We start from the raw sequence: 135,681 nt of genomic DNA on the forward strand, positions 1-135,681 counted from the left end.
CTCTATAAGACGCATCAGACCACAAGACGCACCTAGTTTTTGGAGGAGGAAAACAAGAAAAAAAATATATTCTGAATCTCAGAAGCCATAACAGCAAGAGGGATCGCTGTGCAGTGAAAGCAGCAATCCCTCTTGCTGTTCTGGCTTCTGGGATAGCTGTGCAGCCTGCATTCGCTCCATAAGACGCACACACATTTCCCCTTACTTTTTAGGAGGGAAAAAGTGAGTCTTATACAGCAAAAGATAAGGTATGTATTTTGTGATTTTGTATTTTTATTTTGTTCTGTGAACCGCACTGAGACCTCTGGGTATAGGGTGGTATATAAATTCCCCATTTATTCCCCATTTGCGAGAGAACATGTTTCTAGGAGCCATGAAAGTGAACTGAAAATGGCTCAACACCATACGACAAAATAAAAACGCAATTCTGTTTATTTAAAAAATATCACTTCCTATTTAGGTTTATTTCCCCTCCCCCCCTTTAATACAGTTCAGCATTTCAAAGTTTTGCATTCTACACACTGTTCTCATTTATTAGCATCAAAACACAAGACATAGCAAGACCTTCAAACACAAATAAATACCAAATAACAATACAACAAACCGAAGGACAACATATAATAATGCTATTGGGAAATCAGGGCTTGTTGCTAATCATTATTAACAACCTGGGTATTGCTGAGCAATAAATTATACACTTTAAAAGTTCTTTTCCTTTAAAAAATAAACATACAAAAACCATTGATTACCAGATTCACTTACTTGCACTGTATCCTTTATAGCTATCAATAATTAAGACAGGCAGAATATACACAGTCAAATAAGATTGGCCTTCTTTGGTCTTTGTTTCTGGATCAGAAAACCGAACACAACCAATGTACCTTTTTACCAAATATGAAATAAAAAGAAGTCACACAAGTTTTATACAGACTGATTTTGTACACAGTTCATGACTACTGGTGTGTTTTCAACAGATATTTCTTCTTGGAAAAGGATGCCCATATTTCTTTTCCAGCTCATTCAATAAATGGCATTTTATGGATGTTAAAAGGTTATCCTACTTGTCCTAAAGGAGAATGGATTCACTGTCCATCTCTTCAGCACGGGGGTGTCTCCCAACACCCCCTTTTTATCCCTAAATCATGAGAGCTTTTGGATCACAGCTGGGCGGGAAAATTATATATTTTCTTATAGTCGTACAAAATGCAGAAGATATATATCCTAGATAGCTACATGGAAAACAATACTATGTGAATGATTTGGTGCCTCAGCACTAGCAAAAGCATTATTCCCACGCCCACCCCCACCCAATTCTACAAGTACCAAAAACTCCGCGAGCAGAAGCAGTAATGGCTGGGAAATGATATGCTCGCAAGCGGCAGCCCAGTTCATAGCTCTAAGAGTATTCTCTCTGCAGGGAACGAGGTCCCTTAAAGTATGCCAATAAATGGTTTAATCTCTCTCTCTCTATATATAAACCAGTTTACCAAGCAATCTGCAGGCAGTACTGCCTTTCGTAAGAAGTTTAAAGTCCTTGCAGAACTAGCCACTGCAGTTAATAGTTTTGTTCTTATGGACGACTTTTGAGTCCCTTACATGGTGGGTGGGATGGATGAAATCTAATCAGCAGAGTTTAGGGAAGGAATCCCAATCTTAACTTCAAAAGCTTTATGGGATTCCAGTTCGAAGCTGCATGCTTAGAAATATTAAAAGTGTTGGCATGAATTCCCCATTATTAATAATAATAATGAAAATTATTGAATATTGACTCTCACTGCCTGATCCTAAGCTTCGATAAACCTTGCCGATCCTTGCTTGGAATATGGTCTCCTGATAGCTGGTCCCGCAAGTCACGCTCAGCGTAATGCCAGAAGTGCAAACAAATGTTTAGGATCAGGGCTTGAAACTGGGAAGTGGAAGACAAAAAAGCTACATAGTCTTGCCAATATGTCAGAAGGTAATTTAGGATAAAACAGATCCCTTTTGTGGTGTATCACTGCTTCAAAACAATGAAGGATGCCCCCTCATCAGCACCCATTAATGTACTTATTCCTACATCTGGCACAGGTCTCAATAAACTCTAGGGATCGGTTCCAACGTAAAATTTTGCATCTGAAGGATGGCTCCTGAATTAATCATGCTCATGGGTGCATACTTGGAAAACACTGTCAGAACGGGCCAGTAATTCTACAAGAGGAGAATGGAACATCGAACTCCTCAGTATGCACATGTAAGTTATGAGCAAGTTATATAACCAATAAGTGCATGGATAGCATATACACATTCCTTGGGAATACATTTCAGTAGCCATGCCGCAGATGCAAGAATGTTACGTTGGATTAAAAGGCAGGAAGTAATAGTAAAGCCCTCAGTATTTTATTTCTGTTTAAAGTACATAATTAAAGTATTCACAGTGGAAAAGGTGACAGAACCAGAATTAAGTCATGCACTTAAAAATATTTTGAGTTTTCCTTGTCCAATAAAGCCCTTAAAAACTGAATCCTCTAAAACAAAGAACATAAATTGCTGTATCAGAAGATTATTATTTTTTATAAAACCAAGACACAGGTTATCGTTTATTACTGGGCACAAGTGGGAATATGTTACGCTAAGCTTCTCGTTAATCTTATGAGCTCTGAAGAGTAAAAAGGGACACTGGAACATGGACAGCTGAGTCATCACATCACAAATACATTCCCAAAGCATGACAGCCGATATGTCAGTTATAGACTTTGCAATCCGTAAAACAGGTTCCTTGTCCCCCATCCTCCCCCCCCAAATACCCCTTCTTTATGGGTTAGAGATCAAAAAGGATGTTTCAGTGGCCTGAAAGCAGCACAAGGAAGTAAGAGCTGGTGTTTACCATATAGCACCAACACCAGCTTTTCCTCTGTGCAACATTCAATTTCTACATAAATAAGCAATTCTATATTTATTCATTTTTTGAGGCTTGACTGACATTTTGTAAAGCAGTGCACAGATGAAAGATGCACCAAGCACCAAGAGCTGTTATTTTAAACAGACTTGAAATCCCAGGTTCATTGGCTTGTAATTGTTTTTGGATTTATAACAGTGAAGAGTACTAAACACAGTTAACTGTGGAAGCTGGTAGACATTCTCACACTGCCAATTTACTTATCGTTTTGTCCCCCCTGTCCCCGTATTCCATTTCGGTCTGCTGAGTTCTATGGTCAGTTTCTAGTTTGACAAGCCCCTATGGCCCCTCCAGAGGCTCTCAGATATGGATGTTTCCAAGAAGCAAGCAGGCTGCTACTTCACATCAGCCAAAGCTGATCTTTTATGTTCTGGGCTTTCGTTGCCCAAAACTATTACTTACATCCATGAGCCCCTGACATTCACAGCAAAGGGAGGAGGTGGAAGGTAATTGAGCTACTAGGAAAAGGACAAATTTCTGTGAGATTAAAGCTTCTGTCTTTTGCCTTGGAAAAAACCAAAACAGAACACATGATTTGTAGCAAACCTAGGCTATGATCTATTACATTAGGGTTTGTGCAGCACCAATTTTAAGGTTTCTTTTGTGGGCTTATTTCACAGAAGCAGAGTTTCCCCACCCCCAGTGGCAACTGGTTTCAAAACTCTTCTTGGATTTGGCACAAAAACATTTCAAGAGGACAGCCCTGGCTTTGCACAGGAGCTATTTCTTCCTATCATCCCTTTTTTTTGTGTGTACAAGGGACAAAAGGAAGGAACTTCTTTATGACCAGGTCAGACTATTTTGTTTCTGTCCACCTGGCTATTGTGATTTGCATGAGCCCCCTGGGTCTCCAGGAGAGGCCTTTTAAATCATCAGATACCTGGTCCTTTGAGGTGGAGATGCCAGGGATTTTATCCAGGACCTTTTGCATGTCAAACATGTGCTCTACCTCCCCAGCAACTGCTTCTCTCCCTATTAATGGACTTTAAGGAACAGTTGGGAGCAGCTATTGGGAGTATGTGCTTAGAAGAATTCCGGCATGTGATACATGCCTTTAGGTCCAGACCTGGAAAAAAAATTATCAAGTTGTTGTTGTTTTTCTTCTTAAAACCTGCCCACCTCTTTATACATTTGCATAGTTTGCATAAATGAAGGCATCAAGACTACAGGAGATTGGAACTTGTGTCATCGAGGTGCAGAAAATATCTCCTGTAGTGACTGCTCTATGCCAGCCTTTGCATGCACCAGTCGGTATTTCTAAAGAGGCTGGTTTGTCAGTGAAATGCCTGTTCAGCACAATGAAAAAGAGATATAAACAGGTGAGGTTTTAGAGAGAGAAAAAGCCCACTCAAAGTTTTATAAGCAGGAGAAATTGGTAGTACAGTCATACCTCATGTTACGTCTGCTTCATGTTACGTTCTTTCAGGTTACGTCCCGCGGCGACCCGGAAGTACCGGAAAGGGTCACTTCCGGGTTTCGCCGCTCACGTATGCGCAAAGCACAAAATGACGTCACGCGCATGCACAGAAGCACTGAATCGCAAGCCGCGCGTGCACAGACGCGCTGCTGCGGGTTGCGCTCTTTTCATGTTGCTAAAGGGCCTCTGGAACGGGTCTCGTTCGCAACCAGAGGTACCACTGTACTTTGAGCAATACAATCCCAATCATTATACCAAATCTCTATTTGAATTTTGACAAAGATTAGTATGGCAAAACATAAACATTCCACATCTATGAGTTTCCCTTCTCCCAAGGCGTAAGGAAACGCAGCTTTTATAAAGGAACTGAGAGTGCACCTCACTTTTTTTAAGAGATCTATTACATTCCATCGCTTGTAGAGCCATATCTCCACTTCTTTTCTTCCTATTCTACATTCTTCTCAAGAACAATGAAAGTTACAGTACAAGGCTGAAAGTCAATGCTGCATTTTAGCCGCTCGCATCTCACTCAATAATTGTGTCGTAGACAGCAGCTGAAACGAAATCAACAGAGAAGCAATGGAAATACAGTCATGCAGGAAGATCACACGTTGATCTTCAGGCACCGGAACAGTTTACTCCTGTTTGGATCTGAGACTTTAAAAAGAAGAAAATAGGAAACAGGGCGGGCGCATGTGGTGCAAAAATTGTTTGATGCGGCAGTCTAAAGTGCTTTGTAGAAGGTAGGAAACAAAAGCTGCTTTGAAACGTAGAATGGGGAGATAAAGAACAGCAGCAATGGGACTGTGCTTTCTTAAGCAGTCACTGGGTAGAACTGTACTTTCAACACTGAGTTCTATATACCCTCGTGTAGCAACACAAAAAGCTAGTTATGCAACACCAGTGCAACTGTGGGGTTATCACAGGAGTGCAGAAGGGTGACACTAATCAACTAATGAATGATCTATACATCACCAAATTGGCCCTACAAGGCCATGAAGGGAGAAGTGAGATTTTGGGTTGTGCTCACTCGTGAAACTGTAGGATCCTGACATTTGAGAATCTTTTCGAACCATTTTAAGACCTTTAAACTGGGGCTGGCTTTTGCAATCAGAGTGGGACAATTGCTTGCTATATTCCTTTTATTTAACTTGTCTTTTTATGACGCTTTTTTTTTTTACCTACCTGAGCATTTGAGATAGGCTACAAATGTAAATAAAATAATCCTAAAAATTTGAGGAAAGCTAAAAAAAAAATTAAAGAAAGGAAAAATAAAGACATTAATCAATAGTGCAAACCCTAATCTTATTTGAAGGCTGCATCTTCAGAGAGTAAGGTTATCTTAATTTCAGGAAACTGCTTCCTCCCCAAACAACTGTCCTGTGTGGCAGGCCAGCCAAATTTACTGCAGTTGTTCATCAGAAAAAGTGAGCCAATCAAGGTATATTCTATGAGCCAGCAAATATTTGGGCTTACATCTTTATTAAATATCAAGTACAGTGGTACCTTGGGTTTAAGAACAGCTTAGTTTATGTACCACTTGGATTAAGAACGCTGCAAACCCAGAAGTAGGTGTTTTGGTTTATGAACTTTGTCTCGGAAGCAGAAGCAGCAGCAGTTTGGATTTGATATCCCGATTTATCACTACCCAAAGGAGTCTCAAAGCGGCTAACATTCTCCTTTCCCTTCCTCCCCCACAACAAACACTCTGTGAGGTGAGTGGGGCTGAGAGACTTCAGAGAAGTGTGACTGGCCCAAGGTCACCCAGCAGCTGCATGTGGAGGAGCGGAGACACGAACCCGGTTCCCCAGATTACGAGTCTACCGTTCTTAATCACTACACCACACATGTTCTGCTTCCTGTTGAGTGTGTTCCATTTGTAAATTGAGTCCCCCACTGCTATGGGAAAGCACGCCTTGGTTTAAGAACGGACTTCCGGAACGGATTAAATTTGTAAACCAAGGTACCACTGTACTGTGATATATAACCTACTTACAACATGGCAGACTGCATATTTCACCTAAGATTAGTGGCCAGTATCCTGAGCTGAACATGATTTTGCTAAGATGCACAGCCCCCAAAAAACACTTGGCTTGAAGTGAGTGACAAAGAAAGTTGTGATGTGGAAACGGGAGTCCCAAAAGTCATGTATGTTGTAAACAGCACCATGTTTGAAAGTCAAAATCCCACCCAACCCTTTTGGTAGTCCAAGCTACCTCTTTTCTTGCAGGGTTGTGGGAGGGATTGCTTTTTAACAACGGAGAGAATCTGCACTATGAGTTATATGAGGAGCATTTGATATAATGAGGATGGCAGAAAGAAAGTAAAAAATCCACGTCACAATGGAGGGAAAATAATTATAGCAACCAGTGTCATAGCTGGTGCTGTATTTACTCTGATGTTCGGACTTCTTTAAATGTAGTAACATTTAAATGCCGAGGTCCCAATCAGGATACGGCCCAACGAGATTTAAGCTTCGGGAAGCTGTTGACTTAATTTAAACACCACAAAGCGAAAACATAGAACTGTAAGCACGTCAGAGAGTTGACTTGAGTTTACAAGCTGAAAATTAGGCTTCTGTGGACTCAGGGAAAAAAGAGGGACTGCACTGACTTCTACTCCGTTCACATTTTCTAGGGTTTCAAAAATAAAGAGATGTTTTGAAAAGGATTCTGCACTGCATGGGGTCTGGGTTGTCCTCTAACAGTATCATATTCAAACAGGACATAAACTGTTCGTAGAAGACCGCGCTCGTAAAATGCCCATGACGTAATAGCAATGAGGAGGGTGAGCCCTTTGGACATTTCCACTAGGGAATCCTGTTTTCAGTAAAATTCTGTAATGCATATACAAAAGCTCAGCTGCCTACATTCATGACTATTAAAAGAGTACCACAAGCCAACTTAACATTTTCCTCTAAAGCAGAAGGTTATGGGTTTACACTGGCCTGCGTAAAACTGCGCCAGGTTGTCTCTTCGGCAGGAGAAGTCTTCCTTTCGTGTCAGAGCTAGGATTTTGACGCTTGCCTTTCTCGCGGCAGCTGGCACCAGCGGACACAGCTAAGTTAGTACCATAAGAGAAAAATACAGTACTTTGAACCATGGAAGGCAAGAAGAGGAAGACAGGTTGCTACTGAATGCTTTGGCTGCCAGGCAGCAGGCAGTACTTAAGCAGGCGCCTGGGAAAAAATAAGAATAAAATAAAATAACCCCACGAGGTTCACTCGGCATGCACGGTACGTATATATTTGTTAACAGAACGAAAAGGGTGGGGGGGGGAAGCCTTTGGCAGGCACTGAGTGAAAAGGCACAGCCATAAAAGACAATGGCAAGAGCAAGGAACTTAACTACAATGACGTGAGGTTTCAACTGAGCCCTAGACATGGACCTCTGGCTATAACACCCGACTGAAGCGGAAAGGTTGAGTAGGTACAACAATTGACTGGTTAGGGAAACGGGGCCCACGATCCCTCTGCCCGCGTGCACGTCAGCTCTGTCCAGGGGGAGCACTCTAAGTGTTACACAGCCACCCATGCAATTAAAAAGCAGCACCCACATGGTTGGTGTAGTACAGGTCAAGTGATGCCATTAGACTTACTAGTCGCACAAGGGACTATTAAAAACAGAAGTCGGTAAGTTCTGTGGGTTGCAATCAGCATGATTTGAAGGCTGGGAAAGATGCTTCCTAGTAAAGGCTCAGGTAGTAGTTTATAAGAACAGGGTCCTGTAGGTTTTCCCTGCAGGGATGCATGTCGCACCCGCCAGAAAACCAACCCCCCTGAATACATCCCCTTGCAAATTCTGAAACCGAGCCAGTTTGAAATGATGTCAGCTCTGCTACCTAGGAGCATGGCATCATTGAACAGCCGCTCTCCTTGGAAACAGGGGCGCTGTCAGAAGTCCTGGCTCCATAGGAGCACCGTGCACCAAATATATGTATATAGCACCTGAAGAAGTAGTATTCCACAACACTGAACGGATGGAATATCTGGTTAAGTCAGAAGCGCAGCTGTTGGGCTTCTGTTTCCGTATCTCGCGAAAAATATTGGCGTGGGTTTTTACAGACCAGTCAGCACATTATGCCTAAAGTCCAGTTAAAAAAATGACCATTTCAGGAATCTGAACTTAAAATCTGAATACAAAGCTATGAGCTATAAAGCAGCACGTTACAGCTAAGGCACATGAATTGCATGCAAGCCACCGTTTTTCCATTAAGACACTGCTTTCTCCTAACGGATTGTCCTCTGCACGATGCGGTTAATTTCTAAGCAGAGGATCAATTAGCAGGTTTCCTATAAAGGTATTACTCAGCACTATGCCCCCTTCTCAAACACCAAAAATATGTTGCACATTTATGCTTTAGCAAAAAAATAGATTATATATAGATATATAGATATATTTTTATAGAGCTTGGTCTGAGCGCATGAGGCAGAACTTTAAAAACATACAGGATTCCGTTTAGAACTCCAAAGTTCAACAAATGCCCTATTTTAGGGTGAAAATTATAAATCTGATAATGATGCACAGCATCCATGAGTGATTATTTTTTCTTAATTTTGAAATAGTGTCATTAACTACGACATATATTGTTAGGTTTACATTTCTAAAGAGAAATAACAGCTGTAGTTGAATAGTTTCTTTTCATATCACAAGTGATAACCTGCATTTGATCTTTTTTTTTCTTCCAAGAAATATCAGTCTATCAACAGTTTTAAAATAAAATGCTTTTTTTTCTGTAGCAATTAATAGAACTCTAAACAAAAATATGACTCTGATTTAGACACTTTCGAGAAGATCTGGACATTCTGTCGAGGTCTTCTGGCAAAGTAATTATTTTAAAACAGAGACCAGGAGAGGCCTTAAAAATAAACAATATGCTGTATTTCAGACAGGATTGCACTTATCGATTTTCAAAGTAATAATATCTTTTAACTGCAATGTTACTTCATAATTTCTTCTTCTTCTTTTTTAACTTAACATGCTGACAGTTTCTAGCTAACCCACGTGTGAACTTTTACTTTTGTTTTCTAGTTAAAAAGGAATAAAAGTTTCATGTCTTTTCCAGCACAGGATATTTTTGTCTCCCCCCCCCCCCTTCCAACCGATTAGAGATTACCAATAAATTACGAAAAGGTTTTCTGACTGTAATCGTTTGTCCTCGTGAGGATTAAGTGACTTGTCAGAACTTGAAGTGTTCCTATTAGTTTTAATTAGAAAATATACCATGGTATGACTTCTTAATGGGTTGCTACGTTTGCCATTGGACCCCTATGCAAATTTATGCCTCCAAACGCTTCCTTCTGATAACACAAGGTGGTCCCCTCTGAGCTTTAGGGACCTCTTATTGAAGACAGGTAGATATAAAAAAGAGCCCCAAATGGAGTTGTCTTCTGTTGAATCTGCCTCTCTGCTATACGTCAGGGGTCTGGTAGGTCCGATGTATCCACTATGACTTTAATAAAAATAGTATCATCTTTAATATATGTTCCGTTTTCTAGAACAGTCTGTGCAACGAAGACTGGGCAGCCAGAAGCAATATTCATTTCTCCGGTGGGCTTCTTGAAACTACTGCTGTTGGGGTCTGGTTTGAAAGCATCCCCTAAATGGCGCCTGGAAGGTCCTTGATCCATCAACATAAGGGTGACTTTTTGCTTGAAGGGCCACGGAAGCAACGCGTCGTATTCTCCCCGCATGATGACAAAGAACAAAGACAAGTGCGTCCCTTTCCCCATGCCGTCTCCGTTGAGATAAACTCTGGCACACATCTTATAGCCGAAATACCCCGTATAAAAAGGTTGACTGTATAAGGACAACGTCTTCCCCATGACCGCCTCTTGCTTCCGACGTTTATAATCTCGGATTTTCCAGATCAATATTCCATTGTAGCTGGCCGTTTCCAAAACTTGAAAGCGGAGATCCATATCAGCCAATCGGATGTCGTGGACGCTCAGCATCTGATCATGCCTAGATAACTGGGATTCTAGCAGACCTGGAAGGAAAAGAGAGAAAACCCAAACATTATCAAGGAAAAACATTTATTCAGGTGGGTTTTCAGGTCAGTTTTTAAAAATGATATTGGGCTTCTTTTTCCTTGGGACCTGAAAACACAACGTGAGCAATGTAATACGATGGATCTCAGCAGTTAGCCTACACACACACACACACACACACACACACACACACACATTACATTACTGCTCGTGCAGACAAGATGTATTCCAAGTGCAAAAAAGATGTAAAAAGCTCAATATGAAATGTTATCAGCAACAAAAATGCAAAGAAAGAAAGCAATACTTTGACAACATGACCCAAAACACAGCCTTAAGACAAGGCACACCTAATTCTAACTAATGCTTAGTCCACAGTGCTTTCACCGTGACATTTTGCTCTGTGAAAATTGCAAAAAAAGAAGAAAAACCTTGCAATTTTGACTAAGCGTTAAAGAAAGGTGCACAATTGCATCCACAGCAGGCAGAACTGGGTGTGGCGGGATGACTTACCTGGTTCCCAACCCGGAGGTGGTTGCTAGGAACCAAGGAAAGAGGGGCAAGGCAGTGGAGAGGTCAGCAAAGTGTGGACACAGCAGCAGGAACGGCTGATCCCCTTCCCTGCTGCATCTGCTCCAACCTCTCCAATGCCTTGCCTGTCTTGGTTACTAGCAGCGACCTGGGCATTAGGAAGCCAGGTAAGCAACATCCCACCCCACTTGCCACAACTAGTACTTGTTAATAATATAATAATTTATTCTTTATACCATGCCCATCTGGCTGAGTTTCCCCAGCCACTCTGGGCGGCTCCCAGTCGAGTGTTAAAAACAATACAGCATCAAATATTAAAAACTTCCCTAAACAGGGCTGCCTTCAGATGTCTCTTAAAGATAGGATAGCTGCTTATTTCCTTCACATCTGAAGGGAGGGTGTTCCACAGGGTGGGCGCCACTACCGAGAAGGCCCTCTGTCTGGTTCCCTGTAACCTCACTTCTCGCAACGAAGGAACCGCCAGAAGGCCCTCGGAGCTGGACCTCAGTGTCCAGGCTAAACGATGGGGGTGGAGATACTTCTTTAGGTATACTGGACCGAGGCCGTTTAGGGCTTTAAAGGTCAGCACCAACACTTTGAATTGTGCTCGGAAACGTACTGGGAGCCAATGCAGATCTCTCAGGACTGGTGTTATGTGGTCTCGGCGGCCGCTCCCAGTCACCAGTCTAGCTGCCGCATTCTGGATTAATTGCAGTTTCTGGGTCACCTTCAAAGGTAGCCCCACGCAGAGCGCATTGCAGTAGTCCAAGCGGGAGATAACTAGAGCATGCACCACTCTGGTGAGACAGTTTGTGTGCAGGTAGGGTCTTAGCCTTCGTACCAGGTGGAGCTGGTAGACAGCTGGTAGACTTGTTGGTATTTTAACAACGTAAGAGCATAAAAAGGGGCTTGCTGGTTCAGACCGAAGGCTTACATAGCACCCTGCTCTGACAGCGGCCAATCATAAGCCTATGGGAAGCCCACAAGCAAAAGAGGAGCACAAAAGCACTTCCTTGCTTGCAACATACAACAACTGTGGTTCAAAGCCATATCAGAGGTACTATAGCAATCAACTCAGAGGAGGAGAAGTTATATGCTTAATGCCTGTATATATTCTCTGTGATGTCAGCTGAATAAGAGACCTGCTCTATGGGATTCCAGAATCAATTTTCAAAATTCATGGTCTCCAGCAACTTAAGTCTAAATGGCTGTGCCCCATTTCAGGTGGCAAGGGGGAAATCGCCCTGTGCGCTGGTGAAATTCCACCTGTCGCCATCAGGCACAGCACCCCAGCCTGAGCACTGAGTTATAGATCGATATACTACTGTTCAGCAATGAATGGACTGCATATTTACACAACAGTCCAAGCAAGGTGCATTAACAGATGGCTTATTCTTCATAAAAGTTTTTTTTCTTTCTTGCTGATTCACGTTTGAACCAAACCGTATCGGGTAAGCCGCTAAGAAAGGCCTGCGTCATATTGCTAATTTGTGGTTTTTATTACTTTGTTCACAGAATAAGGCAAAGGCGTCCTTTACTTTATCATGGTGATGCTCAGATGAAACATCCCTCTGAACTACACATAAAATAAAAGCAGCCACAGATTATAAAGGGGGAGACTATAAAGGATTTTTTTTGGGGGGGGGGAACGATGACATTTTTGAAAACCGATTATGCTTTTGAATACTGATTATGCTTTTTCCATCACAGCGGCTGAAAAAGCATGCCAGCAACTTGTTTGGGAGGTACTAATGTCTGTTATGAGGAGCATCTAAAAGTTGTTATTTCCATCAAATTTATCACCCACCCTTCACCAGCAGGTCACAACAAATTAAAATTCAAGATTAAAGAGAGAAGAAGAGTTTGGATTTGATATCCCACCTTTCACTCCCTTTAAGGAGTCTCAAAGCGGCTAACATTCTCCTTTCCCTTCCTCCCCCACAACAAACACTCCGTGAGGTGAGTGGGGCTGAGAGACTCCAAAGAAGTGTGACTGGCCCAAGGTGACCCAGCAGCTGCATGTGGAGGAGCGGAGACGCGAACCCGGTTCCCCAGATTACGAGACTACCGCTCTTAACCACTACACCACACTGGCTCTCAGAGTCAGAGTTAAAACGGGTTACAACCACAGGAATAAGGTGGGCCCTGGAAACACAAAATATCAGGTTTCAAAGGCAAGGTATAAAGAGGACTCATAAAGTTCGTTATTAAGGGGTTGGGCCACACAACAAAACTGCATAGCCTGGTTTTCTCTGACAGCCACATGGTTTGGCAAGGGAATCACATAGGCTAAGGGCCTCAATTGGTGCTGTAACACAGACACAATGGGGATGAACTTCTGAGATGGCTATTAAGCAGACAGCTCTCAAGAAACTACAAGGTTTGCAGTTATTGCTTGTCTTCAGAGGGGAAACATCCCCAGCAAGAGTTCCACTTCAGAATGCACCTTATTAGTTATTTTGACAGGATCTGCCAGGCAAGTTCCTTGCTGGCTTTGTGCTCAGGTTTTTTTTTAAAAAAAATATTTTTTACCTGCATTCCTATTTCCTTGACCGGCATTCTTATCGACACTTTCCAGCTCAGTCACTCTGTTCTGGAGAGACTCGACGCTGCTCTTCATGCTGTCTGCCTCCTCCCAGTTCTGTCGGAAGGGACGGATCTCTTTGTCCAGTTCTTTCAGCTTCTCAGCTTGGCTGTCTATCACTCGCTTTAAATGAAAAGAATAAATCGTGTTTTTTTTAAAAAAAATAATATTTAAAAGGAAACCTCCAAGGGAAACAACAGACGAGGGAATACAGGACAACTCACTATTACTGAAGGAGGATGCGGAAACTGCTATGATGCAAGCATTTAAAGTAAATAAACGTGCATGGATTGTATTGAACGCTAGTACAACACACCCCAATAAGCCTTCGTAGCAGCAAAGTAAATGGCAACAGACGCGTTCGACTGGACTTATTCCTAGGAAAGTGTATATAGGACTACGGCCTGAATTGTCATACTTGGCTCTGCAAACAGGAAGGCAAAGAGCAGAAAAATGCTCACCCTGCTCTGCTCAAGCACGGGAAGAAATCAATAACTTACCTGTAAGTGATGTATTTTGGACTCATTACTCCGCAGCATTTCCTTCTGTCTCTCAATTTCTATTTCAAAGCTACAAATCTGATTATGCAAAGTTTGTATACTCTTGTTCTTTTCCAAACTTTCATTCTGGAGCATGGCGACCTGGAGGGAGGGGGAGAATAATCTACAATTACTCCCACCAGACGTACAGAAAAAGAACCAGCCATCTCTCACAAACAAGGAGGAGCGTTCCAAATAAAATATATCTTCACTGTGTTTCGTGTATTTTCTAGCCCTTCCTGAAAGCAGATTTCTTCTTCCTCCTTCCCCTGGATTAAAAGGAGGAGTACAATTCTGGTCATAACTCTTAACTTCTAAGCAAGTTTCACTTATTTAGTTGGTCGTTCCCAAGGCTTTGATTTCTGGAGATAAGGGAACTGCATTATTTGAGGGCAATCCATACTGGGCATCTAAGTCCTTTACAACAGACAGGCCAGTAGAAAGACTTACAGAAGAAAACGATGACCGAAAAGGAAACAGAAAAGAGGATGATTAAAATTGCTTCACCCCACTTGGTGCCTAAAAAGAAATAGGCTGTGGCTGCTTTAAGAATCGTATTTCAATGGTTCTTCAGTAAAGGACACAAGTCAAAACCAGCCTGTAATGATTTCCATGAATGAAAGATACATACTTAGGGAGCAATATGAAAGAACAGGGGTGTGCACTGATGATATCATCTAAAAGAAATCAGCTTGTGCTTTGTTGTCGGAAAATACTTAGCGCACCTACTGGACTGTGCTGGAACCACAAAGAACAGCTGACTATCATTTTTCAGTCACTGTGAGGATCTTTGCACTATTCATCAGTGCTTTTCTTCCCTTCAACCATCTCGCACCTGGAACCCTGCCCTCTCGTCCTGGCAAAACGTGAAGATTGCATTCAGCATTCATCAGCAAAACAGCCAAAAAAGGAAACAGCTAGAGAGGGTATTTATGTACCTGAAATACCACCACAGACTGCCTAGGACCACCATTTGTGATCCATCTTAAAAAAGTAGGGAAGGTTTCTCAAATGTTTCCGACACAATGCTGCCTATCAGTTACAGTAAAAGCACACCTGTGCCAGTATTGATAAGGATGAAAGCATCTGGGCTTTCTAACACAAGAGGGGTCAAACTCTTTATAAAAGTGGTTGTCCTTCATTTTGCAATAAATCCACACTTCCTTGCCAAAACAAAACAAAAAAATGCTTCTTTCTCCTTGCCCCCAAAATGAAATTGTGTATGAGCAGGTGCTTTTAAGATGCAGAAATACTAAGGAGGTGGGGGATTTGACAGGCAGATTGGTCGGCCCACTGAGATGGCATAACTCAAGGATAGTTTGTCAACCCTAGGATTTCAGTCCTCAATCTGCTCTTGGCTTTCCTGTTGGTTCCTGGATCTATGAGTGATTTGAGCATTCAGCCCAGATTCCTCTGAGACATCGCAGTTAAGTGCACTCACCATGCCAACACACATACCCAAGCCTAGGGGTTAAAAAACCAAAACCGAATCTAGTTTTGTTAAAAGTAGTAGGAGAGATGAGGGCATAATACATGCTGGTTTTCTTTTGACATCTGAGAAGGGAACAGACCTTTGCCATCCTCAAAGGCATGAGTAGGCAAACTAAGGCCCAGGGGCCGGATCCGGCCCAATAGCCTTCTAAATCCGGCCCACGGACGGTCCGGGACTCAGCGCGTTTTTACATGAGTATAATGTGTTCTTTTATTTAAAATGCACCTCTGGGTTATTTGTGGGGCATAGGAATTCGTTCATTCCCCCTCCCCCAAAAAATAAGTCTGGCCCCCCCCACAAGGTCTGAGGGACAGTGGACTGGCCCCCTGCTGAAAAAGTTTGCTGACCCCTGGTCAAAGGGCTGAACAAGGGGGTTTTCTTGGTAAACATCTGAAGAAAAACATCATTTTTCAGGTTCCTCTTCTGCACCAAAACAAAACAAAACAAAAACCCAAACCCAAAAATCTTGTGGCATTTGCCAGTTATATTCCAGCTATTTCGCACTGGACAAGCTGTCTAATACATTAGCGCACTAAATTCCCTGATTATTTCAGAAGGCTATTTTTAGAAACCCAACGACAAATGAGCAAACTTCTCAGCTTGTACCAGATTTGATAAAATGCTTATCGCTATTGCCTCGGGCTAAAAGAATAAAATCTCTTTCATCAGCTAATAGGTTTTATTAGAGAGGGGGCGAGGGGTTCAAAATTTGAATTTGGATCGCTAGCTGCGAGATCCTTTTTGAAAGAAGTTTCCGTCTTGTAAGACTGGGGAGGGGTTGTCATCCTACTTTTCTAAGTGAGGATTAATCTGGCAACTCTTCTCCAGCTGTGCGAAGACAACTTCAACCAAACAAAATGGTAAAATCAGTGCCAATCTGAAGTACCAACTGTATAACTGCATCTGCAGATTATAGATACTACTCAGAGGTACTGCTGGGTCTTTTGAGAGAACCTTTTTGAATGAAAATGGTTGTTGTTGTCGTTTCCCCCCCCCCCCCAATTTTTCTACTATGCTACTCAGGGTATAGCTATGTAAGATGGCAGTCTGGTATCAGTTTAACAGTTGTGGCTTCCTCCAAAAAATCATGGGAATTGTAGTTTAGTAAGGAGAGCTGGACCATAAAGAAGGCTGATCGCCGAAGAATTGATGCTTTTGAATTATGGTGCTGGAGGAGACTCTTGAGAGTCCCATGGACTGCAAGAAGATCAAACCTCTCCATTCTGAAGGAAATCAGCAGTGAATGCTCACTGGAAGGACAGATCCTGAAGCTGAGGCTCCAATACTTTGGCCACCTCATGAGAAGAGAAGACTCCCTGGAAAAGACCCTGATGTTGGGAAAGATGGCGGGCACAAGGAGAAGGGGACGACAGAGGACGAGATGGTTGGACAGTGTTCTCGAAGCTACCTACATGTGTATCTGAAGAAGTGTGCATGCACACAAAAGCTCATACCAAGAACTAACTTAGTTGGTCTTTAAGGTGCTACTGGAAGGAATTTTTTTATTTTGACTACCTACATGAGTTTGACCAAACTGCAGGAGGCAGTGGAAGACAGGAGTGCCTGGCGGGCTCTGGCCCATGGGGTCACGAAGAGTCGGACACGACTAAACGACTAAACAACAACAACAACAAGGACATTGAGACCTTTTAAAAGGATCTTTAGCCATGCTCACAGAACTACAGTTCCCATGGTTCCCCAGGGAAAGGAAATGGCTTTTGAAGTCTGCTGCAGATTACAGCTCAGCAGAGCAAAAATAAGAGCAAAGAGAAAAGATTCTTTGATAAGGGGACTGCTGAGGATGGCTGCTTTTTGTTTTTTTAATCTGTCAAACCTGCCTTTTATGTAGGCAGGATAGAAATCTCACAAATAAACAAACGAGACATGAAACAACCCTACAGAACAACCGTACGTAATTTTATTCCAGTAAGTGAGTGTTTTCTCCTTTGATTGCTAACGATTTACTTTTGTTCAACTTACTTATGCTGATTTGGAAGAAAAAAGTAAGTTTTAAATTTTAACTTACTAGTCCAGCCAACCAAACCTCTCACTTCTTAAACCACATATGGGACTTCCGTTTTCTGAATACCTGATCAGTTTGCATTGAATTAAGTCAGGAGTCCATTTCCCCACCCAACTCCACTCCAGAGCTCTGTTTGCACCATGAACACAGTGAGATGCGAAAAGGGAGCAGGCCAATCAGGGGTTGTGGTTTTTTTCCTTTTGCTCTTGGGGGCTTTGGAGATGGCAGCAATAAATGCGAACTATAAGTACATATTAGTCCCCAAGTAGAAAAATGAATCAACTTAGAGCAACACCCATGGCTATTTCAAACCTAGATCTAGGCATCCGGGGAATTCTCCATTTTATTATTTAACCAAATTAACAAAAACCAAGACACACAGAGACACGTATATTAAACTATCTAGTGGGGGAGGGGGTTATTGGTTTGTTTTGTCCTTATTCTTATTATGTATTTTGTGTTTTTATCTTGTCTTTTTATGCTGTGAATCACCCAGAAATCTACAAATGAAGGGTGGTATAGAAGAAGAAGAAGAAGAAGAAGAAGAAGAAGAAGAAGAAGAAGAGGAGGAGGAGGAGGAGGAGGAGGAGGAGGTTCTTATGCCGGGGGGGGGCTTTTCTACAACGAAAGAGAGACGTGGGTTTACTGATTCAAGTGTACTCTCCAGATGTTGTGAGACTACAACTCCCATCATCCTTGAAGATTGAGCATGCTGGCTAGGGATGATAGGAGTCATAGTTCAATAACATCCCAAAGGCACCACATTGGCTACGCCTGCCAAGTCTACCCAAGCAAGACCCTTTAAAACTGAGGTGCCACAGAATGGAAGTTGACACCTTGTGCCTGTAAAGTATGAGGGGTCTAATACCGAGTTATGGCCTCTCGCTCTATGCTGAGCTGTTGGAAATGCCCACATTAAAAACATCCTTAAAATCAAGCAGCAATGCAGGTTTTAATAGCGTAGGTTTTTCTTACTTGCCTGTCTTTGTAAGGCAGCCCAATGGGGGGGGGGGGATTATAATTAACCAGTTGGGAGTGAAAGACAAGTTTACCTATCTATATTATGCACATTCTACCAGTTAATGAAAACCTCTTTAGAAGACTTCTTGTTTTTCAAACCTTAAGAACAAAAATCTTGCAGCTACACAATTCATTGCTTTTGGAAACAGAGAAGTATTTCAGTGGCCGTTCCAAACTCCCACAATGGTATCCCTGCTAGACGCATAAAACATAAAAGTAATGCAGATAAGGTGAGGAGGAGATGTACCTTATTTTCTAGACAATTACTCCACTCTTTCAATAAGTCTACATGCTGCACTGCTGAGGTGGCTTCATGTGCTTTAACTTGCTGGTTTGTTCCCTGTGACAAAGAACATGATTTAGCCAACTTCATTTCTTAGCCAACCCTGCATTCAATGTAGCACCAACCCACCCACCATAGGTCTGGCCCAATGATGCATTTCTCAGGCATATTATTGCAACAAACCTGCTTTAATAATAATAATAATAAAGACACACAACACAGAGACCGCATTTGCACATCCTGCTAAGCCATTGGTTGGTGCAATGTGCACGAGCAAGCAACGCGCAACAGGGAGCCTTGAGCTTGTGTGCTCCTGCTTTTCATGGCCCAGGTGTTGAAGCTAGATTGTTGTAGGGCAGCCTCCCCCAACCTGATGCCCTCTGGATGCTCCTGGACTACAACTCCCATCATCCTTGCCCATTGGTCATACTGCCAGGGCTGATGGGTTTTGTAGTCCATCAACATCTGGAGAGTACCACGGCCATGAGCGGCAGCTACTTTAACCTAACCATAGGGTGTGTTTTTAAAAACATTTTTCAACATTTTATGAAGAGAATTTCTTTTATTAAAAAAGGGTAAGAAAAAAGGGAGAATGAAAAAATAAAGAAAAATACTGTTACATCACCACACATTAATATACAGATGAGAATATCCTTGTTATCCTAATACACATATAATTGTCAATAACCTAATATATAAACGCATTCCAAATGTCACTGTATCTATCCAAAGAAAGTCTGCGTCTATAAGCTGCTTGTCCATATGTTGCCAATCTCACGTTGTCAATCATTGATTAAGGGGAATTGTATCTCCATTCTTCCAATTCATCAGTATCAGTCTCTTGGCCATGGTTAATAGTATCTGCAGTTTGCCTGCCATGGCCAACTGTGGTTAAGTAACTGCAGAAGCAAAAGCTTCTGAACTCCTCCTGGCATGGGGAGCGCATGAGCCCAAGCCTTGCTGCAGTTCATTCCTGCTCATGCGCTTCACTGTAATCTGTGGCTTAGCATGATGTGCAAACACAGCCTGAATTCACCTTCCATTCAGGGGTGCTGGAGCCCCACCCAAAACCTGCATGGCTTTAAAACTACCATGCAAAAAGAGGTTTTTGTTTTAAAATGCATTTCAGAACCATTTGTGTAAGCACCAAAACACACACACAAACACAACAGCCTTCAAAAGGTAAAGGCTCAATCCACCAAACCTTGCCAGTGGGAAAAAAATATCCCTATTTATTTCATTTAAACAGTACATTGAGGGGACGAACAAAGGGGCAGGAACCCTATTTTTCTACAGTGTTTTGTTAAGGTGAGTCCTGAATCGCTCAACTTCTTCCTCTACTAGCCTGTCCTTAATTGCTGGCCATATAAGCAAGAGTTCTTCCACCATAGGTCCCCAGAAGTAGACGTGCCTCCACACAATCTGCTAATTAAGCATTCAACCAGCTTGCCCAGTGGCTGTTACGGCATCTGCCAATTAGGAAGCCTCCAGCCCAATTAGATTTGCACGGTTGTACAACTACCCATCAATTGACTTTTCTCATAGAATTGTAGAGTGGGAAGGGACCCCAAGAGTTACCTAGTCCAGCCCCCTGGGGCTCAACTAAAGCATCCCTGACAGGCGCCCATCCAACCTCTGCTTAAAAACCTACAAGTAAGGAGAGTCCACAACCTCCAGAGAGAGACCGTTCCACTGCGGAACAGCTCTTACTGTCAGAAAGTTTTTCCTGATGTTTAGCTAGAATCCCATTTCTTGTAACTTGAAGCCGTTGGTTGGAGTCCTACCCTCCAGAGCAGGAGAAAACACTCGTCCCACAATATCTAAAGCAAGCGTGTCCAACTCCCAAGAGACTGTGATCTATTCCCAGTATAAAAAAACTGGCAGTGATCTACTCATTGTTATTGTTGGGAGGAAGAGCATGCGTGAGATGGGTGGATTGCCCAGAGTTGTTGAGTTTTTTGGAGGGAGGATTGCACAGAGGTTTTTTAGCTTTTTCCATGAAACTTGTACACGATCTACCAGGATCAGCCAGGTATCTACCGGTAGATCATGATCTACTGGTTGGACATCCCTGACCTATAGCATGTTTTCCCATCCCTTCCCACTTATCACAATTTTTTTATTTTTTTTTTTGCTGTGCAAGACTGCTTTAACCCATTTAACAATGCACACCTAAATTTGGCAGCATGCAAATTCAACTGAACTCCTCCTGCAAAACAGCGAGCCTGGAAGTGACCTGCAATTCACACCATCCCTGAACGTTGGGCTAAGTTGACTAGAGATAAAATAAAAAAAAATCCTTCCAGTAGCACCTTAAAGACCAACTAAGTTAGTTCTTGGTATGAGCTTTCGTGTGCATGCACACTTCTTCAGATACACTGAAACAGAAGTTGCCAGATCCTTCTATATAGTGAGAAGGTGGGGAGGGGCATTACTCAGAAGGGTGGTGGGAATGGGAGATTGGCAGATACCAAACTCAAAACCATGGAGAGACCTGGTTTGAACAAAGACATTGGATTCTTATCTCATTATACATGACTAAGCCATTTTTCACCTTCTCACCCCTTGCCTTTTCCTGGAAGACCTATTGCAGTCGTTAAGAATCGTCAACAGGCTCATCTCAGCTATCTGCCAATCTCCCATTCCCACCACCCTTCTCACTATATAGAAGGATCTGGCAACTTCTGTTTCAGTGTATCTGAAGAAGTGTGCATGCACACGAAAGCTCATACCAAGAACTAACTTAGTTGGTCTTTAAGGTGCTACTGGAAGGAATTTTTTTATTTTGACTATGGCAGACCAACACGGCTACCTACCTGTAACTTGACTAGAGATAGTGGGATATGTGGTACAGTGACATCTGAGGACCCAAGGGTAAAGAAGCTCTTGTAAAACCTACATCTTTCCTGAAGACTCAGAACCCTAGAGATGTGGGGGCCATTCTCCAAGGGGCACAGACCCTGGATTGCTGGGCTTTCTCTTCCACCGTTAAGCATGGTGTGGTCTGGAGAGAGTGTTTCTAACACTGGAACCCAAGGTCATCCAGTGCGGGTGATTGGCAGGAGATCCAGGTCAAAACAGTTTCTTCTCGCATAGCATCCTTGGGATTTGCTGCTGCGAGATGCTTATGATGCTGCTTTTACAAGGGGGATTAGTCAAGTACACAGAAGACGAGGCTGTCAAAGGCTGTGTGATACATCCTGGATCAGAAACAGCATGTTTCTGTATGGCAGCCCTAGGGAAAAGGCTGCTCCCTTCATGTCCTACTTCCCAGATGTGTCTAGCTAGCCACCACGAAAAACAGGATGCTGAACTGACAGGCCTTTGGCCTGTTCTCTCTTCAAACCTTTAAGGTTGGAAGCGAATCACAGATGTCCTCACAGTCTGGCTTCACTGTGTCTGGGGGGCACAACAATGTAAGAATAGCTTGCCAGGGGGCAATTTTTACTTGCTCCCCAGCAAGTGGCTATTTGCAACCTGTCTTCCCAAGAAGCAGTTTAGCACAATGCCAAATTTAAGCAACAAATTAGCCAACAAATACCTTTCAAATCTACGTGCTCTATTTTATTTTACTTGCCTTTTCTACTCTATGGTTATCACGTTCCCAGGAAAAGGAAGGAAGTGTGAGGCAGAGAGAGGGAGAATGGTGGAAAAACTGTGAAAAGCAATATGCCTTCTGCTCTCTCCTGTGGCCAACGGGACACAGGTCTAGTTCTGCTGCTGCAAACCATTGCTCACAACCTGTTCTGAAGCCCCTGAACGTCTTCACTCATTGGCCTAAAGGGTTAATTCCACAGGAGCAGAACTTGGTGGATTGTCTACCCAGGAAACTAGAGAAAGTAAACCAACAGGATTGGATGCTTTTATATATGGAAATGCTCATTGGCTGCATTTGGATATAATGCTAAACCATGGTTTAGTGTTACAAGGACAAGCTTCAGTGAGTCCTGCCCTTCTGTTCTATATTAACAGCAGATTTAAAAAGAAAAACTTATCTAGACCACTTTAAAAAAATATATATGTGTTGTAGTTTAGTGTTTTTTCAACTCTAAACTCTGGTTAATTTTAAGTATGATTAAACCATAGTTAAAACCATAAACTATGGTTTGAAGTTGGTATGTTTCCACTAACCACAGTTAAGATTAACTGCAGGTTGTCAAGGTTCAGATGACACATTAACTATAGTAAAATAGAAAACAGACACAGAAGCTCCGGGTTCACTGAGGCTTGTTCTCATAATGCTACGCTATGATTTAGCACAAAGCCCAAGCCAGTCCACTGAGTAAAAAGAGAACAAGATGTTTGTGGGGTGGGGAGCAGATTGAAAGATTAAAATTTAATTCATCAACTCTAGAAATGGCAGTACTGCTTCAAGAGAGTGACATTTTCCATTTTAGACAGTTTCCAAAATGCTCTGCTTAATGCTTTTAGGTAATCAGAAAATATGTGATCCTTACAAACACACACATCAGTATGAATAACTACTACATACAATTACACAGGAAACAAGTAATATGCGGAGTATGTACATCTGCTTGTTTCAGTCCCTTTAGGGGATGAGACACCGTGCAAATTTTTTTTGGTGTAAATTAACCTTTTAAACGTGTGTAAATTAAGATGCAAGTTTAATATTTCTGTGATTTCCAATGTACATGTTCTGTATAATAGGTATTCCAGTAAAATATATATCTACATACGCACAGAAACACGGAACATAAAAATAGTGATTGGTGATAAGGGAACAGAAAGCAGTGCCAACAAGACAAACTATTTCTACCACTGAGAGCAACTGTGTTTGTGTGCAAACTGTTGAATGCTTTGTTTCCCAGGTGTTAAGAACCCCTTGGAGGTTTCTTCACAGTGTAATCCTAATCAAGCCTACTCAGGAGTAAGTCGTATTAAATTCAAAGGAGCTTGCTCCCAGGTAAGCAAAGATAAGATTACGGCCCCAGCCCTGTTGCTCCTCACTGCTCTTATGGCCTGTCTGTGCTACAGATATATAAAGGTAAAGGGACCCCTGACCATTAGGTCCAGTCGTGACCGACTCTGGGGTTGTGACGCTCATCTTGCTTTGTTGGCCAAGGGAGCCGGCATACAGCTTCCGGGTCATGTGGCCAGTATGACTAAGCCGCTTCTGGCGAAGCAGAGCAGCGCACGGAAACACCGTTTACCTTCCCGCCGGAGCGGTACCTATTTATCTACTTGCACTTTGATGTGCTTTCGAACTGCTAGGTTGGCAGCAGCAGGGACCAAGCAACGGGAGCTCACCCCGTTGCGAGGATTCGAACAACTGACCTTCTGATTGGCAAGTCCTAGGCTCTGTGGTTTAACCCACAGCGCCACCCACGTCCCTACTACAGATATATAACCCAGTTTAAAAGAATATTGAAAACCGTAGCTCTATATGGGAATTAGACACAGCTACTCACCACCCAAAAACCACCTACAAATCTCACTAATTTGGGGAGGAGGATACCTGTGGGTTTGGGGGGCTCACACTTGGGCTAAAGAGGGTTTAAAATTTTAAATTAAAAAAGAAATAAACTGCAGGTCTGCAGAATGTCTCTTCATATCCTTGTTCCGGCACATTTCCTCAAAAGGAACAAGAAATGGGCAATTTATATGAGACTGAGCACTTCCCCCTAATGTCCAACCGTCGATGGGTTTCACTGGAGAGCTAAGACAAGAGGCATGGCATGGCAGGAAAGGAAGAATTGATCTACCTGGCAAAAAGTCTCATTTTAAAGTTCACCATCTTCCACATTCATTCTTGGTGGCTTCGTTTGCGCATGCCAAGGGTTGGACAATGAACCTACTTGTTGTAGGTATGAAGAACCAGGGTCGTCCTTCCCCCAGCCCAGAATCCTGCAGTTGTTTGGGGACCACTGGCCACACTGGGTACCCCCGGCCTAAGCTGACACATTTTTAACTCCTTAAAGGACACTCACTAAACCTCCACATATACCCCATTTAAACACACAAAGGCAGAGGTCGCAGGACAGCAGCTTATAGCAGGTTAAGCCTTCCGTGGATTTTATTGGGCACAAGCAGTATTAAGGGCCAAAAGTTTCGTTGCAGAAAAGTAGTAAGTTTTGTGGAAACAACTTAAGTAATTGCAGTCTGCTTTCTTGAGGGGCAAATTGTGCCTTTCAAATTCCAAATGCAAGGTATCTATTATGTTAAGCAACAGAGTACTGGAACCCTGACACACTGTGGTTCCTAGAAACACGTTTACACATTTAAATTTCTATGGCAGGTAAACTGATCATCACCCAATACATAACTTCAAAATCACTCAAGCCACTGGGCGCCTTTCTCTTAGCGGATAACGAGAGATGTCAAGCCCAGTCGAGAGAGCTATCAATAAGTATTAAGTTTTCTTATTGTAGACTTTCAATCAAGTATATAAATCATTATATACTGACCTGAAAAATGCAGCCATAACGCTTAAAACTACAGGTGCTTGGGGCATTAATACATTCTGACAAATGTGCATTCAACTGTAACGGGAAAAAAATGTGAGTTTTTTTCTTTCTTTCTTTTTTGAACGGAAAAAATGTATGCACAATAAGGTTCATAAGTATACTGGGCACACAATGCAGGTTTGTGCATTGTGTGGCTTGGTTCTTTTTGCTTGCTTTAAATGCATGTGCTCATATATTACCTCCAGTTGTACTTGAGGGGTATACATATACACATGTAATCACAAGAACATTCCAATAAGATATACAAAAGTGACACATTTACAGTGAAACCTCTTCGGGTGGCTACTGCAACCTGATTCGAAAAGGACCTCTGCACGCTTCCCGCGTAATTTTGATTTCTGACAAGAGACTAATTTCTCAAAGTTATCATGGTTCGCTGAGCAGCCACTCTCGACAGCAGTTTCACTGTATTAATAATGCACACAGCCCCTCCCTCCTGCCCTCTCCGAAACTGTTTTTAATTCGGAACGGATTTTTTCCTCTTCCCGAAACGTGTCATGCAAAATTCCAGCGATAAGAATAAAGAACAGAGTGACAGAGACTTAGAACAAATATTGCATGAAACAGACATATACATTTTCGATAAAGAAACACGGGTTCTATATTTACAGAAGCAGCAGGCAGAAATAAGTGTTACTTAAAGTAGAGAAAGGATCTTTCACCCTCAGCATATATAAGCACCCTGGGATTTCAGCTAGTTTTGGCTGAGAGGGCAGCAGCTAAGATCAAAACAGAAGACAGCAGGTAAATGGATGAATAATAAAGGAAGCAAAGGTCCGTAAATTTCCATGAAATGTTTTTGGACAGGCGTTGCTAGACTACCACTCCCATAATCCCCAACCACTGGGCATGCTGCCTGGGGTTGATGGGAGCTGGAGTTCAAGAACTTCTGGAGAACCATGTTTCCTGTTCCCTACATTTGCTTTAGGACCTTTGAGAGTCCTAATATTGCCTATTCCAGAGCCTAGGGCAGGGTATACCAAACTTGGGTCTCCAGCTGGTTTTGGACTGCAACTCCTATCACCCTTAAGTGGTCAGGGATGATGGGAACTGGAGTCCAAAAACAGCTGGATACCCAAGTCTGGCCTATCATGTACAATCTCTCCAGAGCTTCAAACCACCTCACTCCTCGGCCCATCCTTGCTGCTAATAAGACGGCCTGCATAGCCAACTTTTTGTTTGAGATTTGTAGCACATGGTGTGAGAGAAAAGCATGAGAAACAGCAGATGATGTGTCCCTATTATCACAAAGCACAGAAATAATCTAGGAATTTACTAAAGGTCTAATCCTGAAAACTCTGTATGAACCAGAAGACTTAGTGAGGAGATGGAACTGATGGATTCATTCCTCTTACATTTATACCCCACCTTTCTTCCATCATGGAAACCAAGGCATCACACATGTTATTCCCAAGGAGTCCCCATTTCAGGCCACTGACCACATCCAGAGCTGGTTCGCTTCGGCCTTACATACCTCCAAAACATCCCTTGGAATTTGGTGCTGATCACAAATATTGTGTGGCCTCAAAAGTTCAGATCACCCAATTTGGGGCATTACCTCAGGTTTATTAAATTGCAATTTACCTTTCCAAGTTCACTACATTGTCTGTGCACAGTCTACACAGCCCAAACCAGGACAGCCCACAGGGAGATAAATCAGCTCATATAATCTTTGCACCAGATTCACCAGCAGATGGAAAAGGTGGCTCCACAGCACATCGATGATAATGACCATGCTCCTCTCTTTCAGAGATGCCTGTGGGATCGTTCCCCACCATTTTGGGGGGCGGGACTGAAACCTGTTGTTTCGTAGTATATTACTCATGAGAGAGCAGGCATTAATTATATGTTCTCTCTCTCTCTCTCTGCTCCCGACCTCTGCTCAGCACATACACTTTGACTTATGACAGGCCTGCTCCCCCAGTTTGAGAAATCACCTCTGTCAGTCGTGTTGTTGTGCTAAAATATTGATGTTTATTAGTATGTCCCGATATCAATACTGAGCATTCTTGGGGTGCTCTTGACTCTAGGGCCAGATTCAACTGAATCTGGCACAAGAAGACTTCCCTCTCACTTGAACTCCCCCCAAATCAGCTCAGGAGAACCTCAGAACAGCATGCAGGGGAGAAATAGGGGAGATGGTTCCATTTGGCAAGTGAAATTCTTGTGTTGATGGAACAAACAACTTACCATGATGCTAAGTTAGCATCTTCTAGGGTCTTAACTTACATGTCAGTGGACCATAAGTAAACAGGCTTGAGGATGTTATATCATAAGAAAGTTAACATCATTGATCCATAAAAAGGTAAAGGGACCCCTGGCCATTAGATCCGGTCGTGGCCGACTCTGGGGTTGCGGCGCTCATCTCGCTTTATTGGCCGAGGGAGCCGGTGTACAGCTTCCGGGTCATGTGGCCAGCAGGACTAAGCCGCTTCTGGCAAAACAGAGCAGCGCACGGAAACGCCGTTTACCTTCCCGCCAGAACAGTACCTATTTATCTACTTGCACTTTGAAGTGCTTTCGAACTGCTAGGTTGGCAGGAGCAGGGACTGAGCAACGGGAGCTCACCCCGTCGCAGGGATTTGAACCGCTGACCTTCTGATAGGCAAGTCCTAGGCTCTGTGGTTTAACCCACAGCGCCACTTGCGTCCCTCATTGATCCATACAGACAGCTAAATAGTATGCCTTACTGGACCATCACAAATACTATTTCCCCCCTATTTAATACCAATAAACTAATGTGGAACAACATGTATTTCCATAAATGTGTGTGACAGTTAATGATGCGAGGTGCATTTATGTGCTCGTACGAAAATGTCAAATGAGAACTGATGGGCAGAATATGGGGTGTTCCCAGAGATTTTCCGCTAGGGCCTTCCCTCCCCACAGTTTGTTTTCAGTTTTGGACATGGTAAGGCACGGCAAGAAAAAAATGGCTGGACAGTGTTGCAGGGGAAAAGCAACAGGCAACAGGCAATAGCTCCTCTACCCCTCCCACATCTTCCAGTTCTACCCTGCAATCCCATGGGATGTTCATTCTTACTTTCTGCAGCTAGATGTTTATCCTAAAGACTGCGTAATGAAGTCACTCTTAACGCTATACTTGAAAATGATGGTTACAGGAGCTGGATCACCTCTTTAAAGTTAAATTACCAGTGCATAAGTTTTGTTCCCAGTGACAAAAAAATTCCACAGGTCAAATTAAGTGTAGCAGGAGATGTCTGTCCGAACACAATATCAAATGCAAAGGGTGGTTGTGACGGACAGCCGAGCCAGACCAATCTGGTGGCGCAGTTCCCCTGAAACTCCACCAGAGTACCGGAGCCTCTCTCTGATTGGCTACAGAGTCGGCTAGTCACACAAGGGGGAGGAGCAGCACTATGGGAGAGAGAATAAAAGGAGCGGTTTCGGAGGGAGAGAGTTAGAGAGCGCTAAGCTTCAGGTTATGAGACAGGGCTTGATTTGAGATGTTAGACAGGGTTTAGGTTGAGAAATAGGGTTTGATTTAAGAGGAGAGATAGGGCCGGATTTGAGAAGATGGACAGGGCTTGTTTTGAGATGGAAGTGAGACTGAGGGAGAACTGGTCCTGAGTTCAGTTAAACATCCACACTGAGGAGACTATCCATAGTGAGAGGACAGAGACTCACAGCTTAGATATGGAGACCGGGTTGAGGGTCTGGGAAAGGACAGGAGTGTCCTGGGAGGGCTGTGACTGAACTGGGAGAGGAAGAACCTGTAGGAATTCAGACTAGTGGCATCTCTTTCTATCCAGGAAGGGAGAGTTCTTCTAGGTCCAAAACTCCCAACCCAGTAACAAGGGGTGAGGTGACCCCCTGGGTCTGTTATGCTATTTTCAAATACCTCAGGAGTGAGATTGTTAAGTGAGTGAGTAACTGGGGGAAAGTGCCCCTCGCTCATGAACCAGGGTAATAAATCTGTGAAGGAAGCTGTGTTGCAATAAAAGTATGTAATGGAACCGCCTGTCATAACTAAGTAGCAGAAAGTGATTTAAGCATCTTACCAGCTGATTAATAGCGGCTGGAGTTTAAGAAGAGCTGTGCCTATACTAGTGTATTTAAGACCGTGGCATCTTTTTTGCCCACTTCTAGTAGTAAGTTAACTTCTCTTTGTTGAATACACTTTCCTTGTTTGTTTGATCAACTCCTGACTGGGACTCTAAATCATTAAGTTTCCCCTCACACAAGTCCTCCCCCCCCCCCCCGACACCCCATGGTAAATTTGCAAAACTCTGTATTAATTGATGTACGGTGAGGTGTGCACGCTATATTTAATTGGGGGCAGTGAGCAGGGTGAGTCCGCCGCATTATTAATTGGCGATAAGCGGCTGGATCCGCTACAATGAGGTAGTTCTTGTTGAGGTTTTTTCAATTGCTGTTGAAAATCTGGTGCCCATGTTTCCCTTATCTTGCACCTGCAGGTCTTGTAATTAGTGTTTGAAGGTCACTGTGACCTGGCAACTGGCCAAGAAGGTCAGTGTGACCTGGCAAAAGTGTGGTCGTTCTTGGGTATATTAAGAGGGGGCCGTGCATTGCCTTCTTGCTTTGCCGCGAGGAAGATCTGCCAGATTGATACTGAACTCTGTGCTGGATGTATGTTGTGAGTTGCACTTGCTTTGCATTTGAAGCCTGCACCTTCTACTACGGATCTAGTGGAAGCATATAGCGTATTGCAACTGCCTTAAAGCTTTGGACCTGATCAGTAAAGGACTGAACCGACTGAAAAGCTGGGAGTCCGACTGAATTTCTTCCAGCACAATCTGCACGTGCTTGGGGAGCTGCACACGTTTGGCACATGCCGTACGCCAACAGTCCTACTGGTGCAAAGACTTCTGGTTGCATAAAGGAACTTCCCATCCCCAACCCCCGAAATCCGTTTCAGGGTTTCTCCCAAGCATCCAGAACAGATATGGGGAGAGCGCAGAGGTGCACAGAGAGCGTAGAGAGCAGGGATTTGTACTCACAGAAATCCTTGGGCTAATGGAACTGCTTTGTTGGGTACTACACAAAACGTTTTTAAAAACTGGGTCTTTTTGTAAAAATCAAAACCCAGCCTCAACGTTGGAGAAGCATCAGCTAGATTACAGACTGCAAGAGTACATGTTATGAACTCTGTTATTCAAATTATTTTAGGGTTGTTGTTTTTTATATAAAAAAAACTTTTAAAGCATTTAAAACTACAACTTAAATTCAGAATATGAACACCACCTAAATGATGCAAAGGTTACACGGTGCTAAGAAGTTCTTCTCTGATACCTGCAGTAAGCATTTTGAATTTAGCTATGACTGAAGTGATGAGAAAATAGACAGGATCAACGAAAAAATTTAGGAGAGGGGGAAGCGGAATCTGCATTACAAAATCAGAGAAGTCTATAGAGATTTCTCTTTATAACAGTACGAAGGTTTGTTTCCTTTTTCCAAAAAAAAAAAGAAAAAAGCATACTGTAGCTGCTTCTTCTCGCAAATTTCTTGCACGTTATTACTAAGAACAACATTCTAAGCCGAGTAATATATGACAGGCTATTCTTCATTCTTTCATTTTCATGAATGGCTGTGCAATATGACCTCTTACCTCTTTTCTCAGGAGCGCTGAAACGCTACATTTATGAGGACACGTGACCATAACGCAAGGGCAGTCTGCATCTTCATGTTTCTAAGCGGAAGAAAGGGAAAATCACACACTTGAAAGTCCATTAATAATTTTCGCAGGAGGACATTAAAGAACCAGCACGTCTCTCCTTCATAATTTACATCTCAGTACTCTGATCTTTGGAGACATATATTGCGGTGTTTATGAAGTCCTGCAACACTCGTTACTGAAGTCACACTTAGAGCATCAACACACTTATTTCCTTTCTGATATAATTCACAAGGGTGCACGTTATTTTAAAACCAATTATTAAAGTAAATAAACTAAAAATCCTTGCTTCCAGCTGTAGCACACTCTTCAACCTCAGGTCCCCAAATGCTATCATCATCTTCACTATTTATTAGATTTCTTTCCTACAACTTCTCCCCCCCAACTCCATAAAATATAAGCTGCAATTCCAATGTTATAGTTTTAAACCATTTTTATTTTCATTGTATTGCATTCCTTAGACACAGTTGTGATTAGGTGATATATGAAATCTATAAATAAATAAATATCAGACATGCACATGGGGTGGGGGCTGACCCTGTGAGTTTACAGTTCTCTGTGTTGTTAAGTTTTTTATTATTATTATTATTATTATTATTATTATTATTATTATTATTATTATTATTATTTTACCCTATACCCTCAGGTCTCAGGGCAGTTCACAATATAAAATCACAATATAAAAACACAAAATACATAATAAAAACAAGAACAACAACCCAATAATCCCTAACACATTTTAAAAGGGCATTGGATGTCAAACAACCAAAAACCTGGTTAAAGAGGAAACTTATTTTGCCTGGTGCCTAAAACTATATAATGAAGTTAGAATCATAGAATCATAGAGTTGGAAGAGACCACAAGGGCCATCGAGTCCAACCCCCTGCCAAGCAGTTAAACTAACTGATTAATTAACAGGCTTCTATTACACTGGTCATCAGTGCAGATACCAGGGCACGATACAGAATAAAGCAAAGCATTTGACATATAAGAGACAATAAAACAAGTTGACAAAACGGAAAAATTAGGAACCAGTGCAAAAGTCGCCAAGCTCTGAGGAAAGCTATGGAAAATAGGTTTGTTAGTTCTTGAGCTACAAAGGGGATTTCCAACTCTGCGAGGCATGCAGAGTCTATGAATCCTTGAGTTCTAGCTAGCAGAACAAAAGATATTTAAAGATCTCGTTTGCATAACTTTGATTCCCTTCCCTCCCCACAAAAAAACCACCTTTCTACCTTCCGAAAGGGCAGAGAGAATTGCTTGCTTTCTTTCATTTTCAGAATGTCACTGGAAGGCTGCCTGATATGATAAAACATGGATGGGTTTATCTTGTGACCAAAACAAGAGGCGCCTCCAAGGAAGAAGCTGTTAATTAAGAGCAGGTCTCCTTTTGATCAGCTTAAAATGCTTCTCCAGTAAAGAGAAGAGGTGTCTTCCTGCACTGGGCACAGTGTCCCATTCACTGTGGATCAGATTAGATTCTAAGCAGAGATCACAGGTTCTATACTACAGCACCATTTGTGGGTCCAAATGCCTCCCTACCGTTAAAAAAAACAACAACCCTTTTTAAAGTTCCTGCTATACAGAAGTTGAAAAAGCAATGGCAACTTTTAGCAATGAACTATTTTAGTGAAAAGCAACACTCACCTGTATCATAATCATTGGGACTTGGTTTTTACAGTATTTACACGTTGTTTCCCGATATTTACAGGTCTTCTCTACGTGGTCTGGCAAGTCTCTTCGAAGTATTTTCTCCTTGCAATCAGCCCGAGGGCATGGAAGCTCTTCAAACAGACAGTCATTTCTCAGGTGGGTCTGAAGCAAACATGTACCAGGCGGTCATGTACACTTTTGGGTTTCACATTTTCTCACTTTAGCCATTAACAGGTGAATCTTACCAAGTTAATTTAAAGAGAGATAGCACCACTCTTTCTCAAAATCAACCCTTTCCCTTGTTTCAGATTAAGTGCAAATATACCATATTTTTCGCTCTATAAGACGCACCTAGTTTTTGGAGGAGGAAAACAAGAACAAAAATATTCTGAATCCCAAAAGCCAGAACAGCAAGAGGGATCTGGCTTCTGGGATAGCCTCTTGCTTTTCTGGCTTCTGGGACAGCTGTGCAGCCTGCATTCGCTCCACACACATTTCCCCTTACTTTTTAGGAGGGAAAAGGTGCATCTAATAGAGCGAAAAATACGGTAACTAACTAGCACAAAGCTGGAAAAATCTCAAGACACCTGGCTACCTACACACCTGCGGTTGCCACCCAGAAAAGCTTTAAATATGCCTTTTGCAGAAGCGGTGGTTGATACCTTTGAGGCTAACTCCTAAATCTTACCAAAGTAGCACCTAGAAAAGGTAAGGTGGTTTCCCAACTTCGTTCAAAAAAGCAAAATATTGGTACCTGACATCTTTCGTGACCACACAAATCCTAACGGCACAGTTCCAAACATCTTGCCTCCTCTACCCACCGTTGCAAACACTTCCTTTTCGCACACATTTAATGAATTAAATGCCCCGCCTTTCCTCCCAAGGGAGCCCAGGATGGTAATCATAAAGGTAAAGGTAAAGGGACCCCTGACCATTAGGTCCAGTCGTGACTCTCTGGTTTAACCCAGGATGCTAATCATATAAGCGATAAAACAATCAAAAAGTCAAAAAAGCAATTCCAATAGATGCAGATGAAAATGTAGCTTCTGCCAACTATGCTTGGATAACCAGCACCTTTTCTCACATTGCATTAGGAGCTGGTTTACAACACCCCCTGGCAGATAGTCACTTTATTCTGGTGCTTTGGTTTTGATCTGATAGGTCACAAACAGTGACCGGAGTGTGACCTGACTGAGGGCTGGACCAGGAGAGAAAAAGCAGGGGGAGTAAGTGTTGGGAAAAGCAAGAGAAAGATCAGACTGAAGGTGCTTGGTCTGTTTTTTTGAGATCTCAAAATCCACCCTTAATGTTTTCAACAGGGAATGATATTCGAGGTTTTGAAGTCTAGAGGTCATTAGCCGCTCTGCTTTCCAACATTCGTTCCCTCGTTTTGGTTAATAGGGTGGACACGTTTGCACATCACAATAAGCCAAGGTTTCTGGCGTGTCGTAGTTTGCTTTGGATGAACGGCACACTTGCACATGCTGCCCAATCACTCCCTCCCTGTGCATGAGCCAGGAAGCAAAACAAGCAGCTGCAGTTAAAAACTGGCTTCCCAGTGGTTCCCAGACTGTGGTTTGCTGCTTTCTAACAGGCTGGGCTCTGTAAGCCTATTGACTAACCATGGCTTAAGCCAGTATCAAACCATGGCTTAAGGTTGAGTAGCAATCCTGCCTTATTAAGGAGAAATAAACGAGATGTAATGGGAAGCCATTCTTAGATGCAACTTCCTTTTTTCATTTCTCCCACTTGCACCAGGGGAGGGGTGACGCAGGAGCATTTGGGCAGTTCGTGGGTATTAAAGTGCATAACTGAGAAACCTTGGCTTACTTTAATGTGCGAACACAGCTGCTGGGGAACTTTAGTTAGTTGACCACAGAACACAGACCACACCATTCTGTAAACTGGGGGGGGGGGGAGTAATTGCAAGATATTCCAACTACTTACAAGCAACTGTCCCAAGGTCAATTGTTCTCTGCAACCTTTATTTTCATTCCTGCAGAATATCTGAAGGGCAAGAAGCTCCCTCCGACAGCAATTATCTTTAAATATCTAGAATTAAGAGACATTTAACAGATGGTTATAGCAGTGGTCCAAGTCTTCACACTATTGCAGCTCTGCTGCATGATTGTAAGTGGCTGACTAAAAGGCCAGCTTTTTAACAGCTATATAAAGACACACAGAGATTCTCATGAAACGAGGAAAATTGTTTTCAGAGCAATTTCTCGAGAACAATATCGGCTAACACCAGTTTTGAGCGCGGGTGCTGCCATTGTCACCTCGTGCCGACAGGCTATCAATCAGCACAATGAAAACATCCTGATTTCTGCATGCACAGCAAGACAACAGTGTTGCTGCGATTGTCCAATGTAGCCTGGGAAAAAGCTCTTTTTTATTTATATCATGTTCTTCTGCTGTGCTATGAATACAGGTCTGAAGGTTGTCTACACTTTTAGAACACTTGTTTCTCTGCTCAGATAATTTGCCTTTTTTTATTAGCAGGCGCACGAGTACAAAAATCTAGGACACAAGCAGGCTTGCTCTTGGTTTTGTGCAAAGCAACGTGAATGAGGAGCTACAAATTTTTTAGCTGGCATCCCAATGAATCAAAGGGGAGAGCATGACTGGCTATTCCAAATTAAATCAGAAGATTGCTACTGAATATTCTCTGTAGGTATCCTTTCATATCCTCAGCTGGTACAGATTTATACTTTAAAAAGCCCAGCCATGAAGAAGCCTCTTAGACTGAAGACACTGAACAGCCACAACATCACAAAAACTGGGGAAGAAGGTTCTGAAGTGATCTACGTTATTTGACTGTGTTATTCCTCACCTAACCTTTTGCGGGGATAATGAAGTGGCAGACCACAGACCACATCAGCCCAACTGGCACCCTTCCAAAGGGACTACAATTCCCATCATCCCTGACCAACGGGCCATTGCTGGTTGGGGCTGATGGGAGTTGAACAACATCTGCAGGGCACCAGATTGGGAAGGCTAGACTACATACACCAGTAAACTTGCTTTAATCTTGTATTTTAATCTGTGGACCGCCCTGAGATTTTAGAATGAAGGGTGGTATATAATAAATAAACAAAATTAACTGATTTTGAATCACCCAGACAGTTTTCTAGGCCCCATGGAGCCAAGAGAGCCTGAGCGAAGTCAATGAGCATTCATTCCTTCTGACCAATATGATGCCCACAGGTTTATTGTGGTGTATGCACAGACAAAGTGAGATCACAGGTCACTGATATGGTCCCCTCTACATATGCCTCCCAACATAGGTTGGAGTTGAGGCTTGGGCTGATGACACCTGGAGAGAACCAGTGTCTACCCCATCACAGGTGGCAGAACGCACTATGCTTCTTGTGGCCCAGCAAACACCCAACTCTCTTTTCCGCAGACCACACAGACCCAAGTTTAGAACATCTGAAGATAGGACAGATGGCCCGTGGGAAAGGAAATCGGCTTTATGATGAAACAAAAGCCTACACTGGGTTACAGAAATCTGCCATGAGCAACCAGGGAGGAGAGAAACGCAATAGGACAGTGAAGAGTGTGCACCAAAAACACTCTGTAGCCAAAATGCAACAAGCTCAGCTGCAGTAGCAGCAAAGGAACAGAGAATGAGAGAAGGGATCAGGTGGCCAAACCCATGATGGAGTGAAGAAATATGAAAACAACCACAAAACAACAGTTAAGATTTGTCTTTACTAGGCACTGGAGAAGAGTCAACACTTCTAAGAAGCCTCCAGCTCAACTAGCTTTGGCATGGTGACGCATTATCAATTCCCACCTCCCTTCCCGCCCTCCACTCCAATAAGGAAGTAGGAGTGGATGATGTCGTCAACAACTGCTGACCACTGCTCCATGTGGCAAGCCATCTCTCTACAGCTTCTTGAGGAAGAAAATTCCAGACTGGCCTTTGGCTGCTCCTGGGGATGGCAGAGTACAAGAGGGATAGCTGCCTTAGTGGATATTTGCTTGAGCAACAGGGCCTACCTGAGCTGTTGCTCACCTTGTGTTTCGCCATTTTCCTGCATTATGTTGGGATTCGTGTTTATGTGCCTCTATGGGCATTAATTGCCCTTGAGCAGGCACCTTCGATTCTCTGGACCAATGCCCAGTCTGACATCAATGCTACTGTTATATCCTCCCTAAGTGTCCAACATTTGGCCCAGGTGCTTGGGTATGGTTTTGGAACGTGAGGTGTGCCTTGTGCCACCTACCTCTGATCCCACACTGGTCTTGATCACAGATCATTGACCATAAAGCCTTGATCTTGACACTGATTCATAGACCACCTGGTTTTAAGGATTTAGTCCTGTTGGGTTTTCAAATGACCCAATTCTCACAACAATGCAACGGAGGCATGGGGCTGGTATCGACAGCCGTCCTTTCTCCTACCCTGCATGTTTCAAATACAACTACTGCAGTCTTGGTGCCCAGCTCCAGTCTGGATACCAGGATTACCTTCGTATGAACAGTCTCAGTATCCTGCTAAAGCTGTAGTACCTAGAGCATTTCTTGGCTGGCTCCAGTTCAAGCCTAAACACCTGGCATCCCTTGGATTTGGAAGTCTCAGTAGCCAAGCACATGCCTTGGTACCTAGAGTGTTTCTCTAAACTGGCAGTCTTGATGTTTGACTTGTATTCTGGTCCTCAGCACCAACTCATGCCTAGTGCTAGTCCCAATATCTAGCCTCTCTCTCTGTCCTGACAGGTTTGAATCCCAGCTCAAGTCTCAGTTATTGGGGTTTTTTAATGCAAAGTTTCTCTGCTTACATTCCAATTTCAGTACCTAACATTTCTCAGCAATGATGGTTTCAGTGGCAAGTCCCATCCTTTGCCCCTGATATCCAACTCTATCCTCGGCATCACGTGTTCTCTGTACAAAGGGTGTTCAAGCTTCAGTATCTCCTGTCTTCTCATTACTGGTCGCTCTAGGACCCAGACTCAGCCTTGGAACCTCGCATCCTCTACATTTTATGGGCTCAATGTGGGCATCTTCTTTGGTACAGGTGGCCTTGGGTGGGCATGAACCACCAACCTACTTCAACACCTAGTGGCCACTGGTGGCCTTGACATCTGGCCTATGACTTGGTGCTCATTACAGAGGCAGTCCCAGCCAAAGCCCCTGTGCCCTACACTTGGCAACCCTTGGCGTAAAGCACATACAGTTGAAATGCACTCAACAACATAGGCGCCACATTTTCTGGGTACATAACTGCTTTTCCCTGAATGATCTGGGTTCCCAACAAGTTCTAGCACAAAGTGTATGCTGTAAGGTGAGAGGAACCTTAAAATGTGGCCCTCCTTGCATCTCCATCCGGTCCTTGGGGGTCTCACCCAGGCCTCACCTGTCACCAGCCCTGCTTAGTACCTTCCTGGAGTGCTCTTGCCTGGCTGAAATGTCAACAAAACTTCTTGCTTGCCATGATGAGAGGCAGGTATGCGTGTCTACAAAACCTCTGGCTTTTGCACAATGGTCAAGAGTTGCATGCAGCTTTGAGTCTGGCCCCACGTGCCACTGGCATCTAGTCCCCAGGAGCCTGCCCATGAGCAAAGGCAGCTCTAGGGGCCAAAATTGCTCCCCACCCCTGCTGTGCAGACTTGCTCCAAAAAACCTGTAGCCTTGTAACCTGGCTTCAATCCTGGAGCGTGCGGCCTTCGCAAGGAGCATTTGGGTCTGTGATCCATACCACAACATCTAGCCTTCTGCTATGAATGCTTTATTTGCACAGCAGGCTTTCTTCTACTCCTTCTGCGCTGTCTGCATGCTCCTCAGCATCCCTCCGATTTGATTCGCCTTCAAGTGAACTTCATCAGCAGCCCACGTCTCCACAGCCCTTTGTTAGCCTCTATCTGCATGACTGCACCTCTCTGGGACTGCGGAATGCAGCATTGTTCTCAGAGACCGCATGCTGTTGACTACCTGGCTGTATATATCGTTAAGGCTCGAGTTCCTACCTGCCTGTCATTCATTAGCCTCATCCCAGTAGCAGCAGAGGAGCTGTCCTTACGAATCAAAGCAGATTACACCACGGCTATGTGTCTCCTGATCAGGGACAATGCGCACCAGCACACTTCCTGCATAGGGAGCATCTAACCTTCTAGGGCTTCTGGGACATGCCCTGCGTGTTTTCCTTCAGCAGATGCACCTGCCTAGCTGTCTTCCAAGCACCTGCCCAGCTTGAGTGTCAACGCAGAGCCACTAACTGGTGCAGCAGGACCAGAAGCAGGGTTTTCATGACAGCCTCAACCATCCTGCCAACTTTTGCCTAGTGACAAATCTCCATCAGATGATCGCTGCCAAGCATCACCTGCTGGCTTTGCTACAAGACGAATCAATACTTGTACTTGAGAGGAATACCTGCTCTTTCATTGCTGGATGCAACTTCATCTACTTTCCCCCATGGGGAGTGGACAAACTCCACACTAGTAAAATGTGAAGAGACAAGTCATTCTAGTTTTTAACAACACTGATGCTGCCATGGGGCAACTATCTGCTTCTCTGGTGAATTGACCATGACTCTATAAACCTTCTACAGCTTCCCTTTCTTGCATAGATCCACATCCATGAGGCTCTATTCAACTGCACAAGCAGAACGATTTCCACTTGTGCCAAGGGACTTCCTCCTCTCCCCCCTCCTCTTTCCCCCACAACCCCCAAATCTGCTCCAGAGTGTTGTGGGAACCTCCACAATAGGTTTAGGGAGTGAATGGGGTGAAGAACATTCTAATGCATGAAGAGAAATCATTGCACTGATGAAACATTCCCCATAGCACTCTTGTGAATACAACCCACGATCCTCAACACTACCAGCTCCTACATTCTTTGGGTGAACTGCAGGGGTAGCCAATGTGGTGGGGTTCTCCAGAAGTTGTGGGACTATAACTCCCATCATCCTTGGCCATCGTCTCCACTGGCTGGGGCTGATGGTAGTTGCAGTCTAACAGCATCTGGAGGGCACCACGTTAGCTATCTGTGGTGTATTGTTTGCAAACTCCCTACTGCAGAACTATATCGTCATGCTTGCCTTGTTATAATAGAACTTGTGCAAGATAACTACATCTCTATCCGCCTGTTATGGATTGTTGGCTACACGCACCTCGGCTGATTCCTCAGGGAAGAACTGCAGTTATGTGTGAATGGCGAGCAAGTAAGGAGACAGTTCATCATTAGCTGTCTGCTATCAGGAGTTAGAAGATCAGCTATAAGAATCCCGCTCTACCTGCTTTCCTGGGGGGTCAGGTGGGCCCTGTTTTTGAAAAGGACAACCCATACAAGAACTGCACTCATGAAAAATTCTGGAGCAAGAGAAAAAGAGCTAGAAATGCATTTACACTGCAGAAAGTAAAGGCCAATTTCTTGTCTGAGGTAAGCAAAGCAACCTAGTTTAAGATGCACAATAAGGTGGTTCGTTTTTGATTTTGGGGGGAGGGGGTGGGGAGATGGAACTATACCTTATCTTTCACTATTGTTTCTTGACATGCTGTACATTTTGGAATTGCAGAGCTAGAAAAGAAAAACAACAACAACAACTGATCTTACACCAAAACTTTGTTTGCATACATGTAGCATTTCATATATGTTGACAATAAATTTAAACAGAGGTCAGTACATTTAAAAGGAAAAAAAAAAAGAAAACTAGGCAAAGTTTGGGACCGCACTGGTCACAGAGGTTAAATGACACACATACACACAAAAAGCAGGCAGAATACAAACAATCAAATCAAAATGCACCTTATAAGTTGAATCCAAAACTTTCTCCTGTATGAAAGGGCAAAGGAAACATTGATCCAATAGAGGCTCCCCACTAATGAAAGGGAGCAGAGTGGCAATTTCTATTGGTTGTCCCTTTCCACTGCAACCCCCAGCACAAGCACCTATGCTGTTCCAGAAAATAGTCTCCCACGAGAGGTGGTGGACTCTTCCTTGGAGATTTTTAACCAGAGGTTGGATGGCTGTCCATCATGGATGCTTTAGCTGAGATTCCTGCATTGCAGGGGGTTGGACTAGATGACTTTTGGGGTCCCTTCCAACTCCACAGTTCTATGATTCTACGACCCCCCTCAACCCTCTGGGCTGAGCATCTCAGGGGGCTACAAGGAAGAAAAGGACTCAGCCTCACATCCCATCCTTCCAGGACAAGGAGAGCTCTGCTCAGCACAAGTCTGGGCCCAGACCTGTGATGTTCAGAGCACCTTTCCTTCAAGCAGAATTTTATTATTTCCCCTTACTTTTTGTTTGTTTGTTTTGTTTAATCTGCATGAATCTCCTGGTATTAATCTCCTGGTATTAATCTCCTGGTATGCCCCACAGAGGACCTTAAGGTCCACAAATGACAACATTTTGGAGGTCGCAGGTTGCAAGGTGGTTAGATTGGTCTCAACTAGGGCCAGGGCCTTTTCAGTACTGGCCCCGACTTAGTGGAAAGCTCTGTCACAAGAGACTAGGGACCTGCAGGACTTGATATTTTCCCCCAGGGCAGGGGTCTGCAACCCACGGCTCCAGAGCCGCATGTGGCTCTTTTACACCTTTGCCGCGGCTCCGGGGCAGATACTAGCGAGGGGAGGAGGTGCATTGTGCGCCCCGACACTCCCCACTGTGGCGGGCGCTGTACTGGCTGTGACATCGCATGGGGGCGGTGCGTGCGTTAGTCACGCACTGTCCCGAAGTCACCTTCCCGCCCGCTGTCAGATCGCGGCTCCGGAGATATATCTGTTTTAAATGTCGCAATGGTTTTGCGGCTCCCAGGTTTTTTTTCCTTCGGAAACGGGTCCAAGTGGCTCTTTTTGTCTTAAAGGTTGCAGACCCCTGCCCCAGGGCCTGCAAGACAGAGCTGTTCCACCCGGCCTTTGGTTTGGACTCAGTCTGACCCTTATGTTTCCCTCCCCTTATGGTCTTGATTTATTGGCTACTTTTAAAATGACGCTGCATTTTAAATTGCATTTTAACCTGTATTTTGAATTGGTTTTCTTGTTCCCCCTATTATGTTTTTACTGCGATTTTATTGGTGTTAGCCGCCCTGAGCCCGGCTCTGGCCGGGGAGGGCGGGGTATAAATAATTATATTATTATTATTATTATTATTATTATTATTATTATTATTATTATTATTATTAACAGCTCAGCGAAGACTCCCAAGAGAGGTTGTGCCAGCTTCCCTTAACCAGGTCAGGGATGATGGGAGTTGCAGTCCTAAACAACTGGAGGACACCAGGTCGGAGGAGGCTGGGTTACACTATTTACGGCTATTATGAAAGTTTATGACATTAAATGCCTGGACAGCTCAGTTGATTAGAGCGTGGTGCCGATAGCGCCAAGGCTGCAGGTTCAATCCAGCTGCATATTCCTGCATTGCAAGGGGTCCCCTTCCATCTCTAAAATTCTATATTTTAAAAATGGGAAACCATAACTTTATTAATGAGGTAGCAAGCTTACTGTTCCGGGTCAACTTTTAAAAGCATGGTTATAAACAGGTTTTTTGTTAAAAAAAAAAAAACCCTACTTGCGCCGTAAGACTGTCTACCTGCAACACTGAGCCAAAGCTCTTACAAAAGCATCATAATGCTATTGCAATGCTCCATTCACAATCACTTGTCGGCTTTGATGCAACAAGAAGATTACCTTAAGAGCATAACAGAGTGAAAGCTTCCTTTCTTACTGACAGCAACAATGCTGGGAGATAAGGTTGCTTCGCAGCTGATGCCTTCATGCACACTGTGTGCACACGCCGTTCTTCATGCATGGAGGGGGGTCCACTCCCGTAGAGCTCACTATGCCCCCCTGACAGCTGGACATGCACAGTGCTAGCACAGCGATAAAGTTGGGGGGTAAACCTTCCTAAGGGTACCTGCTGGCATCTCCCAAAGAGGTCCAACATCACTGCTCTTCTCCAAAGCTCCAGTGCATAATCTGTATGTGTGCTAAAGTTTCAGCCCAGATTGTCTGCCGCTCAATGGATGAGTAGGATGCTAGCAATTCAGTTGTGCAAAATGCAGCGGCAATTACTGTTCTAGACGGTGCCCTTGCATCACCTATATTAGCTACTTCAATTGTAGCCCTTGATTACTCTAGTCAATTTAATCCTCATCTTTTAAATGCTGTCATGCTAACAGCAACACACTTCCTAACGTCTTAGTAGGCCCAGAAGCTTAACATGAGTTAACAGAGTGATGCAGCAGCAAAAAGAAAAGAAAGCTAATGCTATTCTAAAGGTAAAGGGACCCCTGACCATTAGGTCCAGTTGTGACCGACTCTGGGGTTGCGGTGCTCATCTCACTTTATTGGCCGAGGGAGTTGGCATACAGCTTCCGGGTCATGTGGCCAGCATGACTAAGCCACTTCTGGTGAACCAGAGCAGTGCACGGAAACGCCGTTTACCTTTCCGCTGGAGTGGTACCTATTTATCTACTTGCACTTTGACATGCTCTCAAACTGCTAGGTTGTCAGGAGAAGGGACCGAGCAACGGGAGCTCACCCTGTCGCGGGGATTCGAACTGCCGACCTTCTGATCGGCAAGTCCTAGGCTCTGTGGTTTAACCCACAGCGCCACCCGCTATTCTAGGCTACATCAACAGAAGTACAGTGTCCAGATCAAGGGAATAGTCCCACTCTGTTCTAACCTGGTCAGACCACACCTGGTGTCCAGTTCTGGGCACCACAATTTAAGAAGGATGTTGACAAGTTGGAGCGTGTGCAGAGGAGGGCTACCAAGATGATCCAGGGTCTGGAAACCAAGCCTTTATGAGGAACGGTTGAAGGAGGTGGGTATGTTTAACCTGGGTAAGAGGAGACTTAAGATGAGATGTGATAGCCATTTTCAAATAGCTAAAGGGCTGTCAAATGGAAGATGGAGCAAACTTCTTTTCTCCTGCTCTGGAGGATGGGACCTGAACCAATGAACCAAGTTACAAGAAAGCAAATTCCAACTAAACATCAGGAAGCGCTTTCAGATGGTAAGAGCTCTTAAGACAGCAGAATGGACTCCTTTGGAAGGTGGTGTACTCTCCTTTCTTGGAGGTTTCTAAGCAGAGGTTGGATGGCCATCTGTCATGGATGCTTTAGTTGAGATTCCTGTGTTGCAGGGGGTTGGACTAGATGACCCTCAGGGTCCCTTCTACGGTTCTATGATCTCCACTGACTCTCTTCATTTCTTTCATCTCTAATTTCCCGTCACTTTGAGATGAGGATAATGCAGGAAACTTGTGTTCTGCACTAGAATAAATACCATTCATCTGATACTGTGCTATTGTCTCCTAGTCCTTATTGAATGCACTCAAGCATCCTGTTTGCTCTTTTAAACTACTGCTGCATACTGAGCAGTAATCTTCGCTGGGCTGTCTTCTGTGGTTCTTGTCTCTCTATCCTCAGATGACCCAGAGAGAGAGAGTGCTAAAGGCTCCACGGCATAATCGTTATATTCTAACAAGTACACGAGAACCGAGAATGGAATTGCTTTCCACCCACAGCTCCAAACCCAATGCGGTGGCACGCTCTCCATTCATTTTAACAGTCGGGAGTTGGAAATGGAAGTGGAGCCCACACAATCACTGCAAACAATGATTCTAGAAGAATTATACAGAAAGGGGTAATGGTATGCAAACAACAATGCACGAGCAGCGAAACACCACAAAGCCATTTACTCCTTGCAGCTTTCAGGTTATTTGAAATTCATATTGTTATTTCATTCACACACACACACACACACACACACACACACACACACTTTCAGAAGGCCATTTGCTTGGTACAACACAGAAAACACAATTAACATTCAATCACATATCTAAACATCTTAGGGAAGTAGACGCCCACCAACTTAGCATTTTGGATTACAAGTCTCATTCTTCCCAAATTGATTTCATCATAACAGGAACATTTTCCATCCACATCTTTCACTTTACCTCATCTAATTATTATTAATTTTTTTGCCTCCCTCTTATCAGCTGTTAACAGCGTGAGATGACAGCATTCTACTACGGAAATTGTGTGTGTGTGTGTGTGTGTGTGAAGGGACCCCTGACCGTTAAGTCCAGTCGTGACCGACTCTGGGGTTGCGGTGCTCATCTCGCTTTATCGGCCAAGGGAGCCGGCGTACAGCTTCCGGGTCATGTGGCCAGCATGACTAAGCCGCTTCTGGTGAACCATAGTAGCGAACGGAAATGCTGTTTACCTTCCCGCCGGAGCGGTACCTATTTATCCACTTGCACTTTGACGTGCTTTCAAACTACTAGGTTGGCAGCAGCAGGGACTGAACACTCACCCCATTGTGGGGATTCGAACCACTGACCTTCTGATCGGCAATCCCCAGGCTCTGTGGTTTAGACCACAGTGCCACACACCCAATATACACAAACAACTTTCATCTCTAATATATCCTGCATTGCAGGGAGTTGGACTGGATGGGCCTTTGAGTTCCCTTCCAGCCCTATGATTCCATTATACATATATCCAGGAAGAAATAACTAGACTTTATCCTTTATTTGCAATAAAACAGCACTTTTGTAGGACTCAGTAAGATTTGTTTCTGATGCCTGCATATTTACAGTGATGGATCAAGGAGGACAATGAGCTTAACAGCAGTAGCGAGCAATTAACAACTGCCTAAAACAATATTGCAGCCCATCATTCCAAAAGCTCAGAGCCACTAGGAAGGCCCTAGGGCTTGGTGTCTTCTTCACTTCCCTGTTTTCTTCTACAGCTATATAATTGTTGACGTGGATGTTTCATATCTATCCGGCAAAATATGAAAATGTCAACTCCTTCGTTTCTCTGGACTATTTCTGAACCGGCAAATAATTTATGGTAATGTTATCAGCATCAACTTACAAGAGATGCAGTTTAAAATTAGCTACTCTCTCAGGTGTTTCAAAACTCTTTCTTTGGTCTTTGGGGAAAATATAATTCCATTCTTTCCAACTATCTGTCTGTCATAAAACCACAGAATTGTAGTGTTGGAAGGGACCGTGAGAGTCATCTAGTCCAACCCCTTGCAATGCAGAATTTTTTTGCCTAATGTGAGACTTGAACCCACAGCCCTGTAATTAATAGTCTCATGGTCTACCGACTGACCTGTCCAGTCTGTCTTCTCTCTCAGTGACATGTATCAAGCACTAACTAAGGAGCAAAGGAGTTTTGGTTGGCCTTCCATGGTCAACCAAAATGTATGGTTCCCCTAAGTGAGGTGGGGGGCAGAATCTCATACCTGGTGTCACATAGAGCACTATTTTCTGGAATGCCTCTGAAGTCCAGAGTGAGGTCACAGGGGAGCCCACTTTGACCCAATTAAAAAATGACTGGTGAGCTCATTTGTGGATTGCTAGATATGAAACTAGTCCGGGTGTTTGCTCTTTACTTTATGCATACATATTCAACATGCAGTTACTTCATGCCTAGAACTTGACCACGAAAGGATTTAGGTTAGAAAGCCAGCACTTTGCCTTCAGTACCGTTTTACCCCATTGAAACAATACCAAGAAACACTAACCTTAGCAAAGCATTCATACAGGTCTCGCAATACCGATGCCCACATTCTGTCTGCTTTGGATTGCACAAAATGAGGTGGCACTTTTCGCATTTGTATTTGTCCTCCACTGCATTCACAAATTTCTCTTTGTAGCCACCTTGTTCGGGCACATAAATTGATGGCACTGGGCTGCGGTCGGGATTTGCCTTTTGGACCAGTTCCACTGACACCGGGGGATCTGTTTTCTTGCTTGCGTCCATGTTGCAGTTGATAAATATTACTAAAAGAAAACACATATGCACACATGCATGAAGAAAGAGTCTTGTACCCACACAATTCAGATGAGAAACAGATGCGTATTTCATGCAAACATTTGTCTGAGGTTCCTCCAACATCATGAGCGTTGGAACATATTGAGTACACAGAAATATGCAAAAGCACTTCCCTCTCCTTCCTTTGAAGAGAAAGTGCACACATGCAGATTCACTACTCAAGAGCTGCAGCAGCAAGTGGTGATTTGCATGCATGGAAAAACAGCTTCAGATAAAATTCCCATATCATCTATCGCCTCAAACACAATGCTTCTCCAATGAGGTTGTTCCAGCATTCAGTTGCAAACGACCAAATGAAAAGTCACCAACTTGTGTCTTTGGTGGGGATCCTGCAGCCCTGATTAGGTCCATCAGACCGCTTACCTGAAGCCACAGTCACCTGCCCTATAATAATAATAATAATAATAATAATAATAATAATAATAATAATAATAATTTATTATTTATACCCCGCCCATCTGGTTGGGCCTCCCCAGCCACTCTGGGCGGCTTCCATAAAAACCAAAAATACAATAAAATATCACACGTTAAAAACTTCCCTGAACAGGGCTGCCTTAAGATGTCTCCTGAATGTCAGGTAGTTGTTTATCGCTTTGACATCTGCTGGAAGGGCGTTCCACAGGGCGGGCGCCACTACCGAGAAGGCCCTCTGCCTGGTTCCCTGTAGCTTTGCTTCTCGCAATGAGGGAACCGCCAGAAGGCCCTCGGCGCTGGACCTCAGCGTCCGGGCAGAATGATGGGGGTGGAGACGCTCCTTCAGGTATACTGGACCGAGGCCGTTTAGGGCTTTAAAGGTCAGCACCAACACTTTGAATTGTGCTCGGAAACGTACTGGGAGCCAATGCAGGTCTTTCAAGACCGGTGTTATATGGTCTCGGCGGCCGCTCCCAGTCACCAGTCTAGCTGCCGCATTCTGGATTAGTTGTAGTTTCCGAGTCACCTTCAAAGGTAGCCCCACGTAGAGTGCATTGCAGTAGTCCAAGCGGGAGATAACCAGAGCATGCACCACTCTGGCGAGACAGTCCGCAGGCAGATAGGGTCTCAGCCTACGTACCAGATGGAGCTGGTAAACAGCTGCCCTGGACACAGATTTGACCTGTGCCTCCATGGACAGCTGTGAGTCCAAAATGACTCCCAGGCTGCGCACCTGGTCCTTCAGGGGCACAGTTACCCCATTCAGGACCAGGGAATCCTCCACACCTGCCCGCCTCCTGTCCCCCAAAAACAGTACTTCTGTCTTGTCAGGATTCAACCTCAATCTGTTAGCCGCCATCCATCCTCCAACCGCGTCCAGACACTCACACAGGACCTTCACCGCCTTCACTGGTTCTGATTTAAAAGAGAGGTAGAGCTGGGTATCATCCGCATACTGATGAACACCCAGCCCAAACCTCCTGATGATCTCTCCCAGCGGCCGCATGTAAATGTTGAAAAGCATGGGGGAGAGGACAGAACCCTGAGGCACCCCACAAGTGAGAGCCCAGGGGTCTGAACATTCATCCCCCACCACCACTTTCTGAACACGGCCCAGGAGGAAGGAGCGGAACCACTGTATAACAGTGCCCCCAGCTCCCAGCCCCTCAAGACGGTCCAGAAGGATGCTATGGTCGATGGTATCAAACGCCGCTGAGAGATCCAGCAGAACTAGGAAACAGCTCTCACCTTTGTCCCTAGCCCGCCGGAGATCATCAACCAGTGCGACCAAGGCAGTTTCAGTCCCATGATGAGGCCTGAATCCCGACTGGAAGGGATCCAAATGGTCCGCTTCTTCCAGGCGTGCCTGGAGTTGTTCGGCAACTGCTCGCTCAATCACCTTGCCCAAGAATGGAAGATTTGAGACTGGGCGATAGTTGGCCATCATGGCCGCATCTAAAGATGGTTTTTTAAGAAGCGGTTTAATAACCGCCTCTTTCAGCGGGTCTGGGAAGGCTCCCTCACGGAGGGAAGCATTCACCACCCCACGAAGCCCATTGCCCAGTCCTTCCCGGCTAGCTTTTATAAGCCAGGATGGGCAAGGATCCAGGAGACAGGTGGTTGGTTTCACTCGTCCAAGCAGCCTGTCCACATCCTCGGAGGTAACAGATTGGAATTGATCCCACTCAACTTGACTAGACAGAACTCTAGCACTCTCCCGCCCCGGCCCTGCTCCCACGGTGGAGTCTACTTCTTCCCGAATCTGAGCGATTTTATCTGCAAAAAACTTTGCAAAATCATTGCAGGAGAACATGTGGCCCGTACTGGGCCCCGATGTTGCAGGTGGTTCCGCTAAATTGTGAACCACCTGAAAAAGTCTCTGACATCAGGTATTATGTTAGGTGTGGTGCAGATAAAGACGCAGTTCCCTGCCGAAAGGAAGGTTTGAAGGCAACTGCAAAGTCATTCCTTTTATTCCAAACTACGCTGGCAAAAGAAACGCATCACCTGACTCAAGGTGATGCAAAGGTATTGACAGGTGGGTGGCCAGGATGCAGCCCACCAACGAGATCCAGTGCCCCCACCCCAACTTACACTGAAGATGTTGGAATTTGATATAGGTGCCTAGTCTGAAAGTAGCAAGAACCGATTAAGCCTGAAATATACTTATTTTATCTAAAATATTTATACACCACCCTTAGAAGCACACTCGCTCAAGGTGGTTTCCCAAAAAAATGCCAATTAACAATACAGGCCCAATAAAATTAAAATAAAATAAAATTAACAGGCCAGCAATTGATATGACTTAGGCCTCAAATATCTGAACAGACAGCTTCTTCCCTACAAACTCTCCTAGGTTGTAAGGTCAACAGAGGGGGTCTTCTGGGTAGTCCCACATCCCTCAGAAGTTCGGGAAGGGTGGCTGTGAAGAGGGCATTCACTGTGGCAGCCCCTGAGTTGTAGAATTCTCTGTGTCTTCAGAGCCCATCCTATTCCTGTGTCTGTACTGCGTTTCAACCGTATTTATAATTCTGAATTTTAAACTCCTGTCATATGCCCCAGGACCTGCTGGTGAAGGGCAGGTAATAATCATCAGTATCATCCCAAAACTACTAAAATATGAACAAAAAACCCCCCAACGATAGCCAAAACCCTAAACTAAAAACACCTTCTGTGGAAAGCCAGCGAGGAAAGATGGATTCTCCGACATTTTCAAAAGGCCTAGAGTGCTGGGTCTGCTGGGGCCCAATTGGCAAGATCCTCAATGAAGCTGGCAACACTAAAAACCACAAGGAATAGCCAATATTCTCCCTTAAGCTCATTCACAGCCCCAAAGAGTTAGGGTCATTACGAAGACAGCGAAGAACAATAGAAGCAGTAGGCTATCTACTCTGTAGCCTCCATTGCCTCTAGCCTAGCACATTCTGTCCGAGAATACGGTGTTAGGGGACTGAAATACAGTAGCTGTCAACATAACTACTGCAGAAACATCTGACCTGGTTACCTCTTGTTTATCTCTCTCCCTGGCCTTCCCCTTCTGTCCCAGTTCCACACTTCAGTCAACTCAGAATGCCTTGCTCTTAGATCAAGGTCGGCCGGTTCCTCAGAGGCGATGTAACAAGATCTTCTTACAACTGACAGCTAGAGGGCATAAATTAAATTTCCTGCCATTGCAGCCTTCCCAACAGTCTGCACTGTCACCAGAATGCCTTCCCTCCTGACTCTAGCCTACTAAGCATTCCCGGAGGGCGAAGAAAAAATCACATTTCGAGCCAAGAAGGCTAAAAGAACCAACGTACATCTCCACTGCACCTCAATGGCTACAACCTTCTTGGAGCCATTTCTATTCCCTCTGTTTAAATTACAGTGGTGCCTCGCAAGACGAAAAGAATCCGTTCTGTGATTCTCTTCGTCTAGCGGTTTTTTCGTCTTGTGAACCAAGCCCATTGACGGATTAGCGGATTAGCGCTATTAGCGGCTTTTAGCAGCTTGTCGGAACAGCTGATAAGCGGCTTAGCGGCTTATAAAAAGGGGGGAGGGGAAAAAGCCACAGGAACTCGCAAGACATTTTCGTCTTGCGAAGCAAGCCCATAGATTTGTTTTGCGAAACACCTCCAAAACGGAAAACTGTTTCGTCTAGCGACTTTTCCGTCTTGCGAGGCATTCGTCTTGCGGGGCACCACTGTATTGTGAGCCACTCTTGACGCTGGTCCCTAGACATAACTTAGCACGCCCTTGGTGTTAAGCAATGAACAGTAGCAAACAGTTACACACTGCAATAGATCAAAGCTTATATTAAAAGCCGTTATAGAATTCCCTTCCCCTCATGCCAAATCCGAGAGTGCACGGCCATTTTGTTTTCCAAGACGTTTAATGGCTGCTAACTTATTTTAATCAGGGCTTTGGCTATGTTAACTGCTTCCCAAAGAGTCTGCTGCTGCTGACTTGAATAGCTACTTGTTCTTTTTTATCGCTTCTTTTAATTTTTAAAAAACTAATATTATTGCTTCTTTTTAATTCGTTTGCAAATTCAAAGGAAAAAGAAGAGGGAAGAGAACTTTTTAAAGAAAATTTTAAAATAGTATTGTTATTACTTTTGTGTATTTTTATTTGAAAAAATATATATTAAAAATCAGTATTTGTGGTTTTTAAAGAAATTATGGAGACTTCACAGAATGTAAAATGTTATAGGAACTTTGAACAGAAAGGCAGGATAGAAACTATGCAAAATAAATAAATATAGCTGATAGATTATGGAAACAAACAGCAAACTCTTCATTAGAGGAGCAGGCTTTCTACACCAAAATGAAGTACTCACTATCAGACGAAAGTGATGGACTATATGGAATTGGCTGAGATGACTGGCAGAATCCGGGACCAAGGAGAAGAGTCGGTGGAAGAAGATTGGAAAAAATTTAAAGTATATCTTCAAAAATATTGTAAAATTAAGGACTGTTAGAAAGATGTTGGAAAAAGAAAATTAGGTAGTTTTGGTAGATATGATATAAAGGATTAAGTAAAAATGAGTTGATGAAAGTGATGAAAGAGAGGATGTTAAACTATAATAATTTAAATTAAATTACTAAATGAAAATAAGGTTGGAAGGATTTGCTGAAAAAATGATCTGAACTAGAATACAAAATTGGGAGGTGTGAGGAGGTCAAGGAAATAAGTAAAGGAAGAAAGTTATGTAAAGGTTTAATCTGTTCTTTTCTTATTTTAATCGAATGTATTTTTATACCTTTTTTCTTTTTTTCTCTCTCTGTTATTGTTGTATTCTTTTTTGTATTTTGTATTGTTCTTTTTTCTTTTTGTAATTTTAAACTTTGAATAAATATTATATATAAAAAAAAAACAAAATGAAGTACTCACTATCTATCCAGATATACTCTCTTCAAATCCCCTGCTCTCTCCTTCTTAAAGGTAAAGGTAAAGGACCCCTGACAGTTAAGTCCAGTCGCAAAAGACTCTGGGGTTGCGGCGCTCATCTTGCTTTACTGGACGAGGGAGCCGGCGTTTGTCCACAGACAGTTTTTCCAGGTCATGTGGCCAGCATGACTAAGCCGCTTCTGGTGAAACCAGAGCAGCGCACAGAAACGCCGTTTACCTTCCCGCCGGAGAGGTACCTATTTATCTACTTGCACTTTGATGTGCTTTCGAACTGTTAGGTGGGCAGGAACTGGGACTGAGTAACGGGAGCTCACCCCGTCGCAGGGATTCGAACCACCGACCTTCTGACCGGCAAGCCCTAGGCTCAGTGGTTAGACCACAGTGCCACATTTTGCAAATGCTTGTCAGCCAATATACACCCAAACCCATTTCTGGTAATATAAGAATTCATCAATATCCCATTCATACACAAACTTCCCATGCTTTGCTTGGGTTGCCTTTCAATGGCTAACCTTGTCTAAGATTAATCTTTTTCATCGAATGTGTTTAAATCAGGACTCCTCTGCCGGAGAATAAAAAGCTGGGTGCTTGGATCAAATACTGCATCTGGCTCATGCAGAATCTCATGCAGAATTCATGTGGCGTTTGAAGTGTGGGTATTTCTGCAGGAAACTGGAGAAAACCCAAGCGCTGGTCACTAAGAAGGCAACTGTGATCCGTCGCACGTTCAGCTTATGTCACTCTTTGCCTCTGAGGCTCCCGATCCGGCGGTACCTGTTTCATGGCGGGGCAATTTCATTTTAACATTTTAACACAAATGCACCCCCCAGACAACTGCTCATTTGAGTTGAATCCCATTAATATGTTGCCTTAGAGCTAGGGCGCAGAAACAGATCCGATCACAGGGCCGGATCCTTATTTCCTCAAACTCCAACTCTGACAATCCCCTGACTGACACCTGTCAAAAGTTCAGAGGAGGGGGGGGGGGTTACAGCAACCTCCTTCCGAGATGCTCCCTGCAATTGCCTACTGGCTGATCACAACTTGGAAGTCGCTAGAGACAGGGAAAAGCTTATTGAAAAAGGAATATTTTCTCCTCTGCTGAGAAAGCGGTTTGTATTTAATGGACTTCCTCCAGTGCCTGGAATACAAACTCCTTCCTCTGGGAAGAAAGAAAAAGATGCTCTGTTTTCCTTTTCCTTCCAAAGGTTGCAGTTTGTATTCAAAGCTCTGAAGGAAGCACCGTGAATGCAAGTCGCTTCCTCCAGCCCCCCCCCCCCCGCTATGCTAGGGAGTTTCCAGAGGATTAGAGCAGTTTATCCCAGCTGATTTGGGCAGCTTTGGCTGTGCAGGTCTTTCTTAAAGCTCTGACAGTCAGCAAGGCTCTTCAAGGAGCCTTGAAAAGGGGCGTGCAGACTTTCTGGCCCAGCCACGAATTTACCTGTTCCACACCTGACATCACATAGGGCATCAGGTGTAAGGCTTGTGACCATGTCTCCCTGGTGGGCCAAATGGGAAGGGCCTTATGAGGCCGGCAGGTCAAAGGTACCACACTCCTCTCTTACAAGTTAACAGGCAGTGTATAACTTACATTTCAAAGAAAATAAAATTATTTATTTCTAGTCCCTTTTTGTGGAAGAAAGGAGTATTATTTATTAAATTTGTATACCACCCGATGCACGCAGGTCTTCAGGGCAGTTCACAGCATAAAACCGCAATATAGAAGCATAAAATACGTGATAAAAAATAAAAACAAGAACAACCCAGGACAGTCATACTTCATGTTACATTTGCTTCATGTTACGTTCTTTCAGGCTACATCCCGCGGCGACCCGGAAGTACCGGAAAGGGTTTCACCACTCGCACATGCAGAGAGCACAAAATGACGTCATGCGCAGAAGCGCCAAATCGCAACCCGTGCTTGCGCAGATGCGCCGCTGCGGGCTGCACTCTTTTCATGTTGCGAACAGGCCTTCGGAACGGATCCCGTTCGCAACCAGAGGTACCATTGTAATTCCTCCATCCCCAGCACATTTTAAAAGGGCATCAGATGTCAATCAGCCAGAGGCCTGGTTCAAGAAGAAAGTTTTTGCCAGGCGCCTAAAGTATAATGAAGGTGCCAGGTATGCCTTCCTGGGGAGAGCATTCCACAAATGGGGAGCCACTGAAGAAAAGGCCCCGTTCTCATGCTGCCACTCTCCAGACCTCTCATGCTTAAACAGCTGTGCTTAAATGAAGCTGCCTCATAATCTGCCCTCTCAATCACCTATCCCATATATAGCAGGATATTAGCAGACCTGAAGCTCTTTTACAAGAGCATTTTGCAAAACCACACCAAAGCAAGAATTTCTGTGAAAACTGGAGAAAGCATATATATTCAGTTTCCTCTAGTCCTCCTCACTACTGCTGCCACCCCTTGGTTTTGCAACATCTACTTGTCTTTAAAAAAAAAATAATACCCAAAATTTCAAGAAGAACGGTAGACGGGACAAAAGCTGTCCCTCTTCCTCCAATTTTCCACTCCCAACTACAATCTTTCAAGCTTGCCTTTCATTTAAAAAATAAAATAAAGGAAATTGAGATCAGGAGGAAAGAGATCAGGAACTGTGCATCATGTATGGTTTGGCCCTGAGAAGAGGTGGGCAGGTCAGCGGCTGATTTAGGGACTCATCAGAAAAGGTTGTTAAGAATTCACCTGAGCAGATGAGATCACCAAGAGAAATAAGCGTGGGCTTAACAAGTTTCTCCACTCCTGAATAAAGCATAAATTGGGGAAGAGAAGGTGACTAGAGAAGGCGATGAAGAAATGGTTTTACAATTTGAGGAGAATTACAGAGAGCGCAGGATGTCAGGGGCAGAAAGAGGACAGCCATTCAATGTTTAATAGACACGCAGCAATCAAAAGAAGAAAGAGGAAAATAGCACAGACACCCCCCCCCCAAAAAAAACTCCCAAATAGCAGTATTTTGTCATATGGAACTGAACAACTTGATACAAAAAGGAAAGTGGTAAAACACTGCTATTTGGAAGAGTTTTTTGCTGCTATATTTTTTTTATAAGTGCCTATTCACAGAGGCTGAGAACCAAATTCAGAAAGAGCAGACTACGAGGGCTTTCTGTAAGCTTTAGGCAGCTTGATTGTCAGCTGGCAAATCATGTTTCCTATCAACTCAAGACATGGCTCCTCAGGGTCCATTTTATGAAACAGCATATATTGGCTATCGATTTCCAGAAAACAGCCAGAAAAAAATGCACCAGTAAGCTATATCTCAGCAGGAAGTCGTGCTGACACACTAAAGACTTTGACAGGAGGCAGAAAAGTAATGCAAGGTGCCCAGGAGGAAGAGATCTTCACCCAGGTGCCACCCTGGATTATTGGCTCCGATGGGAACAAAAGGGTGAGTTTGTCCACAAAATTCAGAACCGACTAAAAATATGAATAAACAATTCAGTATAATTTGAACACTACACTTACAAAAAAATTAATCCACAAAATGAAAATTTTGCACTCATATAAAGCTATGGTTTTCCCAGTAGTGATGTATGGAAGTGAGAGCTAGACCATGAAGAAGGCTGATCACCAAAAAATTGATGCTTTTGAATTATGGTGCTGGAGGAGACTCTTGAGAGTCCCATGGACTGAAAGATCAAACCTCTCCATTCTGAAGGAAATCAGCCCTGAGCGCTCACTGGAAGGACAGATCCTGAAGCTGAGACTCCAATACTTTGGCCACCTCATGAGAAGAGAAGACTCCCTGGAAAAGACCCTGATGTTGGGAAAGATGGAGGGCACAAGGAGAAGGGGACGACAGAGGACGAGATGGTTGGATAGTGTTCTCGAAGCTACCAGCATGAGTTTGACCAAACTGCAGGAGGCAGTGGAAGACAGGAGTGCCTGGTGTGCTCTGGTCCATGGGGTCACATAGAGTCGGACACGACTAAACGACTAAACAACAACAGTATGCCGCTATACCACCAATATTCTTGTTTCCCTAGACAAAATTTATTCATTAAATTTGTATACCACCATTTCTCCCAAAAAGGAGCCCAACAGCTTACCTGTATAATGGCAGACGAAAGGGGCAAGGACATCTACGTTCGAACAGAGAAGAAAAGGCAACCAAAAATGAACTGCGAATCCGTTTCCCAGTTGATACCGTCAAATGTTGACTCCTGTAACCTAAGACACAGAAGAAAACTCAATTTAAGTCCACGTGCAAAATTGAGATTGAATTTAAAATCACAAAAACCTCTGGAGAGTAGCGATAGAAGGACTTTGTGAAATTTGGTTCTCTTAATTTCTCGTTTTTCCACGCTTAAAAATCCAGTTTCCCACATTTCCATAGCAATCAGCATTTTATTTTTTAAAATCCCCATGAAAACTGCATACATATTTTTAACTAAGGCACGTGTTTTTGCAAGCAATTTCCACAGAGCTTCGCAGGGCAGACAAGGCGGCGAGGAGCAAAATGTGCCCCCTAACAAATGCACCTGGGGCCACCAACCCTCTGGCCCTCCCCACACAATGTCATTGCATAGATTTATTGATGACAAACATCCTAGCAGAACATAAAAGGACAATGTCTTGCAAAAACGAAACAAAAACAAAAAACCCTGATACTTTTCAATCAGATGCCCAAGCGTACTTTGTACTTGGCAAGCAGGAGAACAGATTTTTATTGATCACTAGCGGTGCTACTTCCAGCACAGTTACAGATCTTGATCAAGACTTAGGTGTGTGCTTTATGAATGTCGTTTAGGAAAGCAGGTCACAGGACCAATGAATCATGTAGCCTTGCAGCTTTGCATATCTGGCTCACATTATCCTTCGTGGAGCCCCATGACGAAGACATGCCCGGGCATCCTGAAACACAACGGCAAAATTGACACCTCCTAGTTATAAAACAGAAGAAGAAGCTGCACCTTACACAGGAAGAACTAAAAGTTCAAAAGGTCTCACTTGTGAATAACATATTCACAATCTCACCTCCCTTTCCCCCCCATGTTCTGTCAGAATTGCTTTTCTGCGAGGGGAAGAATTTGAATTGTCACAAGAAATGCATCTTCCGTGCTCCACTCTGATATATGTGAGTAAATCGGGATAGCAGCAGTGCCAGATTTACATATACAGTGGTGCCCCGCAAGGCGAATGCCTCGCAAGACGGAAAACTCGCTAGACGAAAGAGTTTTCCGTTTTGGAGGTGCTTCGCAAAACGAATCTCCTATGGGCTTGCTTCGCAAGACGAAAATGTCTTGCGAGTTCCTGCGGGGTTTTTTCCCTCCCCCCTTTTTCTAAGCCGCTAAGCCGCTTATCAGCTGATCCGATAAGCCGATAAGCCGCTAAAAGCCGCTAATAGCGCTAATCCGTCAATGGGCTTGCTTCGCAAGACGAAAAAACCGCTAGACGAAGAGAATCACAGAACGGATTCTTTTCGTCTTGCGAGGCACCACTGTAAGCTAAACAAGCTATAGCTTAGGGCCCCACTCTCTTGGGGGGGTCCCAAAAAACTTAAAGGGGGGAAAACTGGATGTACATTTCCAAAATATAAGATAAAAAACAAAATAAAACCTACGTACAGCAACAGTGTTTTGTGTTGTGTAGGCTCTTATGATGTAAGTAATGGGCCCCGCCTGCTAGCCTGCTCCCTAAAATATCACTGGTTTGCTCATTTCTATATATAGGATGCCTACATTCTGCATGGACTGGTTGCATGGCAACATGTGCAAATGGCTTTAGATACCTATCAGGTCCATAAATTACCATATAGTATATATTCAAAACCAAAAACAGTAGCAATTTGTTGTTGACAAAGGACAGCTGGACATATAAAGGGCCCCATTACCTTCAGTAGCTTAGGGCCTCATCAAACCTAAATCCGGCCCTGGCTAGCATGCAATGTTGCAAGCCTAATCGAAAGGACATTGTTATGTTTGCGGACGCACTAACACACCTCTGCTTGCCCAGGTAAGGATCAAGCCTTTGCCAGCTTTCGACTGAAATGCATGTTTAAAAGCCTAAGCTTTCTCAACAAGTCTTGTTTGAATGCTTTCAAAACAGCGTGGAGGGCGCGAACACACCACTCTCCACTTTCCCATCTCTTCCTGCTACGAGGTCCCAGAAAACTATATTTAGGGCAGAGAAGAGATGGGTTAGGGCAGGTTAGATAGCAGCAGTGAGCACTCCCCAAAACCCTAGCTAAGTGGCATTTCCTGCAAGGAATGGGACCCCCAGTCCCAGAAACCCCAACAGAAATGACTTAATAGCATAAGCTTTGCACCAGGGATTCTAAATGACCTTTGGAGGATACTTCGAACAAAAAATTGCTTTTTTTGTAGCAGAGAGTGCCAAGAGCAAAACAATACTGTAGGTTTCTGTGTGTGTTTAATGGCGACTTCTGAAAGACGCTTAAATCGTGTTATGGGGAGAAACTGGGCTGCCTCCTTGTACTTAGTCCTGCAATAAGTTTCTCTAGTGCTGCAGATACAGTGGTGACTTTCTAGTAAGTATAAATTGCCCAGCTTGACATCCTTGCCTTCAACATTTTAGGTTATAGTTCATTCCAAGGGATGCAGTAATCTTTCTACCCACCCTTCCCAGCAAGATGCCTTTCAATGTTTTGGCTGCAAAGAACAAAGCTTTTCGACTGAAAAGCGTACGTTCTAGTGAGCAAAACATCTGAAATGTTTCAAAGAGAACCTTGATCCCTTCCACTGGTTTAGACTAAACTTGCAGTACTACTATTGAAAAGTGTACTTTAAAACAAATATATATCAGTGACAGCAGCACAGATAGCACACGTATATTTCCACTTGCTCTGGCAAGAAGAGGTATTTATTTCACTTAACTTAGACCTGGAACGCCTTAACCATAGTTTGCCTAAATGTGGCCTAGAAGCAATGAGTGCCTGGTGATTGATTGGGTCTCGGTAAACCCTAGACAGAATCATAGAAGGGTCAGCTACTCCAACCCCCTGCAATACAGGAGTATATGATCAGCTGCTTCTGCTGCTGAATGGAAAACTACATTCCCATTCACTGAATATTTCCTTTTTTATAATAATAAAAAAAAGGTTCAGGGAGCATATATATCAACAGATATTTCTACCTGAAGGAGCATCTCCACCCCCATTGTTCTGCCCGGACACTGAGGTCCAGTGCCGAGGGCCTTCTGGCGGTTCCCTCACTGCGAGAAGCCAAGTTACAGGGAACCAGGCAGAGGGCCTTCTCGGTGGTGGCGCCCGCCCTGTGGAACGCCCTCCCACCAGATGTCAAAGAGATAAACAACTACTAGACTTTTAGAAGACATCTGAAGGCAGCCCTGTTTAGGGAAGCTTTTAATGTTTAATAGACTATTGTATTTTAATATTCTGTTGGAAGCCGCCCAGAGTGGCTGGTGAAACCCAGCCAGATGGGCGAGGTATTTATTGTTGTTGTTGTTGTTGTTGTTGTTGTTATACCCAGGAACGTGTGAAGGAAGGCAACCAAGATGACCAAGGGTCTGGAAACCATGCCTTATGAGGAATGGTTGAAGGGTATGTTTAGCCTGGAGAGGAGGTGACTGAGAAGAGATATGATGGCCATCTTCAAATACCTTTATGGAAGATGGAGCAGGCTTGTTTCCTCCTGCTCTGGAGGGTAGGACTTGAGGCAATGGCTTCGCTACAAGAAAGAAGATTCCCACGAAGCATTTGGGGGGAAATCACAGACAGTAAGAGCAGTTCGGAAGCGGAACAGCCTGCCCATGAGATGTGGTGGACCCCTGGAGGTTTTAAAGCAGAGGCTGGCTGGTCATTTGTCATGGATGCTTTAGCTGAGATTTGTGCATTGCAGGGGGTTGGACTAGATGACCCTTGGGCACCTTCCAACACTATAATTCTATGAAGCCCAACTGAGAAGTGTGGTTGCTCTACGAATGCTTCTGCAGAAACGTAAGAACAGCCTGCTGGGTCAGGCCAATGGCCCATCTAGTCCAAGATCCTGTTCTCACAGTGGTGAACCAGATGCCTGCAGGAAACAAGCGAGCAGAAAATGAGCACAAGAGAATTCTCCCCTCCTGTGGTTTCCAGCAACGGGTATTCAGAAGCATTGCTGCCTCCAACTGGGGTGGTAGAGTATAACCATTGATAGCCCACTCCTCCTCCATGAATTTGTCCAATCCTCTTTTAATGTCATCCCAAGTTGGTGGCCATCACTGTCTCCTGGGGAGCACATTCCATAGTATGACTATGACTATGAGGAGGTACTTTCTTTCAACTCCCCTTAATCTTCTGATGTTCACCTTCATTGGATGTCCACAAGTTCTACCGCTATGAGGGAGAAAAACCTTTCTCTATTAAAATTTTCTTCATGTCATTGTAAGCTGTTATAAACTCTTATCATGTTGCCTCTTACTTGCTTTTTTCTTTAAACTAAATAGTCCCAAATGCTGCAACCTTTCTTCATCCTCTTGATTATTCCTGAAGGCACTTTTCTAAACCTTTTCCAGCTCTACAATATCCTGGCTAAGGTGGCCAGAACCTACAGCTTGTGTGCTCCACTCTCCTCTTTCATGAATCAGAGAGAGATTGAAAGGTTCTATTTTCAATTTCAAACAGACCACAGTTCCCAGTGACCTCCAAGCTCTGTGAACTGTGGTTTGTTTAAACTAGGGTTTAGTGAGAGCAAGGCAAGATCTAAATCCAATTTTTACTGACTACACAATAAACACAGTTTGAACAAATGGTGGTTCCCCGACTTCCAAACTCTGTGAACTGTGGTTTGTTTAAACTAGGGTTTAGTGAGAACAAGGCAAGATCTAAATCCCTTTTTACTGACTTTTCAATATACATAGTTTAAACAAATGATGGTTCCCAGAGCTCAGACACCACAGGCAACTGTGGTTAGTTCAGAGGTAAAGTGGAACATTTCAGTCTTATCAATGAACTCAATGGGACTTACTACTGAGTAGAGGTGTACAGGATTGTGCTGTAAGGGTTGTCAGTCTGAATTTAGAACATCTTTGCATTGTAGCACACATAAACCTATGTGTCATGGGGATCAACAAGGGCCATGTATTGTAGAACAAACCCATCCATTACAGAAAATAATTTAAATGTCAAGGAACAAATCTAATTGACCTTATGAAATTTGCAAAACCCCTGTTCCAGAAAAGAAGAACGTCTTGTCTAGGGACACAGAGTGACAAATGTAGAAGCCTTTTAAAGGCAGTTACAAGAGGAGATTGTCCCCTATTGGAGCGTCCTCCAAACATGTGCCCTCAAGAACCACAGCTCTCATCAGCTCCATCCACCATGGCCAAAGCATCTGAAAGGCACCTTTGAAGGCTGCTCTAATACAGCTTTTCTGCCATAACTTCAAAAACTATCTTTCTATACATTACATGATTCTTTATTTCAAACCAACATCGAGGTTATTATAAAAGAGAAGAGTTTCACATAGCACGTTATCGTAGGGGTGGGGTGGGGGAAAGAGACCTAATTTGCACCTATGAATGAATTATATAGTTGAATTAATTCATCAATCTATCTTGAAATCTGCATTTCACAGTATATTTCACACTTATCAACTAGCAAAATATTAATCAAAAAGGGAATTTCTTATGAAGGAGTTGTCCCAGCTATTGCTCCTCTCTGTAAGTCCCTGTTCACTCTTGGCTCTCAACTTCCATCCCTTCCAAACAATCAAGTATGGCGGTTTCTGCACCTCTTCTTAACATGAAGCGAGTTGGTTGCTAGACATGCAAACAGATTTGAGGTGATGCTGCAGAGAAGCACCCCAGCTATGGAATGCCCTCCCCTCAAAGATATAGGTGGCAACAGCATTAGCTGACACTGGAATGTAAGCAAAGAGCTCAAGTCTTTGCAGGGGGTTAATGCAATGCAGCCAGTTGTAAACCAATAAACTGCCTGTAGTATTACTCATGGTGTTTACAAAATCTGATGTTTTAACTTTTACATTGCAGTGCTCTTTGTGGCTGCAATCCTTTGTGTAGGTTCCATGATGCAACCCACTGTAGGATTGTGTATCAATGAACAGTGGACTAGAAATTGAATTATTAAAATTATTTGCTCCTGATGGCACCAAGGCATCTATGGCTCCTTTAAGAAGGAGACCACCACGTTCCTCTATGTAGTTTTTTTGGGGGGTGACCTTTTAGAGGCTCTCTGCCAGATGGAAGGATATGATCTATTATCACCCACCTCTCAGTTATGGTACCTCTTCACACATCCCCCCCCAAAAAAAAAGAGAAATAGCAGATTTCGTGAAGTCTTTTGTCTGCTGACTATGCATTGGTCACCTTTTAAGATGTTGTACCCAAATTTTGCAGAACTGCTCCTGAGATCAAGGAGCAGGCTTTCATTTATGAACACCACTGGGCACCATTTTGAACCAAGATGGCAGACTTTTCATAACTGCCCTGGTTTTTCGGTGTCTCAGCATTCCTGAGCAATGCCAGGTACAAGGCTGCTAGTAGTTCATGCGAAGAACAGCAAGGAGTGCACAGGTAGGATATTCCAAGAAAACCCAATGGAATTGGGTGGCAAATCCACTGACACACACCCTTCTCTTTCCTGCCCTCAACCTACACGAGCTGTGCCAGGGAACAAGGCTCTAGACATGACAGTAGCTCCACAACAAATCTCCCCTACTCAGGAATTGCTCTGACCATGTCATGAAGTCAGAAAACTTAAGTTTTATTTATAGAAATCCTCTGCCGTCTTCAGATCCAGAAGTCGCTGCTGGCAAACACTAATGGGATAATGGAATCCGTTGCCAACTGGTTTTTGAAGCCAAGGAACTTTAAAATAAAATGCATTAATAGCCGTTTGGCATTTAATAAGTTTTTTTTAAAAAAAAGAAAAGAAATTAAGACATGAAGCCCTACGTAAGCTGCTCTTGCAATATAGTTAGCATCACTGGAGGGTCCACAGGGATTTCTACTGACAGCGATTTGTCTGGTGGTATTACAAGAAGCTGTACAAGGACGCTAAAGATATTTGGGATGCATATAAGTAGCAGCTTCTAACTGGGAAGCTGCCAGATCAAAAGGTACCCAGAGGACATCCGCCATTTTTTATCCTGCAAGTCATTACAGCATAGCAGAGGCTATGGAAATAGATGGTAATAAATGCACTGCTTCAGCAGCTACGTCTATTTTAGCTGGTGGTAATCAGGATTTCTTCAAATAACCAAGATTAATTTTTTTGTATAAGCGAATAAGCAAGGAGGCTGGGTTGGAGATCCAGAACTGGTTAGCCCCAGTTCCATTGCTTGAGAAGTAATCAATCTTCACCCCATTGCCTAATGATCCAACGTTATCAGGTAACCTCCTCCTCCTTTCCCTGAACCTGCTCTTCAAATCTTAAGAAACGTGTGTGAAGCAATTATTCCCTCGGTAAAACGTTAACAGGCTGAATCTCGCAGAAAATCTGCAGGGCTATTTCACCCATACAAATCAGCAATTTCTGTTAACGTTTCCATAATTACTAAATGAGACAGTGTTAAAAGACAAGCTAATTGGCAAAGGATGTGTAGCTGTCGTGAAATAAATTATATTAATATACTTCCTGTGTGGATTTCCCTGATACCGTCATGGAGCAAGGGTGGGCAAGCTGTGGCCTTCGGCCTAATTTCTTGCACGTGTGGGTGACAAGAGGAAGAGACGCGGGACAAGAGGAGGACAAAATGTGGGAGAGGGTGGAACAAATGGTGCAATGGAAGGGGAGAACTCCTTGGTAAGAAATCAGAGGGCAAACCTCTGCAAGAGAGACGTGTATGTCCCTTGGCAGCCCACTCAGTGAGGAGATAAGGAAAGAAAAGTGTCTGGTACGCAGAGAGAGATAAATGGGTGGTAGTAAGTTGCTCCCCAACAGATTATCCATTATTACAGTGGTACCTCGGGTTAAGGGACGCGGATGGCGCTGTGGGTTAAACCACAAAGCCTAGGGCTTGCCGATCAGAAGGTCGGCGGTTCGAATCCCCGTGACGGGGTGAGCTCCCGTTGCTCGGTCCCAGCCCCTGCCAACCTAGCAGTTCGAAAGCACGTCAAAAGTGCAAGTAGATAAATAGGTACCGCTCTGGCGGGAAGATAAACGGCGTTTCCGTGCGCTGCTCTGGTTCTCCAGAAGCGGCTTAGTCATGCTGGCCACATGATCCAGAAGCTGTACGCCGGCTCCCTCGGCCAATAAAGCGAGATGAGCTCCGCAACCCAAGAGTCGGCCACAACTGGACCTAATGGTCAGGGGTCCCTTTACCTTTACCTTACCTCGGGTTAAGAACTTAGTTCGTTCTGGAGGTCCGTTCTTAACCTGAAACTGTTCTTAACCTGAGATACCACTTTAGCTAATGGGACCTCCCGCTGCCGCCATGCCGCTGCTGCATGATTTCTGTTCTCATCCTGAGGTAAAGTTCTTACCCCGAGGTACTATTTCTGGGTTAGCAGAGTCTGTAACCAGAAGCATCTGTAACCTGAAGCGTCTGTAACCCGAGGCACCACTGTACTATTAATTAAATTTGTATGCCGCCCTATGCAGTGGACAACACAGAATGTAGCTCTCAACAGAGAGGGGAAAAACATTTCCCAACCCTGACATAAAGAGGTTGCTGTTTTCCCCAAAGGTTTTTGAGGGAGGAATCAGATTTCTAAATCCAATATAAATAAAACATGCTATGCATTCAAAAACATTTCAAGATGCCCCCTATACAAATCCTGCTAGAGGCACAGTCTCCACCAGAAGCTGTTGCAGTCAGAGAAGGATAACACAACGGAGAACCCTTCTTCGGTACACTTTGACATTGCCTCCATTTAGACTCAAGATTAAAGAGTGATCTCAGCACCATCACCCAAAATATGAGCTCCAGAGAGTTGGGGGACCCTCCAGAACCAGGTGTGGAGGGTTGTAGCAGAAAGGCGAGTCAGTAAAACTCACTTTTTCCCTTCCTCTTCCTGAGCACAAGGCTGTATACTGTCCAATGAAGTACAAGCGTCCCCCCACGTACGCATGTGTGAGCGGCCGTATAAATGCACAGTGCCAGGAAATAAATAATTTAATTCAAACTTGGAAATGCTGGGAGAGAGCGGGAGAATCCTCATGGCTTGCAAGGAGAACCTCCCCGGAACCCAAAGAGGGTGTTGATGAGGGCAGAGGGATCCCCAAAGAGACCAGAGATGCAGCGGCATTTTGTTGAGGCTGCTCAGCCTCCCCAGCGAACAGCTGGTGTGTGGGGTTGCGCAGCAGCCGCTTCTCACACATCCTCCAGCTAGACCCAGAGCTTCCATGCTAACTGTGGGTATTTTAGATACGGTGCTTTTGTTTGGGATTGGCGAGAGAGCACCAGGAGGGCATTTGAAGGGTGCTCCCCACTTTACGCGATTTCACTTACACGCGAAGGGGCCCGGGGCATAACCCCCGCGTTAGTGGGGGGAAGGGGACACGTGTATATAATGCAAAGGCGCACACAAAATCAAAGGCAGAGATCCCAGGCATTGGAAACATCTTTATTAATATGCCTAAACACAATCTTCCCAAGGTACTGTTTGCAAGTCATAGCTTCACATTTCCTAGCACAATTAACATAAACTGCACCCACGTATTTTAAGTTCCGTTTGCACCATTCACATCCATGTGGCCAATTCAGTTTAAATTCAGAATTCTGACCAACTCAAGTTGCGAAACGTGTTTGAAAGGTAAGTGATGGGGAAAACAAGCAACAGGTAAAATATGGATTTGCAGTTGCTATATCCCTCCATTTTATAGCTATAGTTCAGAGGTCAGCAAACTTTTTCAGCAAGGGGCCGGTCCACTGTCCCTCAGACCTTGTGGGGGGCCGGACTATATTGGGGGGGGCGGAATGAACGAATTCCTATGCCCCACAAATAACCCAGAGATGCAGTTTAAATAAAAGGGCACATTCTACTTGTGTAAAAACACACTGATTCCCGGACTGTCCGTGGGCCAGATTTAGAAGGCGATTGGGCCGGATCCGGCCCCCGGGCCTTAGTTTGCCTACCCATGCTATTGTTCCTAGCAATAATATCCCAAATCCCAAATCAAGAGGAGCAGAACTACCTGTAGCGTGAAAATGGTTTGCATTAGTTGGAATCATCTGCAGCTAAGAGAACAAATCTTACCTTAATCCAATAAATGGCCTGAAAAGAAAGCATTACTGTTTAACAGAACCGTTCTGGTACAAAATCTGGCGAAGGCCCATACGCTGAATTTAAGTCCAGTGCACTGAAATAGACCCAGAGAGATACACATGTGCAGCCCCTGATATGCAGTAGCAAAACTCCACAGAAAAAAAGCGTATTTCTAGTTTCTTGCCTAACAGTCAAGCCTCAAAAAGTCCCCTGCACATAACACAAGGCGCTACCTTTCTGACTCATGAACTGCACACCTGCCTGCCCCTCCTTTGCAAGTGGGAAGAGGCAGGCAGAGAAGTAGAGAAATGTTACCATAGACTTGCACTTTTCACTGTCTAATACTAGCTCACACCAATTACTGCATTGCAGTCTTCCTTGATGGGTATACAATCAAGTCAGCATGGGAAAGAGCTTTAGGAACACAAGTATACAGTAAGCTGCTTTTGCAGGAGCCATATAATTAAGCAGATTACCTTCAAGGCATTGCAAATTGAGTCAGGACAGAGGTTACCAAAGTAGGGTGGAATCTCCATGGCCTGGTCTCTCTCTATTCCTTCCTTCAAGCCTCTTTTTGCTGCTCCAGGAAGCGTTTCATCACTGAATTGTTCATGGAATACCTATTTCGCATGACCAAAGCAGAATTTGCGAAGAGGAAAAACCAGATTTTTATCGCTACTTAGCTCCAAGCAGATTTTCTTTCTTTCTTTTCACTCTAACACATTTCTCTCTCTCGCACAAAATAGTGCTATATAAGACATTCGTCAGCAAACAAAGAATTTGACCCGGTATTCCATGTTGCCGCAAAGCAAAAGGTCCATTATCTGGTATTGGCCAATACTTTTAAAACAGGGGTAGTTATGACAATGTTCAGCTTTGCGAACGCAGCAACACCCACCACTGTGTTAATATGGAACACAGCAAAATGTGGGGGTAGCCACCTTGAGATCAGCCTGGGCTGAATGGATTTTAAAGACGATTCCACTGAACACAGCAGAACCACCAATTCTAAATTCCATCACACTGCTTTTCCATTACTGACACATTCATTTTGCCATAGGAAACATGGGAAGGAACCTTATTCCAAATCCAACAACTAGCTCAGTAAAGCCTGGGAGCCAGTGTGGTGTAGTGGTTAAGAGCAGTAGACTCGCAATCTGGAGAACTGGGTTCGCGTCTCCACTCCTCCACATGCAGCTGCTGGGTGACCTTGGGCTAGTCACACTTCTTTGAAGTCTCTCAGCCCCACTCACCTCACAGAGTGTTTGTTGTGGGGGAGGAAGGGAAAGGAGATTGTTAGCCGCTTGGAGACTCCTTAAAGGTAAAGGGACCCCTGACCATTAGGTCCAGTCATGACCGACTCTGGGGTTGTGGCGCTCATCTCGCTTTATTGGCCGAGGGAGCCGGCATACAGCTTCCGGGTCGTGTGGCCAGCATGACTAAGCCGCTTCTGACGAACCAGAGCAGCGCATGGAAACACCATTTACCTCCCTGCCGGAGAAGTACCCATTTAGCTACTTGCACTTTGACGTGCTTTTGAACTGCTAGGTTGGCAGGAGCAGGGACCAAGCAACAGGAGCTCACCCTGTTGCAGGGATTCGAACCGCTGACCTTCTGATCGGCAAGTCCTAGGCTCTGTGGTTTAACCCACAGCGCCACCCACGTCCCTTTTTGGATACTCCTTGCGGTAGTGATAAAGCAGGATATCAAATCCAAACTCCTCTTCTTCTTCTTCTACAGCACACTGACTGGCAACAGGATTTCAGGCAGGGGATATTGCCAGCCCTACCTGGAAGATGCCAGGGATTGAACCCGAACCTTCTGCATGCAAAGCAAATGTCCTACACCTACACCGAGCGGGGGCGCTTCCCTTCCATATTACGTCCACATCTGCGTAACAGGAACTTCGTGCACATGCTTCTTGAACCCAGAAGCGTTTTGACAGCACTGTTCACGTGCCACAATCCGAGGTGGATGATCCCTACCACAATGCGCCCGAAAATCATTTGCGAAGCAGATCATCTGAATTGCTATTGCCTTGCCAAGAGGTAGGGAGTATTTCACCACATTGAAGGCAGGCGTCCATCAGAATTCCCAGGCGTACAACTGCAGAAGCACAAAGCTCATTACCGTTTGAGCATGCACTATGCTGCCAACTAGTGCCCAGATCAACACAACACACTACGGTGTAGAGGCTAATATGTCAGTTTCAGTTTCTCATTTTCCAGGCCTTAAATTCAGTTTGCCACAATTCCACACCGCTCTGAAGGTCCTCATGAAAATTCGCCTGCATTTTATTGCATGTTCCTCCTACGCATTTTTGCAAGCATTCCAAATAATGTTTTAGTTATTTGTTATTTTCACTTACACATGTGCTAATATATGCATACTTTCCCCTAATATGTGCATTCTTTGTATGTCCCTTTTGGTTGGAGGCATCACAAAATTTGAACCTATTTTATACGCTGAATTCATGCCCAATTTTAGCAGGGGCAGGAGATTCTGTGGTCAACCAGGGAAGATGGCTGCAAGCACATAGGTGCCTGCTAGCACCATGTTGGCGCTCCTGAACTATAAGGGCAATGAAGAGAAATCCAGCAAACAACTCCCATTATCCAGAGCCACCCTAGCCAAAGGTTATGCATTACGGAAATCGTAGTCCAAAAATATTTGAGAGCCCAAGACTGAGAAAGACTGCTCTTGACAAATGCTGAATGCCACCTTAACAGTTTAACCCAGAGCTTTCCAAATTGTGTGTCACAACATGTTAGCGTGTCAGCTGCAGTGTGTAGGTGTGTCGTGCAAACGAGAGGGGTTTTTGTTTAACCTCTGGTTTGCTAGTAAAAGTGAATTACTGTGTCGCGAAATGATGCATTTCTAAAAAGTGTGTCACCAGCATGAAAAGCTCTGGTTTAACCTGTTGAAAAACTACACCAACACTTGGGTTTTACAGCCAAATAAAACTCTTCATATTAGCAGGCAAAACCCTGCTCTTAAAAATAAAAACAGAAATAAATGTTCTGTCTGTGGCAAGCAAACAAAGGAGATATTATATCAAAATGTCCAAACAAGAGCCTTTGGGCACCTCCTGGCGCAACCAGATGAAACGTGATGCATTTGCTGAATACTTGAAGCCATATAGTGCCTCCAGTGATAATGGGGGGGTGGGATTGACAGCCTGGGGCAACTCTGATTCCAAATGAGAAACCCTCAGCAAGCTTCATTCACCGGGACATAGTTAACCTCATAGGAACATTTTTAATTAGCAGCCAGATGGAATAGTTTACACTACAGTTCTCTCACCAATCACATATTCCACAAAGTTGCTTGGCGAAGAAGAAAAAAAGTGGTTGTTTAAATATATATACATATATGTGTGTGTGTGTATCTTTTATTCAAGTATTTACTGGCCAACTTCCAGGCCCTCGCCCTCACATGGGACCATGCACAACAGAATAAGATGAATTTTATACTTTAAAACGATCCGATCTTAGCACAGCCCGAAGTTTAAGAAAGCAGTTTTTAAGACAGGGCTAGGCTCTCCAACAGGGGTGGCTAATCTCCACACAAACACCCCACCTCCCAGCCAAAAGCAAACCTTGGTGACATCTGGTTTGCTGAGTTAGATGACTCGGTAGAGCATGAGATTTTTTATCTCAGGGTCGAGGGTTTGAGCCCCAGGTCGGACAAATATTCCTGCACTGAATGGGCTTGGACTGGGTAACGCTACCTCTCTTTTAAATCAGAACCAGTGAAGGTCCTGTGTGAGTGTCTGGAGGCGGTTGGAGGATGGATGGAGGCTAACAGATTGAGGTTGAATTCTGACAAGACAGAAGTACTGTTTTTGGGGGAACAGGGGGCGGGCAGGTGTGGGGGACTCCCTGGTCCTGAATGGGGCAACTGTGCCCCTGAAGGACCAGGTGCGCAGCCTGGGAGTCATTTTGGACTCACAGCTGTCCATGGAGGCGCAGGTCAATTCTGTGCCCAGGGCAGCTGTCTACCAGCTCCATCTGGTACGCAGGCTGAGACCCTATCTGCCCACGGACTGTCTCGCCAGAGTGGTGCATGCTCTGGTTATCTCCCGCTTGGACTACTGCAAAGCGCTCTATGTGGGGCTCCCTTTGAAGGTGACCCAGAAACTACATCTAATCCAGAATACGGCAGCTAGACTGGTGACTGGGAGCGGCCGCCAAGACCACATAACACCAGTCCTGAGAGATCTGCATTGGCTCCCAGTATGTTTCCGAGCACAATTCAAAGTGTTGGTGCTGACCTATAAAGCCCTAAACGGCCTCGGACCAGTATACCTGAAGGAGCATCTCCACCCCATTGTTCAGCCCACACACTGAGGTCCAGCTCCGAGGGCCTTCTGGCAGTTCCCTCACTGTGAGAAGCGAAGTTACAGGGAACCAGGCAGAGGACCTTCTTGGCAGTGGTGCCCGCCCCGTGGAACGCCCTCCCACCAGATGTCAAGGATATAAACAACTATCTGACTTTTAGAAGACATCTGAAGGCAGACCTGTTTAGGGGAGTTTTTAATGTCTGATGTTTTATTGTATTTTAATATTTTGTTGGAAGCCGCCCAGAGTGGCTGGGGAAACCCAGCCAGATGGGCGGTGTATTAGTAGTACAGTGGTACCTCGCAAGACGAATGCCTCGCAAGACGAAAGAGTTTTTCGTTTTTTGAGTTGCTTCGCAAGACGAATTTCCCTATGGGCTTGCTTCACAAGACGAAAACGTCTTGCAGGTTTGTTTCCTTTTTCTTAAAACCGTTAATACCCAGGGTGCATTGCTTGAAGAGGTGCTTCGCAAGACGAAAAATTCACAAGACAAAAAAACTCGCAGAACGAATTAATTTCGTCTTGCGAGGCACCACTGTAGTAGTAGTAGTAGTAGTAGTAGTAGTAATAGTTGTAGTAGTACAAGCCCGGGTTCCAATGTAAACACTAGGCCAAATGACGGCTTAGCTCCCAGGAGCGTGGCATCAGCAGCAAGGGAAAGGAGTAAAGCAGACACAATTTTCCCAGCATGCTTCCTTGTTTGACCTGGTTTGCATGTAACACTAAGCCAATGCATGGCTCTTTACATGGAGACAGCAGGCAAGGAAGTCAGGAATTCAACATGGATTTCATCATTTGGCAGGGAGTAGCAATGTGCCATTTGTAACATCCAACTCTGCCTTTTAAGACACTTAAAAGTCTTGCAGACTTGGAAATTCTGCCACAGTCCTAACTCCATTCTTCCTGCCTTCCGGAAGGGCCATGGCTCAGTGGTAACAGTATGTGCTTCATTCAATCCTCAACATCTCAAGTTAAGGGTGGGTTAGACCCCCTGCCTGAATCCTTGGAGGGCTGCTGCCAGTCAGAAGCACTGAGCTATACAAATACCTTGGGTTACAGACTCCACTAACCCAGAAGTAGCACCTCGGGTTAAGAACTTTACCTCAGGATGAGAACAGAAATCGTGCCGCGGCAGCAGCGGGAGGCCCCATTATCTAAAGTGGTACCTCAGGTTAAGAACAGTTTCAGGTTAAGAATGGACTTCATCATCATCATCATTTTTTAATTTGTATAACGTCTTTCTATCTTACAATACTCAAGGCGGTTTACAAGCTGAAGAAACAAAAAATGTACATCCTACAACAATCTAATGCAATACAAAAGTGTGATAATAAAACTTTAAAATAGGCAACCTACATCAAAAAAGTAACATTCAACAATCATTAGAATAGTATTAAATAATAACAAGATATAAAAGTTAAACAGAAATCCACTCAACAGTTACAATAAGTAATTTCTAAACTATTATCAATAAAACAACGGCAAGCCACAGTACATAAAATAATACAATTCAAATTGAGAAGCAGAGACTAGAGGGTGGGGCAAGGCAGGTAGACCTCCAGAACAAATCAGGTTTGTAACCAGAGTTACCACTGTATAGGCCATTCAGCTCCAGAAATATAGTAAACTGGGCTTCTTGTTAAATACACGTCATTCTCTTTTCATAAGACTGCTCTCCAAAAGGAAGCACTACTGGAAGAGTAAAGTAGCGCTCAGCTGCTACGAAAGGAAGGTAGTTTGCCCGCGCTGAGGTTCTCCGATTCCCATAACATAAACAAAGCACGGGCTTGAAAACGTACTAGGACCTTCCACCTGCACTAGAAGAGGCTATCCATTACTGCAGAAGAAGAAGAGGAGTTTGGATTTGATATCCCGCCTTTCACTCCCTTTAAGGAGTCTCAAAGCGGCTAACAATCTCCTTTCCCTTCCTCCCCCACAACAAACACTCTGTGAGGTGAGTGGGGCTGAGAGACTTCAGAGAAGTGTGACTAGCCCAAGGTCACCCAGCAGCTGCATGTGGAGGAGCGGAGACGCGAACTCGGTTCCCCAGATTACGAGACTACCGCTCTTTACCACTACACCACACTGGCTCTCCAGAGTGGCAAAGCATGATGCAAGGCCCCACTCCACGTTTCCAAGTGATAAATGCATTATGTACTACTGCTGGAGAACTTGGTCCTGTTTCTATTGGAAATTTAAACACCCAGGGGGGTTTCCTGCTGGGAGACGAACCCGCAAAGCTCGTTTTAACTGCCTGCTATTAATATGCACAAGCTATAATGCAAGCCTCAAAGGCAGACAATAAATAGAAATTTGGGCATACGCTGCTTCTTTCCAAAGTGTGTACAGTGGTGCCTCGCAAGACGAAATTAATTCGTTCCGCAAGTTTTTTCTTCTTGCGAGTTTTTCGTCTTGCGATGCACGGTTTCCCATAGGAATGCATTGAAAATCAATTAATGCGTTCCTATGGAAACTGCCTTCAGACCAGGTCCGGGGACAGTCTGTCCCCCGACCTCTTCTGAAGGCTGGGGGGGGGGGACAAGGGCTTTTCTTCCTACCCCCAGCATTTTAAAAAACCCCGGGACAGCGGAGGACTTCTCCGCTGTCCGGGGCGATGTAAAAGCCCCTGGGAAGGCAGGCAGGGGGGACAAAGACTTTTGCCCCCCGCCCGCCTTCAGAAGAGGTCCTGGACCTCTTCTGAAGGCGGGCGGGGGGCGAAAGTCTTTGCCCCCCCCCGCCTGCCTTCAAAAGCCGTCCGGGACAGCGGAGAAACGCGCTGCCTTTCTCCGCTCTCCCGGGAAGGCAGGCAGGGGGGAGCAAAGACTTTCGCCCCCCGCCCGCCTTCAGAAGAGGTCCAGGACCTCTTCTGAAGGCGGGTGGGGGGCGAAAGTCTTTGCTCCCCCCCGACTTCCGGGTTGGCGCCATCGCCGAATGGCGGACTCCCTCCGAGCTCCGGAGGGAGTCTGCTCGGCAGGGGCTGGGTCCTACCGCGCCGGCGACGCGGGGACCCTCAAAAACCACGGGCACGACAATTGAAGAAAAGGCAGAAATTAAATACAGTTACAAGCCTAGAAGTGGATGGAAAGAATATATCTAAACCTAATGAAATTAGAAATTGCTTTCCGAGTTATTTTAAAAAACTTTATACTCAAGGACCGCAAAATGAAGAAGATATAGACAAATTCCTTGATAAATATGGACTACAAAAAATCTCTCATCAAAGTAAGTTGGATCTGAATCATAGAATAACAGAACAAGAGATAGAGGCTGCCATTCAGAATATGCAATTGGGCAAATCTCCAGGACCAGATGGACTGACTTCTAGATACTACAAATCGTTGAAGGAATGGTTGATTCAACCATTAAAAGAAGTCTGTAATGAGATTCTAGAGGGAAAAAAGGCACCTGAATCCTGGAAAGAAGCATATATTTCACTCATACCAAAGACAGAGACTGAAAAGACTCAACTGAAGAACTACCGCCCAATATCACTACTTAATGTGGATTACAAAATTTTTGCAGACATTCTGGCAAAAAGATTTAAAAAAGTGTTGATGGAAAAGATTCATAAGAACCAAGCAGGCTTTCTCCCAAAAAGACACCTAGCAGACAATGTAAGGAATATAATAGACATTTTGGAAAAGCTAGAGGTGAATATAAATACTAAAGCAGTACTGATTTTTGTGGACGCGGAGAAAGCCTTTGACAATATTTCTTGGAGCTTTATGATAAAGAATCTTCATGGGATGGGGGTAGGCCAAGGTTTTGAGAATGGTATGGCTGCAATATATTCTGAACAAAAAGCTAAATTGATTGTAAATAATGTAATAACTGAGGGACTTAAGATAGAAAAAGGAACACGACAGGGGTGCCCAATTTCCCCATTGCTTTTTATTTCAGTTCTGGAGGTGTTGCTGAATATGATTAGGAATGACCAGCAGGTTAAAGGAGTGCAGGTCGGAGCTAAACATTACAAGCTAAGAGCATTTGCAGATGACCTAGTATTGACTTTGCAAGAGCCAAACACTAGTACGAAAAAGGTGTTAGAAATAATCCAACAGTTTGGCCAGGTAGCCGGATTTAAGCTGAATAAACAAAAAACTAAAGTTTTAGGGAAAAATTTAACAGATATGGAAAAGGAGAAATTCCAAGAGGAGACAGGGTTGACGGTGGTCAAAAAGGTGAAATATCTAGGGGTTTATTTGACATCTAAGAATGTGAATCTGTATAAGGATAATTATGAAAAATGTTGGTCAGAAATCAAAAAAGATCTAGAAATATGGTCAAATCTGAAACTGTCAATGTTAGGCCGAATTGCAGTGATTAAAATGAATGTATTGCCTAGAATGTTGTTCTTGTTTCAGACCTTGCAGATTCTTGACAAGACGGAATGTTTCAAGAGGTGGCAGAAAGACATCTCGAAATTTGTCTGGCAGGGCAAAAAGCCCAGAATTAAATTTAAAATACTGACAGATGCTAAAGAAAGAGGGGGTTTTGCCCTGCCGGACTTAAAACTGTACTATGAGGCAGCAGCGTTTTGCTGGCTGAAAGAGTGGATGCTCCTCGAGAACACAGACATTTTGGATCTGGAAGGTTTTAATAACGCATTTGGTTGGCACGCATATCTATGGTATGATAAAATTAAGCTGCATAGTGCCTTTAAAAATCATATTGTCAGAAAAGCATTGTTTAATGTTTGGATAAGATACAAAGATCTGTTGGAAAACAAAACCCCCAGATGGGTGTCACCAGTGGAGGCTAAGGCAGTGAAGAAACTCAATATGGAGGTCGGATGGCCGAAGTATTGGGAAATTTTGGTACAGGAGGGAGATAAATTGAAATTACAAAGTTATGAGAAAATGAAACATAAAGTACAAAATTGGTTTCAATATCATCAAATAATGGAGTTTTTCAAACAGGATAGGAAAAATGGCTTCCAGGTGGAAAAATCAAAACTAGAGACTGAACTGTTAGAACCCAATACTAAGAACTTATCAAGAATGTATAACTTGCTGCTGAAATGGAATACACAGGATGAAACAGTTAAATCGGCTATGATTAAGTGGGCACAGGATATTGGTCATAACATTATGTCTGCTGACTGGGAATGGTTATGGAACACCGGTATTAAATTTACGGCATGTAATGCTTTAAAGGAAAACATTATGAAAATGGTTTATAGGTGGTACATGACCCCAGTCAAGCTGGCAAAAATTTATCACTTGCCCGATAACAAGTGTTGGAAATGTAAAGAGACTGAAGGTACCTTTTATCACCTTTGGTGGACATGCCCGAAGATTAAGGCTTTCTGGGAAATGATTTATAACGAAATGAAAAAGGTACTTAAATGTACTTTCCCTAAAAAACCAGAGGCCTTTCTCTTGGGCATTGTCGGCCAATTGGTGTCAAAGAGGGATAGAACTTTCTTTATGTATGCTACAACAGCAGCAAGAATACTTATCGCAAAGTATTGGAAGACACAAGATCTACCTACTCTGGAAGAATGGCAGATGAAAGTGATGGACTATATGACATTGGCCGAGATGACAGGCAGAATCCGTGATCAAGGAAAAGAGACGGCGGAAGAAGAATGGAGAAAATTTAAGAGATACCTGAAGGACTATTATAAACTTGATGAATGTTAGAATGTTGAGGTTTGCAGGGAAAAAAGGGATACAGTGACATAAGAACAGACTATAGAAAAGATTAAGATGACAGAGGCTGGAAAGGAATATTTAGAAGTTGCTAAAAAATTATGGACATTGGAATGCAGAAAGGGGGGGTATGGGGGAGTCCCGGAAAAGAGGTTTATGAAAAAATGTTATGAAATTATACGTGTTTGTATGTCTTTTTAGGTGTTTGTTTGTCTTTAAAAAACTTTGTAAAACCAATAAAAATTTTATAAAAAAAAAAAAAACCACGGGCACAGAGCCCGTGGACATGGGGACTCGGCTGGTACCGTTAGCGCCCTCCCGACTCGTGAAGGAGCCTTTTTAAAGGCTACGGATCGGGTGCCGGGGAGTGGCGTGGTGCTGTGAGTCTATCGCTTCCCCTGCCGAGCGCAGCCGCATGCCATTCGTCGGAGAGCGCTGGCTTCTTCCATTGGAAATTCGGCTATTTAACAACAACCCGTGAGTAATTGGGCAACCGGGTATAAAAGGAGAAAAAAAAGGAAATTTTTTTCGGATTCGGCACGAGCGGGGGGGGGGATCTAAAAAGGAAGTCAGTCCCCTCCCTGATTGTAAACATGCTAAAACAAGGACTGAGAAACCAAGATCGATTCAGAAGCTTATTGCTGACAAAAAATATCAATTCCACGATGGGATACTACAAGAATTGTGCTGGAGGAGAAAAGTCGAGGGTGAGAGGGAAAAGACAACCCCCCCCCCGGGAACCGGGGTGATTCGGAGAACCTGGCGGAGAGAGATGGAGAATTTGACAGCTGTCAAAGTAGCTGTCAAATCTTGAGAACATAAAGAGGACTTTGTTATAAGTATTTTGCTGGTAAATTTTGTTATAATTGGACATAAATATGGATACAAAATGTCTGGGGAAAAAGAAACAACAACTTGACTTTTGGATTGAGGATACAAAGTTATTGCAACCCCCCTAGAGGGGCTTTGGGACATTACAAGTGGCGTATGTGGAAAACTACTCTGGGATGTGCACAGGACTTATCTCCTGGGAAAGCAGCTAAACTGAAATATTGTTTTGTCTACAGAGGTGACAACACAATAGAATTTTTCTATTGAAGCAAGGTAGGAACTGGACGTAAGTTTTTGTTCCTGAATAACAAACCTCTGTAGAGATACTAGATTTCGGAATAAGAATGGTTTTGCAGCTGAACAAGAAGAAACCTGAGAAAGTAAGAAATAAAAGAGCAAAGGATCAACTACGCCACGGAAAGAACAATGGGAGGAGCAATTACGATCAAAGGAAATTAAAGGCCTCTATTAGACTGGACTTTTGAAGTTAAACAGCATCAAAACAAGCAAATTTAAAGAAAACCGGCAAGATGGATTGAGGAAAATTTGGCTGTGGACTTGAGACCTCCAGGCTGACAACATACAGACTGATGGACATGGGGAATCTAAACCGGGGAAGGGAGGGGGAATTCTAGAATCCAAAGGCTATGTAACCAACTTTTTGAATCTTCTTCTATCTTTTATCTTTTATCTTTCTATATAACTTTGGTATTTTGATTTAACATCTTTTGGAAAAAAGGGGGGGAATTCGTGGAAGGAAACGGGGTAGACCTTGGGGGGGAAATCTTTTTTCTATTTTGTTAAAGATGAGGAGTGATGTTAAGATTGTAATTTAAATTGGCTAATAGGCATAACATATTAGGTTTAAATTGGGAATGAGAACTTGTGGAACCAACTTAGGGAAAGGGGAATACAGTCGGGAGGGGAAGGAGGGAGTCCCAGAAAGGAGGATATGAAAATAAGGGTTTAAAATTGGTCTTTCTTTTTCTTTCTTTTCTTTATCTTTTCTATTTTTTCTACTCTGTCATTATTGGAAATTTTAATAAATATGATTTAAAAAAAAAAAGAAAGAAAGTCTTTGCTCCCCCCCCCCCGCCTGCCTTCAAAAGCCGTCCGGGACAGCGGAGAAACGCGCTGCCTTTCTCCGCTCTCCCGGGAAGGCAGGCAGGGGGGAGCAAAGACTTTCACCCCCCGCCCGCCTTCAGAAGAGGTCCAGGACCTCTTCTGAAGGCGGGCGGGGGGCGAAAGTCTTTGCTCCCCCCCGCCTGCCTTCAAAAGCCGTCCGCGATAGCGGGAAGCGCTTCCCTGCTATCCCGGACTGCTTTTAAAATGCTGGCGGTGGGGAGCAAAGCCTTTCGGCCCCCGCCGGCCTTCCTGGACCTCTTCTGAAGGCCGGAGGGGGGGAAAGGCTTTGCTCCCCACCACCAGCATTTAAAAGAGGTCCCCGGAGATTTCCCTATGGGCTTGCTTCTTGCGAAGCAAGCCCATAGGGAAATTCGTCTTGCGAAGCGCCTCCAAAACAGAAAACCCTTTCGTCTTGCGGGTTTTCCGTCTTGCAAGGCATTCGTCTTGCGAGGTACCACTGTACACAAATATTGTGACTACATTCCCTATAAACATTTCTCTCTTCTGACTGCTACTACCTACACTGGTCAAATCCAATGAAACGTAGGGGGAAATATTTTGCTCCAATACCGAAGCGTCTACAGACAATTGACAGCATAGTTTTGAGCTACACATCTGATTTATCATAGAACCATAGAATTGTAGTATTGGAAAGGGTGCTTAGGGTCATCTAGTCCAACCCTCTGCAATGCGGTAATCTCAACTAAAGCATCCATGCAGACGGCCATCCAACCTCTGCTTAAAAATCTCCAGTGAAGGAGAGTCCATTCCACTGTCAATTATATGGGGCTTACGCAAATATTACGTTTAGACATAGATATCCAGGAAGCCCCAAAGTGGTGTCAACAGATGGATCTAGTAGGCAAGCAGATACAATTCTACTTTGCCTCCTGATCATTGCCTGTGGTTAGCCTGTGGTCATCCAAACCGAGCAAAAAAAGCGCTTGCAGGAACGTTGAACAATCTGGGCTCTACATTTTGCCAGAACTCTGAATCCGAGAAACATTCAGGCAGTCACTTTTTTTTCTCCTTGGCAATCATTAAGTATTTTCATTTTAATAATGGGATAAACTTTACGCAGAATTTCTTTAAAATAATAATAATAAAAATAAAAATTTATTTATATCCCGCCCTCCCCAGCCGAAGCCGGGCTCAGAGTTATAAAAAACATTGCAGCAATTAGTCATTCTGAAATATTTATTAGAACACATTCTGGGCCTCCTGGTAGAGAATGCAAACTGATTATTTTTTAAAAAAAAATTATAAACTTATAAAGGAAATTCTGGCTCCATCACAACCAAGTGAGCTGGCATACACAGGTACGGATAGGTCCCAAGAGCCTGAAACTCTGGAGAGCCACTGCGAAAAAGTGTGGACAATACTGAGCCAAACGTGCTAATGGGTCCACTTCAATGTACCTAAGAGACTCCCATTATTTTCTTCCCTTGCAGCGATAAAAACTGAGTGTTAGTCACTTAGCAGCAGCCAGCTACAGTTATTCAATATTATTTTGATATCCTTTGCTTGATCGTAGTGGAGACCTACCAAGAATGTGCATCCTTACTTGCTTCAAGGCCCTCCATCAAACTTCAACAATCTAGATATGGAGCCAACACTGAAAAGGCTCTATCTGTGGGGCTCGTCCAATGGATGGGTGAGTTGGGCTCCGTCTTTATTAGTTTTATACAAACCTTAAAAGTTTATTTCAATATTTTTTTATTATGAACTCCGTGAGCAGGATGCATACTGTTCTTAAAGTGCTGCTGTTTTCAGCTTTATCTCTGGATTGTGGAAAAATTAAACAACTGTTTCTTTAAAACATAAATTGCTTATTTTAATTGTTTTAAGTAAGGGAGGGCTTGGTGGCATATAGATATTGGATGTAAGTATTTCATAGGGAGAGAAATCAACTATCCCATATAATCACTTGACCACCACCACCATCTAGACCTCCATAAACAGAAAAGGCCCAAGATTTCCCTACAATAGTTGTTTAACTTACACACTTGAGTATCTATTGAAACAATGTGATTGCTGGTGGGGTTTCAGCATTCCTTTAGAGGAATTATAATCTGGATTGCCAATTTGCGTTGTTAATTGCATTATCGTAAAAGATACTATCTTATTCCCAATTTTTTGCAAGGAAACTCAAGGCGGCCAACTAATCATTAACACAGTGTGTGTGTGTGTGTGTGTGTGTGTGTGTGTGTGTTTAATCCCCAAACTGAAGCTAAGTACATAATCAAAAATAATGACAACAAACTCAGGACAAATAGAACAATTCCAGGACAGCCATCAAAGCATCACAAAATGTAAGCTGGGACAGGTATAACTATCCATCTGGAAGTGTTTTTGCTTGGCAGGCGATTCCACGGAGCGGACTCCACAGCAGAGAAAGACCTAAACATGGCTGATACCAACCTAATCTCAGACGACATCAGAGAAAGCAGGCAGGAGAATATCGCTCGCCTCTTGCTGAATTGCACATCCTCTTCCGTTCCTTTTAATAGATTAAAATGGAAACCTACCAGCAAACTATTCAGTCACTTGCCCGATTTGAAGGGTCTGGAGCAGATGTACATTGAACAGATGGAGCTTACAAAACACTTCAAGGGGGCTTCTTCACAGCTCTGCATTTGGTTCATGCATTCAAGTGACTTAGCTCTTCAAAGGCTCGCCTGCGTTAAGTGTTACAGCGATTCTATCCCGTTTGGAGATTGGTACCTCTTGTTTCTAGATTTCCATAAACTGGTGCTTTCCTTTCTTCTTACGTGTATCTGTGTCAACCTTGAGGGACCGTAAATGCTAATTGTATCTGAAAACTTCCTGCTTGATTTCCACCCCCCATCCCAACCACCAGAAACACTAATTCCTCATTAGGCATTAATTCCTAATTAGGCGCTGTTATATATTTAGGAAGGTGATGAATGTCAAGGTATAAACTCCTTCAGCTCATGCTTCAGAACATATATTTGTCCTCAGGTGCAAGTTAAGTGAATTGTCAAGAGGTTCTTCAGAACGAACAAGAAGATTTCAGTTCAGAGACTACAGTGCTCGCCGGTACTCCAGGCTTGAAAAACACCTTCATTATCTTCTCCACGCTGTGGATCTCTCAGCAGCAAAGAATCAGGGATCAAGCTTCAAGAACGGTGCAGACTGTAATGAAGTTTGTTTGCTCTTGTAGCAAAAAGCATTAACACAAAGAATTTCTTCACCCACCACTCTGGTGTTAAAGCAACAACTGATGCAGAGCACACCACCTCTGGGATAGTGCCTTTAGGACACAGGTGGAGGGAAAATGTGGTTCTCCATGTCTTGTGGACAATTCTCATTATCCTTGGCCACTGGCCATGTCACCTTGGGCTGATGGGCAGTGTTCGAAATTAGCAAGGCGCCAGGAGCATTTTGCACCTGGCTTTTGACCACTTGCGACCAAGTGAAGATGCCTAGACGCCAGGATGGCGCCTGACATCTCCACCATCTGGAACCATCTGGGAATCCTTGGATCTGAACTGTTTTCACGGAATTCTACATGTTATATTTCATCTGCACAATTGGAATGAATTTCTGGAACCAAAATGATTTTTTTCTGAGCAGGGGTAGTCACACTTAGGAAAAAGAAGTCAGAATACGCCAAAATGTACGTGGTCCATCCCTGGATCAAGGGGCTTTTCTTCTTTAAGTTCTCAAAGCTCTTAAGTTAGCTGAAGGTGGTCATCTGAACTAGCCAGATGTTTAACTGATGTTTATTTGGGGGGGGGGAATAAGACTTAAGAGCCATCTTGCCCCAAAATGGCAACTAGACATTCCATTTTGGCATCTCTAACCTTGGTTTAGTACACCCCAGGCAGTGTGGTTGCTGACCTTGAGCCAGACATCCTGGAGAGTGAGGTCAAATGGGCCTTAGAAAACACTGCTAATAACAAGGCCAGTGGAAGTGATGATATCCCAGCTGAACTATTTAAAATTTTAAGATGATGCTGTTAAGGTGCTACACTCAATATGCCAGCAAGTTTGGAAAACTCAGCAGTGGCCAGAGGATTGGAGAAGATCAGTCTACATCCCAGTGCCAAAGAATGCTCCAACTACCGCACAATTGCACTCATTTCACACGCTAGCAAGGTTATGCTTAAAATTCTACAAGGAAGGCTCAAGCAGTATGTGGACCGAGAATTCCCAGAAGTGCAAGCTGGATTTCGAAGGGGCAAAGGAACCAGAAACCAAATTGCAAACATGCGCTGGATTATGGAGAAAGCTAGAGAGTTCCAAAAAAACATCTACTTCTGCGTCAGTGACTACGCAAAAGCATTTGACTGTGTCGACCACAGCAAACTAAGGCAAGTTCTTAGAGAAATGGGAGTGCCTCATCTGTCTCCTGAAAAATCTCTATTTGGGACAAGAAGCTACAGTTAGAACTGGATAGGGAATAACCGATTAGTTCAAAATTGGGAAAGTAGTACAACAAGGCTATATATTGTCTCCCTGCTTATTTAACTTATATGCAGAATTCATCATGCGAAAGGCTGGACTGGATGAATCCCAAGCTGGAATTAAGATTACTGGAAGAAATATCAACAACCTCAGATATGCAGATGACACAACCTTGAGGGCAAAATGTGAGGAGGAATTAAAGAACCTTTTAAAGAGGGTGAAAGAAGAGAGCAAAGTATGGTCTGAAGCTCAACATCAAAAGAACTAAGATCATGGCCACTGGGCCCATCACCTCCTGGCAAATAGAAGGGGAAGAAATGGAGGCAGTGAGAGATTTTACTTTCTTGGGTTCCATGATCACTGCAGATGGTGACAGCAGCCACGAAATTAAAAGACCCCTGCTCCTTCAGAGAAAAGCAATGACAAACCTAGACAGCATCTTAAAAAGCAGAGACATCACCTTGCCAACAAAGGTCCGTATAATTAAAGCTATGGTTTTCCCAGTAGTGATGTATGGAAGTGAGAGCTGGACCATAAAGAAGGCTGATCGCCGAAGAATTGATGTTTTCGAATTATGGTGCTGGAGGAGACTCTTGAGAGTCCCATGGACTGCAAGAAGATCAAATCTATCCGTTCTGAAGGAAATCAGCCCTGAGTGGAAGGACAGATCCTGAAGCTGGAAGGACAGATCCTGAAGCTGAGGCTCCAATACTTTGGCCACCTCATGAGAAGAGAAGACTCCCTGGAAAAGATCCTGATGTTGGGAAAGATGGAGGGCACAAGGAGAGGACAAGATGGTTGGACAGTGTTCTCGAAGCTACCAGCATGAGTTTGACCAAACAGCGGGAGGCAGTGGAAGACAGAAGTGCCTGACGTGCTCTGGTCCAGGGGGTCACGAAGAGTCGGACACGACTAAACAACAAAACAAAAACCTTGGTTTAAGGTGCCATTTTGGTACCTAGCTTATATATCTGAGTTTCTAACACTGCTTATGGGAGTTGGAGTCAATCTGCATCTGGAGAGCCACCAGTTCCTCACCCCTGAAGCTAGTTGTTCAGAAACACACACACATCTGCAATTTGCATTGGGGTGGCAGGACTCCAATTAAAGCAAATGGGAGCTTTTTTCCTCATGCAAGTTGCAGGTGCTGGGGATTGATTTGGACCTAGGCTCTGGCATGAGCAGGGTAGGGTGGATTAAGGCCACTCTACCTCCACCCACCATGGTTCCAATCCAGATCAGGGACTCGCTGTGTCTGCAGTTTTCAGGTCTGTTTGTTCCTCTTCTGCAATGTGATGAACAATCCGGGGCGGAAGAAGAGGGTGGGATCGAGGAAGAGAGGCCACATGTGCTGAACTAGAACTCTCTAAAAGCACCACCTTAAAGATATAACATATTTATTGAGAAATGCTCTTCTTGGTTCCTGCAAGAGCCAGTTCTGCAAAGTTTAGGGTTATTTTCCAATAATTTTGTTGTTGTTGCAAAGTTCAATGGTGAAAACGTATGTTTGAGGAACGCACTCCCTCCCTCCGTCCCTCCCTCCCAACACCAAATTGTCACTGGAGAGTAGAAGCAAGAAAAGCAACTGAACCACTTAATCAAAATCACAGTATGTAAGAGTTTAAGAGGCCGATAGGAAGAAGCACCCTCTGGACTGGTCATTGATCTGGGTCAATTCCAGGGCATTTAAGCACCACCACATCCTTAACTTTCCTTTAAAAGGGGGGAGGGGACTTTCGTGGTACCTGCTGATTTGCTTACAGAACCACAGCCTCTCTAGACTGCAGGAAAAGGTATCTTCTTAAAAGAACTGGCTGAAGATGCTTGACTGATCAGCTGCCCCCAATGATGTCAAGGAAACATCATTCACAAGCACCTAAGCTTTGGGAAGCTATGCCCAAGTTAGGCAAATGGAAACATCTTGGGGATCAACAAGCAGCTGAACAACAGGAAGCAAACAGTAGAAAGAAGTACAAAGGGCAAACAAGCAATGAAATCCCCTCAAGGACCTGTATTAGGAGACTGTGAAAAACTCCAGGAAGACCTATCTAAACTGAGAAAACAGGCAATGAACACATAAGTAACAGCCAAAATGAATAATGCGCACTAATACCCAAGCACCTGAGTCTGATACAATCTGAACTGGCCACAACTCCTGAGGAAAAGAATGTGGATTCGTGGTGTAACTGTATGTTACACACAGTTGTATGTTGCATATAGTAGCACTAGTGCAATGGGGCTGTCCTCCCTGCCCCAAATCTGCTCCTAGGGATCAGGAAAGCCCCCCAGAACAGCATACAGGGGAAGGAGAGGTTTCATTCCATCTGACAATCAGAAATGCTTGACCTGACTGAATGGTCTTAATAGTGTAATGTTTAATTCAACACTAGGTTGGGAGTTACTAGAAGAGGCAATGTTCGAAATTAGCCAGGTGCCAGGCGCGTTTTGCACCTAGTTTTCAACTACTTGCGACCAAGTGAAGATGCCTGGTCGCCAGGTTGGCACCTGACATCTCCACCATCTGGAGATCATTGGATCTGGGCTGTTTTCACACTCTAAAACCCCATCCTGCAGAATTCTATCTCTTATCTGTACAATTGGAATGAATTTCTGGAACTAAACTGCTTTTTCTGTGCAGCCGGAGAAGGAACAGTCACCACTAAGAAAAAGAGGTCAGAACAGGCCAACACATATGGTCAAGGGACTTTTCTTCTTTAAGTTCTCAAAGCTCTTAACCTAGCTTCAAGGTGGTCATCTGAACCAGCCAGACGTTTAACTGAGAATCAATCAGTCAGTCCATTATTTGAAAAAATAAGACTTCAGAGCCGTCTTGCCCAAAAATGGCAACTAGACATTCTGTTCTGGCGACTGTAACCCTGGTTTAAGGAGCCATTTGACACCTAGTTTATACATCTGAGTTTCTAACACTGAGAAAGAGGGATTGGACGAAGGCCCATGAGGCCTTCATCCAATCTTGTTGAATCTAAGCAGGCCTAGAAAGAGGTCGGGACTGCTTTCAGGGACTTTTAAGTTTAGGAAAAAATATACGTTATAATCTTTATTTTAAAATAACCAGATTTCACCACCCCACCCAAAAAAAAGCCATAAAGGGGTGTAAAGTAACGGTCACCAACTCAAATGACTTAAAATGGGGTTCAGACAAATTCTTGAAGGGTAAAGCTATTGATGGTCACTAGGTGTATACTATCTAAAGTATTGGGCGGTGTTATGGCTCTGTATACCAGTTTCTGGGAAGCACAAGTGGGGAGAGTGTTGTGTTTGTGTCCTGGGGGGGGGGTGTCCCATAGTCATCTGGTTGGCCATGGTGAGAATGGGACGTTGGACTATTCAAGCTTTTGACCTGATCCAGAAGAGTTATTCTTATGTACACCACTGAAGAACAATGGGTAAACCAAGGTTCAATGAACCCTAAACACTCTATTATATTTATTTGAAAAAACAACCTCTGTTGAGCTGGAGCCTATTAAAAGGAATAAGGGAGGAACAAGACTGCATGAGGAGCAAGTTCAATGGCCTTGGTACCAATACTGGAGAAGGATTCACCCCGTGTCTCACGACCCTCCACTCTTTCAACAGAGGGGTACCCATCCACCTATCTTCATTAGAACCTTTGTGATTTTTCTAAATTAAGAATGGTGTACAAATGAGCCTAATAAAGCAAGTACATTCCTCCAGTCCAAATTAAATTTAAAAATATAGTCTTTTATCCTGATCTAGGTCATGATTAACCTTTAGGCTGGTCACATGAACAAACACAAATTTCAAAAAGGGAAATTCCCACCAACATCGCAGAGTCCAAAATCCTGACATAATTTAGACTGACATCTGAACCATCCACCAGGTATAGTTGTTTGCTTGTTTCTTTCTTACCTTCCTTCCCAAATCATTCTCAGTGGTGGCTGGTGTCACACATTGTCCTCCTCTCGCTGCACTGAATAGGCCCCAAGGAGCATTGTGGACTCCATTATCACAGGTCATTGCCACCCACGTCTGCCTCCGCAGAATTACTTTCAGGGGGGGAAACAAAACCTGAAATTGCTTTTATCTCCTTCGCCAAATGCAAAACTCAGAAGGAAGGTCATATGAGTTGAAGAGAGCACACACTTTATATACAGAGGTTCCCAGGTTCAGGCACCTCCTGCTTAAAAGGACCAGGTAACAGGTGATGGGGACGAATACCTGCCTGAGATCCTGGAAAAACCACTGCCAGCCAGACAACAACAGGCTAAACTGACAAAAGTCTGATGTGGCATAAACAAGCTTCTGACATGCCAAACTTTTTATTAAATTTATATGATCGTCTATTGATTAAAAAAATCTCTAGGCACGTTACAAAATCAAAACCATTGTATACACAAATTACAATAATGAAAACAACAGAAGTCCCACACCACCACACGGCCTTCCCTAGTGTGGATGGGATAAAATAGCTTACAGCTCACCTTAAAGCCACACCAAGAGAACATAATTTTTAAATAATTTTTATTATTTCTTATTTCTAGACCACTTTATATTTTAAAGAAATGAATCTCAAAGCGGTTTACAATATAGACATAAGATTTATTTAAAACCATGTTAAAATAACAAAGACTAAGGTTTGTTTTAAAAAGAGATTGGGGGGGATGTACAGTCAATTCCCCATCAGCAGTTACAAGAACAGCCCAAAGATTTACAGACTGCAAGAGAATTAAGCCCCAGTAAATAATAATGACTTATAGGATTAAGTCTTCATGATAAACGCATGGGTAGCAAGGACAGTGCCAGAACCACAGCTAGCAATTTCTCATCTTAAGACATGGGTAAGCCCTTCAAGCTGTTGCTGGACTCCAGATCCCATCAGCCAGCCAGCATAGGCAACAGTCAGGGATGATGGGAGTTGTGGTCCTACTACATCTGGAAGACAACAGAGTCCTCATCCCACACCTAGGAAACAACAGAGCCTGGTAGGCATGATGGCTATGTTGAAAACACATAGAAAATTCCAAATCTCTCTGGGGCTTCGGACTTCCGGGTTGGCGCGATCGGGAAATGGCGGATTCCCCCCGAGCTCCGGAGGGAATCGGCTCAGCGGTGGATGGGTCTTTGCCGTGCCGACGACACGGGGACCCTTAAAAACCGCAGGCGCGGAAGCCTGCGGACTGAAGACTCGGCGGGTGCCTTAAGCGCCCCCCCTGATTCGCAATGAGCCTTTTTAAAGGCTACGGAGGGGATACAGGGGACGGCGTGGCACTGAGAGTCGACCGCTACCGCCGCTGAGCGAAGCCGCGAGCCATAACTGGAGAGCGCTGACTTCCTTCCTTGAAATTCGGACTGAAAAAAGAACCCGTGAGTAATTTGGAACTGAACTTTAAAACTTTTACCTTTTGAATTTGAGACGACCGGGGGGTGTGCTAAAAGGAAGTCCTCACACCCCCCCTTGCAGACGATCCAGAGCAACGAAATAAGAACTAAGCTGGAGTGCCTACCCTGTAAAGGGTGAGTTTTAAAAAGACAGTAACTTCCAAGATTTAGAAAGGTAAATTTGAGCAGGAGAGTGGAGTGTTGGAAGAGTCTTTGTTTTGTGGTAAACAACCCTCCCTCCCGGGCCCGGGAGCGACCTGCTTTGGAGCCTGAATAGAGGAGCAGAATTTGACAGCTGTCAAAAGCTGTCAAATGGACTATTAATAGTGAAAAAAATTGCTGTTTAAGACCTCTCCGGATTAAAAGGAGTTACAATTGAACTAAAATTTTGAGAAACAAAGAAACAATAATAGGACAGAGGACTGTTGGAGAAAAGGTTACTCAGTAACCAGATTCCCTCTAGGGGGAATTCTGTGGAATTACAATGGCTGTGGGTGGAAAGATACTGAGAGAAATCGAAAGAATGTTCTCACTGGTGGGAACCCTACAGGAGCAGACTACAGCTATGAGTAAACAATTGACGACCTTGGATTTGGAAACAAGTAGTTCTGCTGAAAGTAATGAGGGCCTGAGTGAGAAAGAACCCACAGCTGAATCTGAAACAATAAACAAAGAAGAGGAGAAGACAAAACAAGAAAGAGAACAAGTTATCTGGGAAAGTACTAACCAGAAGCCGACATCTGGAGAACACAAGCAAGGAGACTATTGGATTAAATCCACTCTAAGCCTACGAAAGATACAGAAGATGAAAGTGGAGGCCCTGGGACTTTATGGAATTCAGGAGCTCGAAATAAAGAAGTACAATTGGGGCCTCCACATAGACTTTGATTTTGACTATCAGCAAGACTTAGGCCTTGTGGAAATTCCTCAGCAGTTGCCTTTAAATATGGGAAGAGAGTATGGACTGATTGGATTGATTGTTAAGGAAATCTTTCGAGACTCGATGATAGACAAAAAGGACTACCAACAAAACCGGCGGAGAGGGACTAAAAGAGAATTGAGAGCCTCGGATATCCGGAATCCAGGCTAAAAACTGTTAATTTGGACATGTCTTGGGAAAGGACGCAAAGCGGGGAGGGGAGGGAGGGAAGTATCAAATTTAAACAACACTCAAGACCAGGGGGTTTAGTATTAAGAAAATTATGTAAGAAAAAATGAGAAATCGAGGGAAGAGAATTGGGGGCCAACTTAGGGAAAATTTATTTTTGTTTTTTATAAAAGGACTAATATTAAGATGGAAGAAATGCCAACTTGCTGACATAAGTTTGGGAATAGGGATGCAGGGGAGGGGGTGGGGGGAAGTCAAGAACTAGGGTTAGAAAATAAGATTTTCGGGAACTATTCATGTTCGTTGTTTTTTATGTTTGTTTTGGTGTGTTGTTTGTGTTTATATAAAATGTGAAAACCCAATAAAAATATTAAAAAAAAAAAAAAGAAAATTCCAAATCTCACACAGCTTTGGGCTTTGTTCACAATACACACTTAAGGCACATAGCTTTCCACTATGTGGCCTGGGAACTGCAGTTTGGGAAGTGTGCTGGGAATTGTAGCTCTCTGAGAGGTTAAGCTACGATGCTTTAGGGGAAGCCGTGGCTGTTAAAGTAGCACAAATATGCTCTAAATGTATTACGCTCATGTAGGGTTGGTTGAGACTCAAATTTTGGTGGCTCGTGCTAACCAAGTTCTAGGTAGGCTAAGTTAAATAAAGGTGGAGTTTTCACCCGAAATAACTCACATTACTCAAAAAGATTGGACATACGTACGGCAAATACTTGAACTAAACTATGCCCCACTTCTACATGGACCCAAGAAAAATTCTGCCACTCTATATCGAAAGTAAATAGCCTTTCAACCCCTATTCTGAGTGCAATGAATCATTCTGAGAAGGTAGAAAGCCCTCATGCAGTAAGCTAACCAAAGTTTTTCACGGCCGGACGTGATCCATCAGGAAAAAAGAAGTGAGAGAAAAGTGGCTGAATTGCTTGCAACGTACTTAAGCCTCTCAAAAACTGCTTCCATTGTTTTAAGCAGCACAATGAAAACGGCATTGCAACTACTACCCACGTATAACCAAAGAAAGCAAGAAATCTACTAGTGAATCTCTGGTTGATCTGCAGCGCCCTCCTCTCTCTCCTTTTCTATCATGTCTATTGGGGAGATGTGCAATAAATCAACAAGCGTTTCCAATTATCAATTGTTGAATAACAGTAACACCGAACGTCCCCCACCCCACACACAAAAAAAATAGGCTGCTGACACAAAGAAAGCTTTTGGGGAAAACCTGGAATGGATTTTTGTATGAAAGGATTGGAAGCTGTGATCTAGTTGGAATGGAATTGAATGGAATCCAATTGGTGCCACTGTGCTCATGCAAGCACTTTAGACCCAGCTCTGCTAATGAGAATGAAGAGGTTTTGGGTGGGGGTTTTTTTTGCCTATTTTCTGTTCCCTTGCAACACCCCACCACCACATTCCACTGTGTTCTGTAGGGTTCCCTGACAGTCAAGACCTTTCTTGGGTGCAAAAACCGCTTCTCTTCCTCTTTGATTCTCAAATGTGTCTGCTAGATCAAAAGCCCTTCCATTAAGTGCCCTTAACAAAGCCAAAGACTCAGACACCAGGAAGCTTTAAAACTATTTAAAAATACCACTTTTACATTATTTTTTAAAGAAGACTCTATAGATAGCAATGCATGTCTTCAGCAAGCCTTACATGAGGCAAGCCCCAAGGGAGATAATATTTTAACGTCTCCTGGATTTTATGGCAGAACTCTGAAATATGCAACTCTATTAAATTCATGAAGCCAGAAAGTTTCAGCTGTTGCTCCACAAAGGATGTATTGCCACATAACGGAAGCCTCCTCTTTCGCCTTCAGCATCTGTCAAACTCTTCCCTTCATCTAATTTCTCTCTCCCCTTACCGAGATAGTCTCTGTCCTTTGAATGCATCTCTACATTGGCTCCCTCTTCCCTCCTGGATTAAGTTTAAAGCTTCTTTTATTTTGCTTTAGTGCCTTTGTAGTATCAGCTGTTAGCGTTTTCTTCTTCCTAATTTCGGCATTATTCTCACTTCATCATATGAGAAAGATGCCTTAAGAGCAGAGGTGTGTGGAGTTTGTGGCCCTACAGATCAGCCTTTCTCAACCCTGGGTCTCTAAGCTGTTGTTGGACTACAACTCCCATCATCCCTAGCTAGCAGGACCAGTGGTCAGGGATGATGGGTGTTGCAGTCCAACAACATCTGGGGTGCTCTAGATGTTGCTCAAGGCCTGCTCCCATCAGCACAAGTCAGGGTTCATAGAATCATAGAGCTGGAAGGACCACAAGGGTCATCTAGCCAAACTCCTTGCAATGCAGGAATCTTTTGCCCAACAAGGGGCTTGAACTCGCAACCCTGAGATTAATGGTCTCATGGTGGGAGGGGGGATAACATCTGGAAGACTTCAGGATTCCTATTCCCTGCCTTATATCATTTCTACACCCAGCTCAGTGTTTCCATCTCCGACAACATTTCCCCAGGGTCTTGAGAATGGATCCTTCCCAGTGTCTCACTGCCTGACCTTTAACTTCTTTCCACTCCAGCACCACAGGTACTAATAAACCATGGTCCATTACCAGACCAAGGAAGCACCCAGTATCACTAGCATTCAGTGTGACTTGAGGTCACACAATATAGGTCTGCAATGCAGGCAAGCGGGAAATTGTGTGCAAAATTCCAGGGGTTCCAGGCACTTAACCTGGGGTTCACATTTCCATTTGGAAACAAGGCACAGCAGAGACTGGGGTGGTTATTGACACATATATACAACCTGAGCCTACGCCGGAGCGGTTCACAGCATCAACATCCTAAGGGGTGTTGTTTCTTGCACAACAGCTGCTTTGGATTCAAAGAGAAATCAAGCATCGTGCTCTGAACCTCACTCCAGCTTGCCGCCTTTACCAGTGTGCAACCTTTTTTTGTCCTCTAGAGTACATCACATCCAACTCTAAAATTCTACTCCAAATTCTGTCTTTGTCTTCTAAGAGCTGGAGGTGTTGCCCCCACCCACTTGCCCTCTGGCACAGAGCCCCCTCACCTTGGCTTTCCTAATGGCTTGTCACCTTTATTTTGTTCTTCTGTTGGCCCATCACCACCCCAGGAAAAGGGCCACGCTTATATTTTAACATTTGCTGAATCCAGGAATGTGTGCCACCCTGAAACTCTTAACATGGGGGAGTCTGAAACGCACAGCACAGGGGAGTCGGGCACCAACAAACTCACAACAATATATATCTGCCTGTGTCTGCGGAGAGGAAACTATCTCCTTTATGGTACTCACAACAGCACACAATCAATGGTGCTCCAGGATCAACATATAATAACTAACAATCCTTGATTGCCCAGATTTTATCCCAAGCAACCACTGAGCAGGCACATCAGAACCTGTCTCGTATCGCCTAGTATAGGAACCCTGACTTGGTCTCTTTCTGAAAGCATGTGTTTTTGGGTAGGTCTAATGACACAACACTAGGAACTTCAATGCTTCCTTTGCCACTACATATTCAGAGTTACACCATGGATTCAAGTAAGGTAGGAAACATGGACTTTTTGGGGGGAGGGGTAGTATTCAAATATGGGTTTTCTCAATTTTGTGAGGTATTACCATTTTACTGGTTAATGCCATTGTTAGCCACAGAACGAAGACTTATAACTGGTGGGTGATTTGAGTCTCTTGTTATTCCTGGCTGAAGGTCTGGTTTTCAAAATGATAATAAGTTTATGTATTGGAACGGAGGTGTCCTTCTGAAGATCTTGAAGGAAAGCGTTCCTTATGTGTAAGGTAAACTAACCATGACACTAGAAAGATAGATGACTACCTCTCACCATCATCAGAATTGGGTATAAACCATATTTAACAGAGTAACACAGAAAAATAGTTTCAACAAGATCAATGTCTGCTGGTATTTTGAATGTTATTAATCCAGACACATTAATTTCAGAGACTGGCTCCTTTCATCAAATCTTATTCAGAGAAGAACTGGTGCATCTACGCAGCCTGTATGATGACGACAGCAGTCAGCTGGAGTTCCAAGTGACAGAGCCAGGATCAGGAGCCTGTCGCCCTGCAGCTCCCCTAATCCCTAACCACTAGTCATGCTGGCTGGAGCTGATGAGAGTTAGAGACCCAAAACACCTGGAGAACCACAGGTTTCTCACTGCTGTCAGCACTGAGAATCTAGAAAATTAGGCAAGCTTTACTTCACAATGTATTTATTAATTGCATTTGAAACAGCTGTTTCAAGTATAGCATGAGAACTAGTGTGGTACAATGGATAGAGTTTTGAGCTTGAAAATAGGAAACTTGTGTTGAAATTCCTGCTCCAAGAAACCTTGAACAAATTGCTGTCTCTCTTTTTCCCTCCAACCACAGTGGTGAGTTGCTGATCCAAGTTTCCTGGAGGAACGGCTGATACAAAAATCTAAATAAATAAATCAAAATAAATGTCACCTGGAGTTACCAGTGGCTTCCAGCAGCAGCAGCGCCAAATCAATGGACCTGTGTTCATTCACAACCTCAGTCTTAAGGGTTGATCTCCCAGCCAAAATTCCACTTCCTCCAAGAAGGCTCTGGGATGAGTAGTTAACTCTGCAGTATGGAGATAAATCAGCTGACTGCAAGCATCTGCAAAGAGTAAGGAGGTAGTTCTGCTTCTTCTTAGAGGGGAAGCCCCCTGGAAGATATTGCTGGTCATCTTCAAGAACTTCCTGGTGGGACCTGCAGGCTTTCTTCCTCCACCACAGTGCATGAAAGGACACAGGGCGAGATACGTAGGTTTGGGGACAGAAAGCAAGGCCATCTCAATAGTGGTTTGTAGGCTGGGTAGTTCCTTCCTAAGCGAGATTCAGAGCACTTCCTCACTAGTGTGTTGTATGGGCAACCTTTTTTTAAAAAAAAAACACTTGTATCTTTGTAGAGGGTTTGGAACAAATTGTGGATAACTGATTGTTCCTACTTTTTTTAACCCTAGCTTCAAATACACTGGGATGAGGGAGTTTAAAATTAATACAAATTAACTCCGTTTTTAAAAGGCTGTACAGGGATCTAAAATTATGCTCTTGAATAAATGGTAGGTACCTGCGTTTCAGGGTTTGTTGTCAAAAACGAATCCACAAGGACCCAATGAAAGTTTCATGTTGGCAATTCTCTCGCGCCTGCCATGCGGCATTTACACAAAGTCTCTTTGAATACGTGCAATACTTTCCGCTAGTGGGGTGGAGCTATAAACTCAAGGTACAGTCCTGGTTGTACCCTAAACATTGATTGTTTTTGCTGCAGCAACATTTTAAGTTTCGTTTGAGGAAAGACAGCAACACTTCTGTGCTTTCCTACCAAATCCAGCCATATGGAGTAGAGTCTGCAGTAAGATCCAGAATTAGCTCTGAGCATCCTTAGGAGATTCTTTTGATAGCAGGAAGGACCACTCCAGAATTCTACACATAGCTAGAACAATTTGTCAAACAAGGCTGACACTATTACTACCTTCTACAATCCCAAGAGGCATAAAATAGTAAATCCCAGAAGAAAAGACACTGGCATGAAATTATTGCTGAAACAATAATACCTTATACGTGCATGCAGACAAAACCACACACCTTAAAAGGCTACCAATGAATTTACCATGATGGGAGTAAAATCAGATATAACTATTCTAATGTTGGGGGGGATTTGGAACCCCCAAACTGAAGTACTTTAGGGTTTTCCATAATGAAGAAATCATTTTTTTTAAATAAACCACTTGGCTACAGAAGAAAACTTTGTACCCATTTTATAGGTGCATTTCAGAGATCCAAAGCTCCCATTGACCACTGCTACCCAATGGGCTAGCTCAAGCTTATTTCACCACCGCTGGAGAAGGGGAAGCAAGGTCACACTCTGGCACTTGCTAAATGCTCACATCCGTAAAATTCCAGCTGATTGCACAGATCAGGACCGCATGCATTCTATTTTGTACATTACCCTTTTTATTTTATACATGCACAGGTCCTGTGCCTATTTTATGCCCACATGTGGGTGTCTACTGCGCCTGGAGGTGGAACAGGTGTGCGCGCTGGGAAAGGCAGAAAGCCACAGCCTTGCTTGCATGCCACAGAGGGCTTCTGCTTGTGGGGAAGTACATGGGGACCGGCCCAATGGCTACAGCCACGGGCAGTGAGGACAACAATCTCACTTTCCACTGGCTAAGAAATCGACTAAGCTAAAAGAAGCCTGTTGAAAAGAGCATGGAGAGTGCCACTGAGTCAAGACACTGAGTCACGAAAGGTCATGTCAAAACATTTCAGAAGGCAATTTGCTAGCAGACGGCTTTGCAACTCTAGTTTTGTTGTTGTTGTTGTCTGCTGCTGCTTATGTAGACTTGCGTTGATTTTAAGAATAGCTGGGATCCAAGCCTATATTATTATTTAAAGAAACCCATAAAGGGAAAACAAAACTTAAGAGCACATTGTGCTATTTAATTCCAGCGTGAATATTCCAACCGCTCCACTGCATCGTCCCCTTTCCTTTAACCTACAGCTTCTTTTCCATCTCACCTCGTCTGTATGCATTGCGATGTAAAAGTCACTTGAGGGCACGGAAATAATTCGCATGCATTCAGGCATTCTGAAATGCACCCTCGGCACAGAACCCCTGTTTCCTTTAACAAATCCCTGCCGGTTTGGAAATTTTCATTGATGCTGTTCTCTACAAATTCATCCCTGGTCATTGAAGGATACAGCTCTCAATGGCTACTACTCATAATGGGTATATACTTCCTCCAGATCAGAGGAAGCATGCATCTGAATGCCCGTTGCTGGGAAACAACAGCGGAAGAGAATTCACGTCTCCATGTCCTGCTTGCAAAGCTTTTCAGAAGCATCTGCTTGTCTTGACCACTTGTGTAAAAAAGGGATGCTGCGCTGGATAGGCCTTCGGCTGGATCCAGCCCAGTTCTTAGGCGTCTTACTACACGCTGACAATTACTACAGAATTCCTTGCTTTTAACCCTGTGATGTGTTTCTTACCCACTGATGACTAGATGGCAATAACATACACATTAATTCAACTGAAATGTCTCGTGTACGGCAATCCCAAATTCATCTGCCTATTTCACTTCCAGAATGTCTGTGTCCAGCTGTCACAAAAGATCAGCCTTCCTTACTGCTGTATTCCAGGAAAGCTATGGATGTCAGTATCCTTCTTCACCCACATGCTAGATTGACTCCTTTGCCACCATACGCAGAACATGTTAAGTGTTCGGTGCTACTGAACCAAAAAGCATTTCGCTAACATACCATACAACAACAATGAACACAGCTTGCATTTAGAAGCATGTGCAAAATCCTAACTACGAAGATAACTTTAGCTGCCTAACCTCAAGTAAGATCACTGTTTCCATTATTAACCAGTATTCTCAGGGGCTTCCCAACAAGACCAAGAAACCACACGTTCAGACACGAAAGTGATTTTGCCTCATACGCTTAATGTCTTTCCTATAAGCACTTTAAACTAAATGCACGCATGCTATATTCACAAGCGTCTTAATCCAGAAAATGTAACTTTGAAAAACTGCCTTCTCTTATTTTAAAGAGCAAAATATATGCCAATTCAAAACCATAAGCTGGACCTCAGTGATTCAACGAGATTGTGGGGTGGGGAGGGGGGAGACATCTGTAGATGAAAATGTATTCATAGGTTGCAATTCAGCTATCATACACCCCCAGTAACTATTTGAAATAAGCATTTTGCACTAAGCAGCCAGGGTCAGAATCCATGTTGAAAGCCATTCATAGTACTGCAATTCAACAGCATATGCTAGAATAGAAGCTACACCCCTTTATGGACCGTACTTTAGGATTACAATACCACTGGTGCAATCCTAGCCTCAAAGACGTCAATAGAAATTCAGTCACCTAGGTCAGTAACAGGCAAAATAGAGCCCAAATGCATCCCTTAAAAGTAGTATAACACGTAATGCTTTTCTGTAAACTCATTGATCACAATGCACAACGTTCAGCCATCGCCAGCAGACTGACAACTCTTCATCCCTCCTCACCCTTACACACACACACACACACACACACACACACACACACACAAATATGCAAGCAGTCAATATCCTTAAAAAAAACCAAAAAACCCCGATGATGCGTTGCGGATCCTTCCCATACTGCTACTGAGAAATGGTAAGTCCAAAGAGGCTTAACTACAGCTGGAAGCAAGGGCTCCTGCAGCTGGAAGCCCATACAAATCCTCTATCAGCAATATCCTGGTACAACACTATGGAGACATGACCAGAATGCTAAGCGAACTACGATTTTCCAAGTTTAATCATACCTCCAAGCATTATCTAAATATACATCCCTGTGACTGATCAGTTATTGGCTTTTCCTTCCTGCCTTACCGGGGGGGGGGGGGCGACAAAAACATAGCGGTTACTGCTTTTAACAAAAGATTTCGTCTGCAGAGGAATGACTCAGGATAAAACTTTTAAAAACCCCATTCCCTTTCGTTACACTACGACATGACGTAATCATACACAAGTTAGCATTCCCCACATGTTAAAACCATGCACATCTAAAAAGCACCGTGGGTTGCAAACGGCAAACCGATTAATAATGTGCAAAGGCCATAATAGATACCTTTCTTTCTGTGTCCTTTACAGAAGATCTCCTTCTTCCGCGCTGGCTACAAGGCTATTCCTATGAAAGAGCACACAGACACACACACAAGGGGTTGTTGCTTTTCCAACAGGAGAGGATGCACGCACCCATATTACAGATAATTTATCTGTAATATCTTGTCCTAGAGCTCTCCCTCCACTTACAACTGCAATGTTCCCTTATCCTGCACGGCTGCTACCACTGATTGAAATTCAACATGCAAACTACTGCAAGCATCAGTGCAGTCACCGCGAAGCAACCAAGCCAAGAAATAAAAAGGTTTAGCCTGTGGGGACATGCAAAGTGGATACAACAGGAGTTTGCCACAAGTGAATTAAAACAACCCCCCACCCCAATAAAAGGTTTGCAAGGCAAGACACCTTCCCCTTTAAATACCTACGGCCCGCCCACACGGACTGCATATGGAGGGAGTCAGAAATTAAGAGAGCATTCTGCATTCAAACAGCACATCAAATGCATGCAGAGACACCTTTAAGGCACAGCAATGGGAGAGGGAGAGGAGGGGGGGGGGTCGAAGCATGCTTCCTTCACCAGCAACCCACATATTACACATAAACCATTCTGAATTAATTTTTTTAAAAGAAAGACTTACTGGTCTGATCCACTTGTTTTTTTTTTTCCTCCGGCCTTCCAAAGTAGTCTCTCTCAAAGAGCAATAATGCACACACCGGCGCGCGCGCCCCCGTCTCCAAAGCAAGCACCGGGGCAGACTGAAGCGGCGGGGGTGGGCTGGGGGGCGAGCAGCGATAGCAGCAAACAGCTGGAAGGATGAACTTGGGAGATCTGAGCAAAGCCAGCGGCTCAGAAGCAAGCATTTGCTCCTGGCGTCGAGAGCAAGGGCAGCAAGAGCAGCGGGCGAATGGAAATTACCTCTGAGCCCCAGAAGCCTTTTCCTCGGCAGTCAAAGCATGGAGACCGAATGGGACTGAGCAGCAGAAGCAACCGGGTCCCTGCATAGTTCCCGGGCGCAGACCCCCTTGGCGGGCAGCTGCCTCGAGTGGAATGAGGGGGTGGGTTGGGGGGGGGCGCCAGAGAGGGAGAGCGAAGCAACAGCCGCGAAGCGGGAGCGGGCGTCCCCTCGCGCACCCTCAGGCAGCCCCGACGGCTCCTCGCGCGCTCCTGCCCGCCGCGGCGCAGCCCAGCCCGCCGACCTTCCTCGGCTCTCGCCCTGCCAGCCCTTCGCAGCAGCAGCAGCTCCAGCCCAGGAGCCGAGGCGGCGCCACCATGAAGGCTGCCCGGCCACCCAGCCGCCCCTCTCCTCCTCCTCCTCCTCCCTCACGCCCCCTTCCCTTTTCCCCGCGGAGGCTCCGGGAAGGACCTCCGGCATCCACCACCTCCTTCCCCTCACAGCCTGCGCGCAAATGCAGCAGCGGCGGCGGGAGCAGCCAGCAGACCAGAGGCGGCGCCCCCCGCCCGCCACACACACACACACACAAAACACACACACACCCCTGCGCGCGCGCGCACACACACACACACACACCGCCTCCTCAGCCGGAGGGGACCCCCCTCGCCTCCTCTCCCCGGATTCCGCCTGCGCCTCGAGGGGCGCAACAGCCCGGCTGCCCTACCTGCTTCCTTCTCTCCTCTCCCTGCCCGAGGAAAGGAAGCGAAGGGAAGGGGAGACGGAGGAGAAAAGAGCCTTCGCTACCAGCGCCGCCGCCGCACCAGCAGCAGCCCAGCCAAACGCAGCAGCAGCCGCCGCCGCCTCGCTCCGGCTGCCTGGAAAGTCCCTGGTGCGCTGCCCCGGCTCTCTTTCTCTCCCTCACCCCGCCCCGCACTTCCTCTCCCGCCCTCCCGAAGCCCAGGCTGGAAATCCCCGGCACGCCGCGTTCCCTTCCTCTCTCTCTCTCCCTCTCTCTCTCGCCCTGCCCGGCTTCTCGCTACGGCGCAAAAGCACAAGCGCCAGACAGCAGGCGCGGCAAGCAGCTCTCCGTCGCAAGCCAGGCGGGGAGGGACTCCGGCAGGCGCGCGCCAGCCCCTTTTCTGGGCGGCCGGCGCAGCGGACTGGCTGCCTGCCCTGCCAAGCAAAGAGAGAAGCAGCGGGGGGGGGGGGTGGGGGGGAGTGGGAGGGGCGAGCCGCTCTTCCCGGAGGGATTTCATTCAATCCGTCTCGCACGATCCGGCCCGCCTTTCTCTTGCAGCAAGCGCGCGGGGAGGCATCGGGAGAGGGTACCCCCCACCCAGCCAGCAGTAGGCCAGGAATGGCTTCAGGGGCTGCGCTTTCTCCTCTCTTGCGCGCGTGCACACACACACACCCCGCCGGGATTTATAAGCCTGCTGCTGTGAAAAGCCGATGGCGAGAGTGGCCCCTCTGAGCATGTGCTGAGCGCTCCGCCCTCCTTGCACTGGGGACCCGGTTGCTTGCAGGCCTGGTGGTTTCCAGCGTTACCCAGTCGTTGCTCTTCCACTGTGTTGCTCTTGCACGTTGGTCTTCCGGTCCTTAAGGTAAACGGGGAACGGCTTTCCGCAGTTTGGGAGGTATTTTGTGTGTGTGTGTGTGCATCCTGCTGCATTCCATTCGCACTAGTGGGTGTGACCCACTAGCCAAGGAGGCGAAGAAGGGACAATTCTGAGCATGCTCCTTTTTTAAAAAAACAAAAACACAACAACACACGTACACGTACAAAACCACCATTCTTCAATTTGAACTAGAGTGCTTTTTAATTTACTAAGCCCCACTGCACATTGTGGAACCTGTTCTGAACAAGCAGACATAGGTGTGTGCTGTAAACGATTAAATAGGCATAAACGTGCCTGTGAGTTCGAGTTGTTCAGTTGTTCCAAAGTGAAAAGGCATGATTAGTTTTGGGGTGACGCGAGGATGATTCATAAGAGGCACCCACTTAGATGTCCCTTCATTCTCGCCCTGAAAGGGCATGCCTCTTCTATGACGACACTTGCCATTTGCAGTTTGTATCGAAAATAGTTTTCCACCAGTTACTAATCTAGCCCAACCTTCACCAACCGGGTCCCCTCCAGATGTTTAAGACCACCACAGCCATGGTGATGGAAGTTGTGGTCCAAAACATCTGGCAGAGATACCAAGTTGGCAAAGGCTGGGCTAGCCAGTGTTCCATCACTACTTATTTTCCAGTCGAGTTATGTGGAAGCAGGGCAGTCATTACTCAATGGCACACAATATGTTTCATAACTGAACACTGAAATCTGGGTTCTGGGTCTCAGGTGGTGTAGTCAGCCTAAGCAACAACCCAAAATGTCACACTTATGGCTGGGCTGAAATCACACTCACACAAGATCCCCACCCCCAAATATTGTCCTCTTGCAAAAACTGGGCCAATCTGCTGCTGCTTTCGGGACAATGGCAGAATTTCTCTTGATTTTTTTAGGAGGGAATCTGCTTTACCGGGTCTCAGCAGGAACTGTGGCTTGCAGGAAGTAGCAGAGAGGGTCTTGCACCACTTCCTCCTGGCAACACTTCCCAGAATGCCTTGGCCAGCGTTGGCACCCGAGGTGAAACACAAAATGGTGCCCTCTCCCTGCCAGAGAAGAAAGGGTGAGTTAAGATCTACATCAGGGACAAGGGAGGAATAAATATCTGATTGGGATCTGCGAATCTGGCCCTCAGCCTGAGGCGGTCACTTCACCTTGCCTCATGGATGTGCCGCCCCCAACTTTGGGAACAACAGCATTCTGGAAACCTTGGCCAACCAGAAGCCAAGAGCCTTCTGCCCTCTGCAATGACCTTTTTTTAAAAGGGTTAAAGTGAAGGGGCACAGAAAACCCTTGGCCACCATGTGATATTAAGTTCAGTAAGCAACAGTCCCCTTCTGAACACTTTGAATAAATTTCTTTCTCTACTCCCAACCCCTTTTCTGTAGAGAGTTTTGTTTAGTTCCCCACCCACCCAACAAATGGTTGAAAAATACATTTTTGCCACAGTGACAGTGACGGCAGGGACTACTGATTAAGTACATGTTCATTCGCAATGTCTCTCTCTAATATTTTTCTTACGACGTGTAACTTTGTGATCGGTTGGGTTGCAAAAGTACAACAAGCTTATGCGCATTGTTGGGCTTGCATCCCACACATCTCATGTGTTTTGTGTTTTGTTGTGTTGTGTTGTGTTGTGTTGTGTTGTGTTGTGTTGTGTTGTGTTGTGTTGTGTTGGATGCTCTGCCAGTAGTGTGTGGTACCCTCCAGAGATGCAGGTGAAAGGTAAAGGAAGGAGGCAGAGACCAAGCCTGTGAATACATTATTATTATTATTACCATTTATTTATCAGCTGTCTTCTAAACCACCCTCTCAAAGCGATTAACACACAAGGTGGTTAGAAACGGTGAAAAACTCAGGAGCAACAGATGCATTTAAAATATGACTAACAAGTGGACCCACATAAAGACCCGTTCATCCAACGGGGGAGGCTGTCAGAACAAAAATGTCCTGAATTGTTTCCAGAAAACGCTGCTGGTGGTTGCCTGTCAAATCTTGACAGGAATTCTGTTCCACAAAACGGGGGTCGCCACATTAAAAGCCCTCCACGGAATTACTGCGGAACGCACTTCTGAGATCTTTGGATCTTGCAGGGGAATCTCTCCCTCAGACCACAGCAATCTACTGGGTATATAAGGAGGAAAGTCAATCTCTCAAGAAACCTGTCCCTGAGCTGTACTCATATTATAGGGCCAACAACTTGAACCTGGCCTGGTTTCAGATTGGTAGCTGGTGCAAATCCTGAAAGCAAGGTGTCATCTGCTAGTGGTAGTTTTCCCCCAGAGGCAGCCAAGCTGCCATGTTCTTCACCAGAGGTATCCTGTAGGGGTGGTTTTTTTGTGTGAAATACGTAGTTTGATGCATTCCCCCCACACACACACACACCAGCTAGCTTCGGTCCAAACTGTAGCCTTATTCAATCCAAATATGGACTGAATAATTTGCAAATTTGCAACACCAACTTTCTCTTCCATGGCGGGGGGTGCGTGTCCTCTGTGCACATACACAGGTCATAGAACCATAGCATTGTAGAGTTGGAAGGGACCCCTGGGGGCATCTAGTCCAACCCCCTGCTGTGCAGGAATCTCAACTACAGCATCCATGACAGATGACCATCCAACCTCTGCTTAAAAACCTCCAAGGAAGGAGATTCCACAACCTCCCGAGGGATGAAAGCGATGCTTAAATTTCCAACAGCTTGGGTAGTTAAAATAAAGTTGGCATCACAGAGGACAAGGCTATCAATGCCCATCAATGCTTCTGAATACCAGTTGCTGGAAACCACAGGATCCAGGAATAGTGCTCTTGCACGCGGGTTCTGCTTGCAGCTTCCCTGCAGGCAATCTGGTCAGCCACACTTGCCAGAGTGGTGCATGCTCTAGTTATCTCCCGCTTGGACTACTGCAATGCGCTCTACGTGGGGCTACCTTTGAAGGTGACTCGGAAACTGCAATTAATCCAGAATGCGGCAGCTAGACTGGTGACTGGGAGTGGCCGCCGAGACCACATAACACCAGCCTTCTCGGTAGTGGCGCCTGCCCTGCGAAACGCCCTCCCAGCAGATATCAAGGCAATAAACAACTATTTTGCTTTTTAAAGACAACTCTGAAAGTGGCCCCTGTTTAGGGAACTTTTTAATGTCTGACGCTCTATTGTTTTTAATATTCGGTTGGAAGCCGCCTAGAGTGGCTGGGGAAGCCCAGCCAGATGGACAGGGTATAAAAAATATATTATTATTATTATTATTATTATTATTATTATTATTATTATTATTATTATTATTATTATTGGCTGCAGGAGCTTCCTTAGGTTGCTGACCCCTGTTCTAGCCCATAATACCAAGCTCTGGCTTCCTAGCTCCAAGTACCTCTAGGCTTAGCTTTTCACAAGTTTGCTCAAGAAAGGAGAGGACGTAGGTGGAGGGATGGGGGTAACCAGGCAGGCAAATCGCAGCGGACAAATATATCTCCACCCACTAGGCAAGGGGCAACATGGAAACGTGGCCAGGTGCACAGCAACACACAAAACTGAACTGAAACACAGTGAGGGGAGCAGCATGCTAGTCCTACTGCAGAACAGGACTTTTGCACCTGAGAACATAAGCAGGTTCCACTGCTGGTCAGTGTAGGAAATATGGAGCTAGGTAGACCAATGTTCTGACTTCAGACCATCTTCCTAGGTACCTATAATGGTAGTTGGATTTGGTTTGGTGCTTGGCTTAGCGTCCCCATTTGAGTGGCTGTTGCCTTGAGGCCAATTCTGAGCTCCCATCTCTGGTTCGCATTCCTCATGCCACCCCCTGCCATGAAAACCAATGCGTACACGATCACCATGGGACTGTTAAATTGTGAGCTCAGCTGGACTTAATGGCTAGCAAATTCGCTGGTGACCGTAAGCTTAATATGTAGAATTATTGCGCATATGAAAAATAAATGAAGTGCATGTTTCTATTTAGAAAAAAATGAATCGAGGGAGACCTCGGCCTTGCTCTCTTTCGTTTTGGTTCATGCTATTTCAGCCTGCAGGAGAGGTCTCATGTACGCCTTCTACCATATGAAGAAACTCCAAAGCCATACAGTTCTTTGCCTGCAGAAATACAGAAGTCAAGGGGGAATATTCTGGCCAAACCTTCTTCCCAATATACTCGTATGCAGGACCACTCAGTCATAAGAGTCTCCATCTGCAATTTGAAAAGTATAGTCCAAAAACAGGATCGTCATCACTTTGTCTGCTGTTTTTAAGGACTCCAGTATCTCTGTAAAAGGAGGAACATGGGGTAATAATAGTAATAATAATAATAATAATAATAATAATAATAATAATAATAATAATTTATTACTTATACCCTGCCCATCTGGCTGGGTTTCCCCAGCCACTCTGGGTGGCTTCCAAAAAAATATTAAAATACTGTAATACATCAAACATTAAAAGCTTCCCTAAACAGGGCTACCTTCAGATGTCTTCTAAAAGTCTGGTAGTTGTTGTTCTCTTTGACATCTGGTGGGAGGGCGTTCCACGGGAGGGTGCCACTACCGAGAAGGCCCTCTGCCTGGTTCCCTGTAACTTGGCTTCTCACAGTGAGGGAACTGCCAGAAGGCCCTCGGCGCTGGACCTCAGTGTTCAGGCAGAACGATGGGGGTGGAGATATACTGGGCCGAGACCATTTAGGGCTTTAAAGGTCAGCACCAACACCTTGAATTGTGCTCGGAAACGTACTGGGAGCCAATGTAGGTCTTTCAAGACCAGTGTTATGTGGTCTCGGCGGCCGCCCCCAGTCACCAGTCTAGCTGCCGCATTCTGGATTAGTTGTAGTTTCCGGATCACCTTCAAAGGTAGCCCCACGTAGAGCGCATTGCAGTAGTCCAAGCGGGAGATAACTAGAGCATGCACCACTCTGGCGAGGCAGTCCACAGGCAGATAGGGTCTCAGCCTGCGTACCAGATGGAGCTGGTAGACAGCTGCCCTGGACACAGAATTGACCTGCGCCTCCATGGACAGCTGTGAGTCCAAAATGACTCCCAGGCTGCGTACCTGGTCCTTCAGGGGCACAGTTACCCTATTTGTAATGTTTTAATTGGGTAAGGTAAAGGGTAAGGAAGGCTAAGAAGGAACAGCATTCGCCAATGTGGTGCCCTCTAGATGTTTTGGACTACAACTTCCAACCACCCTGACCATTGGTCATGATGCCTGGGGCTGATGGGAGTTGGAGTCCGAAACATCTGAATGGCACCAGGTTGGGGAACGATGAGAGAAAATGTTCAGCATGGCTGGTCCTGTGCAGAATGGGGCAGAGGCATGCATCGCTTTGCAGCATGCGTGGGGCGTCATCAGAGGGTGGCAAATGTATTCCGCAAGGCAAGAGGGCCTTTGGGATTTTCCACCTCATGTGCCGAGTTGTACGCAATCGCCTGAGATGCAGACAAGAAGAGGAAGAAGGAGCATCGCAAATGAAAGCTAAAATGAAAATTAGAGTCATTACTACACTGAAAAAAGTTAGCCTTTAGCCAGTGCTGGGAAGTGTTTGATACCATGATCTAATCAGGGTTCAAAGTTACTCATTAGCAACCCAGGGGTCATTTGGTGTGTGTAACTGAAACGAATCAAGTACAGTGTTACCTCGGGTTACAGATGCTTCAGGTTACAGACGCTTCAGGTTACAGACTCCGCTAACCCAGAAATAATACCTCGGGTTAAGATCTTTGCCCCAGGATGAGAACAGAAATTGTGCAGTGGCGGCACAGGGGCAGCAGGTGCTTCAGGTTAAGAACAGTTTCAGGTTAAGAACGGACCTCTAGAACGAATTAAGTTCTTAACCCGAGGTACCACTGTATATGAAGAGAAAGAATTATATCCGGTGTTAGTAGACCAATCAAAACAAAGTGATCTGACGAACAGGTCCACTGGTTTTAATAAGCTTACTCTGAGTAGTTACATAGTTGGACACAGTGCCATAACTAACCACAGTTGCTCCTGATGTGCACCATAGAGTGTGTCCTCTCCCCATATCACTATTTCTAGAAATCAGTGCTATTTTTGTCCAAAAAGAGGTGCCAGAACTCACTATGAACACCGCCCAGGTTCTCTTAGAATGGCAACGGCGCCCAACTGAAAGGTGCCGGAAACAAGTTTGTCAAGTTCTGGCTGAAGAAAAGCCCTGTTACAAACTATAATCAAACCCAAATTGTAATTTTTTCCTAGGCAGCAGATAGCCACTTTGTTAACATATTCAGTTATTTTCTTTCCACAAGTGATAGGTTGATGGCTCAATTGCTAAAGGATGATGGGATTCTTGATGAGACACAGGTTTCCGGGTGGGAGTTGATCACGGAGAAGTTTTGCCAAACGTGCCTTCCTCTTAGCTCATTTCTCCTTTTCACCCTGAGTTTGTGCTTCTTCAAAGTCCACAACACCTTTGGTAAAGGCTGTTTTCCAGTTGGAGCGCTCGCAGGCCAGTGTTTGCCAGTTACCAGTGCTTATACTACATTTTTTTAGGTTTGCCTTGAGAGCGACTTTAAACTTCTTTTGTTGTCCACCAGCATTTCGCTTTCAATTCTTAAGTTGGGAATAGAGTAGTTGCTTTGGAAGACGATAATCGGGGATCCAAACAGCATGAATCCAAACCCTGATTAGATCACTAAATTAAGAAGTGAAACAATCTCACCCTAGAGTCAAAGGTTAAAAAGCTGTTGAAGAAAAGACACTTGGTGGCTGCTGAACCCAAATCCTATACCGTGGTACCTCTGGTTACATATGCTTCAGGTTACAGACTCCACTAACCCAGAAATAGTGCTTCAGGTTAAGAACTTTGCTTCAGGATGAGAACAGAAATCGTGCTCCGGTGGCGCGGCAGCAGCAGGAGGCCCCATTAGCTAAAGTGGTGCTTCAGGTTAAGAACAGTTTCAGGTTAAGAACGGACCTCCGGAACGAATTAAGTACTTAACCTGAGGTACCACTGTATAGGCTTTCATAACTCCACCAATAAGCGAATACCTTTTGTCTCAAATGCTAGATAACATGTATAGTACATAACTTTCTTTTGCCTAATAGATATTATCCACTGGCCATGCCATGTTTGTGTGTGTGTGCTATTGAGGGCTATTCACTTGTTTTCTTAGCAGTGTGGCGATAAACCCATAACAAAGGAAATGCCCTTTGCCCATTGCTGGAAACTGCAGGAAAGAAGAATGCATTAATGCCTGAATCTGCCTTGTGCGTTTTCTACAAGCATCTGGTCAGCCACTGTGAGAACAGGATGCTGGACTCGATGGGTTATTGGCGTGATCCAGAAGGCTCTTCTTTATGTCCTTATAGAACAGTTCTGTTGATGATAATGAACTTGGCTGCTGGGCTATGGCAGAGAGAAGACAGAAGATAGCTCAGATCGCTGGTGAACATTGGGGAGCAAAGGAAGAGCCATTAACCCCCAGCAGAGCAAAGACACTTCCTGTAGGGAAAACATTGGGTTGCTGGGGACTTTTTAAAGTTATTTCATGACAGGCAAATAGAGCAGAGCTGAGGATAAGCTCGCTTGGCTCAGCTAAAGGGCAGGGATAGGTCAATTGCAAGCTAGAGTTCTCTGCATAGAAACTAGCATAATACTGGACTACTTCAGCCAAGAGGAATGTGCAAAATTATATAAGGCTTTGTTACCTACACTTATTTATTTATGTTGCGCCAACCCTTGCTAAACAGAACTCACTGGGAAGAGAGAGGCGTCTAGGTGGACAAGGTGCCAGTTTCTAATATAAAGGGGACCCTTGATCGTTAGGTCCAGTTGCAGACAACTCTGGGGTTGCAGCGCTCATGTTGCTTTACTGGCTGAGGGAGCTGGTGTACAGCTTCCAGGTCATGTGGCCAGCATGACAGCCGCTTCTGGCGAACCAGAGTGGCACACGGAAATGCCGTTTACCTTCCCGCCAGAGTGGTACCTATTTATCTACTTGCACTTTGACGTGCTTTCGAACTGCTAGGTTGGCAGGAGCAGGGACCGAGCAACGGGAGCTCACCCCGTCGCGGGGATTCAAACCGCCGACCTTCTGATCGGCAAGTCCTAGGCTCTGTGGTTTAACCCACAGCAGCATCAGTTTCTAATACAGTGGTACCTCGGGTTAAGAACTTAATTCGTTCTGGAGGTCCATTCTTAACCTGAAACTGTTCTTAATGTGAAGCACCACTTTAGCTAATGGGGCCTCCCCGCGCCACTGGAGCACGATTTCTGTTCTCATCCTGAAGCAAAGTTCTTAACCGGGGGTATTATTTCTGGGTTAGCAGAGTCTGTAACCTGAAGCGTCTGTAACCCGAGGTACTACTGTATAGTGATATGCAAAAGTGAAATGGCATATTGGCAGATAAAGAAGAAGTGACCTTGCTTGTGTAATATTGTATTGTTAGCAGGACAGTCTCAAGCCCACATTTTCCCAGCATTTTGCATTCCTGTCTCAGCGACGTCTATGCTGGCTTGGACATGTCCACAGAATGGAGGATGGCAGGATCCCCAAGGACGTGCTCCACGGGAAGCTGGCATCAGGCGCCAAAGGTGTCTGCAAACATGAAGGTTGGCAACATCAAGCCAGCTATGGGGGAATCCCTTGCAGACGACCACAGTGCCTGGAGACAGACAGACAGGTTGTGTATCCATAGCAATGACCAGAGGAGGAATGAGCACTGGGAGGAGCCCAGAGAGAAGAAACACCATGTTGCATCTGCAGCAGCACAACCGGACGCCTTCATCTGTCCCAGCTGCAACAAAACATGTCTCTCCTGTAACAGTCTCTGCAGCCACAGCAGGCACTGTAACTCTCCAACAATTTGACTTAACTCCCAAAGGTGTACTCTTCCATCATCCCCGAAGAAAGATAGCTGCTGACAATAGTGAACAAATGAGAGATTCCCCTATAGATTTTTTTTTTAGGTACTATCTACAGTATCTGGGACGCAGGTGACGCTGTGGGTAAAAGCCTCAGCGCCTAGGGCTTACCGATCGAAAGGTCGGCGGTTCGAATCCCTGCAGCGGGGTGCGCTCCCGTCGTTCGGTCCCAGCGCCTGCCAACCTAGCAGTTCGAAAGCACCTCCGGGTGCAAGTAGATAAATAGGGACCGCTTACCAGCAGGAAGGTAAACGGCGTTTCCGTGTGCGTCTCTGGTTCGCCAGAGCAGCGATGTCACGCTGGCCACGTGACCCGGAAGTGTCTTCGGACAGCGCTGGCCCACGGCCTCTTGAGTGAGATGGGCGCACAACCCTAGAGTCTGGCAAGACTGGCCCGTACGGGCAGGGGTACCTTTACCTTTATCTACAGTATATTGTGCTTGTGGCAGTAAAACCTCTAACAGTGATTGTCTGAGTGAAGCAGAGTATTCTTCGGAGAACACATTTGCAGACCAGCTTCTGTGAGGGAAGAAGAAATTGTCGATTTGGCTGGGATTGAAAACTCACAAGCTAAGAATCGGAAAGAGGTCCTGAATGTCCAGAGGCTGAGGATAGGAATCCTAGAGGCAGGTAAGCTTAATGGACTGTGCAGACTAAGCTAATGGATTGAGAGAGAACCTGATAGAAGCACAAGCAACTTGGGGTGGGGGGGGGGGGAGAAACATCATAGCAATGAAGGTCAGGGGAGAGAGACAAGAATGCTAGGAAGTCTGACAAGTAGTTAAAGGAAGCAGTTACTAGACCTATCGTCTAGACCCTAACAGGGGAATTCTGGCTTCTATTGTTGAAGAAGTATTATGACATAATAAGGCAAAGGGAAGCAGCTGGGGGCTGAAAAGCTGTGGAAGAGAGCCTGAGTTGCAAATGCTTATTTAAGAACAGGAGAAGAGTCCAGCTGGATGAGGCCAGTGGCCAATGTGGTCCAGCACCCTGTTCTCACTGTGGCCAACTAGATACTTAAGGGGGAACTCACAAGCAAGAGATGACCACAAGAGCCCTCTTCCACCTGTGATCCCCAGCAGCTGATGTTTGGACGCCCTAGTGCAGGGGTGTCCAATGGGTCGATCTACCTGTCAATTGCGGGATGTACCTGGTCGATCTTCTCTTCTCCCCCGCCCCCCAAAAAACTTTGGCTGATCCTCCCCCAAAACCCTGGTCAATCCAATGAGTAGCTCACTGCCAGTTTATTTATAGTGGGAGTAGATCACAGTCTCTTGGAAGCTGGACACCCCTGCTCTAATGCATTGAAGGCTGAAGGTAGAACGTGGCCATGAGAATTAGTACCCATTGATGATATTATCCTCTGTGAATTTGTCCCAAGTTGATGGCCATCGCTTCATCTTGGGGGAACAGATTCCATAGTTTGAATAATATCTTCTGAGTAAACAAACGGGCTGGTTCCTTGGCTTCTTGTTTCGCAGTAATCTAGTCCTTGTCCCTTGACTTCTGGGTTGTGGAACTGCTCTGAAAAAAGTCAATATATTCATGTACCGTATATTGATCCCCCCCCCTGAAAGTTTCTCCATATCACCACCACCATGACGATCAGAGATTTGATTTCAGCAAGGAGCATAATGTGTCTGTGAAACCTACCTGTGGCGATACATGGTGCCTGCCTCCATTTTTTTATTTCATAAAATATATATACACCACTTGAGCTTGAAGCTCATGCTGTTATAATGATTTTAAGCCATTGGCAGTGGCCACTACTTGATCGAGAACCCAGTACTGGGACACTAGTTGTAGCAGACAGGTAACTGGGTGGGATGGAAATGGGGGAGGGGGAGGCAGAGAAGATGGGTAGGTGGAGAAGAAATTTGGACCCCATCATGCCCTCATTGCGAATGTGGCAAGAAATGAAATGTTCACTGCAGCATCTCTAGCTAGAAAACAACTTCATACCTTATGTTTTTGAATGGCTTTTCCAAGCTTCAGTCAATCTCAGTGCCAATTGTGGTGCACCCACAGTGGGAGTGTTTGAGCACCCAGCACAGCTCCATCATTTCCAAAGCTAGCCAGACAGTTGGTGGAAAGATGCCCAATTTCTGACCACCCCCAGCGAGAACCTTTAAAAACAAATTACAATGTTTCAATATCCTATAGCAACTTTCAGAACCACACTTTTAGTATGAGACATCGTCCTCATCGAGCCTTTCGGAAGTGGCAGAAGAAGAAAATGGTTCTTATCAGATCAGAAATGTGTTACAATAATGTTTACGCCTCGTGTTTTGCCTGTCGTTTGTTTTTATCTCTTCCGACGTTAAGCTGGCCTGCAACCTAAGCTGCATTTACACTCCACAATTTGTTGTGCTCTCACTGAGTTTCCATTGCCGGTTTTTATTCCGTGTTCACATACTGGATGAACTACATTATCCTGTAGTTTGTTGTAAGATACAACTGTTGGATGTATTGCTTCTCAAAACAGCCTCACTCAATTGGAGTCCTTAAGCCACCTGTCTCTGGCCAGGTGTGAACACCTTTGCCTAGGGGCAACCCAGTCAGATGGCTGACATATAAATAAATAAATTTATTATTATTATTATTTAATTTGTATACCGCCCTATACAAATGCAGGTTTCAGGGCGGTTCTCAACATAAAATGACAATATGAAAACACAAAATAAATACAGTGGTACCTCAGGTTAAGTACTTAAATCGTTCCGGAGGTCCGTTTTTAACCTGAAACTGTTCTTAATCTGAAGCACCACTTTAGTCAATGGGGCCTCCCGCTGCTGGAGCACGATTTCTGTTCTCATCCTGAAGCAAAGTTCTTAACCCGAGGTACTATTTCTGGGTTAGCGGAGTCTGTAACCTGAAGCATATGTAACCTGAAGTGTATGTAACCCGAGGTACCACTGTAATAAAAACAAAAACAACCCATGATAGCCATGTTCAAATATATAAAAGGATGTCACATAGAGGAGGGAGAAAGGTTGTTTTCTGCTGCTCCAGAGAAGCGGACAAGAGCAATGGATCCAAACTACAAGAAAGAAGATTCCACCTAAACATTAGGAAGAACTTCCTGACAGTAAGAGCTGTTTGACAGTGGAATTTGCTGCCAAGGAGTGTGGTGGAGTCTCCTTCTTTGGAGGTCTTTAAGCAGAGGCTTGACAACCATATGTCAGGAGTGCTCTGATGGTGTTTCCTGCTTGGCAGGGGGTTGGACTCGATGGCCCTTGTGGTCTCTTCCAACTGTATGATTCTATGATTCAATTGTCCCTGCCCCCTTCCCAACACATTTTAAAAGGGCATTGGATTTAACCAAAGGCCTGGTTAAAGAGGAACGTTTTTGCCTGGTGTCTAAAAATATATAATGAAGGCACCAGGAGAACCTCCCTGGAGAGATCATTCCACAGATGGGCAGCCACTGCAGAAAAGGCCCATTCTCATGTTGCCACTCTCCAGACCTCTCGTTGAGGAGGCAAACGAAGGAGGGCCTCAGAAGATAATCTCAGGGTGCAGGCAGGTTCATATGGAGAGAGGCAGTCCTTGAGGTACAGTGGTACCTCGGGTTACATACGCTTCAGGTTACAGACTCCACTAACCCAGAAATAGTACCTCAGGTCAAGAACTTTGCTTCAGGATGAGAACAGAAATTGGGTGGCAGCAGCAGGAGGCCCATTAGCTAAAGTGGTGCTTCAGGTTAAGAACAGTTTCAGGTTAAGAACAGACCTCCGGAACGAATTAAGTATTTAACCCGAGGTACCACTGTATTACGGTCCTGAGCCATTTAAGGCTTTATGTCAAAGACAGCACTTTAAATTGGGCCCTATATTATTATAGGGTAAAGACATCTCTGTAGGAAACAACTTCACTGTACGGCGGTAATGGGAACACATCCCTACAGTGAAAAGCAGGATATAAATACCACCCCTCTAAAATACATGCATGAACAAGACATCATATGAACTATGAAACAGCCCTGGTGCTTTCCAAAGGATAGGGGTGGGTGTGTAAATAATCTGAGACAACGTGGTCCAAGTTTGGATGGGGAACAATATGAATTACAAGATGAGCTCTCATTATTCAAACTCACACCCAGCTGTATTTTAGGCCTTCTAAATCAGCAAAAGCTAAATTATTGCACTGACATCTCTGGGACGGCAGCCAAAGGAAACTTTCAAAAACGAAAGTTCAGCTGATGCCCAGACAAATAATAATCTGCTTAGGGTTAAATCCATTCTGTTTCAAGCAAGAAAACAAACAGGGGGAAAAATGTGGGAAATGTTCCATGCAGACATGCCTGAAGTCAGGCATTCAAGCAGACACGGCATCAAAAAATACACACTTAAGGTGGCAACAGAACCATCACACATCACCATGCAAACCAACAAGTAAATAGAGTGCAGTGACTGTGACAGAGGAGAGAGAGAGAGAGATGTGCTGATGTTTCTTTTCTATGCCTGCATCCAGAAAACAAGGAAGTCTGTTGAGTCTGTTGTCTTCGGCTATCACCAGTGACACAAGTTTTCAAATTAAATACAGTGGTACCTCGAGTTACAAACGCCTCAGGTTACAAACTCTGCTAACCCGGAAGTGTTACTTCGAGTTGAGAACTTTGCCCCAGGATGAGAACGAAAATCGTGTGCCAGCGGCAGCAAGAGGCCCCATTAGCAAAAGCATGCTTCTAGTTAAGAACAGTTTCAGGTTAAGAACGGACCACCAGAATGAATTAAGTTCGTAACTAGAGGCACCACTCTAGTTCGAAAGATCTTCATCTTTCCCCACACTCCATTACATGGTGGGCGGGGGAACCCTGTAGGAAAGGAAATGTTGTGCTGTTGTTCTTGTTGTTTTACTACTATTATTATTACAGTGGTACCTCAGGTTAAGAACTTAATTTGTTCTGGAGGTCTGTTCTTAACCTGAAGCACCACTTTAGCTAATGGGGCCTCCTGCTGCCGCTGCGCCACCCCAGCACGATTTCTGTTCTCATCCTGAAGCAAAGTTCTTAACCAGAGGTAATATTTCTGGGTTAGCGGAGTCTGTAACCTGAAGCATATGTAACCCATGGTACCACTGTATTAGGATAGTATTTATAATCCACCCTTTACCAAGAGGTACTGAGGGTGAATATATACAGTCTCTAAACCAAATTGAACATTAAGGTTAAAACAGCATAGAACAAAAATACAGACTTCAGTTACAGATAGAGCCAGCAGCAGCAACAGAATTGTATTCTATTTATTTGTAAAAGTGTTTATATACCACTACAGTGGTACCTCAGGTTACATACGCTTCAGGTTACATACGCTTCAGGTTACAGACTCTGCTAACCCAGAAATATTACCTCGGGTTAAGGACTTTGCTTCAGGATGAGAACAGAAATCGTGCTCCGGCGGCACGGCAGTAGCGGGAGGCCCCACTAGCTAAAGTGGTGCTTCAGGTTAAGAACAGTTTCAGGTTAAGAACGGACCTCCGGAATGAATTAAGTACTTAACCTGAGGTACCACTGTACTTTCTTTGATCTGTCTGTCATCTTGCAACATCCACTAGACCACGAGTTCTAGTGTTAAGAGAAAGGAAGGAAAACCCTTCTGTATCAGGGACTGGACATCGGAGGAGGAATGGTGGAGACCGCCTCCCACTTCTATTGGACCTTCCCGGGAACAGGAGGACACTACAGTCATACCTCATGTTACGTTTGCTTCATGATACGTTTTTTCAGGTTGCGTCCTGTGGCGACCCGGAAGTACTGGAACGGGTTACTTCCGGGTTTCGCTGCTTGCACAAAATGATGTCACGCTCATGCACAGAAGTGGCGAATCGCAACCCACATGTGCACAGACGCCCCGTGCAGGTTGCGTTCTGCTCATGTTGTGAACGGGCCTCTGGAATGGATCCCGTTCGCAACCAGAGGTACCACTGTATAGATTTAGAACAGTGGTTTGCAGAAGGTCATCGTTCAGAGGCTACAGAGTGGAGAAACTGGGAAATATTGGGAGAGGGGCAGGAGGAGAAAGAAGCACCAGGGGGAAAACAGCTGACAGACTCAATATCTTTGGAAAGCATACCAGAGCCCACCCCCCTCCTAGGACCAGGCAGGCATTGAGAGTAGGAAAACAGAAAGCTCAGAGGCAGAAAGCACAGATCAGCCGATGCAGGAATGATCTAGAATAGGAGAGACGGAGCGGGTGGGACTTTACTTGGAGCAACGCCATTATCAAAGAGGCAACATCCTATGTCCCTCTCTGTGAATATTGACTAAAATACCATGGTAAGAGCTTCTTGTTTTTTCGTTACTGGCAGCCTGCCGGGAGGGAGGAGGATCGGACAGCCCTGCAGAATTTTACAAACTCCTATCACGTCAACTTCTTCCTCGCCTAACTAAAAAGTCCCAATCTGCAACTTTACCAGGAGAGCTTCTTCATCCCATTTATCGTTGTGGTTGGGTTGTAAATTAAAATAGCAGTAATGGTAGTAATAAAGGATGGGGAAAGGTTTATAAATGGTTTGTGATGTAATAACCAATTGTTATGAAAGAGCTCTCCCACCGGTTATCTTGACTGACATCGCAAGTCCTGGCGTCAATCAAACACACACGACAGTACCGGATTTCCCTCATTCAAGAACCCCAAACAGTGTTGCCTTCTTTTACAATTGGCAAAAACTGTCGGCATGGGGTACCATGGGGAGAAGTAGATAGGCCACCACTAAGCTAAATAGATTATCTTTCCTCCAGGATTAGGCTTTGGCGTGTTAGAAAACTGCCAACAAGTGCGCCGAAAACCAAACAAAGCATGCTGTGCAGCCTTGTTCTGCCTTAAAACACCATCTGCCATTTTCTAAGTGCACGGCAGAAACGTATCATTATGACACTCAGCTTCCACAACAAATCTAGAAAGCCAAGAACACAACAACAAACAAAAAGAATGGTGCGTTATTTTGTTTGTTTGTTTTTCTTGCTAGAAGGGATCTGCATCCATTTAAATCCTCTGGACTTGGTGGTACCTACCCAAAGGACCTCAAAGGACCTAGCAGGAGAAATCTCATTCTACAGTGGTACCTCTGGTTACATACTTAATTCGTTCCGGAGGTCCGTTCTTAACCTGAAACTGTTCTTAAACTGAAGCACCACTTTAGCTACTGGGGCCTCCTGCTGCTGCTGCGCCACCACCACACGATTTCTGTTCTCATCCTGAAGCAAAGTTCTTAACCCGAAGTACTATTTCTGGGTTAGCAGAGTCTGTAACCTGAAGCGTATGTAACCCGAGGTACCACTGTATTTGAGAAGAAAGGGACAGTGGCATTGCTTCTGCTCCACACAATTCGACACTCTGGTTGTAAGGCTAGTGGCACAGCGTGGGTTGCCAGTGCCCTGGGCTGCGCAGAGGGAGGGGGGAGGGAAGGAAACGGAGTACACAGGCACATTCAACTGCCTAACGGCATCCATGTCACCCAGGAGATCCCAGCTGCAAAGATAAGAAAAGAGTTGTTCCGCTGTCTGGAGAAATCACTTCTTGGTTCGCATGGAGAAGCCATTTTCAATGGAGCCCAGCGACGGAAGCCACAGCTGTATCGAGGCAGCACTAGGTGTTGAAATTTTGCAGCCCCTAACAATTTTGCACACAGGGCAACTGCCCCTGTGGCCCCCTCTCACACTACACAACTGCATAAGGCCCTTCAGCATACAAGTGCCCTCTCCGGACTAAAGACTGTGTACCAGTACACACCCAAGCGTTTCCTCCTGAGGAATTTCAATGGGGCCAAAATGTATAGCACGCATTATGCCCTCCAATATGTACTGATGTTCCACAGTCGTTTACCCCCCTCCCCATTCCACCTCTAACTAATCGCAAGCCCAGCAGCCCAATCCTAGTCTTGGTTACATGGAGGTAATGTTCCACTGCGTTCGATGTAGCTGCTTACCAAAGAAGTCTGCACAGAATATGCATACATACTCTGAAGTAAGTCCACCCTGTTCAGTGGGGTTTACTCCCTAGTAAGTGTGTTTTGGGTTGCAGCCTTAATGCATCCAGTCTTGTAATATGCAATGCCTATTGAAGCAGCGCTGCACAGTGCTCAAAGCATAGCTCCCCTTCCCCCCACAGCCATATGAACACTCGATAGCCTTTTGAATTTGAACTCAAGCATCAGCTAGCATTTCTAGGTGAGAAGTAATTACATGCAATTATGTAAGCAGCAAACCCCGCGTAAGAAGTCTTGCTCTCAGAAACACACAGTGTTGGTTTACTAAACCCTCGTTCAATGGCCAGAGGCAGAAGCTGACAACCACGACTGGCCCAAGACATTTTGCCGCATGAGGCAAAACAGAAGATGCTGTCATCCCACTGTCTCCTTCTCCGTGGCCTCTCCCCCCCCCCCACTGTCTGAGGCAACTACAAGCAGCCCAGGGCAGTGGGGTGGGGTGGGGGACAGAGGCAAGCGGAGGATGAGGCAAGCAGCACTGAAATATACTCGGAGTCGAGAGTGGATTTCATGCTCTTTATTCAGCTCATAGTGGTGCGGAGGAATGAAAGTCCCCCCAGAATGTCTGCCTTATATTCATTATTTACACAATGGGCCCCAGGTGATTGGCTAATTCCGGGATTCTCCTGTAGGCCAATCAGGTTGCGGATTCCCTTCCACCTGGAGCTGGATTGGGTGTCTCCTGTGGACCAATCAGACTGCTGCATTCTGAATCCTATTCAACTCAGTACATAACAAGCACACTCCTGTTCTTCCCAGCTGCCGCCTGAGGCAACTGCCTCACCAAGCCTGATGGATGGGCTGGCCCTGTTGACAACAGTAAGTTGTTGTGAGCCACAGTGCGAGACACATCAGGGCAGATTTCACATGCATTTTTATCAGGCTGATTGTGAGTGGTGATTTGCATGTGTGAAGGATGCTCCAATTTTTTACTGCAAATAGAACTTTCACCTCACCTGATTCCAGACCCTCCAAGTGTCCCTATTTTCCACGGATGTCCCTGATTTACAGAAGCCGTCCCAGTTTCTGATTTGATCCCAGAATGCCCCACGTTTCCTTAGGATGTCCCTATTTTCATTGGAGAAATGTTGGAGGGTATGGAGTTATCCGACACACACACACACCCTCCCTCAGAGCCTCCTGAAGGCAATCCTGTATAGGGAAGTTTTTTAAAAAAAACCGTTTAGTGTTTTATTATGTTTCTATATATGTTGAAAGCTGCCCAGATTGGCTGGGCCAACCCAGTAAGATGTGTGGGGTATAAATAGTAAAATTATCATTATGGAATGGGACGTCCCTATTTTCATCAGAGAAATGTTGGAGGGTATGTGATTCCATTATACCACAGGGGAAGAAATGGAGGCAGTGAGAGATTTTACTTTCTTGGGCTCCATGATCACTGCAGATGATGACAGCAGCCACAAAATTAAAAGACGCCTGCTTCTTGGGAGAAAAGCAATGACAAACCTAGACAGCATCTTAAAAAGCAAAGAGATCACCTTGCCGGCAAAGGTCCGTATAGTAAAAGCTATGGTTTTCCCAGTAGTGATGTATGGAAGTGAGAGCTGGACCATAAAGAAGGCTGATCGCCAAATAATTGATGCTTTTGAATTATGGTGCTTGAGGAGACTCTTGAGAGTCCCATGGACTGCAAGAAGATCAAACCTCTCCATTCTGAAGGAAATCAGCCCTGAGTGCTCACTGGAAGGACAGATCCTGAAGCTGAGGCTCCAATACTTTGGCCACCTCATGAGAAGAGAAGGAAAAGACCCTGATGTTGGGAAAGATGGAGGGCACAAGGAGAAGGGAACGACAGAGGACGAGATGGTTGGACAGTGTTCTCGAAGCTACCAACATGAGTTTGACCAAACTGTGGGAGGCAGTGGAAGACAGGAGTGCCTGGCGTGCTCTGGTCCATGGGGTCACGAAGAGTCAGACACGACTAAATGACTAAACAACAACAATGTGATTCCATGGCTAAAGCTTTCACGTCTGACCAAGACTCATTAAGGTTGCATATACACTCTACATTTAAAGTGCATTACTTTCCCCAAAGAATCATGGGAACTGTAGTTTACCCCTCACAAAACTACAGTTCCCAGAACCCTTAACAAACCACCATTCCAAGGATTCTACAAGGCAAGTGCTTCAAACGCATGATGTGTAGGCAGCTATAGTGGAAAGAGACCGAGCAAAACTTGCACATGCATGAACAAGCTGAGAGTGAATCTAGGAAACTGAATCTAGTGGATCTAGGAAATTGTCCAGACTGCCTTGAAACTACCCTTTACCTTGGAACTGTCTAGGGCGCTCAGTTACCCAATGCCATAAAAAGAGGAAATGTGTCATTTAAAAGTAGAAGGGCAAAAGAGGACACAGATTTGCATAACATTTGCATGTTACAATGCATAGATACAATTTTAGAAATGATGACTGTAATTGAAACAGAAATGGAATATGTCTCAATCAGGGCCTGTTTGTGAGCTTCCCGCAGACATCTGGTTGGTCACTGTCAGAACAGGTTGCTGGCCTGGACAGGCCATTGGCCTGATCCTGCAGGGCTTTTCTTATGTGAGATAGCCCTGATCTGGTGATCTGCATGTCTCCCCATTCCACTGCCCGGGTGCTAATTGTTGATGGTCAACTTCAGGGCCCCTGTTTTTCCTTCTTCAAGTCCTTTATCTTTAAATAAAGGACTTGGAGTGGGCAGGCCTTCAAATAAAGGACTTCTTCAAATGGTGGGTTGTCCTTTGTGAAGTACGACACCCTATAGATGCCATTAATGCCCAGTTACTCCTGTTCCTGTGTTCCTGTGGCCTGTTGAGGAACCTCGATGGACTTTTGGCCATAACCTTGGAGACTTAACTAGTGAAACGCACTGGCTCAATCCTGGTCTCACAGTGACTTGGCAAAGCCAAAAAAGCATTTACGCTCACAGGAGTAGGAAGTCAGAAAGGGGTGGGTGGGGCGGGATTGCAAATTAACTGCAAGATATTGCAAACACAAATGACATTAAACAAATGCAAAGAGAAAGAATATTAAAAGGCATGCATAAGGGAAATCCAGAACTAATTCATCTGTTTGCTCAGTGCAATTTTATTTGGGTATAAAAATGAAACAGGGTATAAATATTGTGTGCTCTCTTTACTTAACTTGTGAGAGTTTGATATGGTTTGATATGGAGGATGGTTAGGGTTATGCGAAATTATAGGGTTGCTATATGTCAGGAACTTCCCGGACATAGCCAGAATACTGCAGTTGGAAGTAGTGTCCGGGCGGAAATCGTTTTTGGCTATTTTCCTTAAAAATAGCTGTAAAACTTCTTTTTTGCAATTTAGCCATAAAAGCTCATTACTTTGCGCTAAAAACACACACAAACCCCCCCCCAAAAAAACAACCCTCAACAACTTTGGCACAAAAAAAGGTCAACAACTTTTGCATCCAGATTTCCACTTTTTGGAAATATGACAACCCTACTATATTAGCATTCATAAAGTGAGAGTAACTCAGCCATGAAATGTTTTTAAAAGATCAACATGTATTTACAGCAGGAATTCATCCATGCAAATACAGCTAGGAAAGACATTAGGTACCTCCTCTGTAGGATCTGCACTTTATTTTGTTGTTGTTGTTGTTGTTGTATACCGCCCTTCATCCACATATCTCAGGGCAGTTCACAACATTAAAATACAATATAATGCAACACTGGTGAAATATACTCAGAGTCGCAAAGTGATTTCATGCTCTTTATTCAGCTCATAGTGGTGAGGAGGAATAAATGAAAGTCCCCTCACAGTATCTGCTTTATATACATTATTTACACAATGGGCTGCACATGATTGGCTAATTCCGGAATTCTACTGTAAGCCAATCAGGTTGTGGATTCACTTCTATCTGGAGCAGGATTGGGTGGTTCCTGCCAACCAATCATACTGCTGCATTGTTCTAGGACCAATCAGACTGCTGCATTCTGAATCCTATTGTTCTAGGACCAATCAGACTGCTGCAGTTTGGATCCTATTCAACTCAGTACATAACAACTGGGGAACCTTTGGACTACAATTCCCATCATATATGATCATTTGGCTAGAGTCCTGGAGGGCTAAAGGTTCCCTAGCCCTGAATTAAAGTGATGATTACATCTAAAGAGAAGTGATTGATTTTCTCCACAAAGCACCTCACAAACATACCACAGCCAGCCACTGAGGATTAGATTTGATCATAATTTAAGTTGTTGTTATTTTGTTGTTGTTCTATTTATCTATATTCCAATTTTCCCCCTGACAGGACTCTAGGAGGCTGCACTAGGCCATTTACTGCTCTGCTAGGCAGGGTTTCACAAATGCAATGACAGAAAAATAAGTTGCGTTTAATGCCATTCCTGTCACAGAGCAGGACTTCAAATGGGCTCTCACCATATCTACCAAACACCTTGATGGCAAAATTCAGGACACAATCTTTCAGGATGCCATCTTCCCGTTTGTTCTTGTGAGAGAATGGCGGCCATTTTGGATGCTGTGATCTCGTGCAATTTGGGACCATAATTCCCCCCTGGAAAAAGTACTTTTTCAGACACAGCACCCTAAAGCATGCATTTTGGGGTGCCACATGAGATCACAGGACCCCCCCAAAAAAGTGGTTTTTGAGGAGGAAATCACTGCATAAATTCATGTGAGATTGCAGCACCCACTGCGCTCTCTCATGAGAAAAAACAGGACGTCCCAGTTTTTACAGGACACTTGGTGTTCAGTTAGATTATAGCTTAAGTTCTTGTCCCTGCTTTATCTGGTTTTCTGGAATATCAAGAAGGATCATAGCCTCCAGAAAGGGATCCCCTGAAGTCATCATGCCTGCCATCTGAGGTAACTCTCTGTACCAATGATTCATTAGGGTAGGAGTAGCCAACCTGGCGACCTTTAGATATTTTGGACTACAATCCCCATCAGCACTGGTCAGCCTGCCAATGGACAGGGATGATTGGAACTATAGTCTATAACATTGGCTACCCTGCACTAGGGCTTCAACTGGATGGTTGTTGGTGGCTGGCCAGTAACAAGAACAAAAAGCAATTTGGGAATGGACCAGGCACATCCATTTCTCAGGAAGGGTCATTGTCAGGGCTGAGCCAAAGGCAGCCATGTAAAATAAGCCAGGAATCTTCAGTCAGACCAAAGAAACCAAACAGGCATTGGAGATGAGGGTAAAACAGGAATCATGGCCAGGAAGCAATCCAGATCAAGGTCACATGTCGGGACCAAAGGACAAACCCAGAATACACACAAGATCACACCAAAAGCTCAGGAAGAGGTTTTGCCTCAGGAAACTGGAAGCCCTCACAATCCTTTCTGTCCACAAAGGTCCACTGGATGGCTGAGGGCAGGCTAGGTTACCAGTGTACTCACTGCCTAGACCAGAGCTAAGGAAGCTGTGGCCCTCCAGCTATTGCGGGACTCCAGCTTCCATCAGCCCCAACCAGCATGGCCAATGCTCAGGGTATGATGGGAGTTGTAGTCCAACAGCAGCTGGGGACTGCAACTAAGGCTAGGTCCATTCTTAAGGATAGGTACATAACTGGAACAACTGCAGAAGCTCTTTGGGGCAGGGCCTGCCCTCTTGTTTTTGTGACGATTCAAGCATGATTTGATGGTATTAGTGGTTTTTTGTGTGTGTGTGTACACACACACACACACACATATATACAGTGGTACCTTGGGTTAAGTACTTAATTCGTTCCAGAGGTCTGTTCTTAACCTGAAACTGTTCTTAACCTGAAGCACCACTTTAGCTAATGGGGCCTCCTGCTGCCACCACACTGCCGGAGCCCGGTTTCTGTTCTTATCCTGAAGCAAAGTTCTTTTTTTTATCAAATATTTATTGAAGTTTCACAAATTATATAATCAAACACAACAATACAAACAAACACAAACAAGAAAAAACAAGTATAATTTCAAATCCTTATTTTCTTAGAACTTACTTCACTGACCTCCTCATACCTCCCCTTTCTGCATTCCAATTTCAAATATTCAGTTCAGCAAATCCTCACCCTTAATTTTATCTAATTGTTAACCTTTCTTAACCTGAAGCACTATTTCTGGGTTAGCGGAGTCTGTAACCTGAAGCGTATGTAACCTGAAGCGTATGTAACCTGAGGTACCACTGTATAATGTTAATCATGTAGGGTGAAAGGAAGAAAGTTCTTTGACAGGCCTCATAATACACACCAGACTCTGCAAAATTATAATAAATAAATAAGCGAACGTGCATTGCAGTGTGCGAGGAAGGAGATGATTAGCAACCGCAAAGATGGTAAACAACACCCTGCCAGCTTAAGATGCGTTACGTTAAGCTGCAGCCCAGGGACGTACTCTGATTTTTATTCTTAGCATTTATACACCGTTCTATGAGCAGGGAGCTGCTTAGTGAACCTCCAGAGAGGTTGCAAAATAAAGAAATCACGGGAGAACTCGGGCAATAGATTGATACTCTTTATTCTTAATTAATAAAATAGATGAAACAGGAAACATTCAAAGCTTTGACTGGAGAAGTGTGTTTTATTGGCCTGATAACTGATCAAGTGCTTGCCTTGGGTGGGGAATGCTCCCCTTGAAAGAGTCCCTTCAGAGTCTGGGAGGGGATCCTGGAATCCACCTCAGGTGACCTCAGGGGTTTTGGAGTGCCTTTTACCGGCTTCAGCTGGTTTGGCAGGTACGGCTGTTTCTGGAGTGGGGGAGCCTGACCACCCTCGCCCATCCTCTGGCAACCTCCAGGTTGAATTGCTGCCATGGACTTAAGGGTGCCCAAGGGCGCTCCTACAAAATCGCCTTTACCCCACAATTCGATTGGCAGAATTGGCATTAATGCAATTAGTGCCCCATAATACCCGCTCGGCATTTGTAAGAATGCGATCATTTAGTGTGGCACTTTGGAACTCCCTGCCTGTTGAGATCAAGCAGGCGCCTACACAGTCCTCTTTTTAGCACCTGTGTCGACAAGCCTACCCAGATGCTTAGAAAGGGGAAAAGATTTTAATCTGTTTTAGTATTTTAACTTTTGTATGTTTTAAAGTAGGGTTGTGATTTTCTCTCTCTCAGTTTTACTGTTTTACCTTTTGTAAACCGCTTTGAAGGGATATTTTTTATTTCTTTCTTTCTTTTACAATCAAGGGGTGTATAATTTTTTATTACATACATACATACATACATTTGTTGTTGTTGTTTAGTCATTTAGTCGTGTCCAACTCTTCGTGACCTCATGGACCAGAGCATGCCAGGCACTCCTGTCTTCCACTCTTCCACTGCCTCCCGCAGTTCGGTCAAACTCATGCTGGTAGCTTCGAGAAAACTGTCCAACCATCTCTTCCTCTGTCATCCCCTTCTCCTTGTGCCCTCCATCTTTCCCAACATCAGGGTCTTTTCCAGGGAGTCTTCTCTTCTCATGAGGTGGCCAAAGTATTGGAGCCTCAGCTTCAGGATCTGTCCTTCCAGTGAGCACTCAGGGCTGATTTCCTTCAGAATGGAGAGATTTGATCTTCTTGACATACATACATACATACATACATACATACATACTATTGGGAGGGCCATTCCACATGATGTCAGAATAAAGCCTATAGTGTGACAGTGGACTGGGAATGGCCACATTGGTCCTAAAGGATCTTCACTGGGTCCCAGTATGTTTCCGAGCACAAATTCAAAGTGTTGGTGCTGACCTTTAAAGCCCTAAATGGCCTCCACCAAGTATACCTGAAGGAGCACATCTACCCACATCATTCAGCCCGGATGCTGAGGTCCAGCTCCAAGGCCTTCTGGCAGTTCCCTCCCTGCCAGAAGTGAGGTTACAGGGTACCAGGCAGGGGGCCATCTTGGTAGTGGCACCCGCCCTGTGGAATGCCCTCCCAGCAGATGTCAAGGAAATAAACAACTATCTGACTTTTAGAAGACATCTGAAGACAGCCCTGTTTAGGGAAGTTTTTAATATTTGATGTTTTATTCTGTTTTTATATTCTGCTGGAAGCCGCCCAGAGTGGCTGAGGAAACCCAGCCAGATGGGCGGTGTTAAGTTGTAGGTGAACATATCAGACGACACAGCGATTCTTCAAACAGCTCTTGTTTATTCACAGGCCAGAACAGAACTGAACTGAAGTGTTCAGTCAGCCTGCTTATATAGAGCTCCAGTACAACGTAAATGTAACAATTTTCTAAAACTATCCAATCACTGAACGTCACTTTCGATCCCTTATTTGCATAACTATCTACAGTATCCCCCTGCTGGCCCAGGGTGAGAACTTCAGTACATAACAGGCGGGGTGTAAATATTATTACAGTGGTACCTCTGGTTACATACTAAATTCGTTCCGGAGGTCCGTTCTTAACCTGAAACTGTTCTTAACCTGAAGCACCATTTTAGCTAATGGGGCCTCCCGCTGCTTCCGTGCTGCCGCCACGCGATTTCTGCTCCCATCCTGAAGCAAAGTTCTTAACCCGAACTACTATTTCTGGGTTAGCGGAGTCTGTAACCTGAAGCATCTGTAACCTGAAGTGTATGTAACCTGAAGCGTATGTAACCCGAGGTACCACTGTATTATTGCTGCACTTTGTAACTCCTGTTATATATCATGCAGGTATATTCTCTATTGGCCTTTTGGCACCTGATGAAAACATTCTTCTTTCAACAAGGTTTCTAAGTGGAGACTTTTATCCCAGCTGATATCTGTATTGGATTTGAATTGATTTGTCATACATGTGTTCATGTTTGTCCTTCCATTCGTAGGTTAATGCCTCTTATTCAAACAGGCTGTTGGGAGCTGACCGCTTTTAATGAAAGGGCTGGTGCCATGCTGTTTTTACTGTAAGTATCTTTATGTTTCTAATAGATATTATATATATTCTCTTAATTCTATACTGTTTAATTTCTTTTTAATCATTGCTTCCCTCCCAAACACTTTTAGCTTTTCCTATTATATATGTAAGCTGCCTTGATTTGATGTCAGGGAACAGGGCAAGGGTATAAATAATTATTATAATTATAATTATAATTATAAGAATAAGAATAAGAATAACATACACTCCACCACGTCAATGCAAAAAACCTGGATGCTTGTTTTCTAGGGCACACTCCCATGTGAGTCACATGACGTGGGTGGAGTTTTGCCCCCCCCCCCAAAGCACAGTGCTCCCACAGTGCCCAAAAACTCGTGTTTTGGGGCACCACGAGAGATCGCTGCCCCACAAAAGTGCATCTTTTGGGGTGAGCTTACGGTGTGAGATCATGTGAGATTGTGGTGCTCAAAACCACACGTTTTTGGGTTGCATGCTCTTGCACAGAAAAATTGGATGTCCTGGGACAAGTGATGGGTATGGAATAAGAATAATATGTGGTGAACATGTTTGTTTGTGTGTGCGTGTTGTAAATTGCTGTATTGCAAATTGCTTTGAGGTGTCTCACAGGGCGGGATTCGTAAATGAAATAAATAAATAAAACAGTGGTACCTCTGTTTACGAACTTAATTCGTTCCGGAGGTCCGTTCTTAACCTGAAACAGTTCTTAATCTGAGGTACCACTTTAGCTAATGGGGCCTCTTGCTGTCGCCGTGCCGCTGGTGCGCTATTTCTTTTCTCATCCTGAGGTAAAGTTTTTAACCCGAGGTACTATTTCCAGGTTAGCGGAGTTTGTAACCCCAAGTGTTTGTAAACTGAGGTGTTTGTAACCCGAGGTACCACTGTAATAGCCAAACAGTAAAGTTGCTTACAAGAAAATGTATTCACTGAAAGTGGAAAATGGGAAGGGTTGCATTAAACAGCAACATCAGAAGAGGTGTGTTGTCAGAAGCCTTGAAATTGCAGCAGCAGAGAGAATACTAACAGCATTGTTGCAGGGATGTTGCTGGAACTAAGATGAAACTGTCCAACTCCCCTGTTATTTTTTTGCTATTGCCAGGAAGTGCCATGTTGTTTAATGTTGTTGTTATATTTATAGTACTGAAATATTGGGGGGGGGGGGTTCTTGCATGTCACTATATGTATTTGCTATTACAGTGGTAACTCAGTTTTCAAACATCTCTGTTGTCGAACATTTCGGTTTTCGAACGCCGTTAAACCCGGAAATAAATGCTTCAGTTTTCGAACATACCTCGGAAGTCGAACACGCCACCCAGCTTCCGTATTGAGTTTTCCGTACTGAGTTTTCCGTTTTTGAACGTTTTGGAACTCGAACGGTCTTCCGGAACGGATTACGTCCATGAAATATACTCGGAGTCAAGTGTGGATTTCATGCTCTTTATTCAGCTCATAGTAGTGGGAAATGAAAGTTCCCCCAAAGTATCTGCTTTATATACATTATTTACACAATGGGCCGCACTTGATTGGCTAATTCCGGGATTCTCCCGTGGGCCAATCAGATTGCGGATTCCCTTCCACCTGGAGCTGGATTGGGTGGCTCCTGCGCACCAATCAGACTGCTGCATTCTGAATCCTATTGTTCTAGGACCAATCAGACTGCTGCCTTTTGGCTCCTATTCAATTCAGTACATAACAGTCCGAAAACCGAGGTACCACCATACGTCGTTTCATTTTGTTATCATATAGGAGCTCTTGCGATGGTTGGTATCAAGATATATTCCTTTATCCTTCGTTGCAAGCAGCCTTCAGCAAAATTCTTTTTTTGTGGAAAGGCGGCAGAGAAATAAAACAATGGTTGAAATTGTACTGAAAGTTAAACAAGCAAACAAAATACCTAGAGGCAGCTAAAGACAACTGGAAGCTTTTAGGTGCCTTTAAAAGCTGCAGAATCGCCTTTGCATTAAAAGCGATAAATATTTGAATGATCAAATCACCCGGGGCATTTTCTGGCTAAATTGTCTTGCACAGAATTAAAACAGCATTGCAAAGGTGGGAGCCAACACCCTGACAGCTTCAGATATGTCACTCTCAGCTGCAGTGCAGTCATGTGCCCCCATTTTATTCCAAGTGTAGTATTTATACACTGTTCCATGAATAGGAAGCTGGCCTGGCCAAAAGATGAAATTAATTGGATAAGTGGCACCAGACTGGGCAGTCCAAAAATAATGATTTACATCTATTTCAGGAAAGGCATATCCACTATACTAAGGGAGCGGAATTTATCTTAGCGCGACACATCTACAATAACCCAGACACTTCAGAAGGACTTCTAGCAGATATGGCTCTCAAAACGGGTCCTTCAAATTGTTGCTCAATTTCCCTGCTCTTTTTTTTAAAAAAAAAAAAATATTGGTCAGCATTTATTCTTGATTTTATAGGCATTGTTTTCAATGGTGGAGGCTGACATGATTTCCGGAACACACACACAAGGATGTGTGTGTGTTTATGAGATGTATAGAAACCACAAGCCACAGCGCCTGGGTGCCTGGGAGTCTGCTTAAAAATAAACAAATATCCATGGCCTCCACTGTTTGATGGGAAAAAATAGATGTGCTTGTTTGGCATAATGTGACCAAGGGATTCAGAAAAGGGTAACAGCCAAGACTCCTCAGTTAGGTGCATGGTGACTAAGAGTGTTAGAAAACTTTTTTTTATTATGAACATTTCTCCAGTTGTGCCAATTTTTGTGTGCCATTTTGCCTCATATACACATATTTGCAGGAAACCTTCCCAATATATATATTGATGTACAGTGGTGCCTCGCAAGACGAAAAGAATCCGTTCTGTGATTCTCTTCGTCTAGCGGTTTTTTCGTCTTGTGAAGCAAGCCCATTGACACATTAGCGGATTAGCACTATTAGCGCTATTAGCGGCTTTTAATCTGCTGATCGGATCAGCTGATAAGCGGCTTAGCGGCTTAGAAAAAGGGGGGGGGGAAACCAGCAGGAACTCGCAAGACATTGTCATCTTGCGAAGCAAGCCCATAGGAAATTCGTTTTGCGAAGCACCTCCAAAACGGAAAACTCTTTCGTCTAGCGAGTTTTCCGTCTTGTGAGGCATTCGTCTTGCGGGGCACCACTGTATTTATCCATTAGAGAGTTCAGATAGATAGATAGATAGATAGATAGATAGATAGATAGATAGATAGATAGATAGATAGATGATAGATAGATAGATAGATGATAGATAGACAGATATAGATATAGATATAGATATATTGATATATATATTTATTGATACATATATATATATATACAGTGGTACCTTGGGCTACATACGCTTCAGGTTACATACGCTTCAGGTTACAGACTCCGCTAACCCAGAAATAGTGCTTCAGGTTAAGAACTTTGCTTCAGGATGAGAACAGAAATTGTGCTCCGGAGGCGCGGCAGCAGCGGGAGGCCCCATTAGCTAAAGTGGTGCTTCAGGTTAAGAACAGTTTCAGGTTAAGTACGGACCTCCGGAACAAATTAAGTACTTAACCTGAGGTACCACTGTATATTGTTTTAAAATAGATGCATTTATGCCAGGAAAGCAAACAAACCAACAATCATGCAATAAAATAAACAAACTATAAATTGACAAACAGACAATAGCAATACATGAAACAACACAATTCTTATAACTAACATCATTTGTACTCCCAATGAGGTGGACGATTGTAAAACTTGTAAAACAAGAAATTAAAAATGACTTCCAATTAGTCTCGCTGTGCTTTATCTGTTGATTATCTTATACTGCACAGTTTCATACCATTAGAGAGTTCTATACTGCCCTTTGGGGGGGGATGGTCATAGGGCAGTTTATCCCCAAAAAATGGTACTGTAAAAAGACAAACGCATAATAAACAAAACGATTGCGATAATTCTCACGAGTAACATAATTCAAACACAGTAAAAACGGCTGAGGAACAGTTCCCAGGATCCTTTGCTGCAAGTCATGTGCTTCAGAGTTCCTTTAAATGGATGTTGTGGACACAGCCAGGGTCAGAGGCAAAAGCGACATTCAGGATCAGATTGAAGCCTATCATTCCACAGGAACAACAAAACTCTGAACCTCTGGCAAAGGACGCAGGAGGAAGGCTTGGGAATAAGGCTGCTGGAGTGATGAATGCAGTCGTGTGTAAGTTCATACATCTCAGTTAGATCAAAGTGCATACATCTCAGATTCATGCATCTCCGTTAGATCAAAAGAACCAGCAATTAATTCACTTTAACTCTGGTCCCAGCCTACTTTCTGGGCTCATTGCGGCATGTGTACATCTTTTAGCTTCTTCCCCAAACTGCAGAGCAGCCACCAGTTTTTCACCTGGACAGGACAGGCATTAGGGGTCTGTGTTTAATGCCTGGGAAAACTTTTGTGCTGCACATCCAGAATCCACAGACTGCTGAGGGGGAAGATTTAGGGTTCCCAGAGTGGTTTAACACTCAATCTCTCTTCACACAGAATTGAAGGTCTGTGAGGGGAACAGGGGTCTCCTAACAACTCTATAGCTCCTGCCCAGTTCTCTTTGGGAGAAGCCATGATCGTTTAATGTGGTATCATAGTGCTTTAAATGTATGACCTGTGACTTTCTTGTTCCAGCAGGTATTTAAAGGTAGAGTTTGACCTTATGTGTAATGGGTATGAGTTACTCGTGCGTAAGCTGGTGCCTTTCTCGGTTAATTTCCCTTGTTAAACCTTTCTGACTGCGCAGCCCCTTCTTCCCGTGGCTGCCTCAGTCACTGGCAGAATCCGTCAGTGGGTGTTTCTTGAACCTCTTCCAACATAAAAGTTGTTTGACACCCAGTCTCCTCCTCCTCTCACTGCACGGGAGTCTTCTGCGCAGGGAAGGCGTGGGTAGTGGAGGATCTGGGCTCTCCTCACTGATTTCCAGTGAAGAGTCCTGGAGCCCTCTCTCCAATTCCCCCGTCTGCCCCCCTTTATCCCTGGTGTTGCGCTGATTGGCTTCCCCCTCTCCTGAGCTGTTTCTCCCCCTGCTGCTGGGTCCTTCACCAGCATCATCTGGGAGCCTCCCCTTCGCCTCTCACTCCAATGTCAGTTCCCTGACATTATGATATCTTTTTTATTGTTTTGCTGTCTCATATTCTGTCAGTTGTTTTTATGTACACCCCTTAGAAATGTGAATAATTAAGCAGTATGAAAATGCCTCAAATACCTTAAAAAGTTTTTCTTTTTCTTTTGTAAGACTGGGCAAAGCTGGATCCAAAATGTGGCAACCTTATCCCAAATTGCTGATCTAAGGGACACGGGGTGCAAGTTGGATAAATGAATGAAATGCAATGAAAGGGGGCTTTGAAAATGAGATTCTCTGTAATTTGAGCAAGTCTTGTTTTTGCAAAGTCCTTTTAAATGCATCAGGTTATGTTTTACTAACATTTTCAGCCCCTTCCTTCCTTCACCTCTGATAAAAGGGATATTCACAGCGCACTAGCACAACAGCGGGGCTCCTTTCAATAAAGCTGTTCGGGGAAACCAGTCCACAGTGAAAATACGATAGCAAGAAGAAGAAGAAGAATGCAGCCCAAGCTTTAATGAGCTGGGAGGCAGGCAGATTCATTTGGGAGCATTCAATCAATAACATTATCAAACAAAGGCAATTTGCATTCTCTTCTTTAAAAACAACAACCATCAAAGCTAAATGCCAAACCATATTAAAACAACGGCGAGGTAGCGAGTTAAAAAATAAACACAAATTGCATAAAAGAGCACCAAATGTAGATACAGTTGTACCTCAGGTTACATACGCTTCAGGTTACAGACTCCGGCTAACCCAGAAATAGTGCTTCAGGTTAGGAACTTTGCTTCAGGACGAGAACAGAAATCGTGCTCCGGCGGCGCAGCAGCAGCGAGAGGCCCCATTAGCTAAAGTGGTGCTTCAGGTTAAGTACAGTTTCCGGTTAAGAACGGACCTCCGGAACGAATTAAGTACTTAACCCAAGGTACCACTGTACTACGTAACAATTCTAAAGATCTTGCCATATTCTGAGGGGATCAGCAAGCCCAGCATTATTGTGAAGGAGAGATGGGGTGGCCCTCCAGACAGTGGCGTAGCGTGGGGGGTGCAGGGGGGGCCGGCCGCACCGGGCGCAACATCTGGGGGTTAGGGTTAGGGGGCGCAAATCCACGGGTTAGGGGACGCAAATCCACGGGTTAGGGGGCGCAAATTACTTTCCTTGCCCCAGGTACTGACAACCCACGCTACGCCACTGCCTCCAGATATTCTTGGACTTCAACTCCCATCAGCCCCCACCAGCGTAGTCCATGGTCAGGGATGATGGGAGTTGGAGTGCCACAATGCCCTGGTGGGGCACAGGGTCTTCATCTCTCTAAAGCAATGGGAAGCAGCTGGTTCAGGCAGAGGATTCCAGAAGGAGAACCATTCTTCTGTTTTCAGTTTCCATCTCTGTGTGTCATTTTTTTTTTTTTTAAAAAGAACAGTCCAGAGGAGAAAGCACCCGTCATTTAGACTTCTTTGTTTTTCTCAGGTTTTAAAATATCTAAGGAGGACATGTGCAGTTTTTAAAAAATATTTTCATTCTCTAAGGCAGTGCTAGGAGTGGGTGTCAGGAGAGCCGGTCAGCAATGAACCACACAGAATCAGTGAAATTCACTCTTCATAGAATCATAGAAGAGTTGGAAGAGACCACAAGGGCCATTGAGTCCAACCCCCTGCCAAGCAGGAAACACCATCAGAGCACTCCTGACATATGGTTGTCAAGCCTCTGCTTAAAGACCTCCAAAGAAGGAGACTCCACCACACTCCTTGGCAGCAAATTCCACTGTCGAACAGCTCTTACTGTCAGGAAGTTCTTCCTAATGTTTAGGTGGAATCTTCTTTCTTGTAGTTTTGATCCATTGCTCCGTGTCCGCTTCTCTGGAGCAGCAGAAAACAACCTTTCTCCCTCCTCTATGTGACATCCTTATTTAAGGAAGTGGGGTCTGCTCAGGAGGCCAGGCCTAGTGAGCACAACACCCTGGTAGATATTGCCCTTTTGAGGTAGCTGTAGGAAAGAAGAAGAAGAGGAGGAGTTTGGATTTGATATCCTGCCTTATCACTACCCGAAGGAGTCTCCAAGCGGCTAACATTCTCCTTTCCCTTCCTCCCCCACAACAAACACTCTGTGAGGTGAGTGGGGCTGAGAGACTTCAGAGAAGTGTGACTGGCCCAAGGTCACCCAGCAGCTGCATGTGGAGGAGCGGAGACGCAAACCCGGTTCACCAGATTATGAGTCCACCACTCTTAACCACTACACCACACTGGCTCTCCAGGGACTGAAGGTCGCCACCTTCCCACAGTCACCTAAGTCTCCTCTTCTCCCAGGTCCTTCCTAAGCAATCTGAGACTCCATCAACGTGTATGTCTCTGCTCCACACTTTTCATACCTTTTCTGGTTCTGGGAAACCAGGGGGAGAGGAGCTGGTCGCAGCAGGAGGGGGAGACACCGTGGCTTCTTCACCAGCCTGACTCATCTCTGCCTTTTGGCCCCCTTCCTCCCCAACCTCTGATTCTGCCTCTGATTCTGGGCTTTTCTCCTTGCCTTCCTCCTCTTCTCCCCATGACCACTCATTGTGGTCCCACCACCAGCCCCCTGGGCTCTGAGCATTCTCCCCTTGGTGGTTCCCCAGTTGGTTCCTCCCGCCATTCCTCTGCGTCCAACCAGTCCATGACAGTAAATGAAACCATATATCCTTTTTTTAATTTAAAGTTTTTTATTTATACAACAAGAAAAACAAACAAACAAAAAACACAAATACCAAATTATACACAAATTACAAAAATAACCATAGACACATAATATTCTTAGCAAACAATAAAACATCTATTGATCTTAACACTAAAGACCCAACCTCCCGTCTATTCCATACTTCAAATTCATATTACTTATTGCCAATACACATTTTTTTCATAATTAAACTTATTTTCATTAAATCTAATTTCTTATATCTACCTTACAACTATTACTGAAGTTCCTCGAATGCTGCAACAGAGTTTAAACTACTATATTTATTTTTCAGATATTCTTTAAAAACCTCCCATTTAGAAAAAAATTCCTGTTTTGATTTATTCTTTATTTTTTCTGATAAACCATCTAATTCAGCATATTCTGTCAGCTTTTGGATCCAATCTTGTATAGAGGGGATTTCATTACTCTTCCATTTTGCTGCGATCAAAACTCTTGCTGACGCCGTCGCATATAAAAAGATACCCTTCCTCTTTTGTGGAATATCCAAATCTGTTATTCCCAGGAGGTAGGCCCCTGGTTTTTTTATTGAAAGAGATCTTTAGCATTTTTTGCAGTTCTACATGGATACTCTCCCAGAATACCTGTATTTTCCTAAATATCCACCACATATGGAAGAATGTTCCTGAGTCTCTGCATCTCCAACAGTTACTTGATACATTTTTATACATTTTTGAAAGCTTCCATGGTGTTAGATACCATCGATGTTGCATTTTTTGAAAGTTCTCTCTAATCGTGTAACAATTTGTGAATTTCCAATTGATCTTCCATAAATTTTCCCATTGGGCCATGGTTATTGAGTGGCCAAAATCCTGGGACCACCTCACCATTGCCACTGTTACCTCCTTCTCCTTGACTGTCCAGTCAAGGAGGAGTCGGTAAGTTTTGGAAAGAGTTTTTCTTTTAGAATTTACAAGATCAGATTCGAATCGGGAAATTTCTGTTGAGAACCCCTTTTGTTTGTCAAATAACTGATTTTTCAAATAACTGATGGTATTGGAACCAGTCTGAAATGTGGTCTCTTATTTCCTCAAAGTTTTTTAATTTTATTTGGTTATCTTCATTTTTTAGAAGTATTTTATATGTTGGCCAGCTTTCCTGAGTATTTTTCCGTTTTACTGCTATGGCTTCTACTGGAGAAGTCCGCCACGGGACTTTAGGCTCCATCAGGTCTTTATATTTTTCCCATACAGCAAAGAGCAACTTTCTTATTCTATGGTTGGTAAAGTTTTTATGAATTTTCACTTTTCCATATATTAGGTAGGCATGCCATCCCCAACGGTTGTCAAAACCTTCCAGGTCCAGGAGGTCCAAATCCTGCAACGTGCACCAATCTTTTAGCCAGGTGAAACAGGCTGCCTCGTAGTAAAGTTTTAGGTCGGGTAGGGAAAAGCCTCCTCTCTCTTTTATGTCTATTAAGATCAGGTGTTTAATCCTAGGTTTCTTCCCTTTCCACAGGAATTTGGAAATTTCTCTTTGCCATATCTTGAGACAACCTGCTTCGCCCAGTATTGGAATCATTTGAAATAAAAAGATTAATTTTGGAAGCACATTCATCTTTATAATGGAAATCCTACCCAGAAATGTTAATTTTAGTTTACTCCAGGTTACAAAGTTTTTTCTAATCTCTAACAAAGTTTTGATGTAATTATCCTGAAATAAGTTTATGTTCTTGGGGGTGATCCAAATACCCAGGTATTTCACTTTTGAGGAGATTTTCAGGCCCAATATTTTTTCTAAATCGTCCTTTTCCTCTGTGGTTACATTTTTAACAAGCATTTTTGTTTTTGTTATATTCCGCTTAAAGCCTGCCACTTCTCCAAATTCTTTAATCAATTCCAGCACTCTTTTCAGACTTTCTTTAGGGTTTTCAGTCATAACAAGTAAATTGTCCGCAAAAGCTTTAATTTTATATGTTTTGCTTCCCAGAGTGATGCCTTTAACAAGTTGATCCTTTCTTATCTGATTTTTCAAGACTTCCATCACCAAGATAAATATCAGTGGTGACAGTGGGCAGCCCTGTCTGGTTCCCTTGTTTATTTTGCACTCCTCAGTAATTCTTCCATTGATGATCAGTTTTGCATATTGTTCTGAATAGATGGCATTTATTCCTTTACAAATATTTTCTCCCAGTCCGATTTCTTCCATTAATTTTTTCATAAACTTCCAGGACACATTATCAAAAGCTTTTTCAGCGTCCACCAACATAATAGCTGCTGGTTTGTCAATTTTAATATCCAAATATTCTAATACATTGATCACACATCTAATATTGGATTGCATAAATCGTCCGGGAAGAAATCCGGTTTGATCTTTATGAATTATCTCTTTCAGCACCATTTTTAATCTATTTGCAAGAATGTCTGTGAATATC

General features: G+C 44.3%; 1 protein-coding gene across 1 annotated transcript; it reads right to left on the reverse strand.

The window, feature by feature from the left end:
* Window positions 1-425: 425 nt before the first annotated feature.
* On the reverse strand, window positions 426-55,896 carry TRAF3 (TNF receptor associated factor 3). The gene is made up of 11 exons (XM_081192811.1): window positions 55,776-55,896; window positions 46,102-46,360; window positions 40,074-40,125; window positions 34,552-34,656; window positions 32,599-32,766; window positions 30,886-30,966; window positions 25,236-25,310; window positions 18,775-18,867; window positions 13,954-14,094; window positions 13,402-13,576; window positions 426-10,340 (listed from the first exon to the last, which is right to left on the reverse strand). Exons 2-11 carry the CDS (start codon window positions 46,338-46,340, stop codon window positions 9,769-9,771), a joined length of 1,701 nt encoding a protein of 566 aa, XP_081048937.1. The 5' UTR covers window positions 46,341-46,360; window positions 55,776-55,896; the 3' UTR covers window positions 426-9,768.
* Window positions 55,897-135,681: the final 79,785 nt, after the last annotated feature.

The sequence above is a fragment of the Podarcis bocagei genome (genome assembly GCF_964188305.1).
Source record: "Podarcis bocagei genome assembly, chromosome: 1".
NCBI classification, from domain to species: Eukaryota; Metazoa; Chordata; class Lepidosauria; order Squamata; family Lacertidae; genus Podarcis; species Podarcis bocagei.

Bases quoted from the DNA above. Each gene is read 5' to 3' on its own strand.
- TRAF3 (XM_081192811.1), bottom strand. From the start codon at position 46,340: ATGGACGCAAGCAAGAAAACAGATCCCCCGGTGTCAGTGGAACTGGTC. The intron at 25,311-30,885 runs GTAAGAGGTCAT...TTCCCGTTACAG, and splicing joins CAGCGCTCCTGAGAAAAGAG to TTGAATGCACATTTGTCAGA. The intron at 13,577-13,953 runs GTAAGTTATTGA...TTTCATTTAAAG, and splicing joins CCAAAATACATCACTTACAG to CGAGTGATAGACAGCCAAGC.